We start from the raw sequence: 144179 nt of genomic DNA, 5'->3' as shown, positions 1-144179 counted from the left end.
AGTGATTTATATTAATCACTCGGGTTTGTTCTGCAGAAGTCTTAGCTGCATGAAGATGGTCTAACTCTTTTGTAAAGATCTTTATCAGATCACCCTTTCCTGATAGATAAGGCATCTAAGTTCTAGTGTCATCCTAAAATGTTTTTTTAAAATCTTTTCCTGTACCAGAAACAATTCACTCCACTTTGTGCAGTCTACCCAAATTTAACGTGACCTCTGCTTTATAATTCAAGTGATGTGCTTTAATGATTCTTATTTTCGTGTTACTGTTCTTCCACTCAATTCAAGAATTTTCCAAGCATTGTGGACCCTACTCCATTATCCAATTTAGACTTGAACTTTATTGAAATTAATTTGCATTTTGCACACCCATTGTTCATGGTTCTTTGAGTTTATTTCTTGAAGTTTTCTCCTGTATTAACCATACCTCCCCCACCCTCTCCACAGGCCCCTCAGCCTAACTCATCCATGCCAACTACAATACCCATCTAAGCCAGTCACATTTACTCAAGTTTGACCTCTAAACTTTCTGATCTCTGTACCTGTCCAAATGTCTTTCAAATGTTGTTGTTGTACCTGCCCTCAACCATTTCCTTTGTACGTTGTACATATGCACTGCCCTCTGTATGAAGATCTTGCCCCATTCGTTCTTTTTAAATCTTTCCCCTCTCAGCTTCAACCTATGGCTTATAGTTTTTGATTCCCTTTCCCTTGGAAACAGGTCACCATTGTCCAAGCACAAATTAGTGGAACATCGCTAATAACTGTTACCAGTCAAAGTAATTATAATTAACTCCTGCTCTGTTTTCTGTATTGTAATGTATTTACTTGGCATAATACTTGTTCCTTGATCATAAAGGTTTTGATCTTGTGCATTAGCCTATTTTGTGGTAAGTTATTAAAGGCTTCTATTTTCTTACCATAAAATTGGCGAAGTGTGACCTTATCTTTTGAAGTCTTAATTACTCAATCATTTATAGATTATGTTTTTTGATTATATTTGAGTATGCATTCCATTATTGTTTCTACCACTGACGTTAACTGTGCTGGGAAATGAGTAATTGCTGTCAGCTTCTACCCACAGAGCACAGTATGAATCATTGTGGTGTGCAGAGCGTGGGGAACGTATGCATTTGTTTCCATCTCTGTGAGCCGAGATTTTTTAAACTCTTATTGCACTTATCATCAAGAAAATGCTTCAGCCTAAAGAAAATACTGCCAGAACTCTAAAGCAAGATGTTTGAGCCACTCACCAGGTTAGGCCGCATCTGTGATTGTGTCAGGTAGATGATTTTTGATTGAAGATTCCTCTCTCTTCACAGATGCTACCTGATCTACTGAGTGTTTCTAGCTGTTCCTGGTTTGGTCATTGTTGCTGGGGTGGTGAATAGAAAACGTTACTTGAGGGTGTGGATAACTTAGCTGCACTTCCTGACTGGAATGAGATAAGGAATTTAATACTCATTTCAAGTTTCAATTAGAGATTGTCATTCTGAGTTGATCACTTCCTGAACATGTCTAAGAGATCAAATAAATTTACTTTTCTTTGGCTAATTTATGAGATGTGATTTTGTTGGCTAGCACAAGATTCATTGCCCATCACTAGATACCCTTGAGAAATGGATGGAGAGCCAACGTGGGCAGCATGGTAGCGTAGTGGTGGGTGCATTACTTTACAGCGCCAGCGACTGGGGTTCAATTCCCGCCACTGTCTGTAAGGAGATTGTACATTCTCCCCATGACTGCGTGGGTTTCCAGATGTATGGGTTAGTAGGTTAATTGGGCAGCTATGGGTTGGTTGGGCCGAGAGGGCATGTTTATCATGCTGTATTTCTAAATAAATAAAATAAATTTTGAACCACAGGTGAAGTTTTAATCCTAGTGCTCATTAAAACATACTGCATGATTTGATGAATACCAGGATTTAGACTTAAAGTCTAGCAAGACAGTGTGCTTCTTGGAGGGTGTCCTCTACATAGAACATTACAGGATACTACAGGCCCTTTGACCCACAATATTCTGCAGACCTTTTAATCTACTCTTAAAATCAGCCTAGCCCTTCCTTCCCATGTATTTCTCCATTTTTCTATCATCCAAGTGCTGATCTAAGAGTCTAATATATCTGCCTCTACCTTCACCCTTGGTAGCATGTTCCATGCACCCACCATTCTCTGTGTGTTTAAAAAAAATTTTTTTTTAATCTACCTCTGACATCCCCCTCCCCCCATACTTACCTCCAATCGCCTTACATTATGAACCCTGGTATTAGCCATTTCTACCCTGGGAAATTGTCTCTGGCTATCCACATGATCTATACCTCTTATCGTCCTGTACAGCTGTATCAAGTCTCCTGTCATCCTCCTTTGCTCCAATGAGAAAAGAACTAGCTCGCTTAACCTTTCCTCATAAGACATGCTCTCCAATCCAAAGTAATGATGTTGACATATTACTGTTGCACTTGACCTTTTTTGGCAGAGATTTGTGTGGAACCCATCTGATGTTCAGTTATATCAAGGTTAATTCAACTCTTAAATACTACAAGACCATAAGACTTAGAAGCAGATTTAGGCTGCTCGGCCATCGGATCTGCTCCACCATTTCATCATGGCCAATTTATTAACTCTTTCAACCCCGTTCTTCAGCCTTCTCCCCAATAACCTTTGATGCCGTGATTAATCAAGAACCTACCAACCTCTGCTTTAAATATACCCAATGACTTGGCCTCCACAGCCATCTGTGGCAATACGTTCCACAGATTCACCACCCACTGGCTAAAGACATTCCTTGTCATCTCTGTTCTTAATGGGTATCCCTCTTTTCTGAGGCTGTGCCCTCTGGTCTAAGACTCACCTACTATAGGAAACATCCTCTCCCCATCCACTCCAGGCCTTTCAATATTCTATAGGTTTCATTGGGATACACCCTTCATTCTTCTAAACTCCAGCGGGTACAGGACCAGAGCGATCACATGCTCCTCGTATGTTAACCCTTTCATTCCTGGAATTATTCTCATGAACTTCCTTTGAACCCTCTCCAGTGCCAGCACATCTTTTCTAAGATAAGGGACCCAAAACTGCCCACAATATTCACAATGCAGTCTCACCAATGAAAATGGTCATAGTCTTTGAATTACTTTCCTAGTACTGCAATGCCTATTACATTCTAGCTTGAATATATTTAAATAACAGACCATCCAGGGGACCTGTGAGGTAAAGAATAACCAGAAATCCGCATTTTCATTTCTGTAACTAAGGAAGCACATTCCCAGCACCCATTTTAGGGAATGTATGATTCCTAGGCTCAATCTCTCCTTCCTAGGACAATCCTCTATCTCATGAATCTAGTAACTCTGTTTCCATTCCCTCTTAAGTTTATTTTATCCAGGTGAAGCATTCACCTGCACTTCCTTCAATCAGATTTACCGCATTCAGTGTTTGGAGAAACCAAATGCAGATTGGTGATGTCTTTTCAAAGCACCCGCATTCCCTGAGCTTCTAATTGCGTGCCACTTTAATTCACCACCCCACACCCACTCTGACCTCAATTTGTAATCTCTGCACTGTTGCAACACTTACTCAGTGTGAGATGGAAGATCAGCACCTCATCTTCCAGCCAGGCGCGTGACACCATTCAGGACTCAGCATCAGATACTCAGATTTGGCCGTTTCTGCCTGCTATTATTTCTAGTCAGTTTTTCTTTCTATTTTCATCTTGTTTAATCGAGTATGGGGCCAACCTCACAACCGCCTTATTAGCAAGACATGATCTTTAATGACCACATTTTGTCTTTGGGATAACCTTATCAGAGGGGTATATCTTTATTCTAACTTTTCTCAGCCCAGCCTATGTCAGAATCTGTTCTATTGTCACTGGCATATGTCATGAAATTTGTTGTTTTGTGGCAGGATTACAGTGCAGGTGGATCAAATTTATTTGTTACAATAAAAATCAATGAATGGTGCAAATGAGGAATAGTGTTCGTGGATTCATGGATCGGTCAGCAATTTGATCTCAGAGGGGAAGCGGATGTTCCTAAAACGATGAGTGTGGATCTCCATTTTCACTGATGACAGTAATGAGAAGAGGGTATGTCTCTTAATGAAGGATGGATGTTGCGTTCTCGAGGTACCGGCTTCTGAAGATATCCTCAATGGTGGGGAGGCTTGTGCCTGTGATGGAGCCGTCTAGGTTTACAACCCTCTGAAGTCTCTGCATTGGTGCCATGATATGATGCAGTGATGTAACCAGTCAGAATGCTCTGCATGTAGAAATTTGCTGGAGTCTTTGGTGATACACTAAATCTCAAAACACCTAATGAAGTATAGCCACTGTTGTGCCTTCTTTGAAATTGCTTCAGGATGTTGGACCCAGGGTAGATCCTCCTGATGCCCAGGAACTTGAAGGGGCTGAACCTTTCCACTACTGAATCTTCAATGAGGATTGGGGTGTGTTCTCCCAACTTCAGAGCTACCTCTCTCTTCCTCAGTTCAGATGAAGGGACTTGCTCCTGAAATATTCACTATTTCTGTTTCCACAGATGTCTGACCTGCTGAGTTTTTCCAATATGTTCAGTTTTTATTTAAGCTAGTTAGCATCTACAGTTTACTTTGTGATTTTTTGTGTTTTAATTAGATGAGAAGTCTAAAATTATACACATGACTATAATTGTGGTCTCCCAGTGAAATAAGATGTTAATTGTCAATTGCAGAGATTCTTCATTTTGAAAGTGCTATCTGGCAGTGATTTTGTAATTATAATTGCACATAGTCTATTCATTTATTTGCTTGCTGCATCTGCAAATTAACTTCACACACAAGGTCACTGTGAATATCGACATTTCTCAGCTTTCACCTTTTTAATAAGTATTCTACTTTTCAGTTTTACCCCTTAGTTATCAAAGGTTAATTTATTACCGAAGTATGTATACAGTATACAACTCTGAGATTCTTCTTCTCCAGACAGCCACGAAACAACAGAAAAACCTGAAGTCAATTCAGAAACAGCAAACCCATCCCTCCCGCACAAAAAATTAATGGCACAATCATCAACCCCCAACCTCCTCCCACCCCACAAAATGCCATAAAAACATCGGCCTCCAAATCCACCACCCCCCCAGACAAAAAACTGGCAAAAATGCAACAAGAGCATCAACTCCCAAACTCCTCCCCCCACCACACAAAATGCCACAAGAACATTGACCCCCACCAAATTCTCCCCTCGCACAAAAACAATGAGAAAGAGCAAAGAAAACATATAATTTAAAAACTGAAGGGAGGTCCAGCATTTAGATCCACTGGTGGCGAAAGACTGGTGATTCACTTCCGGATCATTACATAGGCCGTTGTGTTCCCATATACCTGCTGCTCCTGTGTTTCTCCGTTGCGGGTTTGTGAGCTGCTGTCAGAGGTGATTGTAGTGCATTTGTAGATGTCACACATGGCAGCCATTTTGTGCTGGTGGTGGAGAGAGCAGAGCTGAGTTATTTGAACTGCACTTGTATAAGAAAGTAGCTAGTATAACTACACATTACTGAGTGGTACTTGTAGCTGTGAAAAGTCCATAGGGTGTCAAGAGGTGAGTCTTTAACCACAAAGTACCCAGTTTCCAATCTACTCTTAAAGCCATACTATGTCTATTTGCTGGTCCCATTTGAGTTTCTGACCAACAATGGTGACCACCAGCGCCCAGGAGTTGTGACAGTGTTAATACTATTCAATATCAAGAGGGAGCTGTTGAACATTCTCAAGTTGCAAGTAGTCTTTGCCTGGGAATGGAATGAAACATAAGGTAATCAACTAAGAACATCAGCAATTCTCACTTTATGATGGAAGGGAGGAAACTGATGAAGATGGTTGGGCCTCGGACACTGTTCTGAGGAACTCTTGCAGTGATATCCTAAGAGTGAAATGATTGACTCCGGTCACCACCACCACCTTCCTTTGTGCAAAGTTTGATTCCAACCATTGGAGTGTTTTTCCTTGATACTTGAGTTCAGTTTTACCAGGGCTCTTTGATGTCTCAGTCACTTGACTGCTGTCCAATATCAGGGGCAATCACTCCCACCCTTGTTTGGAAGTCAGTATCTTGGATCCTGTTTGGATTAAATTTGTGATAGGATCCAGAGTGGAATATGGTTCTTACAAAGCTCTCACTGGGCTTTAGTGAGCATTTTATTGGTGAACAGTTGCCACTCAAAGGCACTGTCAATCACCATTTTGCTGGTGCCAATTGGCCTGATTTGATTTAGAGTCATAGAAGAGCTTAGAAACTTTGGCTGCATTGTCTGTGGTAACATTTCATGTACCTTTCCTTATTCTTCCCATCTGATCTGTAGACTTCTATGCATGTTGCTTCAAGCCTTCGTCTAAATATTTCTTAAACAGTGCAATCTGGGGGGGAAAATCCCCATTTCCCATTTAAATCAACACTTAGTCTAAATTATAATCACAAATATCTGCTACCACTGTCTACCATATTTATACCCTTCAAGATTGTGTACACCTCAATCACATGCTCCCTCAGTTGTCTCCACTCCAAGGAAATCAAAATAATCCATTCCAGTTTCTCCTCGCAGTTGAAACATTCCAGCGAATCTGCTCTGCATCCTCTCCAGCCAAATCCCATTCCCCTTGTAGTGGGAGACCTGGTTGTTGGGAACAGAATGTGGAATGTATCCGGGTATTGGACAGATGCCAGCATTGTCACTGTGCTGGTGTGCTGCCTTTAAGTATTCCAGCTGCAATATCTTCTAGTCACAGACTTCTTGCTGCATCCTGAGCTCTCAGCCATTGCCTGATAGCACGTGAAGAAAAGCGAACTGGCTGAAGACTGGCCTCTGTATCTCAACAGGGAGTCAGAATGGATAATCTGTTTGGCATTTCTGCTGAACATGGCTGTCACGTGCCTCCCCTGTGATCATGGAGGATGAGTATTATATTCACTTGGAACTGCCTCCTCCCATTAACTATTTAATTGTGCATCAACATTCAGGGCTCAATGTGGCAAGGTTGTGGAGCTTTTGATCTGATCTGGAAATCGCCTTCTGTTTAGCCTGCATTGCAGCTTGCAGCTTCACTAGGCTGGCATCTCATTTCTGGACATACTTGGCACCATTCTTGGCATTGAACCTGGGTTGATGGAGGGTGTTAATCACATGAAGACAGAACTTTGTCTCAACAAGGATCGCACATTTGCCACACTTACCATTGCTATCATGGGCAGATGCATCTCCTACAGGCAGGTTGGTTAGAACGAGGTTAGAACCTTCATGTTCGTTTGCACGCTGCCTTCCACAGCCTCAGTTGATCAGTTCTCTCCTTCAGGTCTCAGAAACACAGTCAGCACTGGTGGTGTCAAACCAGATTGACTTCTGCTCTTTCTACTTCCTTTGTCTCTTGTACAACATGGAGGAGCACTGACTCTTCAGCTGCTGGATGAAGATGATGTTTGCCTGGAACACCACTGAATCTTCCAAGAGCTGCTGCTTGGTTTTGGAGTTGGTTTATTATTGTCACAAGTGCCAGGACATAGTGAAAAGCTTGTCTTGCATACTGTTCAGGCAGATCAAAACATTACACAGTGCATTGAACTAGAATAAGGTAAAACAGTTAACAATGCAGAATAAAGTGCAAAAGCTATCGAAAGAGTACAGTGCAGCTAAATGATAAAGTGCAAGATCATAGTGAGGTAGATCGTGAAGCCAAGTCCGTCTTATCGTACAAGAGTCTGATAACAGTGGGATAGAAGTTGTCATTCAGCCTGATGGTACATGCTTTCAGGCTTTTGTAGTTTATGCCCAATGGGGATGGAGGGAAGAGAAGAGAGAAGTCTGGAGTGGGTGGGGTCTTTTATTATGCTGGCTGCTTTACTGAGGCAGCGAGAAGCATAGACAGAGTCTGGGTCTGCCTACTAGTGGGATAAGCCTTTCACATGGTTTGTGATGGAGCCTGGCACGTTGTTTGGATGGTATGATTCTCGGAGTGCCGACAAGTCAGGCTGTTGCTTGACTAATTTGTGGGACAGCTCCTTCCAATTTGCACGCAGTCCCTAACTCTGTGAGGAGGACTGCAAAACTAACTGGGCTAGAAGTGACTTTCTGCATCCATGTTCAGTGCCTGCTTCGTCTAAATCAGAGATTAGATTTCCACCTGATGCTGCCTGCCAATTGAAAATCTCCCTGACATCTCTCCATTAACCAACTCTCAAAATATACATTTCCTTGATATTCTTAAAATATTCCTAATGTGAAGCCTTATTGAATACAGTAATGTAATGAAGCTTTAAATATATTACACCCACATATACATCACCTGGCCCTTGAACCTTTAATAATTTTGCAAAAGTGTTCCAGAGTGGCTTACAACCAATAACAATATAATTGAAGTATCATCTTCCTATTTTAATATTATATTATTCCTGACCAATTTTAATTGATATTGTCACATAAGCTTTTTGTTAAGCAATTTGGCTCTGTGTTACGATTTTCATTGTTCATTTGCACATTCCCTGAGTACATTCAGCGTGTTCTCTGAGTACAGAATAATTTACGTCCACCCTGACCATGCAGAGAGTGTATAAGGTGTGCACTGTATCTCTAACTTATTTTGGTTTCTATAACCAGAAATCAAGACCTCAAAGTTCCCTTAATTTGAGATAAAGCAGATAGCTTGAAGCAGTTTTTGCTGTTTATCTTATCAAAATGATAGCAGGTACTGAGTGAAAACGGAACTAAGTGGTTGTGCTGTGAATGAGAGCAGGCAGATGGTGTGGGAGAACAGAAGGTACAGAGTGTGTTCAACCTTCTCCCCACTCCTTCCTCTGCTTTGATTCAAACACCAAAGGTTTGCTTTTCATTGTTAATCTATCATTAACTACTATCAGGTACTGTATTAAAAGACATGTTTTACAGTCCTGGAGTGGTCTCTTCCTCAACCTGCGTCCACTCCACCTCGGTGGGTTCTGAGGTGGCTAATGTGAGATACGCAGTCTCTGCCACAAGTGGTGGTGGGGGTGGGGTGGGAGGCCCTGAGAGGGAAAGTGGGTGGGTAGTAAGGAAGGTGATGCCACTGCCATTTGAGGTGCCGGTGCTCTGACAGAGACTCCAGGCCCTCAGTGGCATCCCAGGTACTGCTCCCCCATTTGGACTGGTAATGAGCAAAGCTTGAATGTGTCTGTGACGGAGCCACATTTATTTCAAGGAGGTATTGAGAATATCTTTGAAGTAGTTTCTACCATTTACCGGTAATCTCTTGCTGTGGCAACAGATTACCAGGACTACTACTCTAAGTAGAATCCTTGTTTTTGAAATGTGGTGTCAAGCACAAGGAAAAGCTGGTTTGGCCATCAAAGCTGACACAAGGTATCTAGAACTTCATGAAGGAGGGTATTGACCCAGTAAAAGATGCTGACATTGGTTCACTTCCGCAAACTAAACCGAGCCATAGGTAGCCCAGATCTCAGACGTGTACATGAGGGACAGTATCAATGCAGCTCAATTTGAACATGAGCTTTGAGCAAGTTTTGGGGACCTGATTTTCAAGCTCTTTCCTCAGGCATCCAAAAGCTGTGTTGTGCGATAGTGAATTGCCATTGCTCTCACCATTTGGAGAACAGTCCATATTTTTCCAAGATCTTGCAATGTAGTTACATTGTCCAGAAGTGGTGTTGTGCTGCAAGGGAGGACCTTTGTTTTGTGGGTGCTCTCTCTGAATCCTTTAGTGAATGAATTGCCATTCACCTGGAGTATACACAGGTGCAAGTATTGTCCACTGAAGCTCGATGTCTGAACTTGGCACCAAATTACCCAATTAATTTGAAAGATTAGCTCGATTCCAGTGGTAAGTCTTTGTACATGTGGTATAAGAAAGATCAAAAAACGGAGCAATGACAGAGTCTTGCTTGACTCCAGCCTGTACTCGTATCAAAATGGCGCCAAGCTGTGCTGTCCGTTGATGGTGTGGCTCAGGCATAGTAGTTTTGTTTAGGTATGGAGTGATGGTTTTAGGACAACACAGGGAATTAGAGGTTAGATTGGGATTTAGGGACAGGGATGAGGGAGAGTCACAGGTCCCATAAGACATAGGTGCAGAATTAAGCCATTTACATTATGGAGACATAACGTAAAGATTTTTACTCCTCATGTATGTGAAGGATGCAAGAAATAAGTAGTCAATTCAATTCATTTGGCCTATTTGAGTCTGCTTCTGCTCCGCCATTTCATCATGGCTGATCCATTTCCTTCTCAATCCCATTCTCCTGTTTTCTCCCCATCACCTTTCACACCCTGACTAATCAAGAGCCTATCAACCTCTGCCTAAAATGCACCCAGTGACCTGACCTCCACAGCTGCTTATGGCAATGAATGTCACAAATTCACCACCCTCTGACTAAAGAAATTCCTCGTCATCTCTGTTCTAAATGAATGTCCCTCTACTCTGATCCTAGAGGTCCTAAATTCTCCTACCAAAGGAAATATCCTCTTCACATCCACTCTATCTAGGTTTTTCAATATTCAATATGTTTCAATGAAATCCCCCCTCGTTCTTCTAAATTCCAGCAACTACAGGCCCAGAGCCTTCAATTGCTCCTCATGTGGTAACACTTTCAACAAGGAATCATTCTCATGAACCTCTTCTGAACCCTCTCCAATGCCAGCACATCCTTTCTTAGATAAGGAGCCAAAAACTGCTTACAATACTCCAAGTGAGGCCTCACCAGTGCCTTACAATATTAACATTACATCCTTGCTTTTATATTCTAGTCCTCTTGCAATAAATGCTAACATTGCATTTACCTTCCTCACCACCAATTCAACCTGCAAATTAACCTTTAGGGAATCCTGCACAAAGACTCCTAAATCCCTTTGTACCTCATCTTTGAATTTTCTCCCCATTTAAAAAAATAGTCTATGCTTTTATTTCTTCTACCAAAGTACATGACCATATACTTCCTGGCACTGTATTCCATCTGCCACTTCTTTGCCCATTCTCCTAGTCTGTCTAAGTCCTTCTGTAGCCTCTCTACTTCCTCAAAACTACCTGCCCCTCCACCTATCTTCATATCATCTGCAAACTTTGCAACAAAACCATCAATTCCATCATCCAAATCATTGACATGTAACGTAAAAAGAAGCGGTCCCAACACAGACCCCTGTGGAACACCACTAGTCACTGGCAGCCAATCATAAAAGGATCCCTTCATTCCCACTCTTTGCCTCCTGCCAATCAGCCAATGCCCTCTCCGTGCTAATACCTTTCCTTTAATATCCTGGGCTCTTGTTTAGCAGCCTCACGTGTAGCACCTTGTCAAAGGGACCCTCTGAAAATCCAAGTACACAACATCCTGCTTGCTATTTCTTCAAAGAGTTCCAACAGATTTGTCAGGCAGGATTTCCCTTTAAGGAAACCATGCTGACTATGGCCTATTTTGTCATGTGCCTCCAAGTACACCGAAACCTCACCCTTACCAATCAACTCCAACATCTTCCCAACCACTGAGGTCAGGCTAACTGGCCTCTAGTTTCCTTCCCTCTGCCTCCCTCTCGTCTTGAAGAGTGGACTGACATTTGCAGTCTGTAGGGAGATGCCCAAAGGTCAAAGCCCTTGATGTTTTTGCTGCTTGTATTGTTCTGCTGAGATTTGCGGACCTGATATGTTGGTGCTAGAGGCTGCCCCAGCTCATCCTTAAGCTGTGTTGGTTGTTAACAAAAATGAGGCATTTCCTTCTGTGTTTCATGTACATGTGATAAATGAATCTGAATCTAATGTCCACTGTGCCTCTTGATAGATGGGGTCCAGTCTGTGATTTGGGGAGCAGTTCTTCGACCACAGGGAAGAGGTGGTCAGAGGATCTTAACAATTGCTTTTTCAATGGCAGACTGCAGCTACCGCAATCAGTTATGTCTCTTTTCTTGAAGATGTTCAACATCACAGCATCCTTGAGAACACTTGGCATGTATTCCTCATTCCAGGTGAGAGAAAATTTATGTCTGAATTTTCTCACTACTGAGGTTTAAAACCTGAGCTGTATGAAGTTTTAAAATGGTACTGTGCTGTTTGGTAAATGTTTTTTTTGTAGCAATTTCGTTTTTATTTCAGATTTTCAAGCATCGGCAGTTTTCATTACAGAAAGCAGCCATTTGGGCAATGTGTTGACAGACAGACATAATTTATTGATCCCGAGGGAAATTGGGTTTCGTTACAGTCGCACCAACCAATAGTTGCGATAGTACTCTGAGAGCAGAGCTATCTAACGAAACCTAATCGCTCCGCTCTCTCCCCAAAGAGGTGAACTACTGTCTCTTCCTCACTACAGTCATCCTATGGACAGCTCCGGGCATGAAAGAAGGAACAGACTGAGAGGGCCCCTCTCACTGCCAGCTGGGTAAGGTCTTGGTGCCTGTCAGTGATGAGACGTTCTGCTCAGGGAATGGTCCCACTGTGTTCCTCGACTCCTTCTCATGGTATGTTTGCAGGACATGCCATGTGGCCCACTGCCTGATGGACACGTGGTCAAAGATGCTGGTCCAGAAGAACTTTTCCACAAAGGACAGATACTACAGTAATGTAGTGGTACTTGGTGCCCACGTATTTATTTTATTTAGAGATCCAACACAGAACAGGCCCTTCCGACCCAATGATTTAACCCTGGCCTAATCACGGGACAATTTACAAAGACCAATTAACCTACTAACCGGTACATCTTTGGATGGTGGGAGGAAACCAGAGCACCCGGAGGAAACTAGCACAGTCACGGGCAGAACGTACAAACCTTCTTGCAGAGGATGCAGGAATTGATCTCCGACCTCCAACACCCTGAGCTATAATAGCGTTGTGCTAACCATGGTGCCTGAGGTTCCACATGCAACCTGATCTAGCCACACACAGACATGGTCATCAGGGTGAGGGTGACACTGGGTATGTTTTTGCCCCTCTTGTCCAGGGACTTTGGCATTGTGGCCCCTCTGACCCACTCCAACTTGGATCTCCAGATGACCCTGAAGATAGCTGGAGGAGTGGGGGGCTGGGTCACACCTGCACCAAGTACAGCAGCCCTGAGAGCACCTCACACCTGATGACCAGGTTATTCCCAGTTATTGAGAGGGAGCACCCTTCCTGCAGTCCTAATTTCTGTTTTACTTTCCCAGTCTGCTCCAGCCAATTCTTGTTACATGCCTCGGCCCCTCTGAACCAGATCCCCAGCACCTTCACATAAGGTGAAGAGGACACTGGACTGGCTGAGCCAGTTGCTGAAGAGAATGGCCTCACTCTTCATTCAGCCAACCCTGGCTCATGATGCCAACTCAAACTATGTGACAGAAAGGCTCCCAGAACTTCCTGTCATCTATCTCAGGGGCGTTAGACGACAGTAAGCAGGGGAGTCTGGGCCAACCGCTGACCCTGGAGGAACTGACTGGCTCCATCCATCCCTTTGACTCAAATTAAACTTCCGGAAGTGACTGCTTACCAGCTGAGTTGTGTTCAGCTCTGTGGCTCTGCTTTTAGCTGACAGCATTGCACTCATCTACAGGCGGAAGGAGGAAAGGGATGACATCAGCAACTGAAGATTCATTTCACTCCTGAATGGGGACTACAAGATCCTGTCCAAGGCTGTCACCGACTGTTCTGGGACAGGTGATCCAGCCAGACCAAAGTGATGCTGTACCTGCAAGGAGGATCTTTGACAGCCTCGTGCTGCTGAGGGACACCATTGCCTATGTTCGGCATGGGGGTGGACACCTGCCTGCTCACCTTGTACCAGGAGAAAGACACACATACGTGACAGACGTACTCTCCAAAATGGGCTTTGGGGAGGGAACTGGATCCAGCTGCTCTACACAGACATCTGTAGTGCAGTCTGAATCAATGGGTGGGAAACCAATAGCTTTCCTGTTGCCCACTCTCCCCTGTCTTGTTTGTGTGCTGTATAGAACCCTTTGCCAAAGCTATCAAGAAGAATGGGAGCATAAGAGGGGTGATGCTGCCAGGCAGTGGAGGGACCCAAGTGAAAACCTCCCTGTACGTGGACAATGTCACTGTATTTTGCTTGGATCCGATGTCAGTTCGCAGAGTGATCCTAGTCAGAGACTTAAGTAGTGCCTCTGCCTCCAGTGCTTGGAAATTAACAATGTGGCGACTCCACAGTCTTGTATACCTCCTGGTTAACTAGTGTTAAGCTGCAGGTCCTTCCATCGTGCTAGCAGCGACTTCAACCAGAGACTTGTACATGGTGGTCACTTTATTAGGTACACCTGTTCAATAATGCAAATATCTAATCAGCCAATCATGTGAAAGCAACTCAATGCATAAAAGCATGCAGACATGGTCAAGAGGTTCAGCTGTTGTTCAGACCGAACATCAGAATGGGGAAGAAATGTGATATAAGTGACTTTGACCATGAAATGTTGTTGGTGCCAGATGGGGTGGTTTGAGTATCTCAGAAACTGCTGATCTCCTGGGATTTTTATACACAACAGTCTCTAGAGTTTACAGAGAATGGTGTGAAAAGCAAAAAACATCCAGCGAGGAGCTGATCTGTGGGCGAAAATACCTTGTTAATGAGAGAGGTCAGCAGAGAATGTCCAGACTGGTTCAAGCTGACAGGAAGGTGACAGGAACTCAAATAAGCGCGCATTACAATAGCCGTGTGCAGAAGAGCATCTCTGACCGCACAACATGTCGAACCTTGAAGTGATGGGCTACAGGAACAGAAGACCACAAAAATGCACTCAGTGGCCACTTTATTAGGTACAGGAGTATGTAACAAAGTTGCCACTGAGTGTTTTTTTAATTAACTTCCAGCATTGGGCCAGGTATCATCCCAGATGTGGAGGAATGAATGTAAAAGTTGTGATGATACCTCGGTCCAGAAGCTGGAGGGGTGATGTGGTGTTTGAGGCCAGAAAAGCAGGCTCCACATTAGCATTAGCTGACAGATGGCTTTCAGGAGCCCTGGAAATTACCAACGACCAGTAGGAAATTCCAAGCCTGTTTCTATGGTGCCAGATTCCGTTTCACCTCATGCTTTGAGCTCTCACTTTTCATCTGCTTTAAATACACTCTACTTTGTGATCTTTCTCCTCAACGAGTTTGGCCAGCTCAGGCACAAAACCTTTTTTTTCATGCCCTGCAGATGCAACTCCTTCACCATTTAGTTTCATATTATGCAGCCTGTACCTTCCTTTGACTTCCTCAAATCATCCTAAGCTGGACGTAAAAGCAATTAAATATCTGTACAGTCACTTAATCCTTTCTCAAATCACTGACCCATCCATTGGAATTCATCTCTGCATTTGTACCTCACTCCATCTGAGGTATCAGACTCGGGTTTAATATCACTGGCATATGTTGTGAAATTTCTTGACTTTGCAGCAACATTACATAATAGTAAAAACATGAATTACAGTAAGAGAGTGTGTGTGTGTAGTGCCTGGTTCACACCTTTACTGCTATGCTGTAGGTATTTCATTTAGCAGCTCTGTAAGAGCTGTTTGTTCTGCTTTCAGTCTGTTTGGGTTATTGTTGAAGATGAGGGGTGATGTGGAATGTGTACCATTCAATTAGTGGGAGGTATTTTGGTGAGGGACACTAAAGTTGGTCTTGGGGGCTTTTGTTCGAGAGGAGATGAAGAGAGAAGACGCTGGGGAGAACCGGTCGTAGCACACGATCCGGCGGGAGACCCTTTGTTCGAGATGGATTGCGAGCGACGTTCGGGAGGTGGTGTGTGCTTTCACGCTGACCGAGGGCCCAGCGCGTGAGTGACAGAGAAGTTCAAGATGAGCTCCAACTTGTGCACTTTTGACTGTTTAATTAGAATGGGCCCTTTTCTTTTTGTTATTCTTCACCAGCCCTTTAGTAAAGATTCATAAATATAATTCCTTTAATCGTATGCAGTGCACTGTCTGTTATTTTGTGGCATTAATTTGTAACAGGGCAGTGAATGACACAGCATCCACACAAACCGGGGGTTCAGGGTGGGAGGGAAACACTCACACCTCAATCTCACACGTTTGGCGGGGCCGGAAACCGTCTTCCCTAGACTTACACAGCTGAGGAAACCAGAGTGTTTCACATATATATGAAATAGTTAAATTAAGTAACTTGTGCTAAAATAGAAATAAAAAAAGTAGTGAGGAAGTGTTCATGAATTCAATGGCCATTTAGAAATCAGATGGCAGAGGGGAAGAAGCTGTTCCTGAACCATTGAGTGTGTGTCTTCAGTCTCCTGTACCTCCTTCCTGACGGTAACAATCAGAAGAGGGCACGCCCTGGGTGATCGGGACCCTTTTTGAGGCATCGCTGCTTGGAGATGTCCCGGATACTATGGAGCTGACTGAGTTTACAACTCTCTGCAGCTTACTTCGATCCTGTGCAGTAGCCCCCCCCCCCCCCCCACCATACCAGATGGTGATGCAGCCAGTTAGAATGCTCTCCACGGTGCATCTATAGAAACTTGCCAGTGTCTTAGGTGACAAACCGAACCTCCTTAAACTAATGAAATGTAGCTGCTGTCGTGCTGTTTTTGTAGCTGCATTGATATTTGATATGTTGGATCAAGGATAGATCCTCAGAGATGTTGACAGCTGGGAAATCGAAATTGTTCACTCTTTCCAATTCTGATCCCTCTATGACCATTGGTGTGTGTTCCCTTGTCTTACCCTCTCAGTAGAATCATGAGAATGGAGCAATATTGAGCATCTATCAGTCTACTTGAACCAACATTTGCTCTAATTTTTGCATCACTTCTTTTCACTGTACACACAGTTAACTCCATCAGTTCTAGCCATGGATAGGGAACCTTCATTTCCACGTTCTGGCGGGGCATTTTTCTGCTTCATGTATTACTTTTTGAGCCACTTTTACTCAATTTCCCCTCTAAGTTCATTTCAAACACATTGATGGTGATAAAGACAAGCAGATCACGTGATGTTTAGGAGGTGTCAGACTGCCCACAGGACTATGTGGGGCAATGGGATGCAACCAGCTAATTGTAGGCCTACCTCTGCGTGGCACCATGTGAGAGAGCATCTGCACCACCCATGAACAGTGGTCACATTGACCAAGTATTGCTGAATTCTTACAAAAGATATTTGAAAACTGAGTCTGACTGTGTCCATTTTGGCTTTGAGTTTTGCTCTTCGGTCGTGTAATCTGGATCATAACAGTAAATGGCAAATAAAGGGACAAGCGGCAGAAACTGTAAATCTGAAATAAAACCGAACACTCTTGGTGGGCGAACAGGTAGTGTATCTCAGCTGGTTGAAAGAAGAACAGTTAGTGTGTCAGATCTGGGTCCTCTCTGGGAAAAAAAACAGAACCAAATTTGTCTCGGTCTTGAGAAGCTGACATTAACCAAAGAAGTTTTCATTTCCTCCCCATTTGCACCTGAAACAGTTTTCCTTTTTCTATCAAAACCCTTCTTAATTCTGAACACCTCTTAAATTAACCCTTAACCTACTGAGGAGAACACAGCTCCTGCAGTCTGTCCACCTAACTGAAGCTTTTTGCACCATTACAATAAATCTCTCCTTCGCCTTTTCCAACACCTTAGTAAAATACAAGACGAGCCAGTGATTTGCAAAAACCTGGTATATAATTTACTAATGTTTCTGCTTTAGTTCAATTGCTGACAGTCTGGTGCCTTCTGAAGTAGTCAGTGACAGGAAGCAATTTAATCTGTGTGAACAGAAAGGAGACTAGAGCTGTAAACTGGGACACAAGCAGTATCACCAAATGGGCAGGAGTCCTGGTGAGTTCAAAGTAGATTTATTATCAAAGTACATAAACTGAATGTCACCATGTACTAGCTAGAGATTTATTTTCTTGCAGGCATTCACAGAACACAGAAATACAATAGAATCAATGAAAGACTGCACACAAAGACTGACAACCAACCAATGTGCAAAAGAAGACAAACTGCAAAAACAAAATAAATAAATAAATAAATAAATAATACTGAGGACATGAGTTGTAGAGACCTTGAAAGTGAGTCTATGGGTTGTGGAATCAGTTCAGTGCTGAGGTGAGTGAAGTTATCCATACTGGTTCAGTAGTCTGATGATTGAAGTGTAATAACTGTGCCTGAACCTGTTGGTGTGGGACCCAGGGCTCTTGTATCTCCTTTCTAATGGCAGCAGTGAGATGAGAGCATGTCCTGGATGGTGGGGATCCTTGATGATGGATGTTGCTTTCTTATGACAGTGCTCCTTGTAGAAATGCTCAGTGGTGAGGAGGCCTTTTCCTGTGATGGGCTGGGCTGTGTCCACCACTTGTAGATTTATCCATTCTTGGACATTGGTGTTTCCATGCCAGGGTGCAAAGCAACCAACCAATATACTCTCCATTTTGCATCTATAAAGTTTGTCAAAGTTTTTGGTGACACCTACGCAAACATCTAAGGAAATAGAGGTGCTTTTGTGCCGCCTTTGTGAGTACCCTCATCTGCTGGCCCAGGACAGATCATCTGATTGGTTTTGCAGCACTCTGAGTGATGATAGACCACATACAATAACAGAATTTTCATTACTGAATCAACATTTACAAGAGCGATTATTATACACGTTAACAATAATTACCTATATTTCCCATCACAATCAATGATGCAGAAAGGAGAAGAAAAAATACTGCAGGTGTTGGAATTATGAAATAAAAGCTGACTTCTGGCCAACTCTTGATTGCTCCTCTACACACGCTGCTTGAGCTGCTGGGTATTTCCTGAATTAATTTTTTTTTTGTTTTTGCAATGGAACTGTTTTAAAAACAGAAGTAGACTAAATGCATGGTCAGGAGTGCGTGAAGAGGGTGGTTGCCAAATGGTCGATGATGAGGTTGGATGGGTACACACCTCTCATTCATGGTGACCCTGCTTGATTGGAAACGAGCACACTGTGCATTTCCTGAGGCAACAGATGTTGGTTCGTGGCCAGCAGCCGTGATGCGCTGGCAATCGTGTGTGTGTTAAAAATAATGCCATGTATTGCTGGTGAATGTAAGTCGTAAGGGAGCTGAGTGAAAACATGAGCAGACACGATGCATGATCGGCAGTGTGTGAAATGCAGAAGATGTTTAGCTGGTTGACAACTGGGAGGCGGGTGGGGCAAGGAGAGGAACTTCACTGAGGGCCTGATTCCACAGTGCAGGGTACTGGAGCAAGGCATAGTCACATTTCACTGGAAGTAACAGTAAGCTGTTGTCTCCCCCCTTGCTGTGTAAGGGGTGATGCCTCTCTCTCCCTTATTAGTGAGAGAGGGAGTGCCTGTGGTATGTCGAACCGTTGGGTGAACGATGGTTTTTGAAGGGTTGCAGATCATGGTCTCTCTTTGGGGATTTGCTGTTGCTTGCAAGTTGGGTGGTGGGGGGGGCTGTTGCTTTCTACTGGAATAAGAGGGGGAGGGAGAGCGTTGATGCTGTTGTTGATGTTTGTGAGTGGGAAGGAGATGGGGGGGGGGGGGTCTTTGGGCTCCTAGCGTATTTTCTGTCATTCATTTTTTTTTCTGTTTCATGAATGCCTGTGGAAAGTATATTGTATACATTCTCGGATATTTAATGAGACAATTGAACCACTGAAGTGCCCACAATACAGGGCATAGGGAAGCACCCTCCCATAAGGCCAGGCACCGTTCCACAGGGTAGATACTGAGGGAAGGACTCGGTGAGGAAAAAAAATCCCACACGCAGGTCACCAGAGCAACAGTTCTGTCCCATAAGTCTCGGCACCAGGCTTAGGGACCTGGAGCCAGAGTGCAGGGCAGCATGAGAAGGGCATAGCTCCATACATTAGATATAAGGAAGATCCAGTCCCATAAGGCAGGCCAGTAAAGGGAGAACTCAGTGAGGAGGAGTTGGAAAGGGTCCAGGTCCATGGGAGCACAGGGGAAATTTCTGTGGTATTATCTGTAAACTTGCAGCTTTGTGTTAGCTAAAGTATGAAACTGATGGAATTGAGAGCAGATGACTGACCTAGTTAGAAATTGGCTGAGTAGCTAAAGAGCATAGAAGGTGATAATACAGTAGCTGTGTGGGTGACATCTTATAGGAGAACGGCTATTCATTATCTTCATCAGCACCTTGGATAATGAGATGGAGAGACATTTGTTTTAAATGTGCTGATGCCAGAATTGTACATGGTATTGATTAAGTTAAAGGGCAAAGCTGACAAACAGATTTCACCCTTGGAAGGTCCAGCTACATTTAGAATTGACTTCTGCAAGTTGTTAATGGGGTTTACTTAATCAAAGCTTTAGATATTTTGGGCAAAATTGAATATACTTTGTCAGGTCACAGGTCAGCCATGATTTTGTTGAATGGTTGGAAACAAAATATCATTGAAGTTAAAGGACACATTCCCCGTGCAGCTACCAACAAGGCAGATCAAGTGATTCTGTGCAGAATTGAGTTTGAATAGATGGTGCAGAGTTAACAAGAGAGGAACATTTATATGGTGAAATGTTTGGACTTAGAAGGTCTGACATGTGAGCAAAATTTTGATGTAAAACAACAAATCATTTTCTTCAAATAGAGAATAGTTTCAAACGAGAAGTGATGGGTTTGAGGGTTTAAGCAAGTGAGGGACTATTCTTAGATGCCCTTCTTTTCCTTAAATACAGATAATGAATCTGAGGGTGGTCTAGGTGAACCTTCTTAGACCTGGGCAGAAAATCAAGTACTGTAAATTCTGGGGTACCCATTCTTCAACCCTACTCAGGACCTATTCTTAAAATTCTGGGAGTAAGTAAAGTTGGGAAGTCTGGTTAAAATTCCCCCACTATCTGATATCCACCCTTTCCCTTATCCTGACCTATCAATATATAATGTGATTTTTTTTTTTTTCAGATGATAAGATGACTTAGTAGGTTTAAACAAAAGTTACTTCTTCCGGTGATGATGCCAGAACAAGGGGTTACATCAATGTTCAGCTTGGAGGTTCCAGTGGTGATCAGAAAGCAATTATTCACATGAAGGGTGCTGGATTCCTGGGAAACTGCTGTGATTAATGAGAATTGTGAGACTAGGGTTTTGGTGGGGGAAAATGTCAGTTGAATGATATTAAAGATCGTGAACTTTAGCTGTATAGCAGAACAGGTGTGACAGGCAGACAAATAGAAAGGCAACAACATTTTGTCCACACCTGCCATCAGCACAGGAGAACCACAGAACTGTGTACTTAGCTCCTTGCTTTACTCACTTTATACTTGTGATTGTGTGGCTGGGCACAGCTCCAACACCTTATTTAAGTTTGCTGACAACACCACAGTTGTTGACCGAATCAAGGATGGTGATGGATCAACATATTTAGTTAAGATGAAAATCTGGCTGAATGGTGCCATAACAAAAACCTCTCACATAATATCAGCAAAACCAAAGAGCTGATTATTGACTACAGAAGGAAGAAGCTAGAGGTCCATGAGCTAGCCCTCATTAGGGGATTGGAAGTGGAAAGGGTCAGTAGCTTTAAAATCCTTGTTGTTAACATATCAGAGGATCTGTTATGGGCCCAGCACGTAAGTGTCATCACAAAGAAGGCACAACAGTACCTCAACTTTCTTAGAAGTTTGCATGGATTTGCCATGTCACTTGAAACCTTGGCAACCCTCTGGTGATACACAGTGGAGGGTATCATAACAGGTTGCACCGTTGTCAGGCATAGAAACACAAATGTCCAGGAACAGAAAAGACTACAGAAAGGGGTGGATACAATCCAGTCCATCACAGGCAAAGCCCTCCCAACCATTGAGCACATTTACCTGGAGCAAGCGATGCCACAAGAAAGCAGCATCCACCAAGGACCCCCACCACCAGACCCGAGGTACAGAAGCCTTAGGTCCCACATAACCAGACTCAGGAACAGCTATTTCCCTACAACTATTAGACTCCTGAACAGCCGTAGATAATTTCATTTACCACTACTCTGAACTGATTCCACAACTTACAGACATACTTTCAAGGACTCTTTACAACTCGTGATCTCAATGTTAATTTCTATTTGCAGTTTGTCTTCTGCACATTGGTTGTTTATCAGTTTTTGTCTTTTAATGTCTTGTTTTTTGAAAATGCTATTGCATAGCTTTCTTTTCCTGTAAGTGCTTCCAAGAAAACAGATCTGAAGGTAGTATTTTGTAACATATGCATACTTGGACAATAAATTTACTTTGAATTTTGAGAATGCCTTCCGTTCTCTTCTAAATACTTTATTACTTATTGGAATTTTTTGAGGAGGCTGCAAGTCTTGTTATAAAAGAGCAGTGACATTTGTTCTTTTTGTCATTTGGCTATATTTCATGGACTATTTTTTAATAGTTTCTTTTTGGTCTTTGATGTTTTTTAAGTGGTTCATCATCATCTTGCAGGTGCATCCTCCATGCCATAGCATTGAGCTGCTCAACTGAGTTCTTTTCATTGTATCAAAAACATTCTTATCGTCTGTTGCCCTCATTTCCGCCTTCAAAGTTCACATTGCAATCAAAGTGTTTAATGCAAGAATATTTTTATTTTGTAAGTTGATGCTAGGTCACCAAGCTGGTACATTAACTCTGTTTTTCTCATCTCCAACATGTACTATTTTAATTTGTCAAGTAAAACAATGACCACATACATTTCCAGGTTTCTATGTGGTTTTGTGGAGTAAAAGAGGCACTCACACAAAGTCTGTTCTTGGGTCAAACAAAATCCATGATATTGTGCAAACACGAGGAAATCTGCAGATGCTGGAAATTCAAACAACAACACACACAAAATGCTGGTGGAACACAGCAGGCCAGGCAGCATCTATAGGGAGAAGGGCTGGTGTGCCACAAGGATCAATTCTTGGCCCCTTGTTGTTCTCAGTTTACACACTCCAATTAGGTCAGGTTATTTTAAAATAGAAGGGGTTAATCACCACGGCTATGCAGATGACACACAACTGTATTTGTCTATTACAGCAGATGACCTTAAGACTCTAAAGTCTGGTCTGGAGTCTTACTAGCATTACAGAATGGGCCGATTTCTGAATGGACATTGAATGCTGCCTCACTACTTCTTTAAATTTATTTCTGTTTTTGCACTACTTATTATAACTTAACTAATATAGGAATTTGTTTTTTCTGTATTTATCATATTGCATTGTACTGCTGCCGCAAAGTTAACAAATTTCATGATAAATGCGGATGATATTAAATCTGAGTCTGATTCTGATTCTAAATGGATGAGTTTGAATTTCCTTAAGCTTAAATAAGGAAAAAAAACAGGAATTTTGGTTATTGATAGCAATAAAAAGAAGTGAATCTTAGAAATAAATGTTATCATCTGGCCTTACAAATCAAGTCAGAAGTAAAGAATTTAGGTATTATTAATGACTGTAAGCTAAATTTCGAATCATGTATCAACCATATTACTAAGACTGCATTCTTTAATTTGAAGAACATTGTAAGAGTTTGATTTCTTATAACCTTTTTAGCCAATTAGACTACTGTAATGCACTCTTTTCAGGAGTGCCTAAGGCAGATACAAATCACTGCAACTTGTTCAAACTGCAACAGCAAGAATCTTAACCCAAAAAAAAAAGGAAATCTGAGCACATTTCACCAGTTTTGGTATCATTGGCTATCCGTGTCCTTTAGGATCAATTTTAAATACTCTTAATTATATATAAAGCTCTGATTAATCTAGCTCCTCCATATATTTTGGAGTGTCTATCCCACTACATCCCTAATTGTAATCTTAGATCCACAAATACTGGTTTGTTTAGTGTTCCTAAAGCCGAGCATGTAAGAACTGGTGTTGCGGCCTTTTGCTCTTATGCACCAAAAATCTGGAATACTCTACTGACTGAGACACGTCAGATTAGTACTGTGGAGCATTTCAAAACACTTCTAAACACCTACTTTAAAAAAAATTATCTTATAGGATTACTTAATGCCTGTTGGCATTAATTACATATATATAATTTGGTAATTTGATTACATACTATTCTGTATAATGTTTGTCTTTATGATTTTTAATTTTGTCTGGTATTTTATGACCATATTGATTTATCTTTACAATCTCTGTAAAGCACTTTGAGCCTGCTCAATGTATGAAAAGTACTATATGAATAGTTATTATTAAAATCACTTTTTTTTTCATTTGATCTCTCTTACAGGAGAGAGAGAGACCTAATTACACACATTCTCCCCAGTTGTGAGGTGCAATGCACATATTCTCTTCAATTGTACAAAGCATAGCATTTTTATAAAAATTTTGGAAGCAAGGCACAACAATTCCACCAATGTTCAGAAGATCACTTGGCTGGCACCATGGTGGCATAGCGGCTAGCATGATGCAATTACAGCTCAGGTCATTGGAGTTCAGAGTTCAATTCGCACCTCATCTGCAAGGAGTCTGTATGTCCTCCACTTGAACACATGGGTTTCCTCTGGGTGCTCCAGCTTCCTCCCACAGACCAAAGATGTACCGGTTAGTGGGTGTATTGGTCATTGTAAATTGACCCGTGATTAAATCGATGGACTGCTGGATAGCATGGCTCAAAGGGCCGAAGGGCCTATTTCACACTATATCTCTAAATATCTTAACCAATCCAAAGCAATAAAGTATATGATTTGCTACTTATGACATCACTTTCCCTGCATGATCATTGTGCACCTTGGAGACCCCCCATCTGATTATTGAAATGCATTCCTTTGATTTAATTAATCAATATCTGTTTATTAACCACTCTCTCCAGGCATTATTTGTACCCAGGTGGTCAATTTTTCACAGCCACATTCCACTATCTGCTTTGATAAGACTTGTCACCTCTTCCTGCATTGTTGCAGAGATTAATTGCTTTGAAACAAGTCTACAGGAGCTATTTCTCTCATTATCTTTTCTTTTCACATTCTACTTGGCACCCTCTGTCCCAGAAACAGACCCATTAAAAACCCGAAACACAGAAAATCAAAGTAAGTGTAGAACCCCTGCCATTCAATATGATCATGGCTGACCATTCCCTTCTGTGCCCAGTTCCCCTTCTTCCTGTGTCCGTTGATCCCTTAGTATTCAGAAATAAATCTCATCTTCTTCCCAATTATATCTAAGGATTGGGCCCTCAGTGACTTCTGTGGCGGAGAATTCCTCACCCTTTCTTGGCCTGAAGAAGTTTCTCCTGCTCTCGGGTCAGAATGCATACCCCACATCCTCAGACTGTGATGTCTGGATTGTTGCTCTTGTTCCTCCCTGTATCAAATCCATTTACTACTGTTAGGATGTTATTGTTTTCAAAGGGATCTCCTCTCATTCTTTTGCAAAATGAATGTAGACCTAACTCGATCTTTTGTCATGTAGCAGTCCTGCTAACTAACCCAACCTAACATCTTCTATCAGTCATTCACTGCAATGAGGTTAGTAAACTTTCGTTGCATTCCCTCCATGTAAGGAACATGTTCTTTAGAGAAGGAGATCAAGCCTACACACAAAGCTCCAGATAGTGTCCCACCAAAGTCCTGTGAAAGTGCATTAAGACATCCTTGCTCTTGTATTCAAATCCTCTTGCATTTGAAACAAATACACAATTTCTTAACCAACTGCTTGTTGCATCAGAATAATTGCTTTCAAGACATTTAGTTTCCATTAGATTTTTGCTTTTCCCAATCCAAAAAAAGGCGGCGTCCATCACTAAGGACACCTATCACCAAGGACATCCCCACTTCTCATTGCTACCATTAGGAAGGAGGTACAGAAGGCTGAAGGCACACATTCAACAATTCGGAAACAGCTTCTTCCCTTTTGGCATCCAATTTCTGAATGGACATTGAACCCATGAACACTACTTCACTACTTTTTTTATTTCTATTTTTACACTACTTAATTAATTGAACTATTTAATATATATATTCACACCATAATTCATTTTTTTCTCTATTATCATGTATTGCATTGTACTGCTGCTGAAAAGTCAACAATTATCATGACATATGCTGGTGATACTAAACCTGATCCTGATTCGGATCCATTAGCTTCCGATTTTAGAACTCCTGGATAATCATTCATTTATTCATATCATGTATTTGCCATGCATTTTCTCACACAATTAACTTGTCTGAATTGCATTGGATCCTCTTTGCAGCTAATCACTGTACACATCCCACTTCCAACCACCCCAGGTCTCACCCCGAAGCTTTGTGTTTTTGCATTCTGGAAGATGTCACATTCAGTTCCCTCCTCCAGATCAGCTGGGGTCCAAGCATGATCTCTGCAGCATTCTGGAAGACACTGAAAGATTTATCCCTTTTCTCTCTCTTACCTGTCTGTCAACCAACTCTCAATTCAGGCCATTATATTACCCCCAGTTTCATGTGCTATAATTTTGTACATTAACCTCTTATCTGTGACATTATTAAACATCTTCTGAAAGCCCAATTACATTCACATCTACTGGTTCCTCCTTATTTATTTAGTTAATCCTTAAAAAATGCAAATAGATTTGTTAAGTCTGATTTTCCTTTTTCAAATAAAGAAGGCCAGTGCTGGCATTGTCCTTTTCCATTAATATATACTTCATGTTCTGTTATTCCATCTTTTAAAATTGATTCTAACATCTTGTCCACAACTAACATTTGTCCTACTAGTCTGTAATTCCACATTTTCTCTTTCTATATTTTTAAATAGTGTGGTTACATTTGCCGTCTTCCAACCTAAGAGAAATGTTCCAGGTTCTAAAGAATGTTGGCCTGTGTTAATGTGTTTAAAAAAAGAGACTATTTTATCCAAATATGTCAATGAATTCTTTATCAGTGTTCTGATAAGTGTCCTGTGTTAAACCCGCCTATAATTACTATGGAGCCTCAGCGAAAGAGCGGTTATCTTTAAAGGAACATGATTTAATAAGGGAAATAGGGATAATCCAGGAAGCTATAGGCCAGTGAGCTTCACAATAGTGCAAGGGAGCTGTTGGAGAGGATTCTTGGGGATAAGATTTATTCACATTTGGAGGAGTGTAGGCTAATCAAGGACAATCAGCACAGCTTTATGTGGGGCAGATCATGTCTTACAACTAGAGTCCTTTTGAGGAGGTGACAAAGGTGATTGATGAAGGTAGGGTAGTGGATTCAGCAAGGTCCCTTATGGTAGGCTGATCAGAAGCATGGGACCCATGGTGACTTGATAGTTTGGATGCAGAACTGGGTTGTCTATAGAAGATGGAGAGTAGTGGTGAAAAGCTTTTATGCTCACTGAAGGTCTGTGACCAGTGGGTGTTCCACAGGAACCAGTGCTGGGGCCTCTGTTGTTTGTGTCTGCTCTGTATTTTTACTTTACAAAATGGAAATTAATCTTACATTTAAAGCAGAAATTTCAGAGGGAACAATGGTCTTTAAATCATGAGCAACATAAGATCAAAGTTAAAAAGGTTCAGATATACGCAAATAATTCAACAGATTCTGTGCGGTGTAGGATATGTCCTTTATTAATGAATAATAAAATCCATCAGCAATACATGATTAAGTTTAAATTGCAAAGCTTTAAGCAGTTTCTAATAGTCTGTATATGCAAATTCTTACCATCAGTTTGCAATCTAATACTTATAGTATCTGAGTTATATTCAAAATAAGCAGAACAACATCAACTTGCATCTTGTGATGTGTTAAAAACAGAAACTGGTGACTTCAGAGCCAAACAGCAATTACTAGTGCAGATTAATCACAATAAACCATGCCATATACTGTATTTATGAAGATTCTGCAAATACATTTGTACAAAGATCATTGTAGGCATTGCAAGCAGAATAAATCCCTTTTTGTTCACTGCTAGCTAGACAGATCTTACTTTGAGCAGTCAGTTTTCTGCTGTAAGACTGTTCACAACAAGTTTATTGAAGCTTCATCCATTTTAGGGTGCACAATGGTGATGACATTAACCTTTTAGTTCTTCAAAGCATCTGTAGAGTATGTATGCTTTTTAAAGGTTTCCGTTGTTACATGAAGTTTTTAATGAGATCATTTTCACCCTAAATTGTGGCATTCTTATAAACTGTCATGATTCTTTTTCTTAATTACCTGAAGGAGAGTGCTGTTATTGTACATGTGAATATTTGGAGCTCACTTCCTCCATTACCTCTCTAACCTGTTCAGCCTTAAAGATCCTTAACAATCTGTTCAACTGCAGAAGTATTACATATAGAATGTTAGATGGAAATCAAAGTTACTCAACGACTCCTTGTTGGAGTGCACTGGTGGACAGTTGCAACCTTAATAAAGGAGTGATTGTGTATCATAAACAAATAGGTGCTGGTTAGGATATTTGGTGATTGTGACCTTTCCGCTTTGTTATGCATACAGCAAGACGTACTTTCAACTTATCACTCCATCATGCATAGGTCTTCATCTCTAGGCACCACATCCTAGGAAAGGTTATAGGCCTTGGAATGGGTATAAAGTTGATTCACCAGAATGAAACTTAAGGCTCATTAGACTGGACAGGCAATTTCTTTTTCAGGCCAGAAAGAAGCACCGTAGTGCAAGACCAGGTATACAGAGGAAAAGATTCAGAGATGTTTTCAAAGCCTTCTTGAAGAAATTCAACATTCCCACTGATTGTTGAGAATCTCTGGCCTATGACTATTTACAGTGAAGATGGAGCATTTGGGAAAATCTGGAGAACCTCAAGTTCATTCAAGAAATATGTAGATGCCCTGTATCTGGAAGTGGAAGGAATAGACCACCTCACAAACTATTCACTCACTTGAATCATAAGACACCTCCTGCCCCATCTCTGAAATATTCTACAATTCCCTCTTTGGCCTTACTAGCCATTCTAAAGTCATAAACTTAAAGTGTCTCGATCCCAAGACACTGCCTACAAACAAGAATACTAAGGCTGAAAAGATTAATTTATGAGGACAAATTGCATTGACTTGACTCACTTCTTTGAGTAAATAAGATTGATTGCGTATGTCATTGTTTAAGATGATTAAAAGAAAATATAGAACGGAGATGTTATTTGCGCTTCTAAGATCAATTGGGTATGTCATTGTTCAAGATGATTAAAAGAAAATATTGAATAGATATGTTATTTGCGCTTCTAGGAGGCACAACCATAAATCAGGAAACACATCATCATACAGCGTACAAACAGTTGTGAAAATCTTGAATTTGTCAATACAAGGCATCAAATGCAAGCTTTAAAACTGCGACAATCTTTGTTAAGCAAAAGTTTAAAATATTACAAAATCAAGGCAGATAACAGGTAATAAACCATTATCCAATTGAATGCTTAAAACTGCTCAAGGATCGGAATATATTTCTCCTGTTTGTTTGATAAGCAGAGGGAAGAGACACAGTCATCCCTGGGGTGCTATGCATTACTTTTGATTTTACTTAGAGATGAAGCACAGTAACAGGCCTGCACCACCCAATTACACACACCCATGTGACCAATTAACAAATTAACTTGTATGTCTTTGGAATGTGGAAGGAAAGCGGAGCACTCAGAGGAAATCCACATGATCACAAGGAGAAAGTACAAACTCTCTCAGATGGCGACAGTAAGTGATCCCAGGTCGAAGGTGCTGTAATAGTTTTACAGTAACCACTATGCTACCATGCCGCACAGTCTTTCAGATTGACTCAGATCACCTGTAAATAGATTACATGTTCACAGTTCAGTGAGGAAGGTGTTGACCATTATCACAATCCCATAGGGAGTAGTGGTGAAAAATACCCCTTGGTATTTTTTTCCCCTGTGATAGACCAAGAAAATAATCCTATGGAGATGCTCTTTCACATCTGCTGGAGATAATCTCTTCTATAATCAGTATAAAGTTGGAATCAATCAGAAAACAGAGCATTTATAAACACAAGAGATTCTGCAAATGCTAGAAATCCAGAGTGACACACACAAAATGCTGGAGGAACTCAGCAGGTCAGGCAGCAGAGTATATTTGTTTTCTTGTGTAAAGAGGGAGGTTTAATTAGTAATCTCAGAGCTAAAGGATCTTCCCTGGAAGAATGAGCACAGCACTGAGTTTGATAGTGACATAATTATATCTAAAATTACATATTTAAATTTAACTAAAATCAATTTGATATAAATAAGAGAGCAAGTTGGCTGAAGTGGATTGAAAAAAGTAGGCTATAAAGAAATATTTAAAAGTTCTTAAAATTACTTTTCATTGCAAAATATTAGCTTCATTGCAAAACACAGTGATTAAAGAAATTAAAGTTGGTATTAAATCAAAAGTTGTCATATGATTTTGCAAAGTAGTGAGTCTAAGTATTGGTAGGATTTTTTTTTAAAGATGTTTTTCTGGCCATTTATCTTTTGGGAAATGTGGGCATCACTTCAACATTATCCATCCCCAACTACCCCAGACAGATAGCTTGCCAGACCACTTCAGACACACTTTAAAAGTCATCCATGTTGTTGTGGAGTCTCCCATAGACAGTGTAAGGATGGCAGATTTCTTCCCTCAACGACACTAGTGAAACGGGTGAATGGGTTGTTAGATGGAGACACGGAATGCAGGTGCTGGAATTTGAAGCAACACACAAGTTGCTGACAGAACTCAAAGGATCAGGCAGTATCTATGGTGAGAAATGGGTAGTTTACATTTCAGGTCCAGATGGAGGGTCTTACCCAAAACATCGACTGTCCATTCCCCTCCACAGAAGCTTCCTGACCCGCTAAGTTCATCCCAGATCTTTTGGGTTGGACAGATTGTCAGTTATAGATATTTTAAAAAGAGTATGGAGGGAGTCATACAAGTATAAAAGAAAGCATGGAGGCAGAGGAATTTTGATGGAGAGAAAACTGCTGAGATGCATAGATGCTGCCTGGCCTGTTGTGTTCCACCAGCATTTTGTGTGTTGTTTGAGATACTTAACAGGCATTTTAATCAATATTCACAGCTGAGGACACAGAAACATTTCACATTTAGCAGGGCACTGAAGGGCTAATAAAAGTAATTAATATTCATCATGAAATAGTGCAAGAAACACTAATGAGATATAAATCTAACAAATGCCCCGAGCCTGATAGCTTGTATGTTAGGGTTAAGCTACTGGATGTATTGATTATGATCAAACAAAATTCATTGGATTCTAGAAAAGCTCGAGTGGAATGAAAAACTGTATCTATAGCACATGTATTCAAAAAGGGGGGGGGATGAAACAGGGAATCATGGGCCAGTCATCTTGGGACAATGGTTGCAAAAATGCTCAAGTTCTTTTTTCAGGAACTGGAGTAACAGGTTATTTAGAGAAAACTTAATTCTGCTGTTAACTTGCTTTTGTGAGAGGAAACATAATCAATGTTTGGACTTCAGCTTTCTTCTGTATTAATATCTTGAAGATTTAAAGAAAGAAACCAAATATAAAGTATTTAAATTTATTCACAATATACAGGTGGTAAAGTAATCTGCAAGGACATAGAAGTATTGACAGGTTATGTCGCTGACCAGATAAAGTAGAATGCGGAAGAATGTGAGGTTACCATTTTGATTGGAAGAATAAGAAAAACATTTTTTTAAAGAAGAAAAATATTTTTGAATTTTCTTTGTATATGGATGACAAGTCTATACAAAAATGCAGCAAGCAATTAGCAAAACTAATGGCAATGAAGTCTTTATTGCAAGAGCTAGAATATAAGAGTAAGGAAGTCCTGGTACAACTGTAACATACCTTAGGGCAGACCACACTTGGTGAATTTTCTAAGCTTTATCATTTTATCAGGAAGTATGTAATGTAGTCCAACAAAGATTTGCAAGGTAGATTCCAAGTATGAAAGGATTATCATATGAAGAGAAATCACTGTCTCAAAAGGACATTTTATAAAAGTTCAGTATATTTATGGTATGTAGGTGTTGATGACAAGACCTACATCTATCACCCATTTCTAACTGTCCTAAAGAAAGTAGAAGAGAGCTCTATTTGCTATTGAATAGAGAATATCTAGCGATGAAGAAAGAATGGTGAAATATTTCTAGGTGACAAAGATGTTGACCTGGAAGAGAACTTAATGGCGATGCTCACATTCACCTGTTGGGTCTTTCCATCCTCGTGGAATAGGCAGCAAGATAGTCAGGCTAACAGAGTAGCAACACATTTTGCCGATGATACATAATTCCACCACGTAGGTCAAAATGGTGGGAGTGAAAGGGTAAGTTGTAAATAAGGTATGAGTCAAGCATACTGATGATCTCGGTGCCAGACTTCTTGAATGTTGTTAGAGGAACATTCATCCAGGTAAGTGGAGAGTCATAACAGTAATGCCATTCAGTGTCAAGGTTAAGTGCTTGGATTCTCTTTCATTGGAGATTTTAATTTCTTTGTCACTGTGTTCATGCCTGAATACTGCCAAGCTCTTAATTCACAGAAGCATACGCTGTTTCATTTTTGACAGTATTGTAAATTCAATTGAATAGTAATCAGTGCATAGCCCCACTTCTTAAACTATGAAAGTATAAAAGTAATTTGCCCCAAGGAACTCTTCTCCAATATCCAGCATCTGAGATGATTGACTTGAACAACCACATCCACCCTCCTTTAGTGCAAAATGTGACTTTCACTAATGAATCTCTATGCAAGCTACTGCCTCATCCTTGTATCTAGCAAAAACATCAACTATCCTGCTTGATAGTTACAATGTCAAAATAAAGAGTCGATGAAACAACAAAAAGAAACTGGGCTCTTCCTTCCTTTGCAGTTCTGATGAAAGGTCTCAGCCCAAAATGTCGACTTTCCATAGATGCTGCCTGACCTGCTGAGTTCTTCCAGTATTTTGTGTGTGTTACTCTGGATTTCCAGCATCTGCAGAATCTCTTGTGTTTTTGAAAATAACTTCCCTGGCTTTGTATTTCTAATTCCCCAAGCAACATTTTGTGTTTTTTATTACTTTATTAACTTGACTTTTCTTGATTTTTATAACCCTAACCCTAGAACTAAGTTGGCATGTACTTGCCAAAGATCGGCTCTTGCTATTTATTCCCATAACACTTCAAATATTGTGAAATATTTTCTATATAGCCCCGCACCCCCGCATTACCTTGTTTATGTTACTTAAAGAGTGGACCAGGAAGTAGTATTGTCAAAAACAGAGCTGCTCCTATTTCTCTCAGTTTGCTTCTTTTGAAGGTAGTTTACCAAAGTTGCTTGTCTGATGCAGCACAGTTCTCTGAGAACTTTCAAGATGTCACTCCTGAATTTTGCCCCAATAAACACATAAAGGACTGGGTTCAGGCAGCTGTGCATGAATCCGGTACTCTCTGATACCATGATGGTAAACTTGAGGTTTTTGTAGAAGCTGCAATCTGCAGTAAACACATCCAGGTTGCGCAAAGTCTTTATGAACTTTGCCACGTTGTAGGGGGCCCAACAAATGCAAAACATCACAGTGACTATTACCACCATTTTAATGGCCTTGTGTCTCCCAAAGTTCTGGGTCTTGTACAATGTTTTGATTATCTTTGCATAGCAGTAACACATGATTGTGAGTGGCAAGGTAAAGCCAATTCCATGGTATAAAAATTGTTCAGCCAGAAGCCAGTCATGGGCCCTAGCTGATATGTAGTTGCATTTGGTTTCATTTTCATTATTTGTAGGCTCAACCTGTAAGAAAACTAAATTAGGAATTTGTAGAAGGAAACCTGTCACCCAAACAATGGAGCAGACCAGGTGGACATACTTGGCTCTGCGATTTTTATGTGTCTGAATTGCATAGACAATTGCCAAGTAGCGATCAATGCTGATGCATGCCAGTAGTAGGCTGTTGCAAAAGAAATTGAGTTTGTGGATAGAAGTTAGAAGTTTGCAAAGGAATGTACCAAACAACCATCCAAAAATACCCTCAAGTGCAAAGAAGGGCAGGACCAGGACCAGGAGGAGGTCAGCGACTGCCAGGTGTAGTAAATAACTGTCAGTTGGAGATCTTGAATTCTTGTAACGCAACAATATCAGCAACACCAGACTGTTTCCAATGACCCCTAACAGGAAGACCAGGAAATAACATACTGGTACAATAATCTTATGGAAATACTGTGGAGTTTCATCTAATTCTGAACAGTAAGTATCGCCATAATCCATTGTGGTCCCATCATCTGAGTAGTTGAGCTAAAAGGAATAAAAAGACACAAATAATGACATTTAAAATTGGTTCTGAAAGTATTTGGTTTATTAATCTGAATATCAAATAAATTATTGCACAAGTATTGCCTCATTCCCTTTTTCCTTGATATGATTATTTAATGAGTAGTTCTACAGATGTACTGTGGAGAGCATTCTAACAGTGTGCATCACTGTCTGGTATGGGGAGGGTGAGGGAGGACTACTGCATAGGATCAAAGTAAGCTGCAGAGAGTTGTAAAATTAGTCAGCTCCATCTTGGGCACTAGCCTCTGTAGTACAGTCAGGACATCTTCAAGGAGCAGTACCTCAGAAAGGTGGCGCCCATCATTAAGGACCCCTCACCAACCAGGACATGCCCTCTTCTCATTGTTACCGTCGGGAAGAAAGTACAGAAGCCTGAAGACACACACTCAATGACTCAGAAACATCTTCTTGCCCTCTCCCATCCGATTTCTGAATGGACATTGAACCCATGATCATTACCTCACTACTTTTTTATTTCCATTTTTGCACTACTTATTTAACTACTTAATATACATATATACTTACTGTAATTCAGTTTTCTTTTCTCTATCATGTACTGCTGCTGCAAAGTTAACAAATTTCACAACATATGCCAGATATTAAATCTGATTCTGATGAGAGGTTGTCTACATGAAATGTTAATTCTCCTTCACCCTTCATATAGGCTACCTGTTCTACAAATACTTCCAAGTTTTTATGTTTTCATTTTTGTAAGTATCTCAGACCTCTTGGTTTGTGAGGTACTATTCTAGAGAAGAACAGGACAAATGGCTCTTGTGAATTTTAGTGAAGAAGGAGGCATTCAGTCAGTATTCCAAAATACAATCATTCTACTTACAAGTGCAACTGTGTAGAAGTTGAGTGAAAGTATGGTCAAGGCTCCCACAAACCAAGAGCTTAATGTACCACCTGAATAGCAGTCCAAGTTTCTTAAAGCTACAGAATCATGTGCCCACAGAAGAAACATCCCATCTCTCTCCTTGCTCTTACAGAAGCATGGCTCAAGGACAACATCCCATGAAACCATCAATCTTCAGGCCATGACACTCAGGGACTTGTGCTGATATTATTTTGTAACTGTCATGCTATTGTAACTATATGAGCTGTGTATGTACTATGATTTGCACCTTGGCCCGAGAGGAAAGCTGTCTTCTTTAGCTATATACATGTGTATCGTTGAATGACAATTAAACTTGAACTTGAAATTATTGCTCTTTGTAAGTGTACTCATGATTAGTTCCATCTTTAACTAAAATCCTGTAATTTTTTTTGTTCTCAAGAACTCCTCTTTGAAATGAATTACAGTATCATCTTCCAATGTCTTCAGAGAGTATTCTAGATCGCAACAAATCTTGAGTAAAAACAATAATTTGGTTTCTCCCCCTCCCCCCATATAAGAGTGATGAGAAACCTTTTATCATCATGAAAATGTCTTTTAAGTGATGCTTTTACTTCTTCTGTTCTAAAATCTTTTACAAAACCTATTCTCAAAACTGAAGTCTTTCGTCCTTGGTAACATACAGAGGAAAAAGCTCTCTGCCTTTGCATCCTTCCTGGTGCTAAGAATTTTACACAATACTCCTGTTCATGATGTATGCCTAATTATTCATTATTAGGAACAAGAGAAAATCTGCAGATGCTGGAAATCTGAGCAACACACACAAAATGCTGGAGGAACTGCTGAGTTCCTCCAGTATTTTGTGTGTGTTATTCATTACTAGGGTCTAGAACAACCATTTTGTCTATATCATCCATGTTATCATTACAAGAACTGATAAATAATGTTTTTAAGCAAATTTTGTACTTGCTGGGCATTTTTATGGATTTGAATGCATTGACAAAGACTTTTCTTTGCATCTAGAAATGTCAAAATACTTTGCATATTATGTTACCCTTCATTAATCAACCTCTCATAATAGCCTTCATACTGTTCTGTGATAAGTTCATTCCAGTAAGTTTCTGCACTATCTATAACTTTGCCAAGTTTCTCATCCAGTCCAAATTTTATGATGGACAGCACAGAGGTAAAGCTAGTAGAGATGCTGTAACACAACTCCAGCTATGGATACTGACTATGAGGATTTTGTACTTTCTCGCTGTGATACAGGGTTTTCTTTGGATTCTCCTGTTTCGTGCACCAGACAAAATGTGTGCATACTACTAGGTGTCAACACGAGGAAATCTGCAGACTGTACTTCTTCCTATAGATGCTGCCAGCATTTTGTGTGTGACACTACTAGCTGTATTAGTTCCTTAAGGTTGTTTGTAACCGGGGGTGGTAATGGGGACAAGCTCCCACTATCTATTAAATGCTCCCAGTGGCATCAGCTTGCTCTCCATATCCAGGCTTGTGTATCCAGACAGCTAGTACGCAATATCCATGGTCAACTTTGACCAGATGAGGCCCTCACTCACTACATGTATTGGCTGCAGCAAATTGTCCCTCATAAGTAGGAGCATAATAGAATCAGGGTGCAGTTGATGGGAATGTGGAGAGAATAAACTATGATTAACATTAACCTATTTTAAATGGGGTTTAACATCTGGCACAGATTTGGTGAGCCAATGATCCTCTTTCCATGGTCTATAAATCTGAGTTTCCTACCACATCCTATGGTTCACGCAACAGCGCCAACATGCAAGATACTACCGATCTTATCAAAAATGATTGTTTTTCCAGGATTAAGCTATAATTTGTGGAGAAGATTCACCATTTCAGGTCAGTATAGAGTAAGTACCTATGTCTGACCCTTAGAATATTCAAATAGATGGAAGCTAGTCAAGATTCAAGTCACCATGACTATTAAATTAGATTATGTTGGTCTCTGTTTGTACTTAATTTTCCTTCCTTAATGTAATAATTCTTAACAGTCTTCGCAGCAAAAATCTGTCAATATCAGTTTGCTTTTGGGGTTAAGGGACAGAGTTGCATTGTCCTTTTATGTGAACTACATTTTCCAGGAAGAAACTTGAATAGCTTACCTTTATTTTCATGATTCCCAAGTTTTGGGTTGACCCCTGAAGACAAAGTTTCTTGGTTTAAGCATTTTAATTTGATTGGTTCTTATTAAAGAACTTCTATACTCATGAAAGAACATAGTCTGTGACATCAAAGATTCAAAGATTTGCTGGGTGGGGGTTGGAAAGATAATAAGTTCACCTTTTGTTATGATTCAAGAGATGTGGGCTTTGCCAGCTAAACCATATTTAATTGCCCATCTATAATTGCCTCTGAGGTGATGGTGAACTGCTCTCTTGAATGGCTGCAGTTCCTGAGGTGTCAGGATGCCCACGATGCTGTTGGAAGGGAGTTTCAAGACTTGAACTCAGCGATACACTTCAGGATGGTGTGGGGCTTTGAGAGCAACTTCCAGGTAGTGGTATGCCCATGCATTGCTTCTAACTGGTGGAGATCATGAGTTTGGAATCTGCTGTCTTGGTAAATTGCTGGAGTGTATCTGGTATAAACTGCAGTTTTGGTGGTGAAGTGAGTGAAAGGTTATGGGGATGGCATGCCTCTCAAGCAGGCTGCTATGATGTTAAGCTTCTTGAGTGTAGTTGAAGGAGCACTCATCCAGACAAGTGGGGAGTATTCTATCATAATCCTGATTTGCTGTTGTTTCTTTTCACACCTGTGGCACATCGGGCGGCTTTTTTTGCCGTTTCCTTAACATTTAAATGCTTTTTTTTTACGAGGCCGAGTTGCTAGCTCAATGCTCAACCCAGCACTGGTGGAAAAACATGCAAGGGGTGGCTGGATTCAAACCCGGGACTATTTGCTCGAAGTCCAGTGCTAATGCCACTCCACCAACTGCCGGCAATCCTGACTTGAGCCTTGCAGAAACCGGACAGACTTTAGGGAGCTAGCAGGCCAGTTACATGCCACAGGGTTCTTGCTTACCTGTTCTGGGCACAGTCTAATCAAAAGATGCAATGGATTTAACTCTGGCATTGCTGGAGCCAATAGCGGTTGTATCAAACTTCACACAAGGACACAGACAAACCATGTTATCATCAGGTGTCTACTACGGACTTTAGAGGGAACGGAAACCATGCTATTGTCCCAAAGGACTGAAAAAAACTTTGAGATTCTAATTGAAATTAGCTGAACCAAAAATCTGCTATTTTAAGAGTTTCTAATTTGATAATGTTGTAGTTTTCAGACCTCTTGTAATTTGTTTCCTAAACCATCATTATGTGGAGTTGCTTTGGCATTTTGCAAATGATTTGTTGTAGTCACTAAAAGGGCCAAGTTTGAACAATTTGAGCCACTGTGATCTCACACTGAAATTGCTTTCACCACAATATAGAATATATACTCCATCTGAACTTCACAATATATGGAAATCAGTGGTTACAAAAGGAATATCATAGCAAGAATTCAACATTACTCCATGAAATGTTTTTGATATGGAATGGTTGAGGAACATTTGATTTACTGGTGAAAATATTAAATCAAAATGTTGAAGGAGATGTATGACTAAGGGGTATGCAGCACAGGGGCATTTGCTTGAGAATGATATAGGGCTTATGAAGTCTGTAGAGCTCAAGGCTCTGAGTAAATACTACTAATGTTGTCTTCGCAAAGTCTTTCCAAAAACACTGGAAGGATTATTGAACTAATTCCAGTGTCCTCTCTCTGGTCAACATCCCTGTACTGTTCACTGCGTTCAGTCAACTCTGTTGGACAGGCCATATCATTCACATGTCTGACACTAGACTTCTGGACGAAATACCTTATTTTAAGCTCTGTCTCAGGATGAGATTACCAAATAATAGAGACAAAGATTCAAGAATTAATCAAGACCCACGAATGATTAAAATATTAAATTCAAATTAAATTACAAGTATTTTTTCCATTAGATAAAATTTTCAAATCATAATGGGTATATATATTTAAGCCAGGCTTAAATTGCATCTGGCTCCTCTCTGCATGTCACTGCAGCTGCACTGAGGTCCATGGTGCATCTGCTAGTGAAGCAGGAGGGGACAGTACATGCTGAAGTCTGGAATTAGCTGAGAGCTGGAGATTTCCTAATCACCAACTGTCGGTGAGGTCAGTCTGGCCCAATAATTTTTGGTGCTCAAAGACCACCAATATCACTACTAGCTGTAGTATTTTGGGTTCTTGAATGAGATCTTGCTGTAGGGTTTCAACCTTAAAACATCGACAATTCCTTTCCTCTCACAGATGCTGCTTGACCCGTTGAGTTCCTTCAGCAGATTGGTTATTGCTTATCCATGCTCCCTACTCTCTATATCTCCCACCATTCTGTCAAATTTCAGCCAGATCATTGGGCCACACTGACCTCACCAACAGTCAGTGGTTTGGAAATCTCCAGCTCTCAGCTAATTCCAGACTTCAGCATGTACTGTCCCTCCTGCTTCACTAGCAGATGCACCATGCACCTCAGTGCATTTGTAGTGATGTGCAGAGAGGAGCCAGATGCAATTTGAACCTGGCCTCTCATCTTTATGCCTGTTTTAACTTTAGCATTTCATTGAATGGAAAAGATAATTACCAAAAAAATGAATTTAATATATTAATTATTTGCAGGTTTTGATTTTTAAAAATGTATCTTACATTGTAGAAGTTAAAATTTAGTTATTTGAATTTTTAATGAATAACTTCTAATTGTACCTCTATTATGGACATTTAACAAATGATTCAAAGGTCTTTAATGGAGGTGAGTGTGTAGGGGAATTAATGAGATGGCTGCAGACAATACCAGCTTAGACCAACCCCAACCACAAGTTGCAAACTCAAGTGATTGATAGTAGTCCCATGCCTAGACACTGCATAACAACCATCATATACCTTCCAGGCAGCTAACCATTGCATATACACTGACTACTTTATAAGGTACCTCTTATAAAATGGCCACTGAGTGTATAAGGTAAAGGTAAAACTGTCACTGGTTCACCTATACCGCCTGGCACTGAAGCTTGACTCTATAAAATAATTACCTTACTTTTGGTAGAGGTAAGAAATAGTATAAGAATACTCTAAACTTTAGATTAGGGAACAGTTGTTGCAGGATGACCGCTTGATGTCAGATTGCAGTAAACAAACTTTGTTCTGAACGTAAATGTTGGATTCTGTGTGAAATCTTTCTGTCTTCAGTGAGCCTCAGTGGTACAGCTTTGGTAGCACCTCTCAGCTGTGAGGTGTCAGGTTCCTTGGCCTTCCACAGGCAGTAAAGGTAAGTGCGGGCAGGCTGACATTGTGCCTGATTGCTCTGTGCAGCCAGCTACTACAGACATAAACAAGCCTAATGCATTATGTTGAGTTCCATAAGGTATGTCTTCAGCTAACAATCTGTTATGAGGGACTTTTGCAAGTAACATCCTAAGAGGTAACAACCAAAGGTCCAAACTCTCAAATGTCCCTTTAGTTACCTCTATTAATTCAAAATTTAAAAATTCAATCAGGTTCAGCAGGCATAATCTATTTTTATAAAAACCCATGTTGGCTCCCTCTGATCAACTGAGATGTTCAGCTACCTCATTTATAATTCCTGGTTTATCTCCATCTTTTTTTTTAAAGTGAAGCAACTTGCTTAATTTTCCAGTTTACTGAACAATTCCAGAATTAAAACAAGGACCATTATGGTTACAGCATCTGCAAAATCATATCCAATTTCTTTAAAATTCTGGGTTAGACACTAACTAAAATAGTATACTTTGGACCCCAGCAGAGAAAAGGTTTTATTTTATAACTGATATGTGCAATGAGATAGGAGTAATTAGTGATCTGATAACAAAGGAAAAAATCCTTCGGTAAGGTGGGATTAAAACATGACAATTTCATGTTCAGTTTGAGAGTCATAAACTGATCTCTAAATCTAGGATCCAAAACTTAGATAAAGGTATTGCATTTGGCAAGAAAGAAGAAAGAATTAAAGTGACTTGGGGAATTAGTTTGAAAAGTATTGCAGTAGATATACAGTGGAAGATGTTTAAAGAAATATATAATTATGTTCAATGAAGATAAATGCAAAGTATAATGATTTAAAGTGTTCTTTATGATCCCCATAAGGCATTAGAGCAGAATTAGGCCATTCAGCCCATCAAGTCTGCACTGCCATTTGATCATAACTGATATATTTTCCCTCTCAACCCTATTGCCCTGTCTTCTTCCCATAACCTTTGATGTCCTTACTAATCAAGAACAAATCAGCCTCCACTTTAAATATATCCAATGACTTGGCCTTCACAGCTGTCTTTGGCAATAAATTCCACAGATTCACCACCCTAAATGTAGATAAGTTAGCTGAACCAGGTGGACTACATCCCAGCATTCTGAAAGAGGTAGCTGAAGAGATTGTGTAGGGATTAGTACTGATCTTTTAAGAATCACTAGAGTCAGAATTGTTTCCTTAGGACTAGAAAATTGCAAATGCCATTGCACGCTTAAAGAAAGGTGGGAGGCAAAAGGTAGGAGATTAATGTTTTCTCAGTATCTGCCATGTCCTTTCTCTAATGTAAATACTAATACAATACACTCTGTGGCCACTTTATTAGGTACACCTGCTCGTTAATGAAAATATCTAATCAGCCAATCCTGTAGCAGCAACTCAATGCATAAAAGCATACAGACATGGTCAAGAGGTTCAGTTGTTGTTCAGATCAAACATCAGCATAGGGGAAGAAATGTGATCTAAGTGACTTTGTCTGTGGAATGATTGTTAGTGCCAGACGGGGTGGTTTGAGTATCTCAGAAACTGTTGATCTCTTAGGATTTTCACACACAACAGTCTGTAGAGATTGCAGAGAATGGTGCGAGAAACAAAAAACATCCGGTGAGCGGCAGCTCTGTGGGTGAAAAGCCTTGTTAATGATAGAGGTCTGATGCGAATGGCCAGACTGATTCAAACTAACAGGAGGGTGACAGTAACTCAAATAACCACATGTTACAACAGTGGGGTGCAGAGGTACATTTCTGAACACACAGGACATCAGAGAATCTTGAAACAGATGGGCTACAGCAGCGGAAGACCACACCCAATTCCACTCCTGTGGCCACTTTATTAGCTACACTCCTGTATCTAATAAAATGGTCACTGAGTGTACAGTGTAGAGGTTAACATGATTGCTTTACAGCGCTAGTAATCTCAAATTAGGGGTTGATCCTCGTCAATGTCTACAAGGAGTTTGTGCGTTTTCCTTGCGACTGTATGGGTTTCCTTTGGGTGCTCCTGCTTCCTCCCACATTCCGAAGATCTATGTGAGTAGGTTAATGAGTTGTCAGCATGTTATCTTGGCACCAGAAGTGTGGTGACATTTGCAGGCAGCCCCTGGTGCGATCTCGGACTGTATCGTCGTTGATGCAAAATAACACATTTATTTCACTGTATGTTTCAATGTACATATGACAAATACTGCTAATCTTTTAATATAATCAATCAATATATTTTTAAAAGTAAGGTTTGCTGAAACTTAAAAAGCCAGTGTAGATATGTTCGGAGCATTTTGAATAGGCTGAGTTGAGATAAGGGCAATCTTGGTGACAGAGTTGATATAAGATCAAAAGCTCATACCTGCAAAACAACATGCGATTTGTATTTGTACTGAAAAGGAGTCACATAATAATGTATAGATTCATCACACCTATCTAGCAGCACAAATATATAATGTAAGGGATAGATTTGAATAATACAGTAGTAAACCAATACTGAGTGGTGAATCTGTGGAATCTGTTGCCACAGGCAGCTGTAGAGGCCAAGTCATTAAGTATATTTAAGACAGAGGTTGATAGATTCTTGATTAGTCAGGGCACGAAGAGATATGGGCAGAAGGCAGGAGATTGGGGCTGAGAGAGAAATGGATCAGCCGTAATGAAATGACAGAACAGACTCGATGGGCCAAATGGCCTAATTCTGCTCCTATATCTTATGATCTTATAAAATAAACCCAGCAACATATTTGTAAGTGGTCTAACTATGTTCCCGTGAGACAGGTAATGAAGATCATAGGATTTAGGAACCACTGATAAAAACCTTAGAGTTGTAGCAATGGTCTCTTTACCTGTTTGAGGGAGTAGACAGGATCGGATTTCATATATAATTTAGCAAATTAAAGAAATGTACAAACTGGAGGCTCTTTGCCCTCAAGCTTGTTCTACTATGCAAATGGATATGCTGAATAATACCTGAACTTAATCTGCCCATCTAAATTCCATTGAGTGGTTTCACTTGTATAAAAGTACATTAATATAGCCAGTTGGAGAGTTCAAATATGAACCTCTTACTACCAATGTTCCAACATACCAATCAAAATTTTAAAGTCTGGCATTTGATCAAATAACTGAATGGGGGATAAACCCATAAAGAATACACCATTCTGAAAAATATTTAGATCATTAGTCTGTTACCAAAACTATCATCTCTTATCAAAATAGAGAAAACAGTTACTTAAGTAAATTGCTGCTTGCAGAATCTAATCGTTTCACTTTGCAAGTTACGACATCTAATGCTTTTGTTTCCCTTTTAAACCAGCTATACTGTGAGAATCGGGTTTAAAAGTTAAGATAAAAAGACAAGCAGAACTTTATTTTTCCACATCTTATTATGAATACCCTTCATCATAGCCCAGTAAAAGAAAATGAGGAATACTTACATCTTCAAGGGAAAATTCAATATTCATCATTTTAGGCAATTATATCAAAGCACTCAGCTTTATTGTAGAGACGGTAAGTTGCCAGTGAGTTTCATTAATATATTGATGGCACCTTTGAGCATGGAGAACTGCTACCCAAATGGTAAAAGCTAATAGCTGGTCTTTTTTTTAACTCAATTGACATCCTTCCTGTTTGACAAATTTAAATACTGTGAATTTTTCCCTTTTCTATTCCTTGATTTACATAAAGTATGTATACTACAGCTAATCACCTCTGTCAGCAGTTGATAAAGGCAGATAATACAACTTCAAACTATATCAAAACATTTTATTGCCAATGAGATTTTCCTGGTAGCAGTAGCAGGTACGTAATGGAACTCATTGTTAACAACATGTTAACAATCTACTAAGAAAATAATTTTATAAAAAATTGGGCTGAATTAACAAAAGTAAATGAAAAGAAATCCATGTTTGACAAATTTGAGAGAGATTTTTGAGCAATGACATGGATGAACCAGTTGATGTGTGTATGGATTTTCCAAAGGGCCTTTGATCAAGAGTATCAAAACAAATTATTAAATAAAATTATATTGGTTAATGAACAGAAAACCAATCAGGAATAAAGTGGTCATTTTTGGCTTGAGAAGCCGTGGCTGGTGGTGTGTTGCCGCAAGTAGTGCTGAGACCCAATCAGTTTCAATTACCTGTATGCGGGAATTGTGCACAATGGAACTAAATTTACTAATGATACAAATCTAAATGGCAGTGTGGGCTCTGAGAAGAATGTAGAAAGTTTAGGACAGAGATAGGATAAATAAATAGGCAAGGACAAAGCAACACACACAAAATGCTGCAGGAACTCAGCAGGTCAGGCAGCATCCATGGAAAAAAATACAGTCGATGTTTCAGGCCGAGGCCCTTCGGTAGGACTGGAGAAAAAAATAAGAGGAGTAGAGTTAAAAGGTGGGGGAGGGGAGAGAGAAACACAAGGTGATAGGTGAAACCTGGAAAGGGGGGGGGGGGGGGAATAAAGTAAAGAGCTGGGAAGTCGATCAGTGAAAGAGATACAGGGCTGGAGAAGGGGGAGTCTGATAGAAGAGGACAGAAGGCCATGGAAGAAAGAAAAAGGGGGGAGGAGCACCAGAGGGAGGTGATGGGCAGGCAAGGAGATAAGGTGAGAGAGAGGAAAGGGGATGGGGAATGGTGAATGGTGGGGCATTACTGGAAGTTTGAGAAATTGATGTTCTTGCCATCAGGTTGGAGGCTACCCAAACAGAATATAAAGTGTTGTTCCTCCAAGGCCTCATCGCGACAGTAGGGAAGGCCATGGATTGACGTATCAGAATGGGAATGGGAAGTGGAATTAAAATAGGTGTCTACTGGGAGATCCCACTTCCAAGGGCAAGGCAGATAGAATACAATGTGGGGGAAATGTGAGGTTGGCCATTTGGATATTAAAAAAATAGAAATGTTAAGTTTAATTTTAAATTATAAGAGATCCTATGTGGCCTGTAAGAAAATTGGTGAAAAAAATTGAGTCTTAATAATGAACACCAATAGAACTACTGGATTCTTATTAAAAAGCCATCTAGTTCGCTAATGTCCTTAAGGGCAAAGAATCTGATATTCTTATCCAGTATGGCCTACGTGTAGCTCTGAAAATGGCCTAGTTAGACACTTAGTTCATGGCAGTTAGGAATGGGTAATAAATGCAGGCATTGCTTGTTGATGCCCAGATCTTAAAAACTGAACATTAAAAATGGTCATTATTTTAGGAGTTGAACATAAAAGTGAAAACATCTTGCTCGTTATTTAAAGTGAGGTCACATCTGGAATACTGCATACAAGTATAGTTTGACTACAAATAGAAGAACATATTAGTGATAGAGGGAAAGCAGTAACTATTCAGCAGATTGATTCCTGAGATTTTATATGAGGAGTGGCCTATGCTCTCTTGTGTTTAAAAGAATAAATGGAGATCTTAGAAGGTTCTTAAAGGGCTTGACAGGATAGATCTGGGGAGAATATTTTCCCTGCATCAGCTGTTCCTTGCGTCTGTAATTGGATCCTCAACCTCCTAACCAGAAGACCACAATCTGTGCAGATTGTGATATCCTCTTTGCTGACGATCCACACTGGTGCACCTCAGGGGTGTGTGCTTAGCCCACTGCTCTACTCTCTATATACACATGACTGTGTGGCTAGGCATAGCTCAAATACCATCTACAAATTTGCTGACGATACAACCATTGTTGGTAGAATCTCAGATGGTGACGAGAGGGTGTACAGGAGCGAGATATGCCAACTAGTGGAATGGTACCGCAGCAACAACCTGGCACTCAATATCAGTAAGGCGAAAGAGCTGATTGTGGACTTCAGGAAGGGTAAGACGAAGGAACACATACCAATCCTCATAGAGGGATCAGAAGTGGAGAGAGTGAGCAGTTTCAAGTTCCTGGGTGTCAAGATCTCTGAGGATCTAACCTGGTCCCAACATATTGATGTAGTCATAAAGAGGGCAAGACAGCAGCTATACTTTATTAGGAGTTTGAAGAGATTTGGCATGTCGACAAATACACTCAAAAACTTCTATAGTTGTACCGTGGAGAGCATTCTGACAGGCTGCATCACTGTCTGGTATGGAGGGACTACTGCACAGGACCGAAAGAAGCTGCAGAAGGTTGTAAATCTAATCGACTCCATCTTGGGCACTAGCCTACAAAATACCCAGGACATCATCAAGGAGTGGTGTCTCAGAAAGGCAGCATCCATTATTAAGGACCTCCAACATCCAGAGCATGCCCTTTTCTCACTGTTACCATCAGGTAGGAGGTACAGAAGCCTGAAGGCACACACTCAGCGATTCAGGAACAGCTTCTTCCCCCTGCCATCTGATTCCTAAATGGACTTTGAAGCTTTGGACACTACCTCACTTTTTTAATATACAGTATATCCATTTTTGCACATTTTTAAATAATCTATTCAATATACATAATTGATTTACTTGTTTATTTATTATTGTGTTTTATTGTATTTATTATTATTATTATTTTCTCTCTCTGCTATATTATTTATTACATTGAACTGCTGCTGCTAAGTTAACAAATTTCACATCACATGATAATAAACCTGATTCTGATTCTGATGTTCAGAATGAAAGGTCATAGTCCTCAAAATTTTGGGTTGTCATATGCACAGAGATTATCAAAATGTTTCACTAGATTCTGAAATTGTCTACCTAAAAAGGCTGTAGATGCCCACTCCCTTAGAAGATTCAAGACAGACAACAGTATATTTTTAAATGTTAAGATCAATGGATAAGGGGTTAATCCAGTAAAGTGGTACGTGGGTAGAAGGTGGGTAGAACTTGAAACATCAGCCATCCATTTCCCTCTATAGTGTTATCTGAGCTGCTGAGTTCCTCCAGTGCTTTGGATGTTGTTCCAGATTCCAGTTTCTGCAACCTCTTGTGTCTATGGTTAGAAGAATTCATAGAAACATTTCGAATGTTCAAACGTTGAAAGGGTTGGACAGAGTAGATGTGGAATGGCTGTTTCCCTTGGTGGGTGAGTTCAGGACAAGAGGTCACAGTCTTAGAATTAGAGGGTACCCATTTAAAACAGAGATGAGGAGAAAGTTTTTTGGCCAGAGGGTCGTGGATTTATGGAATTCGTTGCCACATACAGCTGTGGAGGCCCAATCATTGAAGGTTTTTAAGGAGGAGATTGACAGGTATCTGATCAGTCAGGGTATCAAGGGATATGGGGAAAAAAGCCGGAAATTGGAACTAGACAGGAGAATAGTTTAGCTCATGGTGGAGTGGCGGAGCAGACTCGATGGGCCAAATGGCCTACTTCTGCTCCTTTGTCTTGTGATCTTGTGAAAATTGTGATCTTATTAAATGGCAGAGCAGGCATTTATTTCACCTGCTCTTGTGCGTTGCTAATAAAGCTCAAATAATCCATTTTCTTTTCAAATACCACAAATGAAAAAGGAGAAATTTACCCTACATTAAGGAAATATCTCATGATTAAACATTTGAGGTATGGGAAAAGAAACCGATAGCTTGACTGAATGTACACAAATGGGGACTATGTGGAACAGCCTGGTCAGAAAAATTGCAGAAGAGAAAGTGAAAATCGATTGGAAGTTGAAGAGAGAATTGGATAGTTGCCTGCCAGAATAACACTGGACAACAAAGATTTTGCTTCCTGAGTACTTTTTGGTGTAGCTTGTGGTTTATGGGGAAAATTACCATGAAATTTCCCTATCATTCGCCATTGTTTTGAAATCACTGGCAGCATATTGGTTATTTCCATTCATAATTTATGTCAGAATAACTGATGCCAAAATTAAGGAAGACTTTTTTCTTGGTCCACAAATCAAACAGATCATCAATAACAGGCAATTCGAAGAACTTCTAGTGGGACTGGAGAAAATCACAAGGAAAGTATTCAAGAATGTTGTGGAAAATTTTCTTGCAACTACAGAGCACCAATCTACATTCAGCTGGTTGACAACATGCTTCATGCATACAAAAGCATGAAGTGTAACATGTCACTAAAGATTCACTTTCTGTATTCCCATTTAGACTTCTTCCCCACAAATCTTGGCACTGTCAGTGATGAGCATGGCGAAAGGTTTCACCAGGACATTACGGTCATGGAGAAACAGTATCAGGGCAACTGGACTCCATCAATGCTGGCTGATAATTGCTTCACATACTGAGTACAAATGAAAATTCTGAACAAAACATTTTTAGCTTAGTTGAACTATTGCAAAGTGTCAGCATCATTATGTAATTAAATGCATTATATTCAATAAAAGTTAATTTCTTGTTTCTCCAAATTCCTACGTGATACAAGTAGTCTGAAATTATATTTGTGTTCAGTTTCATGCAGTCTATCATAAATAAAAACAATTTCTGAGGAAGCAACACTTTTGGAAAAAAATTGTTGTTCAGTGTAATTGACTGAGAAATAATGAATAAACTAATAAAATGGGCAGACAAGCACACCAGGAGCAAAGATGCCAAAACCTGCACTACCTTGGATTGTTTGAGGTTATTATAGCCAACAGAACTCAGTGAATAGCCAACTGAAAGATACTGTACTAAAATGAAATCCAGAAAGGATGGTTTTGACAGAGCATTGATAAAAATTAGTGAGGGTTGACAGGGACATGCAAAATTTCTTTAGCCTCTTAAGGGAGTAGAAGCATTGATGAGCTTTCTTGACCATGGTTGTACCAGGACAGGCTATTGGTGATGTTCACTCCTGGAAACTTGAAGCTCTTAACCTTCTCGACTTCAACACCATTGATGTAGAGGGAGCATTTGCACTACCCCGCTTCCTGAAGTTAATGATCATCCCTTTTATTTTGCTGGCAGTCAGAGAAAGCTTGTTCTCATGACACCATGTTACCATGTTCTGAGTTCTCTAACTGGCTGCATCACTGTCTGGTATGGGGGATGGGAGTTGGCTACAACACAAGATCAAAAGAAGCTGCAGAAAGTTGTAAAGTCAGTCAGCTCCATCATGGGCACTAACCTCCATAGTATCCAAGACATCTTCAAGGAGCGTTGACTCAAAAAGACGGCATCCATCATTAAGATCTCCCATCACCCAGGTCATGCCTTGTTCTCATTGTTACCATCAGGGAGGAGGTACAGAAGCCTGAAGGCACCCACTCAACAATTCGGGAACAGCTTCTTCCCCTCTGCCAGCTGATTTCTGAATGGACATTGAACCTATGAACATGACATCACTACTATTTTATTTCTATTTTTGCACTACTTGTTTAATTTAACTACTTTATATATGTACACACAGATACTGTAATTCACATTTTTTTCTATTATTATTTATTGCATTGTATTGCTATTATAAAGACAACTAATTTCACGGCATATGCCGGTGATATTAAAGCTGATTCTGATTCCTTCCTGTACTCTGACTCATCGTTATTTGAGATACAGCTCACTGCAGTGGTATCATCTGCAAACTTGTAGATGGAGTTGAAGCAGAATCTGGCAACACAGTCATGAGTGTACAGGGTGTAGAGTAAGGGGATGAGGACTTAACCTTGTGGTGCCAGTGTTGAGGGCAATTGCGGCAGAGGCATTGCTGCCTATACTTACTGAACACAATTTATTGGTCACAATCATTCCACAACTATTAAGCACAATAAATCAAGAAGGCTATAAGGTTTAATGAAGACAAAAAAAAATCTAGAAATGTTCAGCAAGTCAGACAGCATCTGTGGAAGGAGAAAGAAAGTTAACATTTCAGACTAATGGGTCACAATGTCATGATATCTACTCAATTATCCTTTTTCAGTTGTCTATTGTGGGTTATCTACAAAGGTTTCCTGCTTCAGATCAGAGGAGCATATATCAGGTGAGCAGACTAATTCCTCGATAAGAGAGAGCACTGGTCTAGATAAATGTGATGTCAGGCAAATGCCGGGTACCAGAAGTTTGAGCTTGTCAACAGGGGCTGCACTTAAAACCAAGACAATTTTCAGACAATCTTGATTAATTAATTGCAGGTCCTGATGAAGGGTCTCATCCTGAAATGTTGACTGTTTACTCCCATCCATAGATGCTACCTGACCTACTGAGTTCCTGCAGCATTTCATGTGTACAGCTCTAGATTTCCAGCATCTGCAGTACCTCTTGTGTCTTCAAATTGCTTTCTTGTAATACTGGGTCAGTGACAAGGGCATGAGCTTATCTCCACAATAATATGCAACAAATGTTCTCAACTGAAAATGATATTGCCTGCAGTGCACTGTGAGTGTACTCATTGCATTTACAAGGCATGTACAATACTTCCAGCTTACATTGTTGCAGGACTTACCTAATATACAGTACAGCATATTGTTTCAGTTTTCAGAGTTTCCTCAAGGTGGCAGGAAAGAGAGCTACACACAGTCCGATATGACAAGGAGTCAGGGCCCATCTGCAGAGCAGGAGGAAGCGGCACAGGCTACAATGGCAGAAAATCATCCTGCAGCACAAACCATTAAACAGGTAACCGTATCACAAAAGAACAGATTAGATTGGAAAAGTGTGTTTCACAAGGGAGATGCCTGACACTGCTGGGCTGCAGTCAAAAAGATTCAAGTTTATTTATCACTTGTACATTAAAGCATAAATGTGTCATTTGCAATAACAATCAAGTCACCCAAGGGTGTGCTGGGGCAGCCCATAAGTGTTGTCACACGTTCTGGCATCAAAGTAACATGCTCACAATGCTCAGCAGAACAACACAAAACACAAGCAGCAAAGCAACAAGCCCAATTCCTCTCTCCCATCCACGCACGTACACAGGACTAGCCTTTAGCCACCAGCCTCGGTGAAGGTCAAACCCAGTCAGTGATGCTGACCAGTGAAGTCAGGTGAGCACCAAGATATAGAAGGAGGACTTCCTCGGAAATTAGTACACATTATGATGAATCTGATCCAAAAGGCAGTGTTCTAAGATGCTGTGGAAATGTGAGGATCTAAATTTTGTGATAACACTATAAGATGCCAAGCATCAGACTGGCAGTCAATGTTTAATTCCTTGCAATTTACCTACTGTCTGTTACTCAGAAATCATCGTTTGGAGAAGATACATCCAAAAGTGAGTTCCTTTTTCAGAGATGTTTTAGCAGCAGTAGGATTGAGTGTGGGCATCAAAAATATGACTGTAGGTCGATTGTTGGGCAAATTGGGCTGCATTGTCAGAGGGTAGATGCAACTTTGAAAGAGATTATTTCCTGATTAAGTGAAACAAAGACTATATGCAGCTGCCCCCTAAGGTTTTAAATCAAGATGTTGTTACTTACCCTTCAGACTTCATGGAATGGCTCTGTTATTTTGAATTGCTATGATTCTAAATATCCATTAGAGTATTTTGCTGCAAGCATTTTTAAGTTGATCATTTGATTAGTCTCTGGAAGAGCTGCTAGGCATGAAGGTACTTAGTCTCTGAGATGAATTAACAATGTAGCGGGGGTTAAGTTAAAAAGGAAGGACACTGTATAGACAATGAGAAATAATATGAATGTTTATCTAAGACTTCACAGTGATTATAATTGGCCTAATTCATTTGCCTTCTTTTATGAGCTGTTACAAAGTCAAGCTGAAATTAAGAACCAAGTTGAGAACTTCAGCCTATTACTTAGCGGGGGGTGGGGGGGGGAGAAAAGTATGTGTTCATTATATAAGTAACTTTATGGAAATCATTATTAGTTGCAGTATGTTCGAATCATAAAATTTGCATTAACATACTGAATTACATGTTCTAAAATGATTCCTTTGATCTTGTCAAGGCTTACATGGCCAGTGCTTTGAGAATAAGTGGAGGAAGGGGAAAGTAATACAAGATTTCTGAGAATCTTTGGAGGATCAAATACTGCCTTATAGCACATTTATAAAGCCTGGCATACGGCTCTTACTGCTGAGGGTGTGTGGACTAAATGACTCTTTGCCCTTATCATCTTCTTGCCACAGCTGCTTGTTGTCATTCTGATGTGTGTCTTGGCTGCTAGTCCACCCTTGCTCCACTTTAGCAGACAACAGCTGAGCTTGTATGATGGTCAAATTATGCACTGTACAGCAAACCAAAGCAAAGAATGTAATCTAACTGCACAGTTCTATAGATCTACAGGCAATAAAAACCATGAGTGGCACGGTAGTGCACTAGCTTTATAGCGCTAGCAATAACCAATCAGGGTTCGACTCCTGCTGCTGTCTGTAAGGGTTTGTGCATTCTCTCAGTGACCACATGGGTTTCCTCCAAGTGCTCTGGTTTCCTCCCACATTCCAAAGACATAAAGTTAGGGTTAGTGAGTTATGGGCATGTTGGCAATGGAAGTGTGGCAACACTTGCGGGCTGCCCCCAGTGCAATCCTTGTTGATTTGATTTGACACAAACAACACATTTCACTGTATGTTTTGCTGTACATGTGACAAATAAATTTAATCTTTCATCTTTAAATCTCATTTGAGCAGCATTATTCCAATGTTCACTAAGCTCCTGGAGGCAGTTGTAGCTTGGGCATTTGATGTATATTTAGATGTGAATAAAGTGATCAGCCACTTGAGCAAATGACACTCCAAAACCCCCAAAATCGGGCCTTTGGGCAGCTATGTAAGGATGAATGATTGATGGGAACTGTCAACCTACCTAAAATTAACCTGCTGACTGATGGAGAAGTATAAGTCTAGACTTGTGGAGTAGAGAGTGTTGAATACCAGCCATTAACAAACTGTAAAATACATCATATAGACAGTAGACTTGGACAAGAATAATCCTGACAATGGAGTTCAAAGCGAGGATTAGCCTGACCTCAACTGTGAGAGCAATGCATGTATGTGCATGAGTCTGTACTGAAGATCTTATGAAGTCACAGGTGAGTACTGCCTTAGGCATAGATGTTAATCCTCTAAATCAGGGGTTCCCAACCTTTTTTTATGCCATAGACCAATACCATTCCTCCAAGAGGACCACAACCTTGTTGTTGGGTTTGGAGGCTTGCATGCCTCAATGATTCAGACAGCTCTGTTGGCTGGAGTCAAGGCCTTATGCTTTGGCTCTTGGTAGGGTCACCCATGTCAACCTGTTCAAAGGGTAGAAGCCAGACTAATAGTGGTTCACCGGTCCTCCAGGTTCGGGGGTTCAGCTCAGGGCTAACAACCCTGACTGGACAAACAAAATTGTTATGGAAACAGTAATGAAGAATCCTTCTACATCTAAGTGCGATGGTATTCCTGAATCTCGACTCAGGACTTGCATGACTGACGACAGTGAAAACTGAGAGGAAGCTACTGACACAATGAAGGAAGCCCTGAACACCGCCAGAGATTGAGGACCTTTGTTGCTGCCCTAAATGCCAGAGGCGTAATGGGCAGTAAGTAAGTACCAATACCATTAAGCAAGGGGTCCATGGATCCCAGGTTGGGATCCTCTGCTCTAAACCGTGGATGACAGCATGGCTCTCAGTGAAACCTTGATAGATAAGGTATTGACCTTTCGTGTGCCTCCTGTGGTGTGATTACTGTGAGCAAGCTGTAGTGTCTTTTTTATACCTCTTATCATTCATGAAGTGAGTTGGCTATTGCATGCCAGCTTTGACCACAGCAGATGCAAACAAAAGCCAGGTTTCACTGTGACCTGTGAGCACATGCAGTGTAACAGTCTGACCATCAATGGTGATTTAATGTAACTGGCCCATTAGATTAGATTAGATTCAATTTTATTGTTGTTGTGCCGAGTACAGATACAAAGCCAATGAAATGCAGTTAGCATCTAACCAGAAATGCAAAGAATAGTGTTATTTACAAAATAACTGCAAATAAAAAGTAAGTGCTACAGCACACAAATATAAAAGTACTGAGACAGTACAATATGCTTAGCGCTGTGACGTGAGGTTCAGCAGGGTCACAGCCTCAGGGAAGAAGCTCTTCCTGTGCCTGCTGGTGTGGGAGTGGAGATTCCCGTAGCACCTACTGGATGGGAGGAGAGTAAAAAGTCCATGGTTAGGGTGAGATGCATCCTTGATAATGCTTTTCGCTCTGCCCAAGCAGCGTTTATGGTAGATGTTCTCAATGGTGGGTAATTGAGTGCCGATAATCCGCTGGGCAGTTTTCACCACACGCTGGGGTGCTTTGAGATCCGATACGGGACAATGTCATACCACACTGAGATGCAGTTGGTGAGTATGCTCTCAATGGTACAGCAGTAAAGGTCCATCAGTATCCTCGGACAGAGGTGAGCTGTCTTGATGCTCCGCAGGAAATAAAGGCACTGTTGTGCCTTTTTGATCAGGATGGAGGAGTTCAGGGACCAGGTGAGATCCTTGGAAATTTGGACACCAAGGAATTTGAAGCTTGATACACGCTCCACTACAGCTCTGTTGATGTAGATGGGGACATGAGTGTGGCTCCTAGCATGCCTGAAGTCCACAATGATCTCCTTGGTCTTCTGGGTGTTAAGGGCCAGGTTGTTGTTGGCACACCACGCGACCAGGTGCTGGACCTCGTCCCTGTAGGCCGTCTCGTCATCCCCTCTGATCAGGCCAACCACCATGGTGTCGTCTGCAAACCTGATTATGGAGTTAGAACCATGTACAGGAACACAGTCCTAGGTGAAAAGGGCGTATAGAAGAGGGCTCAGCACACAGCCTTGAGGCACGCCGGTGTTCAGGGTGAGAGTAGAGGAGGAGAGGTTGTCTAACTTAACAGATTGGAGTCTGTTAGTCAGAAAGTCCAAGGTCCAATTGCACAGGGATGAGCTGATACCAAGCTGGTGAAGTTTGGCGATCAGCTTGGAGGGGATCACAGTATTGAATGCCGAACTAAAGTCAATGAACAGCATTCTGACGTCAGAGTTGGGGCTGTCCAGGTGGGTCAGGGCAGACTGAAGTGCCATGGAGATGGCGTCCTCTGTTGACCTGTTGGTGCGATAGGCAAATTGATGGGGGTCCAGGGTAGTGGGCAGACAGGATTTCAGATGTGACAGAACCAGTCTCTCAAAGCACTTTGCAATGATGGGGGTGAGTGCAAATGGGCGGAAGTCATTCAGGCCCGTGGCAGTGGAATGCTTCAGCACTGGCACGATGGTGGCCAGGGACAGATTGAAAATGTCCGTGAAGACCCCAGCCAACTGCCCTGCACAGACTCTGAACACACGGCCAGGTATTCCATCCGGACCAGCTGCCTTCCGTACATTCACCCTGCTCAGGGTGGCGCACACATCGGAGGTGGAAAGTGAGAAAGGCAGTTCACCAGGTGGAAGATCCGCTTTGAGGGTGACCTCCTAGTTCTCTTAGTCAAAGCGAGCATAGAAGTAATTGGGCTCATCAGGGAGGGAAGCAGAGCTGGAAGGGGGCACAGTACTAGGTGGTTTGAAGTCTGTAATGACCTGTATGCCATGCCACATGTGCTGGGGGTCCAAGGAGTTGAAATGCTCCTCGATTCTCTGTTTGTATGTGTGTTTAGCCTGAGAGATTCCCCTCCTCAGGTATCATTCTTCAAGATTCAAGATTGTTTAATACAGTAATTGTTACTCCAGATCCAATGTAGCATATAAAAAACACACTAAGATAAAGAACACAATAAAAAAAAGCTATAAACACACAAGGTAGCTTATATACATAGATGGATTGTATGTACTGTAAATAAGGTGACGCTAGGTACAGGAGAGTCTCTACATAAGGCGACTGACAGGAAATGATAAAATAGTGGTGGTGAAGGATGTGGTGGGGTGAGTTAGTGGGTAAAGCTGTTGATTCGCCTTGCTGCTCAGGGAATGTAACTATTTTTGAGTCTGTAGCCATTAGTGAGACTTGGTTGCAGGAGAGGCAGGGTTGGCAGCTCAGTATTCCAGGGTTCCATTGTTTTGGACATGATAGAGTGGGAGTGATTAATTGGGGAGGGGTGTTGTTACTAGTCAGGGAAAATGTCACGGCAGTGCTCAGGCAGGACAGACTGGAGAACTCAGTGAGTGAGCCATTAAGGGTTGAACTGAGTAATAAGAAACGTATGACCACTTTAATGGAGCTGTATTACCGAACAGGATTTAAAGGAACAAATTTGTAGAGATATCGCTGGCTGTTGCAATAAACATAAGGTTGTTATAGTAGGTGATTTTTAACTTTCCACATGTTGACTTGGACTCCCACATTGTAAAAGGATTAGATGGGATAGTCCTATCCTAGATACGAAAGGATCCCCGAAGAAGATGGCAGAGTTTGTCATCGAAATGTCAGTTATAATTGATACCTTTACCCGGCTGGAAGCCCGAGAAGAGTTTATTCATCATATACACCGGGAAAGCACTGGATCCTTTTTAGATAGGATAGAGTTTGTCAAATGTGTTCAGGAAAGCTTCCTTAATCAGTACATAGAGGTCCCAACGAGAGAGTGTGCGATACTTGCAGGGGCGTATCTACAGAAAATAGCGCCCTTGGCAAGCACTGAAATTGCACCCTGTCCAAACATCTGACACCCATCTTTTAGATAACTCTACCATAATATCAGCTCAAAAATACAAGTCAAGCTTATTAATCTTTTATTTAACAAATTATGGCACTACATGAAAATTATAACTGCACCTTCCTTGCTTTCACTGGTGAAAATTGGTCTATGATGTGATCAAAGTCAGTTTTTTCAGTTTCTTCTCTTTCTACACTCAGCAGAGCAAGATCAGAGTCTGCCTTGACCCATGGAGGCTCTCAAATACGAAAGTATTAGTTTTAACTTGCTGAATGATCTCTCACAGCTGGCGATGGAAATTGTGATGGTTAGCATTATCTGAATAGCAATGCGAAGATTGGGGAAGACGCTTTCATCTCCATACTGAACAATAAATTCAAGGGGCTCTTCAGGTCTTGATATTTTCATGTTGACCCGCCTTGATAGCAACATTCTGCAATCCAAAGTTTCTTCATATAGCTGCTGTCCATCGACATCAGAGCTGTATAATTCGCCCAAATTTTCACACTTCTTCTTTAGGTTGTTACTGTCGGTGCCATAACACAGTCCCTCGACATCGAGAAGGAACCCAGACTTGGCGTCAGTGTTGTGCAAACAAGCAAACCTTTCCTCCATTTCTCTGTGAAGACGGTCGAGTGTTCCCTTCATGACTCTTTCCATTTCCTTAGCTGTTAATCCAGCATCTCTCAGGTTCTCATCAGCCATTCATTTCTTTTGTCTCTGATGTCTTTCAACTTCAATATTCCATTCTTCACAAAGACCGACTCCTTCTTCGAGTGACTCATTGACCAACATTTCTCTTTCATCATAAAAATGATCTCGGAGGGCTTTCAAATCCAGGGCAGCATCGTGGAAGTTCATACTAGGATCCAGCAGCCTCTTTTGAATACAGTCAATGTGAATGAGTACTTTGTTCCAAAATCCTAGCAAAATCAGAAAATCGTAATTCAACATGTGGTTGTACAGCTGCCTTGCGTCACTTCTTGTTTCACTGGTCTCGTTTTCATTGTCTATCATGTCCTGGAGAACTTGAAGTATCTCCTCAAGGTACTTGTTGACGGGCTTCACTGCTGCTGTCCTTGCACTCCACCTGGTTTCAGACTCTGACTTAACAACCACAGGCAAGTCGCTTTTGAGTTTTTCCCAGCACTGTGTTGAACAAGAGAAAAACACATAGAGAGCTTCGATGGTTCCAAAAAACAAGACCATCATTGTATCCTGCCTGGTTGCATGTACAGCCACCAAGTTGAGTGAGTGATTGTCGCAATTCACAAACACTGCCAGGTTGGTTTTCTCACTTATTCTTTGATGAACACCACTTCTGTGTCCAGCCATCACAGCAGTGTTGTCATAGCACTGTGACCGACAATCTTATAGCTTCATTTCGTCCTTCTCTAGCTGTTTCAAGATGTCTTCAACCAAGCTCTCAGCATCCTTCTGACTTATCTAGATAAAACCAAGGAAGGACTCTCCAACACAGACTGTTTTCCTCTCAAAATCAACTTCCACATACCTCACTACTTCTGACATCTGCTCACGGTGTGCCTGATCAGGAGTTGAGTTGAACATGAGACCATAGTACTTGGCTTTATGAATGCTTCTCAGTAAACTCTGGCAAACAGTGGATGCCATCATGTGGATGAATTCGTTCTGGACACCTGGTGCAAGATAAGACGTGGATCCAGGATAATTTTCCAAATGAGTGAGGTGTTCTTTTATGACAGGGTCAAAGATGGCCAGTAGTTTCAGTAAGCCAAGGAAATTTCCCACATTGGAGTCATCCTGTGGGATGTCATCCTTAAGTGACTCCCTGTGTCCTCGCAAAGCCAGATTCTGAGTTGCAAGGAATTTTATGCAGTGAAGGATTCTCGTCAAGATATCATGCCACTTCCGCTTTTCCTTCTCAATCTGTGACTGAAATACCACGTCAATAACTCCTCTGTTTCCAGCTAAATTTCTTTCCATTTCTTTCCACTATGTGAAGCATTCCCGGTGATTCTTGGCATTTTCATGAACATTAATCCTTTCAGGTGCTTTCCACTGGTTGAATCCACTTTCCTGCTCCAATGAGGATTGATGGTCTGACCGGGAATAGAGAAGACAACAGATACAAAATGCAGACTTTTTAGAAAGGAAATAGACCAGCCATGAGTGAGCCACTTCCTCACCACGACCATTTCCCAATTTCCTCTTGAATCAAGTTTTGTTCATTGAGCAGTTATTTGTTGGTAGGAAAGGCCCCTCAATGTTCTGGAAATGCTTCAAACCCAGCAATATTATTTCTGTTCTCAATGTGTCAGGCAGAACTGCTTTTCCAGTATCCTTGTCGAACTTCAGAAGTCCAATGTCATGCTGTTCAATCACTTCTGGTATGACAGTTCAAAGCTCTTTGACACCATCCAGTTCACTAGGTTCAGTATCATCAGATTCAATCTCGTCGGGTAAAATCTCGTCAATAAACTCCACATCACCACCACCACCATCGTCTTCCCCCCCTGTCATGTCCACATTCTCTGTGGCAGCCTCACTCTTAATCTCGTCATACTCGGATTTATCTGACTTGACTTTCTCACTGGCTTGTGACACATTTGTACTTGATCCACCTTCGGATTCCAACAAACTTGTAGCAGGTGCAGACGATTCCATTGGAACGTGTCAAACTACTTGTTCCGAGCTTTTCAAAGAAGGGCATGAAGAACTTGCCCGACTTCTTGGCTTCCTCTGCCTCCAACTTTCGTCTCTTCTGTCCTTCAGCTCCATTTTCCTTCTTCTTCGTGAAGAAACATTTCATGGTCTTCTTACACAATGCTCTGAAATAAGGCCATCCTAGTGCTTCTCACCCATGATAACCAAAGACAGATCATACATCTGAAGAAAATTCTTTTTTCACTAACCAAGGATGGCTTGTCTGACTTTAATAGAAACTGCTTAGTGGCGTCCCCCTTCAAGTGGTGCCCAGGGTAAGTGCCATACCTTCCATACCTTAGATACACCACTGGATACTTGATCTAGTAAGGAATGAGACAGGGCAAGTGACTGAAGTTTGTGTAGGGGAACATGTTGCATCTAGTGAGATAGTACCAAAGTAAATATTGAAAAAGATTGGTCTGATCTGCTGGTTGTGCTTCTAAATTGGAGAAAGGCCAATTTTGATGGTATCAGAAATGATCTAGCAAGTGTGGATTGGGACAGGCTGTTTTCTGGCAAAGGTGAACTTGGTAAGTGGGAGGCCTTCAAAAGTGAAATTTTGAGAGTACAAAGTCTATATGTGCCTGTCAGAATAAAAGGCAAGGGTAACAGGTTTAGGGAACCTTAGTTTTCAAGAGATATTGAGACCCCGGTTAAGAAAAAAAAGGAGGTCCATAGCAGGTATGGGCAGGTAGGAACAAATGATGTACTCAAGGAGTATAAGAAATCAGGAGATCTAAAAGAAGACATGAGGTTGCTCTAACAGACAAGGTGAAGGAGAATCTTAAGGGCTTCTGTAGATATGTTCAGAGCAAAAGGACTGCAAGGGACAAAATTGGTCCTCTGGAAGATCAGAATGGTAATCTATGCGTGGAGCCAAAAGAGATAGGAGAGATCGTAAATGGATTTTTTGCATCTGTATTTACTCAGGAGTCTAAGGGTATAGACCCTACACAGAGTCTATAGGAGTGAGGCAAAGCTGCAGCGAGGTCATTGACCCTATAAGGATTACAGAGAAGATGTTTGCAGTCTTGAGGCAAATTAGGGTGGATAAATCTCAGTCCCTGTGGGAGCCAAGTGCAGAAATTGCTTGAGACCTTGCAGAGATATTTAAGTCATCCTCAGCAACAGGTGAGGTATCAGATGATTGGAGAATAGCCGATGTTGTTCCACTTTTTAAAAAAGAATAAACCAGGAAATTATAGGCCTGACATCAGCAGTGGGAAGGTTATTGGAATGTATTCTGAGGGACCGGATATATGAATATTTCAATAGACATGGACTGATTAGGGATAATCAGCATGGCTTTGTGTCAGGTAGGTCATCTCTAACCGATTTTATAGAGTTTTTCTAGGAAGTTGTCAGGAAAATTGATGAAGGCAAGGCAGTGGATTTTGCCTACATGGACTTCAGCAAGGCATTTGGCAAGGTCCCGCATGAGTGGCTGGTCAAGAAGGTTCAGTCGCTTGACATTCAAGATGAGGTAGTAAATTGGATTAGATACTGACTTTGCAGGAGAAGCAAGAGGGTGGTAGTAGATAGTTGCATCTCTGACTGGAGGCCTGTGACTACTGGAGTGCCACGGGGATTGGTGCTGGGTCCATTGTTTGTCATCTGTATCAACAATTTGGATGATAATACGGTTAACTGGATCAGCAAATTTGTGAATGATACCAAGCTTGGGGGTGTAGTAGATGGTGAGGAAGACTATCAAAGCTTACAGTGGGATCTGGACCAGCTGGAAAAATAGGCTGAAAAATGGCAGATGGAATTTAATGCAGACAAGTGCAAGATTTTGCACTTTGGGTGGACCAGCCAGGGTAGGTCTTACACAGTGAGCGGTACGGCACTAAGGAATGTGCTAGAACAGAAGGATACGTGACTCCCTTGTCCATCCGTCCATCTCCGCTGATCTCCCTCCTGGCACTTACCCTTGCAAGTGGAACAAGTGCTACACCTGCCCCTACACCTCCTCCCTTACCACCATTCAGGGCCCCAAACAGTCTCTCCAGGTGAGGCAACACCACCTGTGAATCTGTTGGGGTCATATACTGTGTTCGTGCTCCTGGTGTGGCCTCTTGTATATCGGTGAGACCTGACGTAGATTGGGAGACCGCTTCACTGAGCATCTACGCTTTATCTGCCAGAACAAACGGGATCTCCCAATGGCCAATCATTTTAATTCCACTTCCCATTCCGATTCCGATATGTCCATCCATGGCCTCCTCCACTGCTGGGATAAGTCCACACTTAGGTTGGAGGAATAACACCTTATCTTCCATTTGGGTAGCCTTCAACCTGATGGCATGAACATAGATTTCTCAAACTTCCGGTAATACTTCCCCACCCTCTTGTCCCTCTCTCATATTACCTCCTTGCCTGCCCATCACCTCTCTCTGGTGCTCCTCCCCCTCTTCTTCTTTCTCCCATGGCCTTCTGTCTTTTTCATCAATCAACTTCCTAGTTCTTTGATTCGTTCCTCCCCCTCCAAGTTTCACATATCCATGGCGTTTCTCTCTCTCTCTCCTCCCCCCCCCCCCCCCACCTTTCAAAACTACTCCTCAGCTTTTTTTCTCCAGTCCTGCCGAAGGGTTTCGGCTCAAAACGTCATCTGTACCTTTTTCCATAGATGCTGCCTGGCCTGCTGAGTTCCTGCAGCATTTTGTGTGTGTTGCTCGGATTTTCAGCATCTGCAGATTTTCTCTTGTTTGAGGAAGGATATACTGGCTTTGGAAGTGCTGCAGTTTGATTCCATAGATGAGGTGATTAGACTATGAGGAGAGACTGAGTCGCCAGGGACTGTCACTGGAATTCAGAAGAATGAGAGGAGATCTTATAGAAGCATATAAAATTATGTAAGAGATAGATAACATAGAGGCAGGAAAGTTGTTTTCACTGGTAGGTGAGACTAGAACTAGGGGACATAGCCTCAAGATTCAGGGGAATAGATTTAGGACAGAGATGAGAAACTGTTTTTCTCAAAGAGTGGTGAATCTGTGGAATTTTCTGCCCAATGAAGCAGTGGAGGCTACCTCAGTAAATATATTTAAGACAAGGTTGGATAGATTTTTGCATAGTAGGAGAATTAAGGGATATAAGGAAAAGACAGGTAGGTGGAGATGAGTCCATGGCCAGATCATCCATGATCTTATTCAATGGCGGAGCAGGCTCAACAGGCCAGATGGCCTACTCCTGTTCCTAGTTCTTATGTTCTTCTGCTATGTTGAAGTTGTATGATACATTGGTGTGGCATAATTTGGAGTATTGGGTCCAGTTTGGTCACCTACATACAGGAATGATATCAATAAGATTGTAAGATTACTGAGTACAGAGAAAATTTACAAGGATGTTGCTGGGACTGGAGGACCTGAGTTATAAGGAAAGATTGAAGAGGTTAGAACTTTACTCCCAGGAACATAGAAGATTGAGATGAGATTTGATAGAGGTATACAAAATTATGAGGGGTCTAGGTCGGGTAAATGTAAGCAGGCTTTTTCCACTGAGGTTCGGTGAGACCACAAATAGAGGTAATGGGTTAAGGGTGAAAGCTGAAATGTTTAAGAGGAATATGAGAAGGAACTTCTTCACTCAGAGTGCGGTGAGAGTGTGGAATCAGCTGCCAGTGGAAGTGTTGGATGTGATTTCAATTTCAACATTTGAGAGAAGTTTGGACGGGTACATGGATGGGAAGGTTATGGAAGGCTATGGTCCTGTGCAGGTCAATGTAACTAGGCTGGTTAAATGGTTTGACACAGACTAGATGGGCTGGAGAGCCCATTATCATGCTGTAGTTTTCTATGACTCTATGGTGGTCCTGGTGTGGATGCTATGTAGCCTCCTCCCTGATGGGAGTGGGATAAGCACTCGATGAGCAGGGCGAGTGACATCCCTCATGATATTTCTGGCCCTCTTCCGGCACCTTTTCTGTGTCTATGTTTTTGACGGTGGGTAGGCTGGTGCAGTTTGACTACCCGTTGTTGAGCCTTCCTGACCACCAGACTGCAGCTTCCGTACCCTGCAGTGACGCAGCACGCTAGGATGCTCTCCACTACGCATCTGTAGAATGACGCGAGCATAGATGTACACAGTCCAGCTCTCTTCAATCTCCTCAGAAATGAGAGGTTTTGATGAGCTTCTTTCATAGTGTTGGATATGTTCTGGGACCATGAGAGGTTGTGCAAGGTGTACACTCCCAGGGGTTTGAAACTACTCGCAGTTTCCACTGTAAGGAGGATGTGAGTGGTGCGAGTTCTCCTGAAGTTGATAGCCATCTCCTTTGTCTACTTTCTTGACCTGTCATTGACAGCAAAAACTGAATCATTTGAGAGTGAATGATCAATATCATTTTTCAGATGTGCAGAAGTATCACTGATTTTGAATTTTGACATTATCTGACTGCTGAGAGTTAAATTTGATGCTGGAAGAAGGCAAATATAAAAATCTTACCCAAATCAATGACTAGTGCTAAGACATTTTACAGTAACATCTCTACAATACTTCTAATTTTCTCATTATGTAAACAATTTTTTGAAACATGTAAGTTTTTAACTGCATCATAAAAGAGGAAAGAGGAGGGGAAATTCTACAATGGGCACTGGGGGACTGAAGGTGCAGCTGCAACAGAGTGGTCATGATAATCCAGGGTATACAATAGTCCACAACGAAAGGAATGCAGAAAACTTGCATGCTTGTAAGGTAAAATATTTCAGAGGTGGGAAAGGCCAAAACCAAGTGATTTGTTATTTTAAAATTGAGGGCAAACCTGGAACTAGAGTAGGCTAGTGTGTAATAAAAGTTGAGAATGCTGAAATGTTTAGGTTAGATACTAGCTACAGAGAGCAAAGAAAATGAAGTAAAGATTTCTGTACAATTGTACTCTTTTGCCTTTTAAGACCAGTGTAAATATTGTAAATAATGAATCTCCAGTAGCACTATGAAATATAAATGTGGTTAACAAAGAATTGTGAGCTGGGTATACTCATTATATTACTGTCTGTAGGAAATTTAATTTCAGCAAAAATGCTCAAGAAAAAAATCATTTTGTCACCCCCTTGTGGATACACAGTTTTTTCCACAGTTGAGAGAAATTAAGTATCTTAATTTACATAACATTTTTTGAAATACAAGAAGATGACTTAACATTAAATAATTTCTTCTTTTTGCCCTCTTCTTAATCATACAATTCTTTTCCATGTCATAGGATGAGTTTATGTGGGTTATCCAGCAAATGATAAGGAGCTATAAAAGAGCTGTTTGCATTTTGAAGCATTCTCTTTGCATTAACCAGCTGAAATATAAAGCATCAACAAAGTAAAGCAGAACAAAACCTGAAGTATAAATAAAAGCAACTAATCATTGACTTGCATTGGAAAACAAGACTCTCCAATAACAAATACAGGTACACATACATACCCATATACATGCAGTGCCTGCTTGTAATTCCAAGCACATACTGCCATTTTGACATACATGACACCAGATAATGATCAAGGTGAAAAACTCAACAAATTTTCTCTTGATTGTCCTACAGTACGTTTCCCATTGTTATTCTTTTTCTTGTGCATGAGCAGTGAGTACAGTATTGGCAATTAAGGGTACTTTGTTACAGACCAATGCAAACCAGGAACTGTGTTTAAATTTGCAAATTCATTTCACATCTGATTAATAGGTGGGAATCTGAATATATTGATGATCAGCTGAACAGAAAGGTGATAAACAGAATTCAGTCCACAGAAGTGAGAGGTAATGCATTTGGAGAGAGCAAATATGCAAAGGAATACTTAATAATTGGCCCAATTCTGCACGCACCTTCTGTTGAGAAGGTGCCTGTGTTGTAAAGTTCCTATCCAATAAATCTGTTTCTTCTGCCAAAGTAAAGATCTTGTCCAAGACCTGTAGAATCATGGGAAATTATCAGACAGATTTAGCTTGCTGTGTATTTTCTCCACTTTTGATTAGTAATTAGATCTCAACTTATGTTACATGATAAAGTTCAAGTCATTATGGCTGACTTGTGAACAAGACAAACAACAATTTAAAAAGGGATACTTGTTTTTATCAATTCAGGAATGTGCAAAAACAGTAGCTATTATGGGTTTTTTCAATACACATCCCTCTTTGCATGGCAGTTCGTTGTTCTATTTGAGAGAAGTGAATGGTCTGAATTGCAACATTTGTTACAGAACCTCCAAGAGGACCACAACCTTGTCGTAGGGTGTCTCAGTGACCCAGAGAGCTTTGTTGGCTGGAGTCAGAGCTTTGGCCTTGGCTCCTGGAATGGTCACCCATGCCAAACAGGTCAAAGGGTAGAGGCCAGACTAAGAGTTGTCCATTGCTCCTTCAGGTTTGGAGATTCAGCTCAGGGCTGACAGCCCTGACTGGTCAAAATAAAAATTGTTACGAAACAGCAATGAAGAATCCTTCTACATTTGTGTGTGACTGAGGACCCTGAACTACATCTGGGGCAAAATAGAGAGGATGACCAAGGACAGAGATAGAAGAACTTCATTGCTGCCCTAAACACCAGCAGTGTAACAGGCAGAGGGTAAATATTTATACAGAAATAAATGAGCCTGGAGCCAGATGTTAGGTAGGCAGATGCCAAGCTCGGGAGAGACTGAGAAGGTCAGAAATCTCAAAAATGATTCTTAGTATAAAGCAAGTAGGTTAGAGGGAATAGAGTGATTAATTGTGCCATCATGAGGCACTTACTGTATGAAAAGGGATTTACAGGATTTATAAGGCCCTCCAAAAATAAAGTAGAAAATGAAGATTTTGCAATATTGAGCAAAGTTTTCCATGATTAACTATCCAAACTTGCAGGTTGACTTTGTAGTAAGGAAGGCAAATGTAATATTAGCATCAATTTCGAAAGGACTAGAATATAAAAGCAAGGATGTAATTCTGAGGCTTTATAAGGCATTGGTCAGACTGTACTTGGAGTATTGTGAGTAGTTTTGGGCCCCATATCTAAGAAAGAATGTGTTAGCATTGGAGAGGGTCCAGAGGAGATTCACGATAATAATCCCAGGAATGAAAGGGTTAACGAATGAGGAGCGTCTAATGGCTGTGGTCCTTTATTCACTGGAGTTTCAAAGACTGAGGGAATCTCATTGAAACCTACTGAATACTGAAAGACCTAGATAGAATGGACGTGGAGAGGATGTTTCCAATAGTGGGAGAGTCTAGGACTAGAGGGCACAGCATCAGATTAGAAAAATATCCCTTAAGAACAGAGGTGAGGAGGAATTTCTTTAGCCAGTGAATCTGTGGAATTCATTGCCACAGATGACTGTGGGTGCCAAGTTATTAAGTATATTTAAAGCAAAAGTTGATTGGTATTTGATTAGTAAGGGCGACAAAGGTTACAGGGAGAAGGCAGGAGAATGGGGTTGAGAGAGAAATAAATCAGCCATGGGCTGAATGGCCTAATTCAGCTCCTACGATTTTTATGTGGGATTGTGACACACACAGCTGGAGCTGGCTAATCACCAGCATTGTGTATAATTTATTTCACTACTGAAATGATCTTTGGATAATTTGAAAATAATATGTGAATATCTATTTCCCTGCACTGATTTGCATAATGACACCGTTGTGTTTTAGCTTGACTGATCTGAGAGCCTACTGCCACACACGAGTTCCTCATTTCTTCTAATGTCTTGAGTGTACTGAAGAGGAACTACTGAGATCAGATTCAAAAATGAACATTTCAACTAATTAATTGGCAAGTAAAGGCAACAAGAGTCTTAAGACTGTTGCTACAATCATGACTTTTTATTTTCTAAATTAAGGATGAGACTGAGTCAGAAATCCTCAAAACTGTATTTATGCCTCACACACAGATTCTAATCTGTGGACGGGGTTGTTCACTCATTTATAGAACCCATCTAATGATTTGTCTCATTAGCTTACTAGCCAAGTGGTTAAGGTGGCAGCTGTGCCTCGGGAAATAGCTCTCTTGAATCAAATGACTGTAAATTTTAGTCTTGCTGTGGTGCCTTGAATTAATAATCCTGCATAATCAGAAATAATATATTTATCCTCTTTATAGTTGTTAAAATGAGGGTTCATACTGAAGAACTATTTCAAAGAGCATTAAAGTTATCCACCAACCTACATATATATAAAATCATTTTCATACTTACAGTAACTTGTTGTCTTTTATGGTATCAAGCTGAGTGCAATTTAAAACTAATTTATCACTCCAAATGCCATTTCCAATTCAGGTTATTTATTGTATGTGTTCTTTAATGTCTGTTTAATGTTTAAGGATGGACAACAGAGTTTTTGCTGGCAATCAGACCAATATTCATCGTTCAAATCACTGGAAAAGTGCAGATTAACTAATTATCAAACTAATGTTTGTGTGACTTTGCTTGGAGTTGCCAATCCTATTTGAATAGCTTCCTCAAGTCCACTGCATCATTCTATTGTGAATCTTCTGAATCCCAGCATCATCACTATAGCAGCTGGGCCACCAGTTACCTTTATCCTAATTTCAGAAATGACTTCTCTAAATCTCTTCATCTTTGAATTTCTCCCTTCTTTGTGTCACTAAGTAAAATAGTTCATTTCTGACCATGCATTGAAACATAGAGTGAAATGAGTTGTTTTTGTGTCAACAACCAATACAGCCCAAAGTTGTGCTGGGTGGCCTGCAAGAGTCACCATGCTTCCAGTGCCAACATTGTGTGCCCACATCACTGGAGCCCAGGGGAAACCTACACAGTCATGGGAAGTACATAAAAACTCCTTATAGGTGGCAGGAATTGAACCACAATCTTCTGATTATAAATGACACACTTCACTATAGTTTCAATGTACATGTGACAAATAAAGCCAATCCTTAATCTTTAATCTTCATCTGGTCACTTTATCCACATGTCCTAAAATGAAAACAATTAACACTGAAATACACGGCAGGCCAGGTAGCATCTCTGAGTGAGGAAAACAGACCTGATGTCAGGTCAAAGGCATGTCATCAGATTTGTAAGAAGGAAGATATAACAGTTTTTTAGCATTTATACAAGTACAAAATTGGTATCTATTACTATGAAAGTGGTAATATGGTATTTAGAAATTAATAGCAAGAATTAGCAAATACATGAATTTATTCAAAGGGAAATGATGTTTGACAAATTGCTGCAACTTTTTTGAGGTTGCAACTAGTAGAATAGATAGTTACTTACTGCCTGATATGCTGCTGGTGTTTAGTGCAGCAATGAAGGTCCTCCATTTCTGGCAGTGTTCAGGGCTTCCTTCACTGTGTCAGTAGCTTCCTCTCAGTTTTCACTACTGTCAGCCATGCAAATCCTGGGTGGAGACTCAGGAATACCATCACACTCAGATGTAGAAGGATTCTTCATTGCTATTTCCGTAACAGTTTTGTTTTACCAGTCAGGGTTGTTAGCCCTCAGCTGAACCCCTGAACCTGGAGGACTGGTGGACCACTCTTAGTTTGTCCTCTACCCTTTGACCTGTTTGGCATGGGTGACCCTACCATAAAGCCCTGATTCCGGCCAACATAGCTCTCTGGGTCATTCAGGCACACAAGCCTCCAAACCACAACAAGGTTGTGGACATCTTGGAGGAGTAGAATAGATAAGGATGAATTAATGTGCTGCATGTTGACTTTTAGGTATTTGATAATGTAACACACAAAAGAATTTTAAACACATTTAGAATATATGGTATTGGAGGTAATATACTGGAATAATTTATAGTTAGTTAATGGACAAAAAAAATACACATAGAGTGTGAATAAACAAGTTACTTCTGGGTTGGGAATCTATGAATAATGAAGTGCTGCAGGAATTGCTGCTGGACCCCAATCAGTATCAATGCTCTGGATGAGGGCTTTAAATCCATCCAAGTTTGCAAAGCTGTTTGCAAGGAAGATCCGATAGACTTCAGGAAGATGTAAGTTAATAAGTAAGGATATAGTGGCAGGAATATAAAGTGGCAAAATGTGAAGTCATACACTTAGACAGGAAAAGTAGGAAAGTGGAGTATTTTTTTAAATGGCTGAAGAATGTTGTTGATGTTTGGGGAACCTGAGTTCCTTGAACATAAATTGCTCAGTTAACAGGGAGATAATGCAAACAATTAGAAAGGCAAAAGGTATGATGGCTTTTATTATAATAGGACTTGACTGTAAGAATGGAAACATATTGTTCCAAAACAATTGATTCCCCAGAGATCATATCTGAAAATGTTTTGAATTGGAAATAGTTTCCCTATGTAACATTTACCCACAGAGGCTGGTATATGTCTAGGGGAAAAGGAGATCCAGCCACACACCAACCCACCTCCCGTACACGCAGGTGCTGTGAGAATCGAGTTTATGCCTCACGCCGTCCACCGTATCAACTTCACACCAAATACCGTTATGACATACACTTTATAGAATTTACTAACATTAACTAAAGAAGTATTAGGCAATACAATATATATATACAAGGAAAGAAAAAAACAAAAGGCGCCAACTTATCAAAGTTCAGTCAGTGTAGTGCACATCGTAGGAGCTCAATCAACGAACCATCCGACAGCCACGTCGTCACCCCTGGGACCACCCCGGTGGTCTTACGAGCCGTCTAGCGCCAGTCGCGATGGTCCTACGAGCCGTCCAGCGCCCGTCCACCTTCCTCGTCCGTCTCTCCTCCCGACTCCCTTCACCCCCAAGCCCGCGCAACCCCTCCCCCAAGTTCCCAGCCTCACAAAACACAATAACATTCCCCATTGATTAACAAATGAATACAATTACCATATCAGCCATTCTAAAGTGAAACAACGGAGAGAGAAACATTTAACAGACAAAGAAACATTCCTACTCGTAACAAACCAAAGAAGCCCTTTTTAGTAACATACACCGGACATTGTACACCTATATTCCAGATATTCTTTGATTAAGAATGATGTAGTGAAGGTTCACTAGTTTGATTCTTGGGATGGTACATTCGACACATAAAGAAGAGATTAAATAGACTGAGTCCATGACTGGGACATCTAGAATCAGGTGACACAATCTAAAGTAAGAGGTCAGCCTCTGAGGATAGAGACTAGATGGTGAGTGTGGAGGTTCAGTACATTAAGACAGACATCAATAGGTTTTTAGAAATTAGGAAATAAAGGGACATCGGGTTAGTGCAGGCACTAAGAGATCAATGGCTTATTCTTCCAATTCTTATGTGCTTCAGAGACAAGGAAAGATGTAGGTGGTGAGCACAGTGGATAAGGGAAAGAGAGAATGAAAAAAGAATTAATATGGGACTCATTTAGTTTGATTTACTCCTATTAAATGTCTTTGGATATTCTACCACATTAGAGACACAACAATGGTATGCTGCTTAACGTTACCCACAGAGTGCTGACTATAGTGTTATCAGTCTTTAGTCTGAACTGTAGCAGATGCATATTCACAACACTTTAAAAAAGACATCTGTTCATGCTGTGTGCTGCCGTGGTGGGAACCTAGTGCAAATGTCTACCCTCCATGCTATGGCTCACTGCTGTTCAAGGAATCTGGGTACTTGAGTGTAAACCTGTGCTCTTCAAGCAAGCACAGTTTAGTACGAAGAGGCTGCCTATGAGGGCTGATGTTGGGCAGGCTAGGATAAGCAATGTGCTCTTCAGAGCTGAGATAAGGAGCTTGGAGCTGCATCTGGCAAAAAGAATGAGAATTAGGTTTATTATTGCTGTCACATGTTGTGAAACTTGTCTTGTGGCAGCAGTACAATGCAATACATAAAAATACTTTAAATTGCAATAAGAATAGATAAAAATAAAAGAAATAATGCAAAAAGAAAGCAAAATAGTGAGGTAGTATTGATGGGCTCATTGACCATTCAGAAATCTGATGGCAAAGGGGGGAAGAAGCTGTTCCTAAAATGTTGAGTGCATGTCTTTAGGCTCCTGTACCTCCTCTTTGAAGGTAACAATGAGAAGAGGGCATTCCTGTGTTTTGTCTGTACAACTGCATATCGATTAAATAAAAGCACTCATGTGAAGGGGAGGTTAACTGGTATATTCACTTTGCAGTGAAAGAGAGAACAACAGATCAATGCACATGGGTAAGTAATTAGTCAATAATTAGCGCTAAGGGGAGTCATTGCACTAAGAGAAATAGATCCATTATTACATTTCCTCTCCCTTTAGATTAATGTAACATAAAACTATTTGTAACAAAACGATCAATTTCCCTTCAACAAACCATATTCAAATAAGCATGCTTTCACAATAACAGTCCATTACTAACTTAACTATACTAAGGATCCAGACTTTTGGGTGGTGCTTTGTTTCTTTCAGGACAGCGCTTTTGGACCTGTAGAGTGGCATCAGGTTTGGCCAGTGTCTTGTCAAAGTCAACTTTCACTGTTACAGGTGTCCTGTTGCTGTCAGAGACATGATCATCACTGAGAGGTAGGTCTAGTGGCTATAATGTGTCCGTCTTGTTAGATGCAGTTGACTTAGGTATGTTCCTCGGCTGAGCATCCGGTATCTGGTCCACATAATGTCTCCATGTACAATCTCCAGCATCCACTGTATACATCAGCGGTTCAGTTCTTGTAGCTATCCTACCAGGTGTCCACTTGTCTTCTCAGTAATCACACGCTAGGACTTCCTGTCGCGCCTTGAAGCTCCTTGCTGATTTATTTGGCAACCAGATGAATTGCTTATTCTGTACTTCCCTCCATAGATCTGGTTTCAGGAGGCCTATATGAGATCTCAGATTCCTGCTCATGAACAGGTGTTTGATTTGTCGTCACATGAACAGAGTTCCGATACACAAAAAGGAAGTTGTCCACCTTGTGCTGTAGAGGAACGTCCTCCTTGTCCATTGCTTTAATAGACTTCTTGAAGGTTTGGACAAATCTTTCAGCCAACCCTTTTGTTGCTGGGTGATGAGAAACTGACTTGAAATGTCTGATGCCATTTTTCTTCATGAACAGTCTGAATTCTTCTGACGTGTATTGTGGTCCGCTGTCACTCACAATTTGTTCTGGTAAGCCATTTCTGGAGAAGATAGTCCTCAGAGTGGAAACAAAATTGAGTTCCAAACTTGCCATCAGTTGTTGCAGGGCTTACATGCTATAATGGACAAGATGAAGTCTCGCAGCATTGCAGACAATGGGACATCACATCCCTTCCTGATGAGCATAATACATTCTATGCCTATCACGATAGCTCTAATACAGCAGAATCTATAGTCAACATAAGGTCGGTCTTCCAGATAGTGAACCTGTGGAAAGCATCTGTCCCAGAATGTAACCCTGGCTGTGTCCTTAGCCCTTGCACAGATCAACTGTTGAGAGTACCTCCTTGCTTCAATCTGGGATTTCTATCTGCTTTAAGAAGACCACTATCATCCTGGTACCTACCTAGGAAAAATAAGGTAACATGTCTTAATGATTACTGCCTGGTGACTACCATCATGAAGTGATTCCGAAGGCCAGTCATGCAGGCATTAACTCCAGCCTTCCAGCCAACCTCAACCCATTCCAATTTACCTACCACCAAAGCAAGTCCACATCAGATGCCATCTCCCTGGCACTACACTCACAACTGTAATGCGGGATTTCAATATGCAAGGGGATTGGGAAAATCAGGTAGGTGTTGGATTGCAAAAGAGAGAATTTGTTGAATGACTATGAGATGGCAAATGTCACTCCACTCTTTAAGAAGGGAGGAAGGCAAAAGAAAGGAAATTATAGGCCATTTAGCCTAACCTCAGTGGTTGGGAAAGCATTAGTCCAATATTAAGGACAAGGTTTCAGGGTACTTAGAGATTAATGATAAAATATGTCAAAGTCAGCATGGTTTCTGTGAAGGGAAATCTTGCCTGACAAATCTGTTAGAATTCTTCAAGGAAGTAACAAGCAGGGTAGACAAAGGAGATGTAGTGGATATCATTTACTTAGATTTTCAGAAGACATTTGATAAGGTGCTTTACATGAGGCTGCCTAACAAGATAAAATCCTATGGTGTTACAGGAAAGAGACTGGCCTGGTTAGCGGTATGGCTGACAGGCAGGAGACAGCAAGTGGGAATAAAGGGGAGCTTTTCTGGTTGGCTGCCCGTGACTAGTGGTGCTCCTCAGGGGTCAGTATTGGGACCACTACTTTTCACATTGTTTGTCAATGATTTAGAAAGTGGAATTGATAGCTTTGTGGCAAAGTTTGTGGATGATATGAAGATAAGTGGAGGGGTAGGTAGTGCTGAGGAAGCAACATGATTGCAGAAGGATGTAGACAAGTTGGAAAAATGGGCAAAAAGTGGCAGATTGAATACTGTGTTGTAAAATGTACGATAATGCATTTTGGTTAAGGAACAATAGTGCGAACTATTATCTAAATGGGGCGAAAATTCAAACATCAGAGGTGCAAAGTGACTTAGGAGTCCTCTTGCAAGATACCCAGAAGGTTAATTTACAGGTTCAGTCTGTGGTAAGAAGGCAAATGCAATGTTGGCATTTATTTCAACGGGAATAGAATATAAAAGCAAGGAGATAATGCTGAGGCTTTGTAAGACACTAGTCAGGCCGCACTTGGAGTACTGTCAACAGTTTTGGGCCCCATATCTCAGAAAGGATGTGTTGTCATTGGAGGGAGTCCAGAGGAGGTCCATACAGATAATTCTGGGAATGAATGGGTTAACATATGAGGAGCGTTTGACAGCTTAGGGCCTGTACTCACTGGAACCTAGAAGAATGTGTGGGGATCTCATTGAAACCTACCGAATGTTGAAAGGACTGGATAGGGTGGATGTGGAGAGGATGTTTCCTCTGGTAGGGGTATCCAGAACTAGAGGGCACAGCCTCAAAATTGAGGGGCAACCTTTTAGAACAGAAGTAAGGAGGAATTTTTTTTTTAGCCAAAGGGTGGTGAATCTGTTGGAATGCTCTGCCACAGACTGCGGTGGAGGCCAAGTCTGTGGGTATATTCAAAGCAGAAGTTGATAGATTCCTGATTGGTCGGGGCATCTAGGGATATGGTGAGAGGGCAGGTGTATGGAATTCAATGGGATCTGCTATCAGCTATGATGAAATAGCAGAGAGGACTCAATGGGCTGAATGGCCTAATTCTGTTCCTATGTCTTATGGTCTACACTCTTCTCTGGAGCATCTGGATATTAAAGACACCCATATCAGACTACTGTTTATTGACTATTTTTCCATCTTCAATACTAGAACTCCAAGTAAACTCATCTCCAAACTCCTAGACCTGGGACTCAGCACTTCCTTTGCAATTGGATCCTTAACTTCCTGACCAACAGACCACAGTCAGTAAGGATAGGCAGCAACACCTCCGCCACAGTTATCCTCAACACTGGTGCTCCACGACGTTGCATCCTCAGCCTCTTACACTACCCCCTGTACACTCATGACTGCACGGCCAGATTCTGCTCTGACTCCAGCTCCAAGTTTCCAGATGATACCACTGTGGTGGGCTGAATCACAAATAACGATGAGATGGAGCACAGGAAGAAGATAGAGAGTCTGGTGATGTGGTGTCATGACAACAACCTTTCCCTCAATGTCAGCAAAGTAAAATAGCTGGTCATTGACTTCAGGAAGGAGTGTGGTGCACATGCTCATGTCTACATCAACAGTGCTGAGATCCAGAGGATTGAGAGCTTCAAGTTCCTTGGACTGAGTATCACCAATAGCCGCTTCTCCCCGTCAATATTGACACAACAGCCAAGAAAGCTCACCAATGCCTGACCTTCACCAATTTTTATCAATATGCTATGGAAAGCATCCTATCTGGATGCATTATGGTTTGGTATGGCAACTGTTCTGCTTGTGACTGCAATAAACTATAGAGAGGTGTGGACACAACTCAGAACATCATGGAAATCAGCCTCCCTTCCATGAGTCTATCGACACTTATTGCTCTTTTGGTAAAGCAGCCAGCAACTCCGGACATTCTTCTTGCTTCTCCTATCAAGCAAATGATACAAAAGCCTGAAAGCATGTACCACCATGGTCAAGGACAGCTTACATCCTGCTGTCATAGGATTATTGCACAGCTCCTAGTATGATAAAGTGAACTCTTGACCTTACAATCTACCTTGTTACAACCTTGCATCTTATTGCCAATCTGCACCACACTTACTCTGTAACTGTAACATTTTATTCTGCACTCTATTATTGTTGCACTTTGTATTACCTCAACGCACTGTTGTAATGAATTGATATGTATGAACAGCAAGACAGGTTTTTCATTGTACCTCAGCCATAAACTATTTTTACCAATCTGTACACATATGGGCTGAATACTTACAGCCATAGAGTCAGTAGAAAAACATTCCCTTCAGCCCATGCTGAAACCATTTAAACTGCATACTCCCATTGTCCAGCACTGGGACCATAGCCCTCCATACCACTACCATCCATGTCCTGTACCTATTCATACTTCTCTTAAACGTTGAAATTGAGCTTGCATGTACCATTTGTGCTGGCAGCTCATTCCACATGCTCACAACTCTCTGAGTGAAGAAGTTTCCTTTCATGTTCCCCTTAAACTTTTCACCTTTCACTCATGACCCCTGGTTGTAGTCCCACTGAACCTCAGTGGAAAAAGCCTGCTTGCATTTACCCTATCTATACCCCTCATAATTTTGTATATCTCTATCAAATCTCCCCTCAATCTTCTACATTCTAGGGAATAAAGTCCTAACCTATTCAATCTTTCCTAATAACTCAGGTCCTCAAGTCCCAGCAAAATCCTTGTAAATTTTCTCTGCACTCTTTCAATCTTATTTACATCTTTCCTGTAGGTAGGTGACCAAAACTGCACACAATACTCCAAATTAGGCCTCACCAACTTCTTATCCAACTTCAACATAACATCCCATCTCCTGTACTCAGTACAGTGATTTATGAGGGCTAATGTGCCAAAAGCTTTCTTTACGACCCTATCTACCTGTGCTGCCACTTTCAAGGAATTGTGGATCTGTATTCCCAGATCCCTTTGTTCTACCACATTCTTCAGTGCCTCAGGCTTGTTATTCAGATTGTCAGAGTGGTACACATTGGTTGCTCTAATATCACGTATACATGTACAGCTCAAATCTGAAAACATGAAAGGAGGCATCACTCTATTATTTTCAATCACAACCTGTTCGATTAATTCAGGCTCAGGTTTCTGAATAGATTCCTTGCCAGCCTCTGTCAATTACTGAGCATTTATAGAAACTTGACTTCTGTATGTCTGATAAACCAAGCTTATTTTTTGATGATCCATTTAAAATATTGGACAGATATATATTTGAGTTTCATTGTCATGGGGTTCCAATATGAGGATTGGCGATTTAAAAAAAACCAAAGTTTGAACCCTGTTTAGATATGGGTTCAGCAATGGGGGAAAAAAGCAGCATAAAGATGATGAAGAAGAAAAAGTACTCAAATTGGAGGGAAATGGTTGGTAGTTTCTCACAATGATCTCTGTTGGGATCTCAACAATTTAATATATTTATCAGTGCTTTAGATAAGAATAATGCAAAGATTGGTAGCATTGTAAAAAGAGTAGAAGGAAGCATAAAATTATAGAGATGTTGACAAATTAAATATGAGTTTTGATAAGAATTTGATTGACTTTTTTGAAGAAGTAACCAAGAAGTTCGATGAAGGCAGGGTGGTAGACATAATCCATATAGACTTCAATAAAGTATTTCATAAGCTTCCACATGGTAGATTGTAATGGAAGATAAGATAGTATGGGATTCAGCGAGAGTTAGCTAATTGCAATTTCTCTCTTTGCTCTGCTCTAGATCATCTGGACAACAGGAACATACATGACAGGCTGTTGTCTGTTGACTAGCACTCATTCCATCCAAAATTATCAACAGGCTCTAAAACCTGGGCCTCTACCTTATACTGCAAATCAATCCTTGACATCCTCATTGACAGACCTCAGTCAGTGAGGACTAGTAAAAACATCTCTTCATCGCTGATTATCGAAACAGGTGGACTTCAAGGCTGTGCTTAGCCCCCTGCTATATAAGACCATAAGACATAGGAGCAGAATATACCCTATACACGCATGACTGTGTGGCCAGATACAGCTCCAATGCCATATACATATTTGCTAACTTGCCACTGTTGTTGGAGCAAACTGCAGGTAGTATTGAGTCAGCTTACAGCAGTGAGATAGGACACCTGGCTGAGTGGAGTTGCAACAACAGAATCAGATTCAGATTCATTATCACTGACATATGACATGAAACCTGTTGGTTTGCAGCAGCAATACAATTCAAAGACATAAAAATTGATAAATTATAAAAATAAATTATGCAAAAAAGGCAATAATGAGGTAGTGTTCATAGATCATTCAGATATTTAATGGGTGAGGGGAAGAAGCGGTTTCTGAATCATTGAGTGTAGATTTTCAGACTCCTGTACTTCCTCCCCAATAGTAGTAATAAGAAGAGGGCATGTTTTGGATGGTGAGGGTCCTTAGTGATGGATGCTATTCTTGAAGATATCTGCAATGGTGGGAAGGGTATGCCCATAATGGAGCAGAGTGAGTCTATGACCCCCTGCAGCCTCTTACAATCCTATGCATTAGAGCCTCCATACCAAACTGCAGTGCAACCAGTTAGAATGCTCTCCACTGTACATATATAGAAATTTTTAAGTCTTTTGGTAATATACTGAATCTCCTCAAACTCCTTATGAGACAGAGCTTCTGGCATGCCTTCTTCATGATCGCATCCATGTATTGGACCCTGGACAGGTCCTCTGAGATGTTGAAGCCCAGGATCTTAAAGCTGCTCACACTTTCCAACGCTGACCCTTCTGTACTCAATGCCCTGACTGATGAAGGTCAGTGTGCCGAAAGCCTACTTCACCACCCTGTCTATCTGCAATGCCATTTTCAGGGAACCACATACTTGTGCTGCAGTCTCTCTGTTCTACAACAATCCTCAAAGACTCATCATTGCTGTAAAAGTCCTATCCTCATTTGTATTCCCAAAATATGAACACCTTACACGAATCTGAATTAAACCTGATTATTATTCCTCAGCCCATGTACCGGTCTAAGAGAAAATGGCTCAGGCAGGTACATTAACAACATGGGCCTGTTCAGCTGAAGGATTTGTTTCTGTGCTGTATGACTATGAAAAAAATGGAAGCAAACATGAAGCCATACATTAAAGAATATGAAATTTTTTAAACATGAAAAGGTGGGAATGGTGTTAACTAAATAGAAATTCCATGTACACAATCATTGAACTGGTACAAAAATGAAGAAGGGTATTGGCTAATGGAAACCAAGCATGAGGTTTTTGCTACAGCTCCACAAAGTCCTTTTCAGATCACATATGGGAGAAGTTAGCAGCTGCTTCGTCGTTTTGGACCACATGAAATGCCGAACCTCTCCACAAAAAAGTACATATAAATACCAAATATAATCCAAAGTATGAAGCTAATACATTTTAAGGGCGTTAGGAAATATAGAAGTGTTCGGAACATTCGGTTTAGAATGACAAATAATTATCCTGGCTTGCTTTGCATGGAAGTGGGCAGAGCAATGCTTCAACTTTAACACGGGTGTTTTCATTGGCCCGTAACGCTGCTGTTGCTGGGGCCGGAGAGGAATTAGTCTCCGCTGATTGGTCCTGCACTCAGCCGTGCGCGAATGATGGCTCTGTTCACAGGCGAACTGCTGGTGTTGGAAACAAATAGGGATAATTGTTACATCGGAACTCTGTGGGAAGTGAGAAAGGGTGTGACGGCTCGGAACTCCCCGAGAAAAGGAGGGATTTATTATAGGGAAATATGGGACGTTTGAGTTGGGACGGAAGATGAAGGGACTTTTGTCACAGTGATTCACTTCTGCAAGGTTAGAGTTACTATCAACTTGTTCCAGACTAACTATTTGTTCTTGCAATAATTATCAGATGATTCCTAGTGATGTTTTACCAACAATTTGAATAATCCTATTTAGCTAATTTTCCGTGCTGTCCGTGTTTTTCATGAACCTAGTGCTTGCAATGGGACCCGTTACTTGATTATTCTCGTTCTGTGATCAAATTACAGCAAATTTCAATTTAACTCTTCCCCCTTTAAGGTTCATAATCTTCTCCTAGGTCATGATTCTATTACTGCCTCACGGCCCACACATGCAGATATTTGCCATTCAAATATGCCTTACTCATATTTAATCGGTTCTCTTTAATAAACCGCATTTTCAATAGCCCAGGTGTTTTCTGTCTGTTACTATGTTGACCGCAGCATTGTAACTGATGCTCAATCTCTGGAAACATTTGACATTAAAGATGTCTGCAGGTATATGCTATCCAGCCAAACGCCTCGCTAAATCTCGCAACCCATTGCAAACTCCCATGAAAATGGACCAATTCTCAACGTAACAGTCATAAACAGGATACTCAGGCAGTATACTAAATTTACTAAAAATTACAATGCGCATCGAACAATGTACAACTAGATTTGGATGACGTGTTCTATACCTCAGATTACTGAGGGATGCATCCTTTACTTTAAGTATGATCTAGTTGCCGGAGAGCCTGAAACAAGGAACATTAATTCACGTTTTGTCATATTTAAGTCAGTGATACAAACCTGCTTTTTCTAAAATTCGTAGGGAAAGGGGATAACTTATTTTCACTTCATTTTGAAGATGGTTAATGAGAGGAATATGGGATTTGCAGACTCTTCCACAAATATAGGCCAGCTGTTGCTGTGGTATAGAGACTGCTAGAAGAAGCTACTGATCCGTCAGCAATCTCCACTCCTGATGGCATGTAGTTAATCGCATCCCTATCAACTTTGGCGGCAAAAGTCCTGACCTGCTTCCTTGCTGTCATCAGTTCAGGGTTAAACCCTCGTCGAAAATTTCTCGAAAGTTCATCCAGTCAAGGTTTCAACCCAAAACGTCAACAATTCTTTTCCTCCCACAGATCCTGCTTGAGTCATTGAGTTCTTCCAGCAGAGTAGTTTGTTACTAAGGAATGATGTTGACTGGCATTTTGAGACCAACTTTTACCTTTTGTAAATGCACGGTTGCATCTCAATCTGCCTTTTCGTGGCTCATTATTCATAAAATCCATGGGTATGTGTTCCACATTGAGACTTAAAAGAGCTTTTCAGAAGTCTGAGAATAGCATTAGGGGAAAACAAATGGTTGAAGATGAAGGGCTCTCCCAAAATTCCCTAAAATGGTTGCATTACCTTGATGTTGCATGGAGGCTTACAAGCCACCAGTGATTCATGACAGTTAACATTTTCAGCATACTAAACATGATCGATCATTCATCCTAAGCATTGCAGGTGCTTATTTACCAGTTCTTGTTTTCTGTATTGTATGCATCCAAGTTGCTCACTTACTGAACATAGATCAGTTTCTCAGCACCTTCTGGCATTTAGTCAGTCGTCAGGACCATCCAGCAGTATGCTATAGCAACTATAGAACTAATTTATGAACAGGTGAATAAGAGTTGTACATGTGCCTACAGTACCTAGATAAGGTAAAAAATTTCAATGCTCATGCAATGCAACATTCAGTGGCATTTTTACCCCTCTGCTACCCACTTGGGTGGAATATGGAAGAAATGGTGTGTTAGATGAAATACATGCTACACATGGTACTAAACCAAGACCAAGGAGATGGTGGTGGACTTTAGGAGATCTAGGCCTCATATGGAGCCAGTGATCATTAATGGAGAATGTGTGGAGCAGGTTAAGACCTACAAGTATCTGGGAGTACAGTTAGACGAGAAGCTAGACTGGACTGCCAACACAGATGCCTTGTGCAGGAAGGCACAGAGTCGACTGTACTTCCTAAGAAGGTTGGCGTCATTCAATGTCTGTAGTGAGATGCTGAAGATGTTCTATAGGTCAGTTGTGGAGAGCGCCCTCTTCTTTGTGGTGGCGTGTTGGGGAGGAAGCATTAAGAAGAGGGACGCCTCACGTCTTAATAAGCTGGTAAGGAAGGCGGGCTCTGTCGTGGGCAAAGTACTGGAGAGTTTAACATCGGTAGCTGAGCGAAGGGCGCTGAGTAGGCTACGGTCAATTATGGATAACTCTGAACATCCTCTACATAGCACCATCCAGAGACAGAGAAGCAGTTTCAGCGACAGGTTACTATCGATGCAATGCTCCTCAGACAGGATGAAGAGGTCAATACTCCCCAATGCCATTAGGCTTTACAATTCTACCGCCAGGACTTAAGAACTTTTTAAAAGCTATTATTAATGCTTTTTGAGTTAGTGATTTAGATGCATATCATATTTTTTACTGAGTTAAGTATTGTATGTAATTAGTTTTGCTACAACAAGTGTATGGGACATTGGAAAAAAAGTTGAATTTCCTCATGGGGATGAATAAAGTATCTATCTATCTATCTATCTATCTTTCCTATTATCATTGACAAACATAAGCATTGGTCCCCACAAAGCTGAACTTCTTGTATCAAATCATTTTCTGCTAGGTACAGGTAACCCGAACCTTCCCCACCAAAGGTTTTTGAACTCACTTCAAGAGTTGGTATCATTTTCATCCCATTACCATTTGGTTCTAAAAGAGATGGTTGTATTATTACAGACAGCAGAGGAAATGGCTCTAACCATGTCAGAAAGTCTGAAAATGAGTTGCGACTCTGTCAAAGCCAAGTCAAAATCAAAGTAAATTTATTATCAAAGTGCGTTACCATATACTATTTTGAGATCCATTTTCTTGCAGGCATTCACAGTAGAGCTAAAGAAATACAATAGAATTTATGAAAAACTACACATATCAAAGACTAATAAACAAACAATGCGCAAAAGAAGGCAAGTTATGCGAATAGAAATACTAAGAATATGAGCTGTAGGGTCCTTAAAAGGGAATCTGAAAGTTGTGGAATCGGTTCAGCATTGTGGTGAGAGAAGTTATCCACACCATTGTAGGAGCTTGAAGGTTCTAGGGTAGTGGATAGCAATATTCTTCAACCTCTTTTAATCACTGGGCCACACCATTAAAACACTTTTGAGATAGGATGAGATAATCTAAAGGGGAGAATGTTCATTTCATCCATCAGTATCCTGAACCAGCATGGATAACTTCTCTCACCTCAACACTGAACTGTTTCCATAACCAATGGACCCACTTTCAACTCATGTTCTCAATATTATTTATTTGCTTATTTATTTATTATTATTTGCTTTTTTGTATTGCAATTTGTCTTTTTTTCACATTGGTTGTCAATCTTAGTGTGCAGTTTTTCATTGATTGCATTGTATTTTTTTGTTCTACTGTGAATGCCTGCAAGAAAATGAATCTCATGAAGTGAATGGTGACATATACATACTTTAATAATAAAGTTACTTTGAACTAGTTTCACCTTTGAATATTGTACTGGACACTGCAGTTCAGTTTGAGAATGGCTGTGTTCAATCAAGCAAAGCCTACTCTAGAACATGTAGTGTTACCGAAGAAACTCACAGTTCACACAACTTCAAATGATAATCACTTTTTTGAAGTATAATTACCGTGGTAATGCAGCTAACAGAGCATCCAATGTGTACAAACCAAACCACCTAGGATAGCAATATGATAATGAACTGTGTTATATTTAGGAAAAAAATCTTTACATGGAGCTTTTTTGCCAAGAACATTTTACATGCATTTATGTAGTTCTGAAGTGTGGTCATGAACGTAATAGAGGAAACGTGACAATCAATATGCACAAAACAAGTTCCCACAAATAATAATGTGCTTACAGAACATTTTGAGGGTGTCATAATTAGCTCACACACCCAAGCGTTCCTACAGGCAAATTCCCAAATTAACGTCTGAACTCCCTCAAGAATTGCAATAGTTTTACCTTGGAAATTTCTTCCCAAGGCTGTAGAATGAGACTTGAATATAAAACTCAAAATCTTAAGAAATAAGACTGGCGTGTTATCCATTTAAGCAGACAGTGTACAAGCACACAAGGAAAATACCCCAGAGGTTTTTTTAGATCTTTGTCACAGCACTGTCAAATCATTCCCATTGCTCGACTTTCATGCTTATCATGGACCTGTCTTGCGCTGTTTTAGATTTCAGGCTTTATGCTCAGACAACCTTAAAAGTGACTTGTTTATCAGGTATTTCCTCAAATGGAATGGACAATATGTACGAATTAAGTTTCCAACGCTTCGCAGACCTTAAAGTGGAACAACCAGGAGAGGGCGCGAACACAGAACAGTAAGGCAACTAACAACCAGAGGCAGAGAGGAGAAATAAACAGAATAAACAGAAACAAACCGCGCGGAAGAGGGGGAAGAATAAGACAAAGAAGGAGAGAAACACATAACTGAAAGTAATAATAATACATTCTGGCCTTATCAGGGAAAAAGTCAGTACAGTATACAACATCTAGCTTGACGAAATGACAGTCACGTGACATTCCCCGTTCTCCCTCCCCCCCCGCACTAAACTTAAATTAAATTCGAAATTGCCTCCATTTTAGTATAGCTTGTAGTTAATTTGTGGAGTTTCGTGAGGTAACGATGGTTTTGTAATCGGGCGCGATGGCTTTAATAATTGATGTGATATATTCAATGCTCCCTTGATGACGTTGGGGGGGTTGAGGGAAAGACGCCATATTGGAATCGGGCAGAGCTGTGAGACAAAAAAAGAGAGTAAATGTAAGGCAAATCGGAGCGAAATCGCCGCCATCTCGGGTTTGTTTTTAAGTATTTTCTCTTAAACTCTTCTGATGAAGCATTAGGGCCAAGGATGTGCCTTTATTTTTGAGAACAACACTTCCCCGGCTTTTATTTATAAAGCTGCGTAGGAAGTTGATTATTTTTTCTTCTCTTCCGTTGGTGCAAGGCCCAAAAGTCTTTCGCGTTTTTTAAAATGCGTATTTAGTCGTGTTTTAAATGTCATTTTGTGTTTAAGATGATTCCAAATGACGTTCTTCGTAGTTTTTTTTGGGTAAATACCTTAAAATTATTGTTAATTTCTACTAAGTTTCTGTCCTGGGTACATGGTAGAGAAATGTTTGGGTTTGTGCCGTCTCCTTCCCTCCGAAGTGACAGGACGCGTAAGGAAGCCCAGAGAGATGTGTTGTAAATATTGACCCATTTACCCCGGGACTCTTCCCCTCACCATAATCTCGGACATGCTTCGTTCTCTGTCCGTTTTCCAATAGAACTGGTTGTTTTTCTGTGTCTATATTTTCAACCGCGTTTCTGTTTACACTTTGAAGCTGTGTTTTCTAATCCAGTCTTAATTTCCGCCTCTGTCACCAATGTGACGTGTAATGTGTTTTGCGTATAAAATCGCCATTTTTAAAATAAACTTAATTAGAGGAGGTACTGTAGTTTGTAACTATTAATTGCTTAATTTTAAACTATTGGGTAATTGTTTACTTTAAAGTAGGGTTAACATAGCATGTAATAATTATGCTCTGCTTGGTATTCGCTATATATTTTTTAATAATTTAAATTCGCATTCTTGAAGGATATAAGAAGTTTTACAATTTTAATCTCATTTATCAACGTTTGTTTTTATTGTAAAATATGCATTTTAACCAATGGATTTATGGGAATATATTGGAATGAAGTAATACAAACTTTATAAAATCTTACATGTAATTATGTTGTGGAAGAAATGCCTCAATAATCAATTCCCTGTCTCCTTTTTGATTCCTCCTTTATAAAGTACGTATTTAGTCTGGGTGGCGTTTTAGTTTTGATGAAGATCCTCCTGTATTATTTTCTGTAGATTCTCATTCAAAATCAATTGTTTTTATTTCTTCCATCTAATGTACAGTTTCAGTGTGGTGGGTGGGAGAAATTCATTAGAACTGGAGCCCTTCTGAAATTTGGTAGGTTGATTTTGTATGGTGGTCATATGAACACTTATCAGTAGAACTTGCTGCAGTTGTTTTGATTGGCATTAATGAATTGTGCTCCCGTGCAGTAGAAGTTTAGAGCAGGTTTTTATAACGTTGAGTTTCTTCATAATTAAATTTGATAACTCAAACTTTTGTAAGACAAATATTTCGGTGGGTGAGTTAAGTGGCCAGTAGGAATCTTACAAAATACCTGCCAGTTATCCATTTTAAATGTCATTATGAATGCTGATTATATTGTGATGTAATAAGTTGTAATGCGCCACTGTACCGTCTACAAGGTAAAAAGATGAAGGTTTTTTTTAAAAAAAATTCCCAATGAAAGGTCGATCTCCCTTCTCCACCCCCCCCCCCCCCACCCCATGCTGTCGGCGGATGTTTAATCGACATGGATTATAGATTTGGGCTCTAATTCAGGTTTAGGATGTGTTCTAGTTCCAGTTCTGGTCGCTCTTTTTCTTGTTACTATTGGGCGATTTTCTTTTTAAATCGGGACGGCCTCCAGAGAACGAACACTGAGCTGAACTGTACTAAAACATATCTTTTGACACTGTTTTATATTCTCTGTTTTCACTCGTATTTTTCCGTTGGTGCGTTTTTTTGCGCGTGAAAGGGGATTGACGTTTTCTTTGAACGGGTTGGTTCTTTGTTTCGTCACTCAGGAAGACGAATTTCAGGGTTGTAATCTGCATATATTAATATTTTTTTTTTGCATCTTTGGTATGAGTCGTCCAGCCTCTTTAAATGATTAGATCTGGAACGTCTGTCTAGATATGTCAACACATAGAAACATAGAAAATAGGTGCAGGAGTAGGCCCTTCGGCCCTTCGAGCTTGCACCGCCATTCAGTATGATCATGGCTGATCATCCAACTCAGAACCCTGTACCTGCTTTCTCTCCATACCCCCGATCCCTTTAGTTACACTTGTGTTTCTATATTGTCATTTGTTTCCATTTCAGCGATGCAGTCCTAATCACAATTTTCTAGTTGCCAGTGTGGAGAAAACTTGTAAGAATGTACATTATATGGAATGTATATTTTGAAAATGGCTTGGGTCTAATGAAATTCTGTTTTTTTTTGCAACAATGTCACTTTCCAATGTTGATTTCCTTGATTCCCATTATACCTGAAAATGTATGGAGTTGAATATGCTTAGTGACTGATCTCTACAGTCCTCTTAAGCAGAGTTCCAAAAAGTCATTGTTCTCTGGATGGAAATTCTTTTAATTTTTTTCTATAAAATGAAGTTTTAATTTCCACACTAAAATCAAAGTTCCGCCTGCATTGAAATACATCAGTGCAAAGTTCTTAACTGCACTGGTTTACCCTTTTGACATTTTGTGTGCTTTAATTTAGAAAGATTGTAGAGTTGGTTTCAATAATTCAAATGTTTACATGCAGTAAGGCCGACAAATGGGGAAGTAATTAAGTTTATTTCAGTTTATTTAAGCATTTTTTTTGGCAATAATCGTAATCCAATACCCTGGATCTGATAGAATCCAATACCCTGTGTAATTTACTCTCTCACACTTATCTGGTGTAAGTTTGTAGTTGCTAGCCTTTGAGCTTATTGCCATGAAAAAATACTGGCTGGGAAAACTACAGCAAAGAAACATGATGAGTGAAATCATGGGATCTTTGCAATCTGTTAATGTGCAGAATTCACTGGAATTCTCTACCAATGGTCCACACGGGGCAGTGTCTGAGCCCTGTATTTTGTCTCAGAAGCTGGACTGCCCACTCTGGCCCACACAGGAAGCCTTTCCATGGTATGCCATGGTAATGATTTGTGTCAGATTCCTGGGATATCAGCATGCAACAGTAGCAAAGTTGGAGGTTTCTGCCAAGGAGCAAAGGAAAATGCTTAATGGCTGTTTGTCTGACAGAAAGGCACTGCTCACATCCTGGAAAACCAACCTGACCACTAAACAAGCTACCACTGGTGTTACAGGCTACAACAGATAAAATGGATGTTAACTGAAAAGGAATCTAGCAGTAGTAGGCTCAACATTCTTTGGGATGAATTCAAAATCATTTACAGGGTGTGCAGTAAATTTGTTCCCAGTAAAATAATGAAATTGAAATCTAGATCCCTTATCTACGAAGCTTGTAGGTAGTATGATGAGGCAAGGTAGCAAGCTTTTGATAGAAATTGTGGAAGAGCATAGAAAGTGTTAACATTTAAAATAAGAAATTAGGAAAGAGTTCTGAAAGAAATCTTGGCAAATGTGATTGAGAAAAATTTTAAAAAAATCTTTTTTAGTACATAACTGGTAATGTGCATGGCCAATTAGGGATTCAAAGGAGATTGTGGAAGATGTGTATCCAGTTTTTAATATTTTGTAATGGATTTTTGAGAAGGGGGTTATCCTGCTTTGTCTTTAATTTCTCTTCAACTGTGATTATAATATTCACTTTAAGGGCAGTTTATCGCCTTCTGAAAAAGTGTAAATTGCCATACCCAGTTTGACTACATCACAGGCTTTAAAAAGAAAGGAAATAAGCAGGGGCTAGCACTACATTTTTTAATCCTTTGTGGCTGCAGGATTTGTACAGAAAGATTAGTGGATTGATAGTATGATATTGTTTTAAAAAGAAAAAAACAAATAATTGCCTCCCAGTTGCTTTAAATTTGGCATATTATTGAAATCCATTCTAAGGAGCAACATGCACCTTTATTTTGAAGTGGGCAGATCTGCAACGAAAACGATGTATTTTATAAGTGAAGATCCATTTTAGTTTTTAGATGCCAAGGAGGGTAGATTGGAATTAGTGGTCTATGTGAATTTTAGCAAGGCTTTGAAGTGACCAATGTGGCAAGTTAGTAAACTATTGGCAATTGGTAGGAATTAAAGAATAATACTTGATTTTGAGATCTTTTTGTAATATATCAATGAATTGGACAAAACAGTTGGCGCACAGTGAGAATGAAAGCTTTAGACTGCAGGAAAATGTAAATGGTTTGTTTGGTTGCACAGAAAGGCAGCAAATGAAATTTAATCACAACCAGAATGAGTTAATGTATACAGGTGAAGCAAGGATGTTGAGTGATAGTGTCCAGTTTCCTTTGTTCCTTTATGTATAGAGATCCTGTTAATAAGGTAGGTTTGGAAGGGGTATGCAGAAACTCAAGAAAATCTGCAGATGATGGAAATCCAGCCCAAAATGTGGACTGTACTTTTTTTTTCCCCATAGATGCTGCCTGGCCTGCTGAGTTCCTCCAGCATTTTGTGTGTGTTGAAGGGGTATGCAGATTGCTTTCCTCGTATTTTGCCCTGCAGTTGTCAATTTTCATTTTTAAGTTTGTTATAAATTGAATTCTATTTTTTGTCTGTTTTTGTCTATAATTTTCAGATAAATTGCTTGGAAACATTAATATTTATAAAGTTAATTTTAAAATGGAGATAGTTGGATATGTTCTTGGGTCCTTTTAACTGCATTAGTGCTAATAATGTAATCTTATCTAACTTTGACATTGTGGATGTTCCAGCAATCGATCAATGTTAAATCATAGATGCACTCACTGGTCTTTAAGCCTAACAATTTCTGGCTACATTATGCAATATAACTTTGTTTTTTGATTGATTTGTGAGAAACCACAAGCTTGGTTAGAATAAGAGAGGCAAACTGAAGGAGGCTATAAAGTCCCTTGTCTGACTTGTCATTCAATAAAATCATGGCTTATGACAATACAAAGATTGCAGATGCTAGAATCTCAAGCAGAAAATAAGCTGCTGAAGGAACTCAGTGGTTGAGCAGCATCTATGCAGGAACGGGAGTGCACTGCCTTCCTATTGAAAATGGAAGCATAGTTCTCTGTCAGCTGAATGTCTGAAGTTGTCTCTAATAATCTCTTAATTGGACTAAAATTCAATTAATAACTTTCAAATTTAAGATAAATAACTTCCATTTTTAATTTTTTCTAAGTTAACTAAACATGTTTTAACTTAATTCAAAAATATATCAGTTGAAACTTGCTCCTCTCCCTCGGGGCATGGAATAAGGACTGATTCTGCACCTGTCTAATCTGGTGCAGGTTTAGAGGACAGTCCAGGCCAATAATGGGGACTTGTATGGAAGTTCAGCATATCTTAATTAACGTGGTTTTCAGAAGTAATTTGGATTGATAGTCTGCTTACTGTAATCTAGATGTACTGTATTCATTAGTTACCTTGTTGATACGACTGACTGCTTTAAATACTGTTTCATAAATCGTGCTGACTAACAGCTGATATTATGGTGACATGCCCTTTTGCCATTGAGGTGGATTCCAACTGACGCCAGGCTAAGCTTTTGACCACAATTTCTCCAGTATTTGAGATTATTTTAGTCTGCCTTTTGATGTTAACATTTTTGATATACTTTTGTTAAGTATTATTAGCCATATTACTTTGCCAGAAGCATGAATTGTGGAAAGAGAAAGGCAGTTCTCTTCAACAGGCTTCTTTGACCACCAAAATGAACTCCTCATTTAGCATTTTATTGTTTCATTGTAATGTGATTATGTGCCTTTCTGATCAATGTTTTTAAAGAACTGCACAATTTTTTTAAAAAGCTGAAGTAATTCCATTTGGGCAGCATCAGTGGAGGGAGATTCGGTTGACAGTTAAAGTCAATAACTTTTCGTTAGAATTGTGTAGCTCAAATCCAGAAAAAAGGAAGGAAAAAGTGATTTGGCTAACAGATCTCTTCATTCCAGTTAGTTGCTGGGAGTGTTTGACAAGTGTCTGAGTACTATAACAAATAATTTGTCCAGTGTTTCGAAATAAACAGGGAAACTGATCGAAAGCATGAAATCCAAAATTCTGTCATTACTAATGCATTTGTACTCTGGCAGTGAGGAATTTGTTATTGAATGAATGAATTATGTCAGAATCCGGAGCAGTTGTGGAATAAATGTGAAAACTGATCATAAAACATAATTTCCTGATGCATTGTGTTTATACATTCCTGATTTTGTGAAACTTTGTTCTTTTTAGTTTAAGCAACATTGTCAAAGATAGTTGAGAGGGTCCTTGTTGCCATTTAGTAGGTTTGAATGGTTGTGCAATCTTTTTTAAAAAAAAAAATTGTTTTAATTGCATTACAGGTGAAAGTGAATACATTCAAGACCTTTTTATGAAAAAGGATTTATGTGGCAGAATATTGTCTACTAAGCATCAGTGCAAGTGACTGACTTTTTAAAAAGACTCGTATGAGAGCTTGCTTTGATTGCAACAAGAGGACTCGTATACATTGAGCGAACTTTATCTCTTCATTTGAAGAGGTTTAAGCTATTACAGTTTCTGTATGAACATTGGGCTGTAAACTGAACCTGCATATTATATATATATATATACATATATATATATATATATTAAAATTTTGAAATATATATATATATAAAATGACCACAGCCAGGACGGAAAATCCCGTTATTATGGGTTTGTCTACTCAGAATGGGCAATTGAGGGGCCCACTGAAATCTAGTGCAATCCCAGGAGGGGTACCACCACAGCAAGTCGCACAGACCAACCAACAGCTACAGCAGTTAAAGAATGCCAGCACACTTAATGGCACTCAGCAGCAAGCGCATACGACCAGCAGTACTATTAAGTAAGTATTTTAAACAAATCTTTGGAAGCTCAATATTCTGATAGTAAAGTTGTCAGATTATTGTTGGAGTTCAGGCTTCTGATATTTTGCATGAATTCTGAATGTTCTAATGATGTGCTTTTGCAGATTTTAATTATTGTAATAGAAATGTGTTTATCAATTTGCAGCAGCAATGTATTACAAATATAATTGAAATAATGATCGGATCTGTTCTGCTCTTGGTATAGGGATAATTACTGGCTGTGTTATCAACAGACCCTTAATTTTAATAACCCCATTAGGAGGAGTATTGCACTGCTTGGCTTTTAGGCTGTAATTTTGCCTTTTGTTTTTGTCCCCTTTTTTTGTAAGTGTGATAATATTACTGGTGACAGGAGTGAATCTGCAGATGCTGGAGATAAATAAAAACACAAAATGCTGGCAGAACTCAGCAGGCCAGATAGCATCTATGGGAGGAGGTAGTGACGAGTCGTCGCTGCCTCCTCCCATAGATGCTGTCTGGCCTGCTGAGTTCTGCCAGCATTTTGTGTTAATATTACTGGTGACTTTCTCTTGGGATTCTTGCCCTTTTCAGAAGGCCATTTACTTGGTGTGTTTTTTTTTAACTTGTGTTTTTCTTAGAAGTTGAATTTTGTGTAACCGCCATCAAAACTTGGTCATCTCAGATTGATGGCTGGAGGAGATGTGTAGGAGGGTTCAGCTAAATGTTGCTTTTCTTTAACTCCACTGAGATATTTGAGCTTTAAACTGTGTGAAGCACTGCTTTCAGTATTACCTGATTTTCTTCAGTTGCAATGACCAGGTGGAATAAAGGTAGGTCTGAGAGAGCCAGCAGTCATTCTGAAATTTCCAGATGTGAGAAATGTGTGAAATCTCAATTTTATGTTCTATAAGCTTTTAAGTTGTAAAACAATTTGCTATGTTAAAACCATAATTTTCATCATTCCTTTGGGTTGCATTAATAATTCTCTTGATTTGCTGTAGTTTTGGGTGATTTTAGGAAGATTGCATGAATGTACTTTAGAAATGCTTTTACCAATGTAAAAGCTCATTGTGTGGCGACCCACTTTCTGCGCAGGCGAACCGGCTCACAAATAGCCAGCGCGGGGGGGAGACTTTGGTAATGTACCTCTGATGTCATTTCCACCCGGAGAGGGCGGGCGCTAGGGATTAAATGCCAGCACCGCGAAGTTTGAATAAACTACTCTCGAAACGATTTACCGACTGCGTGTCGTTATTTCAGCGCTGTGTGTAGCACATCGCTACATTGGTGACCTCGACGGTCCAAACGGGATTTGGACCAAAGATGACCGTCTCTTCATCTGTTCACACAGTTTCATTAAAACTGCCGACTTTCTGGACGCTGCGACCACGCGTGTGGTTTAGCCAAGCAGAAGCTACTGTTGCTTGATTTGTTAATGCAGTGGGAAATCCACAGAATTTAGAGCAGTGTCTTCCTTTTCTTATACCACTACCGTGACAGTATTAAACTTACATTATTACTGAAAGCATAATTGGGAGGTAGAGAAAAGACCTTCTTTCCCCCCCCCCCCCCCCATTATTTTATGGGTACACATCTTTTTGGCAAGATATGATGTGTGAAGGTGGATGGTAAAATATTGACCATGTGAAATGACAAAGGATATTGGATTAAATTGACCACAGGTGGAGAATTTGAATCCAGGTCTTCTGGGTCCTCAAGTTCCTTTTGCATTTAAATAACCTAAACTTTCTATTCAATTTGTCTTGCCATCTTCTCTCTTTTGTATATATTTTTTTAAAAAATACCCAGAACATTTAGAAATGTTTGAAAGGGGTATGGGTTTTTGAATTGGGTTATTCTTCTGAAGGAAGTGTAGGAATTTGGGATATAATGATACTCTTTCAGACTGGTAATTTCATGTTAACTCTGTAACCTACTTGATGGTATGAGTTACATTTAATCATTTCTAAAATACTAAACCTTTTAATTTAGAATAAGAATTTTTGTCTGTTTATTAGAATTTTTTTCCAAGCAACAAACTAACTTGCTAATGATCTACAGTATTATTTTCATTTTGAGACAACTAGTTGTTTATTTCATCCTAGTTAATCAATTTTAATTGAGGAAACAAGTTTGTGCCCAGTTTATCTTTATCCAGTAGTCATTTTATTTTGATCCAAAAGAGAATTAAAGAAAAACTCCATCCTTTCATTCCAGCATTACAATTAAGTTCTGAGTGCAGTGATGCAATCTAGTCTCTGAAAAAGGGGGTGGGGTGGGGGACGTAATTGTTTTAAACCTAAAATAGTTAAACTGTATAAATGCTGCCTGACCTGAGTATTTTTAGTAATTTTTATTTGTTTATTTTGGACTCTTGCACAATTGTGAATAACCATTAGCTACTTCCAAACTTTTTAAAGACGAATTCCAGATTTTGAGCTCTCTCCCCCCCCCCCCCCCCCCCCCCCCCCCCCAGTTTTCATTGTTACTGGCAAGGTTGACATTTGCCTATCCATGCCTTTGCGAAGGTGGTAATGAATCACATCCTAAATCAGCTTTGGTTAAGGAGTTCCAGCATTTAAACCCAATGACAAAGCAAAGAATGACTCAGGATTTGCTGCATGCCTTGCTACCCCAAAACTTGGTAAAATAAAATAGCACATTTAATATTGGATTGGATTTTCTAAAACGATGGAAAAGGGAAATGAAGTTGCATTTTTGGTGCAGTTTTTTCTGACATAGTATCTGAAATTTGTAATAAGACAATCAATTGTAGATTCTTTTAAAGGCTTAATTTAGAACTATTTTGTGCAATAGTTGCCACTGTAATGTAAACATTTGTGTCTTGTTCACTGTAGACCAGGTGATGACTGGAAGAAAAGTTTAAAGTTGCCTCCAAAAGACAGGAGGATGAAAACTTCGGTAAGAAGAATCCTAGAAATCCAACCACTTTCAATATCACCTACTTCAAATTGTTCTTGGAATTAAACTGTGTTCTTCTTGTTGTCCTTTAGAAATCATCAGTCAGGATATAGTGAGCAGTACTTAAATTTCAAGATTGTAAAAAAAAATCATCTTTGCCCCACCTGATAGATTCAGACTAATCTTGAAAGTCTATTTAAATTTGTTCCTCCTAGTCTAGCTGGAGGAATCATATACATGAATGTAAAAGCTGTATTTTGACTTAATTGCTGCTTTTGAAATTAAGTTACTATTATTAACTCTTGCCTTTCTCCAGAAGGATGATTTGGCTGCAGATTACTTGTGATTATAGGTGGTGCTTTGGCTTTGATCTTTACAGCCAGTTTCCATGAATTTGGAATAGATGGTTACATTGGCTTAATCATTATCCACTTTTAAAGAATGTAGCATAAGATACAGTCTTCAGTTGATAATTAAGTGTAGAACATTCCCATTGTGAATTGAGGATGACTTGATAATTCGAAATGCAGACACTGTTTCAATTGGAGAATGAATTCAGAAAGTCAGAGTCCATACTGATGAATATCCAAAATATATGGGTGGCTTTAAAGTTGGGAAATGTCAATGGTGATCGTATTTTTATTTCTTTGTAAAATTAGTACAGTTTGTTGACTGTGTCCAGTGTTCAGTCTGAAAATTCCCACTAAATTTGGCTGTACATTTTGTAGTGAAATGTACAGCAAAAAATTTTTTTGAATTGGGCGATACCTATAAATTAATCTTTTAGAAACTTGTACCATTGTGATAACTGTGTTCTGTAAGAGTTTCATTTGCATGCTTTCCACAGTATCAAAGTGCTTTCCTTCACTCAAATTCTGTTTAACTTGCAGTCCACAAAGTTGTTTGAATAATTACATTTTTAAGAGTTGCAATTGTACTTTGCACATTGTCAGCTTTGTTCTTCAATACTTAGGATGTAACTGCCACAAAAGGAAATGAATTTGAAGATTATTGTTTGAAACGAGAGTTGCTGATGGGCATTTTTGAAATGGGTTGGGAGAAACCTTCTCCAATTCAGGTATGTGTGTGATCCACTTCATGTTGTACTTGCAATCATAAAAACGACTATTCAGCCCTTCAGAACATCACCTGCTAGAGAAGCAATTGCATTAGTCCTATTCCTTTCCTTCCCTGAATTCTGCAATTCATTTTATCTCACATTTCCATAATCTCTCCTGTTGATTCTTCTATTGTTTTTAATTGGAAGTGCAAAGTAATTTGCTGTAGACAATTGGGTTACGAGTAGATCTTTGGAATGTAGTAGAAAACTTGCAAAGCTTGTATGGACAGCAGCGGAGATTGGGCCAAACCAAATCACCGGTTGCTATAACACCAACTGTTGCACCAGTGGTGCTAAATAATATTGTGATGTTGTACAGAAAACACAACCTCACTCATGCTAAGTGTGAGCATTTATGTTTTGAGTGTTCTTGTGTAAGCTATTTCCCTATAAGTTTCATTAATTTTTTTTTAAGTGAGAACAGAAGTTCGAGCTTTTATTTGGCATAATATATTCTGAACTCGTTTCTCAGGAGGCAAGTATTCCTATTGCATTGTCTGGCAGAGATATATTGGCCAGAGCCAAAAACGGAACAGGTAAAAGTGGAGCCTACCTCATTCCATTACTTGAAAGGCTGGACCTGAAGAGAGACTGTATTCAAGGTTTGTGTAATTTCTGTTTTAATATTCAATTGTAGCTGAGTTCCCCAGCCTCAATACTTCCAGTGATCCCAGTTAATTCAGACAATAGAGAATAGGTAGGAAAACCACTGGGGTTGTCTTCCTCTGAGCAGTATTCATTTGTAAGACCATAAGATATAGGAGCAGAATTAGGCCATCTGGCCCAGTAGATCTGCTCTGCCATTTCACCATGGCTGATCCATTTTTCCTCTTAGCCCCAATCTCCTGCCTTCCCCTGGCTAATAACACTGTTAGAGAACAGGTTCCCTCTGGGATGTGTGGCCAGAGTGAAGACTGTTGCTCCATGTATGGCTTAGCTGACCAGGGAGAATGGAGAAAGATCAGGCAATCAATGGTTAGGGGAGCAAACATTGTAGAATTGATTCCTGGATGGTATGTTACCTCTTTGTGCCAGTTCTAATTAGGGATATTACTACAGAAAATTCTAGAGAAGGATGGAGGTGAACAGTCTGAAGTCGTGATCCATTTGGTGTAGATGACATCCTCAGAAATGTACCTCTTTGTGCCAGTTCTAATTAGGGATATTACTACAGAAAATTCTAGAGAAGGATGGAGGTGAACAGTCTGAAGTCGTGATCCATTTGGTGTAGATGACATCCTCAGAAATGGTACGAGGTCCTGCTGGCATTCACAAAGAAGATGAGGGTCCAAACTGCAGAAATTAACAGTATCAGAATGAAAAGCAGAAATTATTCAGACAAAAATACTGAGATAAATTCATAGTGAATGTGATTAAATGCAAGAAGCAAATTAAAGATCAACTGCTGACAGTTAACCACACAAAATTGATGTGACGATAAAATCTGGCTAATAACTAGACAGAAATGGATTCAAAAGGTTCCTACACACAGGGTATTCAATAAAGATAAATAAGGAATAAAGGACAGGGAACAACAGTATTGATTATAAAAAGGATTATTGCACTGCTGGAGTGATTATAACATCATTGGTTTCTAGAACTGTTTGTATTTCTGTTGTATCTACTTTTCATTGGGCTGGGGAAAGATGCTCTACATAAAATGATATGAAGATTTAAGGCTCCGTTCCTCCTTGCGTAACAAGAAGCTTGTATTGAAAGGAAATTGTATTTATGTAAAATCTTCCAACTAGCTAGGGAAAACCATGGATAAGCTTGAAACTTTTAACCTGGAAGCTTCGTTTTCCACCATGAAGCCATGATTAATATCCATGATTGCTGAAAGCGGTGTAGAAAGATCCATGCATAAAGAACCAACATAGCACGACTTTTTACATAGGGCAACGCAAATCCTTGGAAGATGGCTGTTGGATAAGCTTGACTTTCTGCAAATAATTTGTTGCAATAGAATATTTTGATTTCTGCTATTTAATATCTCCTGATGAAAATGTATTATGTTTTTTTTGCTTTCTTGTTCTTTTTAAAGCTATGGTGATTGTGCCTACCCGAGAGCTGGCACTGCAAGTCAGTCAGATCTGTATACAAGTCAGCAAACACATGGGTGGTGTAAAAGTGATGGCTACCACAGGAGGAACAAATCTCCGGGATGACATCTTGAGACTCGATGAGACTGGTCAGTATATAGCTTGATGAATTGCTGTGCGGTCCCTAGTTAACAAATAGATTTTGGTTTTACAGGCATTCAAGTTGGAAAAATGCACGATTTACTAGATGTGGTAACAATATTTCACCGTATTGTAATTAATGCAAACAAAAAATTGTTTTTTTTTAAAAGGCAGAGAGGGGAGTAGTTCTGCTTCTTTTTGGAATAAGAATATGTTGCACTGTTAAATCTAATATGAGAGTATGTTCATATGCAAAAGTGTCCATAAGTCAGGCTTTTGTAATCTTCAGATGATTTGTAATGTATTTTTAAATGGCTGTAAAAAAAAATTTGTATAAACTTATCTTGTCTCTTGTACACTGGCTAGACTGGGATCCTGCTATCTAACCCACACTTTGGAAGACCTATGAAATGTCTCTCAATAAATGGATTATATCGTGGAAATGCAAGTATAGGAATTAGCGAAGTTCAAAAGCATTCTTTGTAAGATGAGTCTCATACGAGTTGGAATTGTTACAGGAATCAATTCTTGGTGATTTGCAAGTGAAGTTAGCATTAGGATTACTCTGAAGTTAATAATTTATATTTGTTTATTGCATGGAAGTTTTTAAAAAAACATTTACACAACTTTTAAGATTCTTTCAGAGCATAGACTTGTTTTAAAAAATGTATATCATGTGCTGTTATTGTCTCAGTTCAAATTTTTCCTTGTTAGGCAATTTAAAATTTAGCAAATTAAATTTAATTTGCTAAATGATAAATATTAGAAGTTTTACATGCAGTTTAATTCCTTGAGTTTGTCATGAAAATAGTGATGTTGATGGAATTGGGCACACTATCTGAAGTTGCCAGGAAATGGAAAAAGATCTTGCTTGACTGAAGAATTTGGCGTTTGTGACACTATTGACAGTTTTAGCAAAAGAAGGGGTTATCCACTTAAATTAATGACTTGCCTAGGCTGAAATTGTGGGCAGAAAAATACTGAAAGAATATTCTCATCCTATAACATTTGTTATAGACCCTGTGGCAGCTCTTCTGATAGCTATTCATTTTGTCCAAGTCCCTTGCTCTTTTTCCACAGCTCTACAGAATATTCTGCATTAAGCATTTAACTAGTGTTTAAAAAGTTACTGTTGAATCTGCTTCTACTACCATTGAAGCATTTCATTCCAGAACATAATCATCTATTGTATGAATTGTCCTTTGTTGTTGTGAAATGTCTTTATAAGTCATTATTTCAATCAAAATCCCTCTTATGAACAACTTCATGAGTATTTCCTCTCCTCCCTATAATTTGTTTTGTTGTAAACAGAATAATCTGAGATACTGTCTATGTAATATCTTTAGGCACATTAATTTTTCTTGAGTAATGATGACTTGACACTGTTAATCTGTAGACAGCCATTTGACATTTTGTATAGTCTGTCTATTCTTTGGTAAATTTATGGATTCTAAAAAGGCACATAAAACTGGTTAGTTGAGCAATCCACAACCCAGACCTCACTTTTGTGATTAGTGTACAGTCGGCCCACCGTATCCATGGGGGTTTGGTTCCGGGACATTCTCTCCCCCCCCCCCCCCCCCCCCCCCCCCCCCCCCCCGCGCGGATGCTCAAGTCCCTTAAATAAAATGGCGTATTTGCATAAACCTACGCACATCTTCCCGTATACTTTAAATCATCTCTAGATTACTTATAATACCTAATACAATGTAAATGCTATGTAAAATAGTTATACTGTATTGCTTAGGGAATAATGACAAGAAAAAAAAACTACGTGTTCAGTACAGACGCAACCATCATAGCTCTTCCGCGAACCTGGAGCGGCAAAAGTGGCGAAAAGCAAAAATAGCATTCAGCATTTATTTTGCAGCAAGCCGTTATAAAGGCAGCGCACACCTCAAGCAACAAGAGTGGCAAAAGCGAAAATAGCATTCAGCGTTTGTTTTGCAGCAAGCCGTAATAGAGGCAGCACGCACTCTGAGCAGCGAGAGTGGCGAAAAGCGAAAATAGTGTTCAGCATTTGTTTTGCAGCAAGCCATTACAGAAGCAGCGCGCATTCCAAGCTTTGAGAGTGGCGAAAAGCAAAAATAGCGTTCAGCATTTGCTTTGCAGCGAGCCGTTATAGAGGCAGCGCGCACTCTGAGCAACGAGAGTGGCAAAAAGCGAAAATAGCGTTCAGCATTTGTTTTGCTCTCAGCAAAACACTCAGCATCGAGCCACCATAGCTTTGAACTGCGTGAGATTTTTGCTGTGATTGACAACGCTGCAATGATTGCGGAAAAGTATGACCTTAATTTTGAAAGGGCACGTAGGTTTAGGGCAGGTTTGAATGATGTTTTGAGTGCTTACAAAGAACTGTATGATAGAAAAATGTGTGAACCTTCCAGTGTGCTCACTGTCTTCCTGATTCTGGTAAGTGAAACTACACTGTACATACATTATTTCTACTTCATATAGGCTGTATTATATCATTCCTGCTTTTACTATATGTTTAGTGTTATATTAGGTTTTAAATGTTATTTGGTAGGTTATTTTTTGGGTCTGGGAGTGTTCAAAAACTTCTGGATAGCGGGGAAACCTGTACAATGGAAATGCTATGTAAATAGTTGTTACACTATTGTTTAAGGAATGAGAAGAAAGAGAACTTCGGGGGTTTTTTCCCTCAATCCTGATCTGCGGTTGGTTAAATCCACAAATACGGAACACGTGGATATGGAGGGCCGACTGTACTACAATTATATAGAACAAGACTGGGATGTTCATTTAATGTTTGTCTAAAGTTGTGAAATGTGTTCTTCAGACTGTCGTTTAAAACTATTCTATTAAATGCAGTCCATGTGGTGATCGCAACACCTGGAAGAATCCTGGATTTGATTAAGAAAGGTTTGGCTAAAGTGGACAACGTACAGATGATTGTACTTGATGAGGTAATTTAACAAAAAGAAATGAGTTAAGTTGTGTTAGTATAACTAACATTCTAAAAGTAAACTTGAAACCGAAACAAAAATCCTAAATTCCATTTAATTTGAGTGAAGATGTATTTAATTCATCTAAAAGTTTCAATGCATTCTGACATTAATATCTTAAAAGATTGCTTGTGTTTGGTTAAAGTTTACAGGTAGGATATTCCTATAGGTAAAATTAAGTGCTAGAACTCTCTCAAGCAGCATTTGTGGTGAGAACTAGTTGATGTTTCATTCACTGAGCTTTCATTAGAATGGAAGATGAAAGAGTATTGACTTCAAACATTGTTTTATTTCAGATTTCTAGAACATAGAAAAGTGCAGCAGATTAGTAGGCCATTCGGCTCTCCAAATCTTTGCTGGACCATGTTGGCTAATGAAACTAATCCCATTTGCCTTCAAGTGGTCTCCTATCCCTCTGTTCACTGCCTGTTTGTATCTAAGCACTCTTAAATGTTGTTATTGTATTTGCTTCTGCCATCTCTTGTTGCAGCAAGTTCCAGACAGCTTACCCTTTGGATTTCTTTATCAGTTGCTTCATCAGTTTCCCTTAAACATACCTCAACGTAAATATGTGCTGTAGTATTTTGCAGCATTGTCCCAAAGAAAACATCCAAGTTTGATCAGCCACTGCTTATAACTAATGCACTCTTAATATAAGGCAATACTTGGCGTTCATCCTTTCCAAAACCTTCACATCCTCCTTGTAATTTGGTAACCAGAACTACATAAAACCTCCACAAAAAAATAGCTTAATCAAAGTACTCTGTTTTATACAACATTACTTGCTGTTTTTTTTTACTTTAATGCCATGAAAGGTGTGCTGCCTTTGCTACCCTACTCACTTTCAGAGCGATAGATTTGCACCCCAAATCCATCTATACATCAATGCAGTGCTGCTAAATATCCTGCAGTTTACTCTTTCTTGCATTTCAGAAATTGAAATCCTTGGCTGGATTAAATTCTCTCTGCCAATTTTCCAACTGATCTGATCCTATTGTATGATTTTGGTAATTTTACGTGCTGTCCACCACTCCATCAATTTTGTCATCTGCAAAGTTACTATCTAACCACCACCACTACCCTCTCTCTTTGCCTAAGACAATTTTGGATGCAACTTACTGGCTCACTGAATTGCATCGTCTGGACATTTGTCAAATGCTTTACTGAAGTCCATGCATCTAACTACCAAACCCTATCAACCCTCCCACAATCGTATCAATCATTTTCATGTTCTCAAACCTCAATTAAATTTGTGTAATAACGCCTCTTCCTGTTGAAATGCTATGCTGACTCTTACAAATGTAAGTAATCTGCCCCTTAAAAAAAAATTCTCAATTTACCAACCGCTGAAGTAAGGCTTGCTGGCCTATAATTTGCTGGTTTGTCCTCGTTGTAGAGGAACAGCATTGGTTATTCTCAAGTTTTTCTGGCAGAGATCTCTGTCAAGGCCTTAGCAATCTTCTCCCCTCGCTTCCCTCAGTTTACTAGGGATAGATCCCATCAGACCCAGGGGACTTGCCTGGCTTTGTTTTTTCTTTCAAGGCACTCAATGCTAGTTTGTTAATGTCGATGTGCACTACAATATCAGTATCCTCCTTCATAATCTCACCACCATTCAAGTTTTTTCTCCTTGATGAATACTTGCGTAAAATATTCATTAAGCACCTTGCCTACTTTAACTCCATGGATAGGTTCCCTCCTTTTGCCTTTTCCTTAGCTGCTGCCAATTGTTTTGAATGTGCAGATAAAATGCCAGGTTCTCCTTAATCCTGTAGGCCAAGGACTACTTTGTGACCACTTTAAGCCTTCCTAATTATGTTTTCTTTCCTACTTTATTATTAGCGACATTGATTTTAGTTTTCCAAATGTTGCATATGTTTTTATTTTTTGACTAAACTTGCTCTCATCATCCAAGCTTCCTGAACCTTGCCATCTTTACCTTTCATCCTCACAGGAACATACTGGTCTAGAATGTTTCTTCTTTCAATTTTCCTGTTCCTGAATCCAAAGCCCTCCAAAAAAGACTCCCACATAATAAATGTAATTTTATCCTCCTAGCTGTCCCATATCTACTTTCCCCAGCTCCTGCCTAATACTGTTGTAGTTGACCATCCCCAAATTTATCACTTTCACCTGAGGATCTGTCTTGTCCTAATCCAAAAATATTTCGAAAGTTGGCCTCGTTGGTCTTTCGAAAACTTGACCTAGCTCATTCGCCACCATTTAAGGCAGAGTACAGCCCCATCCCTTGGATTATTGATAATATTTTAAGAAATGTTCTGCATGTGCCCAACAGATTCTGCCCCATCTAATCTTCAAGCATTAAGGGAATTGCTGTCAATATTGGGGGAAATTAAGCAATCCTCTAGAAATTCCTGTTGCTTTTGTTTCTTTCCATTCTCTGCCTGCATCTTTGTTTCCCCTAACTGCCATTGGCTTTGGGGAGGCCTTCAGTATTACTTAGTGATTGCATCTTCCTATTCATGAATTCTACCCATATGACCTCACTGAATGAACCCTCCAAGATGTCCTCTCAGTGTGGCATTGACATTCTCCCTAATCATTAATGCAAAATATTAATTACTTTTACAACCCTTTCTGTCACATTTTAAAATATCTGTACATGAAACATTGAGCTACCAATTCAACCAAATATCTGTAATGGCTACAAATTGTAGTTCAGTATTCCAGCTTGGGCTCCAGACTCATCAGCCTTGCCAGATATTGCCTGCTGTGTTATTATCCTGAACCTGCTTCTTTATGTTATTGGTCTTACTTGACTTAACATCTACCCTCTCCTCATCGTTCCATCTGGTGAGCTACTGCTCTGGTTCCCATACTCTTGCTATAGTAGTTTAAACCCTCCCAAGTAGCATTAGCTGCAAAGACATTAGTGCTGCTTCAGTCGAGGTGCATGGAAAAAATGCCAATAATGTAATTGTGAAACATTCCCTTCTACATGAGCTCTTTAGCCATGTACCATCTTCTATTTTTGGCCTTGCTAGCATGTTCTACGGGGAGTAATCCTCAGTTTACAACTCTGTTTGTCCTGCTTTTTGACCTATCTAATTTCCTATACAGGACCTTGTCTCTCTTCCTGCCTATGTCATTAGTATCAATGTGAACCCCAAGTTTTGGCTGCTCACCCTTTCCTTTCAGAATATCTTCTACGTTCTTAAAACATCCTTCTCCCTGGCAGCAGGGAGACTATACCATACTGGAGTCTCATTTGCTACCACAAAAATGCCTTTGTTCCAGCTGACAATAGGACATTTTATCACTGCTCGTCTAGACTTTGACCTTCCCTGCTGTACAGCAGCCAGTCATGGTGCCACTGGTGTGTGGCTGTTAGCTGCTGTTATCCTGAGAAGCCAGTTCCTCTCCCACCCCACCAAGCATTCTAACTCTTATTTAATAGAGGGGAATAGCCACAAGGGACACATGCCTTCCCTCTCTTAGCCATCCCACATCTACTTGGCTGAATCTACGGCTCCCTGAAAATCCTATCTGCTTTCTAGTTCCTATATGCTCCTCAGTCCAGCTATCCCTCCAACCCATCTAAGTTCAAAGTAAATTTACTATCAAACTATGCATACACCACCATGTACTACCCTGAGATTCATTTTCTTGCAAGCATTCACAATAGAACAAATTAGTACAATAGAATCAAATGAAAACCTACACGACGACCAATGTGCAAAAAAAAACTGCAAATACAAAAAAGAAACAATAAATAATACTGAGAACATGTTGTAGAGACATTAAGAGTGGTTTGAGAGGAGCTGTAGTTGGCCACACTTCCAGCAAATAGTCATCAAGGGTACTTTTGGGGAGCATCCACTCAGTGACTGCTATTTCTACCTTAAGTTAGTACTGACACGGAAGAAGAGATTTTTGCCTTAACCCGCCTTGTTGCTGCTCAGCTTCCTTCATCAAAGCATTTGAACTTGGACTTCAAGCTAAGCACTTTGACCTCAAAACATCAGTTTACAAAATGGTAGCTCCTACTTGGCTGTCTCGAGGTTTACAAGTAGGAAAAATACTTAGGCATTGGCTTTAGAGCAATATCACGTTGCTTACAACAAAGAGGGCTCCCTAAGGTGGCTACCAAGGCTGTAACTTTTTATTAAGCAGTAGAAGCTTTGTGTCTGCCTCTTGAAGTTCATTGATTGGAGCTGGGTAACTTGGTGGTAGATTGTAGCAGCTGCTGGGCCTGGGCTTGCCACAATTTGGGAAAACCGATGAGATTGAGGCTAATAAATGTTATTTATCAGAATATAGTATGTTGAAAATTGCAGATGCTGGAAATCTAAAGGCAAAATAGAAATTGCTATCATGGGTCTTTGATCTAATTTTTCCCATAGGTGCTGCCTGACTTGTACGTTTCCAGCCTTTTAAGTTTGTATTAAAATGGTACATTTGTGTTATTGTATGAGTTTGGATCATAGGATAGTAGCTATGGAATTTAGTTAATCTGGAGCAAAAAGCTAACAGTGGTAGTGGCTATCAAGCTTCTAAATTCCTCTAAACTGATTTTTTTTTTTTAAAAGCAAAGAAAATTGTTTTTGATTCACTATAGTTCCCAAGAGAAAGAAACATTTGCCAGTCCTATTGGTTTGTTTAATACTTAACTCTGGAACCTGACCAATCACTTATTAAATAACAGCTGCTTGGTTCAAGGGCAGTTGAGAATGGGTAATGCTGATCTTGTAATAGCATGGTTTGTAATCTCATGTTTATCTAACTTGTGTTCTACTACTCCAATAGAGGGATAATATAACATTTCTTCCAACTGTAATAATTAACTTCACGATAGTATGGAGTTTTTGGAAATTACCTCATCGTTTTCTTAAACTGCCTGCAATTATATGTCTGTTACTATATCCAAAGTTATTTTGAGGAATGTGAGCATTGCACACAAAATGCAGGTAACATCTATGGAGAGGAATAAACAGTTGATGTTTCCCTTCAGGACTGGAAAGGCAGGGCAATGAAGCCAGAAAGAGAAAATGAGGGCAAAGAGGAAGGTGTAAAAGCTGACAGGTGATGGGTGAAACAGGGGAGGGGTGATGAAGTAAGAAGCTAGGAGATGAGTGGAAGAGATAAAGGGAGGGGGAGGAATCTGATGGGAGAATACAGTGGACCTTGCAAGAAAGGGAAGGGACATCAGAAGGAGATGATGGGCAGGTGAGAAGAGGTGATAATGGGGATAATAGAGAAACTGATAATGGTGAATGGAGAATGAATTTTTGATTTTTTTTTTAATATGAGTGAAATTGGAAAGGGTGAAGACAGGTCTGAAGGTGTTAATTTGAATGCATGCAGTATACAGGAAAAGGTAGATGCTCTTGTAGTGTGGTTAGAGATTGGGCAGGTATGTTGCTGTGGGCATGACTGAGATCTGGCTGAAAGAAGATCATTGGGAGCTTAACATCCAAGGATATACCTTGTATCATAAGGCAATGCAGGTAGGCAGAGGGAGTAGGGTGGCCCTGTTTTTTTTAAAAATGGGAGCAAAGAAAAAGGATCCTTGTAGAGTTAAGAAACAGCAAGAATAAAAAGTCCCTGATAGCAGTTATATACAGGTCCCCAAATAGTTGCCAAGATGTGGGATATTAATTTCAAATAGAAATGTAATGAGGATAATCTTGTAGTTATGGGAGGATTTCAATATGTAGGTAGATTAGGAAAAATCAGGTTGATGCTGAATTCCAAGAAGGAATTTGTAGAATACCTACAAGATGGCTTTTAAGAGTAGCTTGTGGTTGAGCCCACAAAGTGAAAGGCAATTCTGGATTGGGTGTTGTGTAATGAGCCTGATTTGGTTAGGGAGTTTAAGGCAAAGGAATTCTTGGGCAGTGATCATGTGTTTCACCCTGCAATTTGAGAGGGAGAAGCTAAAATCTGGTGTATTAGTATTACAATGGAGTAAAAAGAATTAGAAACATGAGAGAGGAGCTGGCCAAAGTTGATTGGAAGGGGCCACTAGCAGGGTTGATGGCAGAACAGCCATGGCTGGAGTTTCAGGGAGCAATTCTGAATGTGCATATTGGATACATCTCAAAGAAGCATTCTAAAGACAGGGTGAAGCAACCATGGCTGATAAGGTATGTGTGTTTGATTTCCAAGTAAAAGAAGGGGCATATAATAGAGCAAAAATTAGTGGGAAGTTAGATGATTGGGAAGTTTTTAAAAACCAACGGAGGCAACCAAAAAAAGCTGAAGTGTGAAGTTAAGTTAGCCAAAAATATCCAGAGGATAGGGAAAGGTATTTTGGATACAAGAGTAAAGGTGAGGAGAAAGTACACATTAGACTGATGCTTGAAAGGTAGTAATGGGGGAGGGTGCAAAGAAATGGTGGACAAACTTGAGTATTTTTAGTCTTCACTGTGGAAGATGGTATTAACAGTGTGCCAGAAACAGAGGTTTGGGGCAGATGTGACTATAGTTGCTATTATTAAAGAGAAGTTATTTGAGAAGATGAAGGATCTGAAGGTAGATGAGTCACCTGAACCAGATGTACTCCACCCTGGGATCTGATAAAAGGTAGCTAAAAAGATTGTGAAGGCATTAGTAATGATCTTTCAAGAATCACTGGATTCTGGAATGGTTCCAGAAGACTAGAAAATTGCAGATGTCATTCCGCTCTTCAAGGAGACAAAAGAAAGGAAATTGTAGGCCAGTTAGCCTGACTTCAATGGTTGGGAAGATGCTGGAGTTCAGCATTAAGTATGCGGTTTCAGGGTGTTGGAGGCGCATGATGAAATGGGTTAAAGTCTGCATGGTTTCCTTAAAGGAAAATTTGCCTGGCAAATCTGTTAGAATTCTTTGAAGAAATAACGCAGGGTAGACAAAGAAGAGTCAGTGGATGTTGTGTACTTGGATTTTCAGAAGGCCTTTGATAGGGTGCTGCACATGAGACTGCTTAACAAAATACAGGAAAGATACTAGCATGGTTAGAAGATTGGATGACTGGCAGGAGGCAGTAGGTCGGAATGAAGGGGGCCTATTCTAGTTGGTTGCCTGTGATAAGTGGTTTTCTGCAGGGGTCTGTATTGAGATTGCTTCTTTTCACATTATGTCAGAGATTTGGATGATGGAATTGATGGCTTTGTGGCCAAGTTTGCTGATGATGCAAAGATGGGTGGAGGGAAAGGTAGTATTGAGGAAGTGGGGAGTCTGCAGGATTTGGGTAGATTAGGAGAATGGGCAAAGTGGTAGATGCAATATAGTGCAGGGAAGTATATAGTAATGGGCAAGGAGTAAAGCTGTAGACTAAATAGGGAGAAAATTCAGAAAATCAGAGGTGCAAAGTGACCTGGGAGTCCTGTGCAGGATTCTCTAAAGGTTAACTTGCAATATGAGACAAATGGAATGTTACCATACAATTTGAGAGGATGAGACTATAAGAGCAAGGATGTCATGCTGAGACTTTTTAAGGCATTGGTCAGACAGTATTGTGAGCAGTTTTGGGCCCCTTGTCTAAAAGATGTGCTGGCATGGGAGAGGGTCCAGAAGAGGTTCATGAGATTGATTCTTGGAATGAAAGGATTAACGTACGAGTGACTCGGCCAAGTTTAGAAGAATTGGAGCGGATGGGGGGGGGGAGAGAAGAGATCTCATTGAAACCTATCGAATGTTGAAAGGCCTGGACAGTGAGAATGGAGAGGATGTTTCCAGTGGGGGAATCTTTAACCAAAAGGTACAGCCTCAGAAAGAAGGCCATCCATTTAGAACAGATGAGAAGGAATTTATTTTAGCCAGAAGGTAGTGAATCTTTGTAATTCATTGCCACGGACAGCTGTGGAGGACAAGTCATTGAGTATATTTAAAGCAGAGGTTGATAGGTACTTCTCAAAGGTTACAGGGAGAAGACAGGAGAACTGGGTTGAGAGTTAACAAATCAAACATGGTGAATGGTGGACCAGACTATTTGCTGAGTGGTCTAATTCTTCTCTTGTGTCTAATGATCTAAAGAAAGAAGTGGGGGGGTAGAAATTAGATAAATTAGAAATTAGAAGTTGGATAAATCGATGTTCACACCATCAAGTTGGAGGGTACTTGACAAAAATGAGATATTGTTTCTCTAAACTGAGTCTGGCCTCATCATGGCAGTAGAAGAAGGTATGGGCCAATTCTTTTATTCTGCTCCATGGATGCTGTCTGACTTGCTGAGTTCCTCCAGCACTTTTTGGTAAGTTGCTCAGGATTTCCAGCATCTGCAGAATCTTGTGTGTGTGTGTGTATTTATTTATTAATATTAGTGACCACTTGCTAGCCAAACAGTATCTATGGATGGTCTGTTATACTTTGTTTTTAACTTTTTACCTAAATGCCTGGCTGTGTAATTCTGATCTGCAATAGTGGAAGTTTAACACTGGGTTTTCCTGGACTATTCATTTAGGCAGACAAACTACTGTCACAGGACTTTGTACAGATGATGGAGGATATAATTTCTACATTACCAAGAACCAGACAGATCTTGCTTTACTCTGCCACGTTCCCACTCAGTGTACAGAAATTCATGGTAAGAATCTGTCACTTGTCTGTCTCAACAAAACTGGTTTTATACTGGAGACACTCTGATCTTGCATGTGGATCTTCCATTCAGTTATGTAAACAATACATTTGTAATATGTGGGAAGAGAGACAAAGCCATCTTGCTTGTCCCACCAGATGACTGATAAAACTTTGTCTACTTTAAGTGTATTCTCAATCTCTCTTATGTGTAGTAAGTAGAAGTTACATTGGGAAGAGATATTAACTTGCATTCTTTTCATGGTACTGAAAGAAGATTAGAACGTAACACCTAGTATAGCACAGAAAGTGGCCCTTCAATTCTAGGAACATCATGCCAATTTAAACTGAGCATCTGTCTACTAATTTGTATCCCTCTATTCCCTGCCGAGCCATGTGCCTTTTGAAATGCCTCAAACTTTGCTGTTGTATCTGCTTCCATTACTTGCCCTGGAAGAGTATTCCAGGCACCTAAACCCCCTGGGATTTTGGTTTTTGGTGGGGGGGGGGGGGGGGGGATCGTGAAAGACTTGCCAAGTTGATCTCCTTAAACTTTCCTCTCATCACATTTGACATTTCCATGCTGGGCAAAAGGCTATATACCATGTGTCATAATTTCATATAATTTTAGTTGTGTCGCCCTTCGGCCTCTGATAATTCAGAGAAAATCCAAGTTTGTCCAAACTCAATTAGCTAATGCTCTCAAATCAGGCAACATACTGATGAACCTTTTCTGCACACAATGTTTCAACATTCTTCCTATAATGTGGAAACAAGAACTGCACTATCTTCCAAATGTGGCCAAACAAAAGTTTTATACGTCTGCCATAGGAATATTTGACTTTTTGAATTGAATCTCCCAAGTTGCTGTGGATCCCATGTGCCTTAATCTACCTGATCAGCCTATACTGAAGAACCATGTTGGAAGCTTTACTGAAGTCCATTTATGCATCTACTACCTTAACCTGATCTATCATCTTTGTCAACATCAAAAATAACAAGTTTGCAAGGCATGACTTCCTACTAATCTGTTTTTCTGGGTCAGAGTAGATCCTATCCTTAAGAATCTTTCCCTCTTCTGTCCCTACCACTGATTACCAGCCTGCAGTTTTCTAGTTTCTCTATTGCCTGCCTTAAACTGAATAATGTACTTGCTATGGCTAGAGGAGAAAAAATTGCTGTTGGCTCCCAGCAGTCTACTCTCTTGCCTCTCTGACTAACCTGGGATAGATGCTACCAGGCATCAACTTTAACGTTCTTCAAGCAACCCAGCACCACCATAATGCCCTGTATAGTTCTGTTGGCTAATCCAGGACCCAAGTTCATTTGCCTTGCTTATAATGCTCCTGAAATAAATGCACTTTGGCCCATAGCCCCACCATGTTCATTAACATAGCCCTGACTCATTTATTTGATCTGACCTCTACCTTCCTCCTCAATGTCTCCACACTGACAACTGCTCTGGGTCCCACACCCCATGTTCCTCCCCTCCCCCCCCCCATGCTGTGCTATTATGCTGTTTTAAACCCTCTTGAGTAGCAAGAGCAAACCTTCCTAGAAGAATATTGCTGCTGCTTTGAATAGAACTCAATGATGCATGTACCTGAAGCCTTGTCTCGTGTGTAACTCTTGGTTCGCCTAATGGCTTAGTATAGGGGATGATAGCCCCCGGCCCGGCCAGGCTTAAAAAAATCATCTAATTTGGGTGGATGCTGTGAGATGTGTCCCGTTACAAATCAGTACCACGAAATAACAAACAGTGCACTATGCGATTCAACAATTGAGCTTTATAATTCTTAATTTGACTATATGGTTAGTAAAGAAACAAAAAAAAGGGCCCATTCTCATGAAACAGTTTAATGCGCAAACGTTGGAGCTCGCCATAAGGCCATTCATTCACCATCGACCTCCGATCGTTGCTGACCTTCGGACCCTTGCTCCCAGCCCACTCTGGTGGTCTACCAACTCTCCATTCGCTTCTTCTCTCCTCATCTCTCCCTCAAATCGCTGCTCCCAGACACTCAAGAAAGAACAATATCCCACTCATTGGCTAACATGCCCTGTTATCTCTAGTTATAACTCAAACATTGCTGCTTCAAAGAAACCATTACCTTTGCAGTGGAACATTACAGAGAAGCCATTACATTAGCAGTGAAATCTTACAACGTGTTAACATGTGCAACAACATTAGCTGTGCATTGCCTCATTAGCACATGACATGGAATAATTCTGTGGTTCTGCCTTTTTAACTTTCTGTCTGCCTAAATTTTCCTTAACAGGAGGTTTTTACTCCTATGTTAGTAGCAATGTGTCCCACAACTTTGGCTGCTCACCTTCTTTCAGAATGTTCTGTGCCCTTGACTAAAGAGTCCCCTGTCATATTGTTCAGCTAGTCCTCGACTGGCCCTGCTATACTAATCAGCCAGTTGTAGTGCCACTGATCTGGCTGCTGCCATTATTTTCTTCGGCAAGGCTATTTTCAACTACCTATCTCTCTTTCCCCACCCCCCCCCAAAAAAAAAACCAAGCATTATCCAACATCTTTGATTTTTTTTGAGTCACACACAAATTCTTTGCTACTTGTCAGACTCCCACCTATCTGACCGAAAGTGTGACCACCTCCCTTAATCGTCTCTAACGCTCACTGCTTCCTGTATGCTCCTTGATGAGTCCAGCTGCTGTTCTATCCAATTCACGTGATCGTCCAGAAGTAATAAACTACTGCTAATGTTACTGCATAGTCTACTTTTCACATCCGGAATTGCACATTTGCACTAAATTTTGATATTTGAGATCAACTGATGTCTCAGACTATATGCTATTTCTGTCTGATTGCTATTTTTTTTAAAGCCCTTTTCTGTGGGGTGGGAAATCTTGAAGGTATTTTGTGTGAAACTTATGATGTATGTACATCCTGCTTTTTACAAAAAATATTGTCAACATGGCAGTTTTCTCTGTATTCTCTAAACTTATTGTATGTTTTTCTAAATGTCTTATAAAAGTTGTTTAAATATCTCGAAAGGAAATGTAAGTTGTTTAATACATAACATGCAAGTTCTTCATTAGCATTTAGTTACTTGTCAAAATATAACTATAAAAATGTGTTACTGATTTGTAGTTTAAGGGTAGTGAAGGATGTCCTTCAGCTAATTATCCTATTTTCTTCCTGTGTGCAAATAGTTGAATAAAGCTGCATGTTATGAGAACACTTCAAATCTGATGTAAGCAACTGAAAAAAGGTCTATCAGTGATTTTTAGTTTGATCAAGTTTCTGTTTTGTGTTAATGGCTTAAGACTCTTTCAAGCTCCATTATTGCATGATTCTTCTGACTAAGATCATCTCGAGCATGTTTTCTCCTCTTGGCAGAATTCACATCTACAGAAACCATATGAAATTAACTTGATGGAAGAGCTGACATTGAAAGGTGTAACTCAGTATTATGCCTATGTTACAGAACGGCAGAAAGTGCACTGTCTCAACACGCTCTTTTCTAGGGTAGGTGGATTTAAGTGTTGGATTTTTAACATTTAAAAAGTAGTTTAAACTTTGGCTACATTGGTGATATAACATAGCAATAGGCCTTGTAGCTAAACATATTTTGGCTGAAATTGAAGTTTGGGTTCTAGGCATGAATGCCAAATGAAAGCTATTATCCAATACATTATTTACGGCCTGCTCAAGGTGATTTTGTTTTAATGTAGGGCAGAGAAATCTGGTTTCATCATCGATAAGTGTTGCCTCTAACACACTTAGCAAAGCTTTTCCACCCGCAATCATATTCAAAATTGGATTATTTTTCAAAGTTCTTGCAGTGAATCAGTTATTAAATATGCTATGCATGAAATTGCTTGGTACAAGAAACTTCTGAGGTGATGTTGGCATTCTGTGCCCTCAGGTCTGGCAATGGTCTGTGTGTCTTTTGCCCCCTTTTTAAAGAGCAGCATTGGCTGCATCTCCAGGTGATTATTACATTGAAGAATGAGAGCTGAGAAAGTGAAAGAAGGCAGTTATCAATGGGGTTTTGTATTTGCAAAATTGTCTTAAATTGTACTAAGTTTTTTTTTAATTACTTTCAGCTTCAGATTAACCAGTCAATTATATTCTGCAACTCTTCCCAGCGAGTAGAGCTGCTGGCCAAGAAAATCTCTCAGTTGGGTTATTCCTGCTTCTACATTCATGCTAAAATGAGGCAGGTGAGTTTAAAAAGTACAGACAGAAGAAATTAATTAATTATCAATTCAGAGAAATAGATAAATTTTGCTGCTCGGTAATATTTGCTTAAATAATTGCTTGTCTCCAGTGTTCTCAGGAATTTGTGATATACCATTTTTGAATACTGTATGTTGTATCATCTTAGGGTATAGAATGGAAGGAGAAATTAATTTCATTTAACAAAAGATGAGGGTGGGGTGGAAAACCTGGAACCCATTCAATTCAGAATTAAGTCCAATTCTCTCGCACACGCATACACACACTTTATTTTTGAATTGAGTTACTTATTAAATGTACTGACAATGTAAGATATACACAATCCTATGTGTTATAGAGTGGCGGTCATAAGCTAAATGGTGATTTGTCCGTTATTTTTGACAGGAACATCGTAACCGTGTGTTCCATGACTTTAGAAATGGAATGTGTCGCAATTTGGTTTGCACTGGTAGGTATTAATAGTTGTAGGTGTGCACTTTTTGGCAGGCCACTCTTTGTTTTTGTGAACCTGTATGCTTTAATATCATTCTACATGCATAATCAGATTTCATAGTTTCCCAACTGGAAGGGGAAAAGAGTCATATTTCTCTACATGCAATAAATACTGTTTGATCACCTTGGGTGTACTTGAAGAAAATCTAGTTTGTAGGCCCTTCCTTATTAACTCCCAAACAATTAATCAATTTGGCATGTTATAGAGGTGGTGATAACAGATTCATTTTATACACGTAAATTGAGGATGTAAGATATTGGTTATACATCAGCTTTATTAAATTTTCGAAATCCAAAAATAATTGTATGTCAGCCCACCTATGCAAGTAGTGTGGGTTGGAGACAAACAACTATCTACTCCAGTGATTTCCAGTTTTTTAAAAAAAACTTGACTTTAAAATACATCTGTGTGATGTATATACAGTGCCTTGCAAATGTATTCAGAAACCATGGCTATTTTCAAATTTTGCTCTCGTTTTCAAAATTTAAAAAATTTAAGTAGGATTTTTTTGAACTAATCTATAACATGTTGTGCATCATGTCAAATCAAAAGGAAAAACTCAAACCTGTCAACAATTTAATAATTTCAATTCACCTGATTGTTAATGTAGAAAATTTGGGGGATCACCTGTTTTCAATGAATTCATAAGAATGAATACACCCCCTCTCAAAGGTCGAACAGCATTGGAGATTTTTCAACAGACCAAACCAAAATGAAGATAAAATGTATTCAAGGCAAGTCAGTGAAATAATAGAGAAGCACAAACCAGGGGAAGGCTATAAGACCATCTCAAAGGCACTGAACTCGACCATCATGAAAAAGTGCGGAAGCAATATGAAAATACAGCCACACTGATGAAGTCAAGCTGCGCTCTAAACTTGGTCGCTGGAGAAAAATGGCACTCCTAAGGGGCTACTGTGATGCCAGCAGTCACTCTGAGCTGAAGATGAATTTCATGGCTCCACAATCTACGGCTTTCTACAAAAAGGGTATTTGTCAATGTGTGGCAAGGAAGAAGCCCTGGCAAAGCATATCCTTGCCTGTAAACACTTTGCAAAGTGTCACTTAGAAGCTGCTTTATATATGTGGAAGAAGGTCTTGTGTTCAGATGAGATTGAACTGGAACTCTGGCCTCAAAGTGAAGCAGTACATGTGACATAAATGTAATACTGTTCATCAGCCAGGTAACACCATCCCTGCTAAAGTATGGTGGAGGTAGCATAATTCTATTGGGATGCTTTTCAGCATCAGGGACTGGAAATCTGGTCAGGATTCCAAGGTTTCAAAGGTACATTTAATGTCAGAAAAATGTATACAATATACATTCTGAAATGCTTTTTCTTTGCATCCATCCACCCACAAAAACAGAGGAGTGCCCCAAAGAATGAATGACAATTAAATGTTAGGACCCCAAAGTCTCACTCCTGCGCATAAGCAGCAGCAAGCAACAATTCCCCTGCCACACCAGCAAATTAAAAAAAGCATTGGCACCTACCACCAAGCACACGAGTGTGAGCAAAGCAACAGTAAATACACAGACTTGCAGTTACCCCAAAGACTACATTGTTCACCCAGCATGGAGGTGTCTCCATTTTCACAGCGAGGGGAGGAGACATAACAAACAACTTGCTGGTTTACGATGTTAAAAATTCAGTTACATCACTTTTTTTAGCTCTGTGCCCAAAGATCTTGAGTCTGGGCACACAGCCCGTAGATATTCCGACGGCACACGGGTCTCCTGCTGTGACACCGACCTCTGAACCACCCATCTCCAGAGCCTCGAGACCCTAGGCCTCCAAAGCCAAGCCGGACTCTCAGGCCAAGCCCTTGGCGTGCCGAACAGCGGCCAGTTATGAAACTCGAGCAGGTCCCATTCCCACAAAGAACCATAGTCAGCGTGTGTCTCCAGGTCGGGGTCTTCAAAAGAACCCCGAGAGGGAAAAATAGAGATATCAAAGATGGAATTACAGCTGTTTCCATAGATGCAAGCAAAGGAGTTGCTGTTTCGCACCATCGTCGCTCTGCCTCCAATTGATGGGAAGATGAGTGCTGCTAAATAGACACCCTGGTGGATTAAAAACCTGCTAACCTCTGCCAGAAAACTTAAACTGGGGAAGAAGTTTGTCTTTCAGCAGGTCAACGACCCAAAGCACACTACCAGATCAACCACTGAATGGTGTTAAATGAAGTAATTTGATGTCCTTGTGTGGCCCAGAGTCCTGAACTTGACCTCATTCAACATTTTGGGTAAGACCTCAAGATTGCCGTCCACCATTGCTCCCCAACTACCTTGAGCAAATTTGCAAGGAGGAATAACAAATCTTGCTCCCTCTCGTTGTGCAAAGCTAATAGGGGATTATCCAAAAATACTACTGGCTGTAATAGCTGCAGGAGTTGGTTTCCCTGTTTTTTTTTTGGGGGGGGGGGGGGAAGGAGCATGTGATTCACAAATAAAAATTCTAGTTTAAATTGATCAAAATCCCTGGTTGTAATACTTAATTACATGAAGAAAGGGTTGTGGGCTGCATACTTTTACAGGGCACTGAAATAATGGATTAGATTCGTTTTCCACGTGTGCCTACCACTTCGTTCCATTTCTTAGACTTTTTTTCCCCCCCCAGATCTGTTCACTCGTGGTATTGATATCCAAGCTGTGAATGTTGTAATAAATTTTGATTTCCCAAAGATTGCGGAGACCTACCTACATCGCATTGGCAGATCGGGTGAGAATGTACCTTATTATTTTACTTCATAATTGCAGCTTGGCAATGCAGTAATTCTCAGGTTATCATGTACTCAGGACAACCCTTGACCATTGTCTTCTAGTGTCTGCATGTTGCCTTGTGGAATATTTATGTTTTGTGTGTACATGCAACACCCTGGTTCAGTAATGTGATTATAAAAATTGTGTAAATTCAGTATTTTCTGACATTGGTCATAATATTCCAACCTGTTGAATTAATTGCCACCAAAAGGAAAGCAAATTGAGTGGATTTTTTAATGTTCTTGTTCTTGGAGAAGAATGCTGAAATTCAACAATTGATTTATTCATTACAATTTTTAAAAATGTTTAATTGTTGTTTTCAGGAAGATTTGGTCATCTGGGCCTTGCCATCAATCTAATCACATATGATGACCGCTTTAATCTGAAAGCCATTGAGGAGCAGCTTGGAACAGAGATCAAGCCCATCCCTGGCAGCATTGATAAAAGTCTGTATGTTGCAGAATACCACAGTGAGCCAGATGGAGAGGATAAACAGTAACTTCAAACTAAATTGGTTAGTAACTAAATTGACAGCATCCACTCAGTAGTTATCAGACATTCTACTATTAAGCAGCTTCATTTAAATTTGGAATTGATTGTTGAGTTGTGCACTCTGTTGTTTGTCCCAATAATTATTAAGCTTCAGAAGTCTCTTGTGCCATCTGGGATCTGTATCTAAAGGAACAAGCTACAGATCTATTCTCCTTTCCTGTAAGAATTCATGTTACTGTGGCAGATAAGATAACTTTATAGTCATCTTGTCTTTCTATTTTGGCTTGTCACACTTCAACCATGACTTTTTGCCTTGTTTTCCACTGCCCACTCAAGGTTTGTAAATTTTGCTCAGATCTCTACATTGCTTCGTTATCTTGGCCTTTGTACCAATTGACTAACTATTCTTCATGATTTGACACTTCATCTTAATTTGTTACTTGTCTTCCTAACCTTGCTTTTCCATGTAATCTCAATCCATACACACAGTCAATTCAATGATCTTGGTAACTTCATTTTATGCTCGGGGCTATATTTCTGATCAATTCCTTGCATTGTTTCACCTTTCTCTTTCCAATTCGTATTTCTTTCAAAATTAGGCTAACATTTGTTGCCAACATCATATTCTTGAAGCTGTTGTTCTCTCAATCAAACTATTGCCTTTTTCTCTACTGAAAATTTCACACCTCTTTTCCAATTCCAAAGACTGCAGATAACTGTATTTGACAAGACCATGGAATGCAGAGATAACTTGGAGTTTCCTCTGTTGCTAACAATTTGCTTCCTCTGCCACATTTGCGATAAGTTCCTTGAAGTCAATCGTAAAAGATTTGAATCCATCTGATCAGCTGGTGTGTCCTTCTGACAAATGTCCCATCACTTGCCTAAAGTACTTTTTCTTTCTCCCAATTCATGTTGCCTGGAAGACCCAACACTTGTTCCCTAATCCTGCTGTCTATTGGTGATTGTGGTTGTGTTGCTAATGTTTTTCTGTGTCTCCTTCCCTAATTTCTGTCATGCTTCTCTTCACCCCCCCCCCCCCCAAACAAAACATGCTGCATTGTATCCCTCCCTTCTCCAATTCTATCACAATGGTGGATTAATAGCTTGAAGCTGCTGTCTTTGCCTGGTGTTTTAATGAGCTTTGCAATTCAGATAGCTAATTGTAGGGGGGTGGGGTGTAGATGCTTCTACCAAAGGAGGTATAAGGCACTCCTTCCCTCCACTAGCCTGCAGGTTACCCTTGAACAAGGCGTAGCACCTTACCAGGTTCATGTGAAGCCATGGGAGCAGGTGGTGGATGGTCATATGAGCAGCTGGTGCATATCACAAGTCCTGGTTATGTGATCACTGATGCCAGGCTCTGAAGAGTATTGATAATGGCTGTGGTCACCCATCTTGTACAGACACTACTCAGAAGAAGGCAATAAAAACAAAACTTCTGTAGAAAAAATGGTCAGGGAAAGACCATGCTCGCCATGTCATACAACATAGCATATACTGAGCAAATTGTATTGAGTTTTTTAAGTGCTTAAACTGTATCTAGGTATTCTAGGTATTTTTCTAATTCTAGTCAAGATGTTGACTGAAGTGGGACATTGCATTGCTGTAGGATTTGACACTCTTAAAGTTAAATGTGATGAACTGTGGCATTCACCAATATTGTGAGGAAACTCTTCACCCTGCAAATGATGAATCTATGGAATCTTCCACCACAGAAAGCAGTAGAAGCCAAAACACCAAGTATAGTAGATGGATACATTTCTCATTGTTAAAGAGAATAAGGAACATGGGAGAAGGAGAGAATGGTACTTCAGAGCTTGATTACCCAGTATTTGTTATGAATGGTGGAACAAGCACAAATAATTGGCTCATTTCTTCTCTTAATAGTGATTACTTAAAATCATCATGTCATTCCCTTTTTGAAGAAGCTAACACTTGTTTTTGTATCCTCAGGCCAGATCACAGAATACAGAAACTGAAGATTATTTTTGCCTGTTCTGGAACACATCATTTCTTGGGATGCCCTTCTCTTTTCTTTGTCTAAGACAACACCAAATCCCCATCCATTTTCTTTTGGCACAAAGTGTAGTTCCTGATTTGTGAAGGACCATTTCTTCCTAAGCTCAATAGTTTGCACTGTGTGCAGGGAGTGGACAACTATTGCACTAACTGGCACGGGAGATCTAGATTAAAGCAGCATTGAAGAGCTGAACTGAACAGTGAACAGCACACTTTGTTACCTGTTTTCTTCCTTTTTTCTTTTACTCTTTTTTGTTTTTTGCTGAAGCCACTGACCAGGATATTCATCTGATGGCTTCTCAACTTCTCCCAGTGCACGTACTCGTCAGTCTTAGGCTACAAAGTTTTTATGGTATTTGTATAAAGTGCCTTAAGGTGATGCAGGACCATATAAATACCATCCCTACGTTACAGTCATCCATCATTTGGCGGGGGGGGTGTTTTGGGGGGGGGGGAGATGCAACTCAGACTTGTATGACATTCATCTGTTTCCATTGGTGAGAGTAAAATGGAATGTATTGGTGGGGGGAGTGAAGAATCTGGAAGATTTTAGATATTTTTAATTTTTGAAAGGGACTATTTTCTTGGAGAAGTTGAGCTGGAACTCCAGATGAGATGTCATCTTGATGTATATATGTTAAATATGTTGGGGCTAATTTTGTTGCATTTGCACTCAGAAGGAAAGCTTGCATTGTGCATTTTAATTTTGTTCATGGAGGTTGCCCAGAAGTCTCCAAGCATGACCCTAGCAGAACACTAAGAATCCTACACTTTCCCCATCCTCCACCTTTTAGACTTGAATGTAGACTGTTCTGCAGCAACTGCACTTGGACTCGAGGAAACTTCTATACGCAGGCATCCATTTTCCTTCTGACAGCAAGATGAAGTGTGTCCCACAAAAAGATTGATGTGTATACACTTGTAAACATGTAAATACGTTTTTTCTATCATCTTGTTACCTTTGATAAAATAATTAGTTACTGGGGCTGGAAGGAAATAGGTAACATGTTGCTGTGAACTAAAGCTGTGAAGGGCACTGTTGCATGCAGCACCAACATCATTGCTATTTTCTGTTAACTTGTGTAAATACATCAAGCAATCTATAGTTAGAAGTTGATAACATGCAATACAATCTCCATTTATGAATTGAAATGTTTGGATACAGCAACAAATCCTTTACTGACCTGATTGTGCTGTAGTTCTTAGTAATGAGGTTTTTACATTATTTCTTTTTCAGTGCCCCCTCTGTTCTGTTCACTTCCTTTGACTCCCCAAGGAAAAGGTACCATCTAGTATTGAAGCAGAAGCAAAACAAAACAGCTTTTGACCTAATTTTAAAAAAACATTAGCCAGCTAAAATGCAAACCTAATAGAAGCCTTAAATTACTGGAAACCAAAAAAAAAGGGGGAGAAATGGGTGGAAAAATTGTACTGGTGACTACAGTACTTCACTCATTTTGCCATCCATCCATCCATTTGAGTCTTCAAGTGATCAGAACAACTAGTTTTTATTAGGGTATATGCATTGTATTTTTTTTTTGTAGCTATCATAATCTCCAACTTTATCTTTTGTCTTATCCAGTGAATTGGAATTCATGTTGATTATTGACTTGAAGGGAAACAAATAAGAAGCTCCCAATTACCAAATCCACTTTCTCTGCACTTTGTTACACTTTTGAAGAACTGGCTTTGTTTCATGCAGCAGCAAGGTTGTTTAATCACTCTTTTTTAAGATTAGAGCTTGGCACAGTTGAAAGTATAGAGAGATAGTATGAGGGGCTCGTTACTTTAATCCAATATGAGAATAAAAGTAATGTTCCCATTACTTGACGGAAGTCAGTTATGACATGCAGAAGTAGGTCCCTGCTGCACTTGACTTCCAGTTCTTGGATATGTTCATGAAGAAATATGTATATTTATGTTAGTTGCACCTACTGAATAAATCTAGGAGTTTATTTGGGCACAAAATTATCTATAATTTCACATCTTCCTTGCCCAGTCTGCCCATTATATAGGCCTCATCCTGTTCATAAAGCAAGTTTTATGCTAAGATTTGTCTAGATAACAATAGAACCATGCCTATAGAACTGTAAAAATGTTGATAGGATGCCATTGCCTTTACTTTTGAACCCTTTTGAGTACTGGTAATGGTATTGTATCTAAAATGTTCAAGATTTTCCATGGGTGTTATGCTAATAGATCTATGACCATTTAAATATTCTTGGTGATCTGACTTGTACATTGAAGAACATAGTTGGGTTTTTTCCCTGAACTTGAATAACTAATCTTTGCGTTGTTGCCTGTTGCTGTGCCCTTCACAGTGTACTGGTAGATTGGCCTGATGTACAGGCAGTGTGAAGCAATGGGTCAGAAAATATTGTTAGTATCCTCCAGCCTGAGTAACAGCTGTCTCAGAGGCACCTGTATTTCTAACCAACTTCTGCACTTACAAACCATATTAATTTGTGTTTGAAATGCACAACCATTCTGGAAGAATCCTTTTCAGTTCTCAAGTTCTGCCTGTCAAAGGTTATTAGGCTGTTTGTTCCTGGCCCTATGGAATTTTCCACTAGCTGTGTGTTGAAGACCAGGGCAGAAAACAATGCTGTTTGGGCATTTTGAAAGGAATTCTCTTTAAAATTGAATCTACTGTTAATTGAAACTGGCAAACGCCCATGGGTCTATAAATCCTGGAGTTGACTTTTATGGAGTGTTGGACTGCTGGTGATTCATCCTTGTGAAATTCCAAATTAGTTGAGTTGTATGGTGGTGTCCCAATGGTGAACCATTGGATTCTTCACTTAATTCCCTTCTTTGAAATGAACATCCATTTCGCAAGTACTTGGGAATTGGTTTGAAAGAGTGCAGAAGTAGTTCAGAACTAGAATCCATTACCAAGTGTAATCCATACGTAAATAGGCACCTTGCACTGGGAGTGCAATAAACAATTTGTGCTTTGTATTGCCAACTATTTGTTATTGGTATTTTTAAGTTTTAACAAATTTGCCCCTGCATTTTGAAAAGTAAAATTCTAGATGTGTACAGGTGCCTCTCAGACAGACATCCACTTTGTTAATGTGCAAAAATTATAGGGTTTACAAGGTTTAAAATGCTGTAAGATAAGTCTCAGTAGCAGAAAGCTGTGTTAATGGAAAGACTTGAGCATGGGTACCAGCTGTGTAAACACCTCTAGTTCTACAGGTACTTCATTTTTAAAAACAGCTACTATTGTGGCACGTTGGTATTAGAGTGGGTGCAAGGAGGAATTGACCAAAAGTAGCATGTTGCTCTTGTACTGCGGCTTTCTTCATCCACAATTTAAAAGAGGGGATTGTTCCACACACTTACTTCCCACCTTGTATATAAAATCAGATGGCAGTGTGCACATCAGATGCAAAGCTTGTGTTGGACTTTGAGCATATACACTGCCATCATTAACAAACAAGCCTGGTGCCATGGTTTAACAATCCCTTCTGAAGCACAGACAAGTTGGAAATGTGTAGTAGTATTAATGCTTGGAGCCCCCTTTTTAAGGGTTGGCACTTAACTGTACTATCGCCTTCATAGCTACAGGTGTTGGTAGCTATCAGGGGATAGAAGACCATGTCGGAGTATACAAACTTGTTTGATATAGGGAAAGATGCTTTGTTTCCATTGTTGAGTGTGTAATCAGATCTCCGCCTCAACAATGATTTTTTTTTCTCTCTTATTTGTAAGCCAGGAAAAAGCAGGTAACAGCAGATGCTTAGGATAAACTGCTTTAAGAACTTAGTAGTTTACAGCTCTTTTTTAAAAAGGTGTCTTCACTAAGTAGTCATCTTTAGAAGAATTGTTTAAAAGGGTTGTGCTGTATATACTAAATTCTTCAAAGCAGTGACTGGCTCAAGAATTTTGTAATTTTTTTTGGGAGGGCGGGACAACTTTTTAATGTTTATAGAATGAGATGAAAGCATCTTTCCTGTATTCTCCACAGCATGTTTCTGATGTGTGAAGTCACAGTTTGGCTTGCAGTATCATCAATAAGCCCTTCACACATGAGGTGACAGTCATCTCATTCTATTTATATATGTGGATTGGGTGGGTGAATCTGCTGTTCTGAGGACTACATCTGCATAGAAAGTGAGCACTTCAGACCTGGCATACCTGTAGTGTGATAAGTGAGGAAATTTCACAAGTCACTCTGGGTGACTTCATGTGGCCATCTGACAAAGACAGTTTGTTATTTACTCTAAAATGTTCAGTTGCTTTAATAATTGGGTGTATTTTTTTTCAGTTCTTTCCCCCCCCCCCCCCCCCTCACTTTGAAGAGGTGATGGAGCTCTTTTCATTGTGCAGATGTTGTCCTTGGGAGGGTCTGGGGTTGGTCAGGGTCAAGAGTTACTGAAATAATTCCATATGCACATATATGGATTGTTACCAAAGGGTAAGGGGAGTTGTTGTGAGTTTGGGTTTAAAAACAAATTTAAAAAGAAACCTGTTCCATTTCAGTGTTCAAGAAAATCTTGATGTTTCCCCAATTTGAACAAAGTTCCATAAAATGGTGTCTTAAATAAAAACATAAGTTAAACCTATTACAGTAAGGATACTGAAATGATAGGACTGTTAAGTGGTAACACATGAAAATGAATAGTGTTACAAGTTTGAAGCAGAGTCTACTTTAAAAACAATTGATTTGGTTTCCTATAATGAGTTAATTGGCTTTGAATGTTCCAGTGAAATAAAAATAACTTCACTTTTCAAACCAGAACTTTTCTTTAAAGCTGATGTTATATGGTTCGGTTGTGACGAGATATGGATGCTTATTCAGAAAGAGTTAATTGTTTAGAGAAAGCTACAGAGTTGTGTTTTCATTTCAATAAAAAGTCACTGGAATCAAATTGTGTATGTGTGATTTGATTGACATGCATAAAACTGAATAAGAAAACTTGTAATGCTTTGGTATGCAGCAGAAAATCAAGGTTTCAATGTTTGGCCTGTACGTTGGTGACAATCTGAGCATTTGAAGTGCTATTTATATTCATTGTGGATTTGAAAAGTAAGATCTATTTGAATCTCTGCCTGTTAATGAATAAGCTGAGACTCAGTCATATGATTGAATAACAAGTTGGAATGATTGGTAGTGACCTAATTCCTATTGACCATCAGGAACCAGCATGAAAGAAAAATGGGTTGAAATTGGGTCTATACATTTTTTAAACAGGTACAAGTCATGTAATTTTTCAAAACAACAATTGTTTTCAACACTATTCCCCTTGACCCCACCACCAACAAAAAGTCTTAATTTTGAAAAAAAAATAATTGTAATTTTCACATGTCATTATTCCTAACATGCATATTAACCCATGTTTTAACTTGCTATTTTACTGTATAAATTGAAAAATATTCTTTGATTTTATTTGTTTTTGTGTAGCTGTCTTGTTTAATTATGTGAATACCTTTCATGGGAGAATACAGCTAAGTCTGTATGATACGCAGACTTGTGCATAATTTGCAGAACATCTGGCGAAGGGAAGAAGTGTGTAAATCTCATTTTGTAGCACGACATCTGTTCTGAGGAGACTTAGACTTTGAAATTGCAGGTCTTTATGAATCTTTGGAATCATTAAGCTGCAAACAGTAATTGTTTACATTACGAAGCACAGCAAGTAGCTTAATGAGTGCTCAAAGCAAAGAATGTAGACCTGTCACTTGCGATTAGCTGTGTCAATGGGAGCATTTGTCATGTAAAATGGATGAAGCAAGTCTGGTGGACTAAAACTTCATAAATTTAAAGCCACCCTTTAATAATACCTGATACATATTCTGTTTACCTATCTCTTGAACAAATTCACTTGTTATCCAAAGAATGAACCTGAACTAGCTGGAGATTGTTGTCACTATAAATTACTGACACAATGTGTTCCTTGAGTGTAGGAGTATACAGTCTGAATCAGGTCTTGCTGCAGGGTTCCTTGGATTGAAAAATTAAATACAGTAACATTATACTCCTGGGCTGCAGAAAAGATACAGGTGGAGAAACGACTTAATTTAAACCTAATGGCATTTCTTGCTTGAGAATAGAGCTGCACCTTGGGTCAGTTCTCCAGTAATTTTTTTAACAAAAATGAAAAAAATAGATTATTAAATGATGTCATTCCTTAAGATCCAGAAGGTTCTTTGGAAGTCAAAAATGAGGCATAAATCTTGTGATTATCATTTTGTTAGGTGTTCAAACAAGAAAATAATGAAGGAGTCATGGTTGTCATGTATTTAAAAACTAGCTCAGACTAAACTATAGGACGTTCCATTGATAAGATTCAGTGGTGTGACAGACTTCAAGAAAGAATAAGAACTGGCAAAACTTCAATTACTGTAACCTAAATGAATTTTCACAAACATGCAATTATATACAAATATATTTAAGCATAAATAAAGTCGATCCACAAGGGGGGGGGAAATAACAATTTCAATTAGGACTGATCCAACATTCTCTCCCCCAGTACCTTATTGCAAATCATACATTTAGAATCATTACAGCTGAAAATTGAGGAGAAAAACTTGCAATACCTGTGTCGTGTATATAACAATCAAATTATGAAGATAATCAAAGGCTATTTATACAACTGACAATTCTCTGATTAGGTATACTTGAGAGTTTGAGCAGCTTCATTAATGTTGGTCCTTGTACAACTGATTAATATGTAAACTAAAGGCACACTAGGGCAAATATTATGACTTGTAATATCAAATAGCCCCAGCTTATGTTTGATCCATTCAATGAAATCCCATCCATCAGTTTGTATTTTTTTAAGCTGCTGCCTTACAAATCTAATCGGTCAAATCAAGTTATGTTCACACATCAGGTGTGTGAGTATAACATTCTTTGCCTGTAATGCCTATAACTGGGCTCTCTCTCTTCCACCCCCCCCCCCCCCACCATTAATGATTTTAAGAGTTGATCTAATGCCGTATAATTTTGGAGAACCATTTTATGCATTACAACTATTTAAGTTGTTACTTTTTAGAAGGCATCCATCTTGTCATTGGCTTCAGCTTTAGAAAGAGTAAACCGTTTGGCTGGTTTAATGATTTACTCACTATAGTGAGTACACTCAGTGTAGGCCATGTTACTAGAATAACTAGTCAGACCTCAGTGCTTGTTGTCTTTGTTATCACCTTAGCTCACTTGCAGTGGCTAACATGTATCAGTTTACTCTTTTACTTTTTATGCTGAGTTGGTAATCAACAGCACATGTTAAGGTCCTTCCTACAGAGTACTCTTGTGTGCTTTCTTGAACAGGCCCACTCACCAGGAATCTGGATGTGTCCTCCCATTGGATCAATCCAAGCAACAGAAACCTGTTGAGAAACTGACTAAACAGCTTGTCATCCTTCAGTACACGAATACAAAGGAGAGCAAAATGATTGTTACTCTAGGTCCAGTGCAGTGTTTTTGTTAAAGTACAATATGCATAAAGAACACAATATAAAATCAACTGCTTAAAACAATGTACAAGTTTTATACATTTTACCATATATACATAGTGACACTGCATAATGTGTATGTGGTGGGGGTGGTAGAGTGGGTTAATGGAGTGTTTATCAGCCTGACAACTTGGGAGAAAACTTCACTGATGGGAGTGCAACAAACAGTCCATAAGCAGGGTAAGTGGAATCCTTCATGACATTACTGGCATCTTTTTGTATACGTGTCCTTGATGGTGGGTAGACTGGTGCTAGTGATGGGCAGTTTTGACTAGCTGTTGTAAAGCCCCCTGTCGGCTGCAGTGCAATTTCTGTACCACAGTGATGCAGCTCTCCACTGCACATCTGTATAAGGTCGTGAGTTTAAATGGTTAACTAAACTATCTGTTAATCAGCCTCTGAGATCAATAGCTTCAGGTAGTGACATGGGTCACTCTGTTCCCACCTCAAATGGGCTTAATTTAGTCTTTGGTGGTGTTCTGATGCTACATAGTAAACCCTCTTTGTAATACTTCGTTGTTGCTTGATGAGCCTATTTATTAGTTCCACTTGGCCTGATGGGTGTGGATGATGTGGACGATGGAGGGACTATTCTATAGTCACTATTCAACATAATTCCTGGCAAACACTTCCAGTGAAGTGTCCCCTTTGGTCAGAGTCAATGTGACATGGTAATCCCCTTCTAGGAATGTAGTTCTTGAGAGTTTCTGCTGTGTATGTGGTAATGGTTTTTCTTGTTGGAATAACTTCCATCCATCTTGAAAATGTGCCCGCTGTTACCTTGACACTTGGTATTCTTGACACTTTGGTAAAGAAATGCAGTCCACTTGTAAATGTTAAAATGGACAAGGTAGGACAGGAGCACTTAATTGTGGTAGCTTTTCCACTGCTCCAGGGTTCTTTTTCTGGCATGTCTTAATTCTTTAAAATGTTTGCCAAGCTTGTGCTCTGAACTTTGGATTCCACCACCATTGTGAGAATCTTGATCTTTTCCACTCCAATATATCCCAGGATGCATATCTGCTGTGCCAGATAGGAAGCAACATGGTTGGGGCTACCAGACTGTGACTAGTGTCATGTCTCCGTACTCTACAGTTTAACTTCCCACCATTCTCCATCAGAACCATTTTTCCTTAGAGCATTGATCTTGCATTTCTCAAATATCCTGTATGTTCTTTGGGATAGAGTTCAAATTTGTTTCCATAACTTTAGTTGTCAGGTTCACTTTATCATTTTGTCCACAAACATTTCCACAGCTTTCAACTGAGTTCACTTTTACATTTCAATACAGTCACTTCTAACAGCAATTGTATAACATTTGTTAATTCTTGTACTAACCAGTCATTCTTGATTGCTGCTGGGGGGCAGAAGATCTAATGCTTTCCCAGTGTATATGATGAATAAATTCTTCCAGGCGAGTATAGATATTGATTATAACCGACATTTCAATGACAAACTCTGCCATCGTCCCTGATGAAGATGGCAGAGTTTTTCATCAAAACGTCGGTTTTAATTGATACCTGTACCCAGCTGGAAGCCCAAGAAGAGTTTATTCATTCTTGATTGGAGGTCTGCACAGCTGTAAGAAATACCCTTTGCCTCTATAAATTTCCAAAGTAATGAACAATTCCAAAAAACATAGTGAATCCATGTAGATGTGGGCTGAGTTTCCTTCAGCCATCTTACAGGCTACAATCAGGGTTTTCAGTTTTTCCAGTTGTGTCGAGGTACCAGGAACCATACTTCCTGATGTCAGCACTTCAGTTTCAGAAACATTACCCATCCAGCCATTTGATCTCTCAACCTGTGTGCAGAATCGCAGGCTTATCTTTGTGATGGCTTGCATTTTCATGGCATGTTGCTATACTTGTACAGACATCTTGTCATAGTCTTCCATGTTCAATGGTAACAGTACAGTTTGATTCACTAGATTTGCTCGCTGGATGATGTCAAGTGCCCCAAGAGTAATAGACCATTTGGGCTACCATGCAGCCATTGAGAGGCTACATGGAGGCCTTGGATAGCCTCCAACCTGATGGCATGAACATTGGCTTCTCTAACTTCTGTTAATGGCCCCCCCTCACCATCTTACCCCATCCCTGACATATTTAGTTTCTCCCCCCTCCCCACGATCCTTTCCCTTCTCCAGCTCTGTATCACTTTCGCCAATCACCTTTCTGGCTCTCAGCTTCACCCCACTCCCTCCAGTCTTCTATCATTTCGCATTTCCCCCTCCCCCTCCAACTTTCAAATCTCTTACTATCTTTCCTTTCAGTTAGTCCTGATGAAGGGTCTGGGCCGGAAACGTCGACAGCGCTTCTCCATGTAGATGCTGCCTGACCTGCAGTGTTCCACCAGCATTTTGTGTGTGTTGCTTGAGAGGCCCTATTCATTTTAAGTAAGATGTGTACTGAATGACAACTTTGGACATTCAAAACTTGATCAAGCAATACTGGAAACAACCAGGACTGCCAGATAGATGGCTTGTACTGCTCATAAACACGGACCCCATCCTAGTGCTATATTATCCATAGGTTTTAATGAGAATCTCTTGTTCTCTCAGCTGGTTGAGAATAGGCAAAATGCCTTGCATAGTGTCAAATCCATTCCAATTTGTTTTATTTTCAATATGACCATTTTGGCAACTTCTGGTTTCAGGCCATTCATAAAAGTTGACTTCAGTGGACTTTAGATACCTCTTTTATCTTCATTTGACATCCTGATTAGCTCAATCATGCTGTTCATAGCATTCCTTGTATTCAGAAACATACTCAGAATTCTTTACTTGCAGTTAACTATCTTTCTCCAGCCAGTCTCTGTTCATCCAACAACTGCTTAATGGCAGTTCAACCAACATATATATTTTGCTCACTTCCCATGTCAGTGTCAACTCTACAGGTCAGCTGTTTGACTTGATGAGGAGAAAGCATTAGCCAGCATATGGATGTAGACTATATATGTTTTTAATGTGCTGGTATTCAGCCCAACACTTCAAAGCTTTTTTTAATGAGAATGTGAAATATCTTTGGACCATATTTTTTTTCTGGTTCAGGTGGTTAGTGAGAAACCACCATTATAGGATCCAGCATTGTTTATACATGCCTTTTTTTTTGGTTTTTATTGGGGCAAGTTGAGACACGGTTGCCAACACTATTGTCCTATCATTGGGGACCCAAGTCACCCAAACCACAATCTATTCCAGCTGCTACCATCCAGGAAATGGTACCGCAGCATAAAAGCCAGGACCAGCAGGCTCCAGGACAGCTTCTTTCACCAGGCCATCAGACTGATGAACTCACATTGATTTGGGGCTGTGATTGCTCATTTAGACAGAGACTTGGATTATTGCCCGATTTATGAAGTGTATCCTAAGGAGGGGGGCCAAGTACAAAACCACCTTTGAAATCTGTCCTGTGTTTTTGATACAGCTCCAATTTATCCCTGAACTCTACCCAGTGCTTTTCGATCTGATAACCAAGTTAGTGAGAACTCGTGTTAATGGACAAATTGCTCTTTAGACTTTAGTGTCCCTGTCATACTGATTTTGTAACTTGTCACTGTTCTTCATTTCCAAGCCAATTTGTCAGACAAGTTCCATAAAACACAGTATCAAGCAGCACTAGTAAACTTTAACTTAAAAACAAAGCAGAGGAAAATAAAGTAGAGGCTATTATTTGGAACTTTGAACTTTGATTAACCTTCATTTTCTGTTTTTCATTGAAATAACTTGGACTCTTATTTCCTGTCTCAGTTAATTATGGCTCTGAAGACTTGGTGTTTAGTGGTGGCAACTATTTTATTATGTGAAAATGGATCCATGGAACTTCCTCCTCCTTGTGACAGGTAGGCATTTTAATTTTTGTCTATTAATGTAGTTGATATGTAAGATATAGTTCAAAGCCGTCTCAGTAGATTTTAATGATAGACCATATGCCTCCTTGAGCCTCACCCTGTTCTTGGTGGTTTCTTTAACTCTATATCCTTCTTTAACTAGATTTGACATTCTCAGTACATGAGGTATATATAATATGAAGAAATTCATTTTTGTTCCTTACCTGATATCTGCAGAGGCAAAGTTTAGAGATAGATTAGCAGAGAGAAGCTTTATTGTGCAGCATGATTGATCAGAACAGCCCTGAAAGTCTGAGACTGTTCTGCTGGAGCACATTCACACCCCCCCCCCCTCCCATTTATATATGATCAAGCAAAATATATCACTTTGTTTATTCAACCATTTCCCTGTGCCTTTGTATCAGAGGTGTTAATTTAATGAACGTTTCAATGCTTCTTGACCTCCAGCTGAGTAGTGAGGCTTTGTGCAATATAGGATCTTTCTGCAGCAGGCCTGAAATTGCATTTTTACCGGAACCTAGGTACGTAGTCTTTTATATTGTGTAGCATTCTTCAAAGTTAATAACAAAGTAATGGCTTCTTTTAAACTAGAACACAATAGATTGTGCAGATGCTGGAAATCCAGAGTGACACAAACTGCTGGAGGAACTCAATAGGTCAGGGAGCATCTATGGAGAAGGAATAAACGGTCGATGTTTTGGGTCAAGACCTTTTATTAGGACTAGATAGGAAGGGGGAAGGAGCCAGAATAAGGAGGTGGGGGCAGGGGAAAGAGTACACACTGGAATGTGATGGGTGAAACCAGGTGAGGAGGAAGGTGGGTGGGACAGGGAGGATGAAGAGAGAAGTATGGAGGTGTTAGGTGGAAAAGGTTAAGGGTAAACTTGAATTGTTTCATGAAATATTTAATTAAATAGTAAGGAGATCCCGTTTGTAAATAGAATACTACCTTTGGCAAAAGTAAGCCCAGAACAAGCCAGGGAGAGACAGGGGATTGTGAGGCTTCAACCTGAGCTGAAGTGGAAATACCCTGCTGTCCATAATAAAAAAGAGAATTCCTGTCAATGTTGCACAGATGAGCAGTGCCAGGGCAAATACTGGGAACTTAAAAACAAAAACCTCAACAATGCATCATATAATGTCTAGTAAGTAAATGGTATGGACTAATTTAGGAACGTGAACATTAAAAGTGGAAGCACAAGGCCAATTGTACCCTTGTGGCTACTTCGCTGTTCAGAAAGAATAGTTCTACTTTATTTTTGCTTCATCCTGTTCCTTAAAACATGTATCAAAAAAAAAATGCTGGAAATGAGCAGCATCTGTGCAAAGAGAACACTTTGACGTATCAAGTCAGTGACTCTGGAATCGAGAGAACAAGTGTATGTTGCAGACAGATGGACAGGACAAATTCGGCCAAGCTTGGTGTGGTATGTATGCATCGATCTAGTTGATAAATGCAGACAGATAGAAAAGCAGCTTCATCATCCAAGATCCTCACCACCCAGGCCGTGCTCTTTTCTCGCTGCTGCCATCAGGTAGAAGGTGCATAACTCACACCACCAGGTTCAAGACAATTACTACCCCTCAACCATCAGGCTCTTGAACAAACTTATTCAATTTCTGGTGTTTCCCACAACCAACAATCTCATTTTAATGACTCTTTATCTTGTTATTTCATGCTATTTCATTTCATGTTTCATACTCAATATTTGTCGCTATTTAATTATATCTGCATTTGCACAGTTTGTTCATTGATCCTGTTTACAGTTACTGTTCTATAGATTTGGTAAGTATGCCTGCAGGAAAAAGAATCTCATGTTTGGATGTGGTGACATGTTCTTTGTACTTTGAACTTTGAAACAAAATACCCTATAAAAGCTGTGAATTGCAGGAAATGTTAGGCAGATCAAGATTGTTTAAAGACATGCCCAGTACCCCAGTGTAAAGGAAAACAAAATTGTTACTCTGGATCGAAGGCTGCACAAAAAAGGACACCAAGATAAACAACCCTGCCTCTGGTCGTCTATGTGCGTACTAGATGCGTCAAGCTGCAGCTCCTTAGGGACTGTGTTAGGGAACTGGAGATGCAGCTCAATGACCTTCGTCTGGTCAGGGAGAGTGAGGAGGTGATAGAAAGGAGCTATAGGCAGGTAGTCACACTGGGGCCATGGAGACAGCTAAGTGGGTAACAGTCAGGAGAGGGAAGGGGAAGAGTCAGGTACTAGAGGGTATCCCTGTGGCTGTCCCCCTTGACAATAAGTACTCCTGTTTGAGTACTGTTGGGGGGGGGGGGGGAGGGGATGGCCTACCTGGGGAAAGCAGCAGTGGCCGCACCTCTGGCACAAAGTCTGTTCCTGTGGCTCAGAAGGGTAGGGAAGGGAAGATGATGGCAGCAGTGATGGGGGTCTCTATAGTTCGGGGGTCAGACAGGCGATTCTGTGGACACAGGAAAGAAACGTGCAGTTTTGTGTATTGATTTGCAACCTCATCCGATTACTGCAATTTTTGGATTACCAGCAATGGACTCTAATCAATTATCCCCTTCAGCTTGCTGTTTGATTGCATTTGTTACATTAATAGCCAGAAGATCCATTTTATTTAAATAAAAAGATTCTAATCCCCCTACTACATTTCAATGGTTTTCCTAAACTATAACATGCTTAAACTTGGAAAAAATTAGGAGTTGCACTATCGACCCTTCGGTTAAATTTGAAGAAACTTGGAGACCATTTATTCAACATTTCCATATGATGTAAGCTGACCTTTTCCGAATCCTTCTCAATAACTTTTTGTTCATGTATAGAGGAGCGGAGTTAATGATGAATAACGATTTTAACTGATGAAACAAGGCAGCCCAGCTTTTGTTTTGTTTTTATTGTTTTTCTTGTAAAAAATCTTTTTACTTTGAATCTTTTTCATGTTTAGTTACTAAGAGATTGGGAGGCTTAGATTACACATGTTACTCGGAGTCTGTTTATGTATATGTTAACCGTTATTAATGTAATCCCAATCTCTTTGTATCACTGTCATTTTTTTCGTTTATCTATTTGAAACTTAATAAAAAAGATTGATAAAGAAGGAAAAGAAATGCGGATGGTAGTTTGCCTCCCAGGTGCCAGGGTCTGGGATGTTTCTGATCGTGTCCACGATATCTTGAAGTGGGAAGGAAAACAGCCAGAGGTCGTGGTACATATTGGTACCAACGACATAGGTAGCAAAAGGGAAGAGGTCCTAAAAAAACAGACTACAGGGAGTTAGGAAGGAAGTTGAGAATCAGGACCGCAAAGGTAGTCACCTCGGGATTACTGCCAGTGCCACCAGACAGTGAGTATAGGAATAGAGTGAGGTGGAGGATAAATGTGTGGCTGAGGATTTGGAGCAGGGGGCAGGGATTTAGATTTCTGGATCATTGGGATCTCTTTTGAGGCAGGTGTGACCTGTACAAAAAGGACGGGTTGCACTTGAATCTGAGGGGCACCAATATCCTGGCAGGGAGATTTGCTAAGGCTATTGGGGAGAGTTTAAACTAGAAGGACTGGGGGGTAGGAACCGATATGAAGAGACAGAGGAAGGAGCAGTTGGCTCACAAATAGAGAAAGCTAGTAAACAGCATGAGAGGGAGGATAGGCAGGTGATAGAGAAGGGATGTGCTCAGACTGATGCTTTGAGATGTGCCTATTTTAATGCAAGGAGTATCATGAACAAAGCGGATGACCTTCGAGCGTAGACCAGTATTTGGAGCTATGATGTTGTGGCCATTACAGAGACTTGGATGGCTCAGGGGTAGGAATGGTTCCTTAAAGTGCCAGGCTTTAGATCAGGGGTGTCAAACTCATTTTAGGTCACGGGCCGAATTGAGCAAAATGCAGCTTCATGCGGGCTGGATCAGTCGGATGTGTGCGAACGCAGCTTTCGTTGCCTCCGTTTTTTCAGCATGCTCTCATGTGTCTCAGTCTCCGCTATAACTACAAAGTGTTTCACTTTACAAATTCCCTTTCTTATGAAGAAGACTGCCGAATAAACACTAAAAACCCTGAAAACCTGGTACCTGAATAAACTCAGCATTAGCCATATCATACGCCATAGGCGCTTCGATTACTGGGGCCAGCTTTAATAGTAATTAGATATTATCTCGCGGGCCAAAGATAATTCCACCACGAGCCGGATTTGGCCCGCGGGCCTTGAGTTTGACATATATGCTTTAGATATTTTAGAAAGGACAGGGAGGGAGGCAAAAGAAGTGGGGGTGTGGCACTGCTGATGAGAGATAGTTTCATGGCTGCAGAGGAGGAAGTCATGGAGGAATTGTCCACTGAGTCTCTGTGGATGGAAGTTGGGAACAGGAAGGGGTCAATAACTCTACTGGGTGTTTTGTAGATCACCCAATAGTAACGGACATCAAGGAGCATGTAGGGAGACAGATTCTGGGAAGATGCAATATTAATAGGGTTGTTGTGGTTGGAGATTTTAATTTCTCCAATATTGATTGGCATCTCCCTAGAGTGAGGGGTTTAATGGGGTAGAGTTTATTAGGTGTGTTCAGGAAGGTTTCTTGACACAATATGTAGATAAGCCTACAAGAGGAGAGGCTGTACTTGATCTGGAATTGGGAAATGAACCCGATCAGGTGTCAGGTCTCTCAGTGGGAGAGCATTTTGGAGATAGTGATCACAATTTTATCTCCTTTACCATAGCATTGGCGAGGGATAGGAACAGACAAGTTAGGAAAAAGTTTAATTGGAGTAAGGGGAAATATGAGGTTATCAGGCAGGAACTTGGAAGTATAAATTGGGAGCAGGTGTTCTCAGGAAAATGCAAGGCAGATATGTGGCAAATGTTCAGGGGATATTTGCGTGGTGTTTTGCATAGGTACGTTCCAATGAGACAGGGAACGGATGGTAGGGGACAGGAACTGTGGTGTACAAAGGCGGTTGTAAATCCCATCAAGAAGAAAAGAAAAGCTAACAGAAGGTTCAAAAAAACTAGCTAATGATAGAGATCTCAAAGATAAGGCTAGCAGGAAGGAGCTTAAGAATGAAATTAGGAGAGCCAGAAGAGGCCATGAGAAGGCCTTGGGAAGCAGGATTAAGGAATTCTACAAATATGTAAAGAGCAAGAGGATAGGACGTGAGAGAATAGGACTAATCAAGCAAGACAGTGGGAAAATGTGTATGGAACCGGAGGAGATAGCAGAGATAATGAATACTTCAGTATTCACTACAGAAAAGGATCTTGGTGATTGTGGGGATGACTTACAATGGACTGAAAAACTTCAGCATATAGAAATCAAGAAAGAGGCTATGCTGGAGATTTTGGAAAGCATCAAGTTGGATAAGTCACTGGGACTAGACGAGATGTACCCCAGGCTACTGTTGGATGCGAGGGGGGAAATTGCTGAGCCTCTGGCAATGATCTTTGCATCATCAATGGGGACAGGAGCGGTTCCGGAGGATTGGAGGGTTGCGGATGTTGTTCCTTTATTCAAGAAAGGGAGCAGAGGTAGCCCAGGAAATTACAGACCAATGAGTCTTACCTCAGTGGTTGGTAAGTTGATGAAGAAGATCCTGAGAGGCAGGATTTATGAACATTTTGAGAGACACAATATGATCTGGAATAGTCAACATGGCTTTGTCAAAGGCAGGTCGTGCCTCATGAGCCTGATTGAATTTTTTTGAGGATGTGACTAAACACATCGAAAGTAGAGCAGTAGATGTAGTGTATATGGATTTCAGCAAGGCATTTGACAAGGTACCCCATGCAAGGCTTATTGAGAAAGTAAGGAGGCATGGGATCCAAGGGGACATTGCACTGTGGATCCAGAACTGGCTTGCCCACAGAAGGCAAAGAGTGGTTGTAGACGGGTCATATTCTGCATGGAGGTCGGTCACCAGTGGTGTGTCTCAGGGATCTGTTCTGGGACCTACTCTTCGTGATTTTTATAAATGACCTGGATGAAGAAGTGGAGGGATGGGTTAGTAAGTTTGCTGACACAAATGTTGGTGGTGTTGTGGATAGTGTGGAGGGCTGTCAGAGGTTATAGCAGGACATTGATAGGATGCAAAACTGGGCTGAGAAGTGGCAGATGGAGTTCACCCCAGAAAAGTGTGAGGTGATTTAGTTTGGTAGGTCAAATATGATGTCAGAGCATAGTATTAATGGTAAGACTCCTGGCTGTGTGGAGAATCAGAGGGATCTTGGGGTCTGTATCCATAGGACACTCAAAGCTGCTGCACAGGTTGAATATGTGGTTAAGAAGGTGTATAGTGCATTGGCCTTCATGCCTTCATCAACAGTGGGATTGAGTTCAAGAGCTGAGAGGTAATGTTGCAGCTACATAGGACCCTGGTCAGATCCCACTTGAAGTACTGTGCTCAGTTCTGGTCGCCTCACTACAGGAAGGATGTGCAAACCATAGAAAGGGTGCAGAGGAGACTTACAAGGATGTTTCCTGGATTGGGAAGCATGCCGGATGAGAATAGGTTGAGTGAACTTGGCCTTTCTTCCTTGGAGTGACAGAGGATGAGAGGTGACCTGATAGAGGTGTACAGTATAAGATTATGAGAGGCATTAATCGTGTGGATAGTCAGAGGCTTTTTCCCAGGGCTGAAATGGCTAACATGAGAGGGCACAGTTTTAAGGTGCTTGGAAGTAGGTACAGAGGAAATGTTGGGGTAAGTTATTTTTTTTATGCAGAGTGGTGAGTGTGTGGAATGGGGTGGAGACGGATACGATAGGGTCTTTCAAGAGACTCCTGGATGGATACATGGAGCTTAGAAAAACAGAGGGCTATGGGTAACCCTAGGTAATTTCTAAAGTAAGTACATGTTTGTGACAGCATTGTGGGCCAAAGGACCTGTATTGAGCTGTCAGTTTCTATTTTAAAAAACACAATAAATATAAATGCATATGATAACTTGTATACATTCTATGTCCACAGATAGAAATACATAAGATAACTGGTATATACATTGATTGTATGTCCATAAATTGCTGGTGGACACAGGAGTGTCTGTACACAAGGTGACTGACAGGAAATGATAAAGTGCTGGTGGTTGGGGACACGGAGATGTAGGTTAGTGGGTGGAGGTGTTGGTCAGCGTTACTGATTGGGAAAAGTAACTTTTTGAGTCTGGTGGTCCTGGTGTGGATGCTACGTAGCCTCTTCTCTGATGGGAGTGGGGCAAACAGTCCATGAGCAACATTCATTTTGGAAACTAGAACTGGATTAATACTACAGAACCTAGACCATAACTGGTTAATTGTGATACACGTGAAAGTAAATCACAATTTGATTAAGCCCAGCATTCTGTAATGTGGCCAGAGAGCAAATGGAATTATAGTGAGTCTTGTTAGAGCAATGGAGGAAGCCACAGATTAGTCAAATCCAGATTTGTGCAGCAGTGTGATAAACAACTAGAAGCTCAACTGGGCCTGCAGATTGAATGCAAGTGCTCCATAGAGTCACCCAATCTGAATGTGGTTTCTCCAGGGTGGAGGAAACTGCATTGTAAATACTGAATACAGTACAGTAGATTGGAGGAAGTGCAAATAAATTACTGCTTCACCTAGAAGTACCATTTGAATCCCTGGAAGATGGAAAGGGGTCAAAGGGCAGCTGGTTAAATGGGGAAAGTTAACCCCTCATGAAGCCTAATGTCAACTTGAGGAACTGCATCTTGTCTTCTATCTGGTCAGGTTTCAGGCTTGGCAACAGGCCCTTGTGGCCCAATGAGTCCGCACTGCTCTATTACACACACGTGGGTTAATAAATTCATTGGTCACATGTATTTGGAATGTGGGAGGAAACCAGAGCTCCCAGAAGAGATCCACATGATCACCGGGTGAACATACAAAACTCCTGACAGACAGCAGCGGAATTGAAAACTGGTCACTAGTGTTGTGATAGCGTTACGTGAACTACTACTGTCCTGGGGTAACTCACTTTCTATTAGTATCAGAGTTAGCTGTTCTGCTATAACAATTACAATATTAACCCTGCTAAATTCATTTATAATATACCTCTGTTTCTTCTCTCTGCACTAGCACCATTTCATATGGCTGATTTCTGTAGTTCTAACCTGCATTTGCAGTTCTTCCACACCCTTTTCAACTCTTACTATCACCATTCAATCCATTAACTAGATGACTTCAACAACTGCATAGCACTATAGGGGCCATATCAACGATATCTATCTTTATCCATCATTCCCTCACCCTCTCTACAACTTTTTCTTAAATTCTCAATACCGGCAAAAATTCTTTGGCCTGAGTCATTGACTTCTTTTGTTTCCACAGATGTTTCCTGACCCGAGTTTTCCAGCATTTCCTTAGTGCAAATTTCCAGTATCCGCAATACTTTTTTAAAATTCAATTAGAACCTGGTTCAGGCTCTTCAGCAAATAATATCTGTACTGATCCCATCTCTTAGTTCTGTTACTATTGTCCCTTCCAATGTAAATCAGTGATACTTCCCATGCTCTCAATCTCCTCAAACTTTGTTTTCTGGCCCTGAATGCCTCATTTTCACAATGGATGTCCAGTCCCAATGCACTTCTGTCCCCCAACAAGCTGTTTCTTTCTCAATAAAAGAACCAGCTAATCCCCCTCCACCACCACCCTCTTCCTTTGGCAGAACTAGTCCTCACCCTCAATAATTTCTCCTTCACCCCCCACTTTCTCCAAACCCAAGGGGTAGGCATGGGCACCCACATGGACCCCAGCAATGCCTGCCTTTTCGTTGGCTCCGTAGAACAGTCCACGTTCCAAGCCTTCCCCAGTAATGTTCCCCAACTCTCTTGCTACACTGATGATTGCATTGATGTTGTTTTATGCACCCATGTTGAGCTCATCAATTTCATTTCCCTCCCCTTTCTTGATCTCTGTCTCCATCTTTAGAGACAAACTGTCTACCGACATCTTTTGTAATCCTACTGACTCCCACGGCTATCTGGATTATACCTTTTCCCTCCCTGTCTCCTGTAAAAATACTAATCTTTTTTTTGTCAGTTCCTTTGTCTCCACTGCATCTGTTGCCTGGATATAGTTTGCCTTTCCGGAGATGTCTTCCTCCTTCAAAGAATGGGGTTACATTTCCTCCACCACTAATGCAGCCCTCACCCACATCTCCATTTCCTGCACATCCGCGTTCACCCCATCTGTCCGCTGCTTTAACAGGTAGAGTTCCCGTCATCCTGGCCTACCACCCCATGAGCCTCCGCATCCAACACATCATTCTTTGCAACTTCTATCATCTTCAGTGGGATCCTACCATCAAGCATATCTTGACCCTTCCAACTCTCTACTACTGCAGGCATCACTCCCTCCGTGGTTCCCTTGTCCATTTGTCCCTCCCCACTAATCTCCTACCCGGCACTTATCCCTGCAAGTGACAGAAATTCTACACCTGCCCATTCACCTCCATTCAAGGCCCCAAACACTCCTTCCAGGTGAGGCAATACTTCACCTGTGAATCTGTTGGGGACATCTACTGTATCCAGAGCTCCCAATGTGATCTCCTCTACTTTGTTGAGACCTGTCATAAATTGGGGGAACACTTTGAGTACCTCTGCGCCATCCGCCCAAAGTGGTCTTTCCCAGTGGCCAAACATTTTGCTTCCTGTCGCTGTTCCCATTCCAACATGTCAGTCCATAACCTCCTCTTTCGCCACTCTTGCCATAATGAGGCTACTCTCGGGGGGGGGGGGGGGAGGGTGCAACATATTCTGTCTAGGTAGCCTCCAATCTGATGGCATGAATATTGATTTCTCCTTGCGGTTTTAAAAAAAACCCACCCTTCTCTTTTTCTATTCCCTACTCTGGTCTCTTAACTCTTCTCACCTGGGCATCACCTGCCCTTCCTTCCCTTTCTCCCATGGCCCACTCTCCTCTCCTATCAGCTTCCTCCTCCAGCCCTTTACCTTTCCCACCCACCTAGCTTCATCTACCTCCTTCTAGCTAGTCCACCTACTCCTCCCTCCTCCTTCCTTTCCAGACCTGATGAAGGGTCTCGGCCTGGAACTTCAACTGTTTATTCATTTGCATAGATGCCGCCTGCATCAATTCCTCCAGCATTTTGTGCATGTTACTCTGGATTTCTAGCATCTGTAGAATCTCCTGTGTTTAATCCAGAGGTCTGTTTGTGTTGCTCGTCAAAATTAACAACGTAACACTTTTCGCATTACTCTCCGTCTGCCCTTTCTTTTCCTATTTGCATCTTCACAACTGTAGATTGGGGCAGCGAATTGTCTCGGTACAGTTACATCGGTTTGCTCTTTTATCCACTTTGTGTAATATACTGTATATATAATTATCATACATAAAACTCTAATTCAGCAAACTGACTTTGTAATGCTGGCACACTTGTTTAGTTCACGCTTTTTTTTTAGACATTTACACAGCAATATAATTTCCTAGTGAACGGCGTAAGAGGTGCAAGAATCAAAGGTCCAGTGAGTCAGAAGGGAGCTTGGGAAACCTTGTCTTGTTATCCAAATGCCAAATCAAATAATCAATAATTATTGTATTTTTGTCGTATACTATTAAGGCAATTACTGATTTATTTTTTACCCCTGCATACATCTTCAAAAGAAAAATTAGAAGGGTTATTATTTCTGAAATCTGGTCTTTTCCATGTGTGCACTTCTAAAACAGATCAGAAGCAAGCTATGATTTGAATTTGAGCCAGCTGAACTATTTCATAGAATAATCACAAACTTGTGAATTTAAAGGTTAACTTTATTTGTCACCCGTACATTGAAACTTTAAAACACGCAGTTTTTGCATCATCTTTTGCAATGTGTGAGAGCCAATCTGCAAACGTTGCCTTGCTTTTGGTGCCAAAATAGCATGTCTACAACTTTCTAACATGTATGTCTTAATTTATCGATTTGAATATGGGAGAAACCCCACATGGGGAGAACGTACAACCTCCTCATAGGCAGAGACCGGAATTGAATCCCAATATTCTGAACACTGCTGCCATGCATTATGCCACCACTATGCTGGCATGCTGCCCATCTATGCTACTATGGTGCCAATTTCCTACTGAATACCTACCATAGGAATGGTGTCGGGGTTCATCTAATTCTCTAATTTTGTAGTCTTTGTTATTGCCATACATTTGAGTTGATATTTAGACAGTAAAAACGATGTAGCCAATCATTCAGGTTGGGATTTGCATAAGGATATGAATACTGTGTTATGTGATGTCAGCATCTGATAACCTGTAGGCTAAAAGGTAAAGTTCCTCCCTGAGCCTTGTTTGGCGCGTTGGGGGGAGGAGGGCAACCTTGCCCTTTCTTTAGCATTTGTCTGTTTTATGAGGCAGAGTTGCTCGCTTGACACTAACACGAATGGAAAGCGGACAGAAAGCCAGCTGGATTCAAACCAGGACCTCTTGTTCCAAAGTCTGGGTGTGGTACCACCATGCCACCTGTAGACCAAGGCTCAAAAAGAAACACTAGTGCAGCCTGGTTTGAATAGAATCAACAAGTAGGAGCTTAATTCAGCAGCTGTGAGATGATGAGTGTTTGAAATTTCATGCTTGAGCTGATCATCATTCAAGCTTTATCAGTGAGAATAAATAGTACTGTCTGTGGTGGTGGGGAGGAGATCTGTCTCTACCAAAAAGAGGTGCAAGGCGCTCCTTCCCTTTGCTAGCTGACAAGTCACCCTTGGGCAAGGTGTAGCACCTTATCAGGATCATGTGAAGCCATGGGAGCAGCTGGTGCATATCACAAGTCCTGGTTATGTGATCACTGATGCCAGGCCGACAGTCTCCGAAGAGTATTGATAATGGCTGGGCTCACCTGTCTTGTAAGATACTGCCCAGAAGAAGGCAATGGCAAATCACCTCTGCACAAGAATTTGCCAAGAACAATCATGGTCACGAGACAATGATCGCCACACAGTACGTAATAATAAGGATGATCATGACTGTAGTAGGAGAAGTGTAACAAACTCTGGAAAAAACGGTGTTGATGGGAATATGTCCATGATTGGGTAAATTGTACAGGTAGTCAGATTGATTGAGACTCTAGTACATTAAGCAGGGTATCCAAATGTAGCCATATCTTTGTTTTGTAAGCTGATTCATCTTTCTGTGGGCCAAATGACTGAGCAGAATTTTTACAGCAATGGCTTTAACTGATGTTTAAATGTTAGCTCTTAATTTCAATTTTTGTGTTAGCAAATGGGATTTTGGATAAGTTTAAAATGGCCTTGAGAGTCATTGAATGCAGCTATTTAGGATGTGCAAACAGGTGTACCTACTGCAGGATATAACTTGGTTTTGTTTTGAGAGTAAGCTCTGGGATACCAATGACTTCTGCAGTTTCTTGTTGTTTTTCCTCAAGCCATATCTATTGTACTGGAGAGCTTCTGGAACAAGTGCAGATGAACAGACTTTTTGATGACGACAAGTATTTTGTGGATATGAAGTTGAAGAAGAATCCAGGTACAAGTCACCACTTTTTGTAGCTTTCTGTTTCCTCTATCAGTTTCTAATGAAATCTGCAAGTATAAATTCCATCAAGTTGCAACTTTCAAATGCAATTTACATAATGAATTCAGTTCCTTGCTTGATAAATAGCAGGGGTAATCATTATCCTTCAAGTGCTCTTCTACTAGGCAAGAAGATAGCTGGAGTTCATCAATTCCACCTTCCTATGTTCTCCCGATTAGATCATGCTTCCCTTTTCATATTTAAAGTTATCTCTATCTCCATTACATTTAACAACTGAGGAGCCCTTGCCCCTGTCTCCAGGGAAAGGGAATTCCATTCAGTGATCTCCCTGTCTCAGCTTTTTAAAGGGGCTACACTTTGTTCTGTGCTTCTAATTTTTAGCTCTCAACTCGCCCTGAAAGTACTTGCCTTCTAAATTCTCTTTTGAAACTTGTCTCAGTGAGTTTGATGTTAAGATACTTTATTTCTATTCACTGAATAAATCCCTCAACTCAGAAATCAATTCATCAAGCCAATCTTTGCCTCCTAAGGCAATTATTTTCCTTTCCCAGAGAATAGTACTTAAAGTAAAAGTGCTATGCTTTCTCAATGTGAATTAATTATATTAAGAATTTATTTTTGTGTTCCAATTTTTGCACAATTAAGACTGACATTACCTTTTGCCTTATTGCTTTTATAGGTACATGTAAACTTCCTGCAATGTGGTCCTTTTGAATATCAATGTTTTATCTTTTCCAAAAAAATTGTTTTTCTATTTTTCCATCTGAAATTGTTAAACAAACACCTGATCCCTTTTTACATGGTTTAGTTTCCTTTGCCATCATTGTCCAGTGCTTGAGCGTTAGAAGCTTTTGTAAAACCAACTCACAAGTGTCCTGTGCTCTCCAGCTCTCTCAAAATGCTGGAGGAACACAGCAAATCAGGCAGCATCTATGGAGACGAATAAACAGGTGGGGATGAAGACTAATTTTTATAAAATGATCTACTTGAAACATATTTTCACTGAGAAGCAATTATCCTTGGAAAAATGTACAAAAATGTTTTTTTTCCTTTGGAAGCCTGGAAGGCTTTGTCCACTTTGTAGTCCAGATCTGAGGATTTGTGCTAGTGTAGTTTTAGAGATGACTGCAAGCTCCTTACAGCAGCCTTCATTCTCTAACTGATGAAGTACTAGCATTCCCTACCAAAAGCTCAACTTTAATTTACTAAATCTAAATGTGAAAGCTCTTATAGAAGACTTGTGTAGGAAGTTTGTCATTGCAAAAGTTCTAAGGCTGATATTGGGCTACTCTCTGTTGCCTTGGTGTGGTCAGTCATCCAGCATTGCGATGTTCATTACTAAAAGGCATTTAATATAAATTGTTTTGCTCAAAATTTTGCCTAGTGTGCTTCCAAATCTTGTCCGTGACAATTCCTAAGTGATTATAAGAACAGTTTGTTTGTGGAGGGTATTAAATACAAATCCTATTCCATTTGTGCTTTCTCAATTAGATGATGAGCATTTTTCACCCGTGGGTCAAGTCCACTTGCAGCCTTTGCTTTTGTATTGGCTGTCTGAGCACAGGTCCACACATGGAATTTATAGCCTACTTGTCAGTGTGACTGAGTAACACACCAGAAATATTGTATGCATTATTTGTTTATTTAGATACAGTGCAGAACAGACTGCGCCCAGCAACCTGTCAATTTAACCCTAGCCTAATCATGGGGACAATTTACAATGGCCAGTTAGCCTACCAACTGGTATGTCTTTGGACTGTGGGAGGAAACCAGAGCACCCGGAGGAAACCCATGTGGTCACAGGGAGAACGTACAGAGAGCAGCAATAATTGAACCTGGGTCGCTGGCGCTGTACAGTGTTGTGCTAACCAGTATGTTACCATGCCGCTATCATTTAATAG

At 40.2% G+C, this 144179-nt stretch overlaps 2 protein-coding genes across 5 annotated transcripts; one reads left to right on the top strand and one right to left on the bottom strand.

The window, feature by feature from the left end:
* Window positions 1-27465: 27465 nt before the first annotated feature.
* On the bottom strand, window positions 27466-43810 carry cxcr5 (chemokine (C-X-C motif) receptor 5). 2 transcript variants are annotated; one of them, XM_073029896.1, is made up of 3 exons: window positions 43709-43810; window positions 32988-34051; window positions 27466-29581 (listed from the first exon to the last, which is right to left on the bottom strand). In XM_073029896.1, the coding sequence occupies exons 1-2, from the start codon at window positions 43736-43738 to the stop codon at window positions 33002-33004; spliced, it is 1080 nt and encodes a 359-aa protein (XP_072885997.1). In that variant the 5' UTR covers window positions 43739-43810; the 3' UTR covers window positions 27466-29581; window positions 32988-33001. The 2 variants fall into 2 exon arrangements, with proteins under 2 accessions (XP_072885997.1, XP_072885996.1); XM_073029895.1 differs by having other exon boundaries at window positions 27466-34051.
* Window positions 43811-79115: 35305 nt separating this feature from the next.
* ddx6 (DEAD (Asp-Glu-Ala-Asp) box helicase 6) lies at window positions 79116-123376 on the top strand. Of its 3 annotated transcripts, none has more exons than XM_073029893.1 (14): window positions 79116-79228; window positions 90322-90827; window positions 93669-93732; window positions 94706-94810; window positions 95325-95454; window positions 96897-97043; window positions 99868-99962; window positions 108406-108528; window positions 111886-112014; window positions 112596-112712; window positions 113113-113176; window positions 115843-115944; window positions 116309-116499; window positions 118434-123376. In XM_073029893.1, the coding sequence occupies exons 2-13, from the start codon at window positions 90619-90621 to the stop codon at window positions 116482-116484; spliced, it is 1461 nt and encodes a 486-aa protein (XP_072885994.1). In that variant the 5' UTR covers window positions 79116-79228; window positions 90322-90618; the 3' UTR covers window positions 116485-116499; window positions 118434-123376. The 3 variants fall into 3 exon arrangements, with proteins under 3 accessions (XP_072885994.1, XP_072885993.1, XP_072885992.1); XM_073029892.1 differs by lacking the exon at window positions 79116-79228 and adding an exon at window positions 83883-84017; XM_073029891.1 differs by lacking the exon at window positions 79116-79228 and adding an exon at window positions 83903-84053.
* Window positions 123377-144179: the final 20803 nt, after the last annotated feature.

The sequence above is a fragment of the Hemitrygon akajei genome, chromosome 26 (genome assembly GCF_048418815.1).
Source record: "Hemitrygon akajei chromosome 26, sHemAka1.3, whole genome shotgun sequence".
Taxonomy (NCBI): Eukaryota; Metazoa; Chordata; class Chondrichthyes; order Myliobatiformes; family Dasyatidae; genus Hemitrygon; species Hemitrygon akajei.
Note: the sequence above shows the minus strand (reverse complement) of the source record. Positions and strands in the feature narration are given on the sequence as shown.

Bases quoted from the DNA above. Each gene is read 5' to 3' on its own strand.
- cxcr5 (XM_073029895.1), bottom strand. From the start codon at position 43,738: ATGATGAATATTGAATTTTCCCTTGAAGAT. The intron at 34,052-43,708 runs GTAAGTATTCCT...TATTCCTTTTAG, and splicing joins TTGAATTTTCCCTTGAAGAT to CTCAACTACTCAGATGATGG.
- ddx6 (XM_073029893.1), top strand. From the start codon at position 90,619: ATGACCACAGCCAGGACGGAAAATCCCGTTATTATGGGTTTGTCTACT. The intron at 90,828-93,668 runs GTAAGTATTTTA...TGTTCACTGTAG, and splicing joins ACGACCAGCAGTACTATTAA to ACCAGGTGATGACTGGAAGA. The intron at 108,529-111,885 runs GTAAGAATCTGT...TCCTCTTGGCAG, and splicing joins TCAGTGTACAGAAATTCATG to AATTCACATCTACAGAAACC.